The sequence below is a fragment of the Taudactylus pleione genome, unplaced genomic scaffold (genome assembly GCF_031769625.1).
Source record: "Taudactylus pleione unplaced genomic scaffold, aTauple2 ptg001661l, whole genome shotgun sequence".
Classification (NCBI taxonomy): domain Eukaryota; kingdom Metazoa; phylum Chordata; class Amphibia; order Anura; family Myobatrachidae; genus Taudactylus; species Taudactylus pleione.
The window spans coordinates 2,269,816-2,413,994 of record NW_028286058.1 but is presented as its reverse complement, the minus strand read 5'-3'; positions in this window follow the sequence as shown (position 1 = coordinate 2,413,994).

Here is a 144,179-nt window from a genome sequence, read left to right as displayed (position 1 = left end):
AAAACTGGGGATGTGTCACATTGGCCATGTCCCAGGACTGCAAGTTCACGCTCCCAAACTCTGAGGCCATGCCCCTGCCTTCCGCGCCTGTCCCATGGTTCTATGTGAGATTTTTGCCATTGAGCGGTACGTGGGGCCCTTACATATGTTGCTATGGGGGCCACAGAAGGGCAGATAGGAGTCACGTGCGTCAGGCGGGAAAACTGCCCAGTGTGAGACAGCCGATGTAAAAGGAGACACCTCCTGGCCATTGAGTGGATGGCGAGGTACCTTGCTGAGTGAAGCTGTGCCCTTTGCTTCCAGGCGCTAACAAAGACACAGTGTGCGGAGCTTCCAGGCTCTATTTACTAATTTGCTGGTTGACGCCGGAGGGGAGGATTGGAGCTGCAGGGAACTGTGTAGCCAATCCAGGGGCACAGCTGGGGAGGGAGGGCAGAGCACATGCCCCTGTCGATGAATGGATGGATGGGGGGTGCCAGAGGGGAGTACCATCAGATCGAATGAAGTGTGATCAACAGTCATCACCACCCTTCAAATCAGCTGTGCTGTGGCCTTAAGTCTCAAAACGCAGCCGCAAGCTCAATGTGTCTGTGATGACACACTGGCCGCGGTGCGCACAGTATGCGAGGAATCGGAAGGAGGGAGGCATCACCATTCGTGGAGTGTTATTGAGATGTCCGAGGCATTTCAGTTAGGTGCCTGACCAGAGTGCCCAGCACTTTATTGCTTCTCATTAAGGAAGAGATGTACTAAGCCTTGGACAGAGATACGGGGCTTCATTCAGAGGCCGCCGTACGGTCTACGACCTCACGGCCGCCTCGATGTTTGTCCAGTGTGCATGCGCACGAGGGAGCCGGCTCCTTCGTGCACATGTGTGAGACCCGCTACGACCGACAGCGCCGGTCGTAGCGGGTCTCTTTCCAAAGGGGGTGAGCTGTCGACGTTGATTGACAGCTCGCCCCGTTTGGAAGGCGGGCCGGGGGGGTGGCAACCCAAACGCCTGCCATTTGGGGGAGGCCCCACTGACATCACTAGTGATGTCAGTGTAGAGCTTCCGGCTCTGACAGAGCCAGAAGCTCTCCGGGGCTTATGACAAGTGAGACCCTACCCTAGGGTCTCGTCGTAAGCCCCGATGGTCGCGATGGTCTATGACCATCGCGACCATCACCCTAGCGGTCGTTAGAGCTGTGGCTGTAAACCCACAGCCTAACGACCAAAAGAGAGGCAGCCTGTCAGGATGCAAGCGGCCACCCAGTTTCTGAGCGACCGCTTGCATCCTCCGACCGCCTCTGAATGAGGGCCACAGTACCAACCAATCAGCTTCTGTTACTTTACAGGCTGTGTTTGCAAAATGACAGTTAGGAGCTGACTGGTTGGTACTTTATCACACTTCACTTTTCTCTCTCCAAGGTTTATTACATCTACCGCTAGATGCCAATGGTGTGTGAATGGCCAACCTATGCACAGCCTCACCCATCACATGTAAAGTTAAAATAAGTACCTTAGTATTTTGATAGCTATTGCTGATCTACCTGGTAAATATTTTACAAAGTATAAATCAATGTAGCACTACCGCAGGTAATGCCTGAGCAACAATATATCCCTGATTGAAGATACAGAGTGGTATAAAAGATATAGAAATTTCACATGGAAACTTATTAACAAACCTGGAAATCTATGTGCTATATATACTAAAAACGCATAGTATATCTCTGTATTATATAGTGGTCACAACTGCTCTCTGTATTGTATGGTGGTCATTGATCCTCTCCGTATTATATGGGTGATCACTGATGCTTTCTGTATTAAATGGCAGTCAGTGGTGCTAACTCTATTATATGGCAGTCACAACTGCTCTCTGTATTGTATGGTGGTCATTGATCCTCTCTGTATTATATGGGTGGTCACAGCTGCTCTCTATATTATAGGGCAGTCAGTGGTGCTAACTCTATTATATGGCAGTCACAACTACTCTCTGTATTGTATGGTGGTCATTGATCCTCTCCATATTATATGGCAGTCAGAGCTGCTCTCTATATTGTATGTCAAGCACCCTCTATGTGACTGTTGTCTTGTAATAACTTGAATTTTTAAAAGAGAATGGCAAGAAATAAAATATGTAAATACTAAGGGTCTGATTCTGTGCCACATGCAAAGTGGCTGTATTTGCAGGCAGTCACCGACGCCTGATTTACTACGTCATGTTAATGGCAAAATCCATAGAATCCAATGTTTACATTCCCCTCTAAGACTCATGACACTGCTCTTGGGAATTCCCACATTTTAACTGCACTACAGGGGGAGGTAGTCCCTGTAAGAGGAAAGCGTAATTCAGTATATTACTAAATACTGCTAATATATGCATGTCCTTTGTCTTGGTCTGGAATAAGCAAGCAAGCTAATCCTTTCTTAAAGCTGGAGCCTGGATGAGCAATAATACAGCAGCTTTTGTTGTTTTCCGCTGTAGTTTTAATTCCCTTCAGTAATTTTAATTTCCATGTGTAGCTAAAAACAAGAACATACATGGGAGGCTGTTTATTACAAATACACCAGTTACAGGGCCTATAGCTTGTACTCAGGAATGAAGAATGCTGGTTGGACATTTCATTCAATTCGATTTTCATAATGACATAGCCCATTTAGCAGTACAGTGACATTCCACAGAGAGAATTTTAACTCCCCCCCTGCACACTCACCAGTGGTGGGGTGGTGATAACAGTGGCACTGGTGGGTGTTGTCTCATCTAGATATCTCTGGTGAATATGCAAAAGGGATCCTCCAGCCCAGGGTCAGCTCAGTAGACCCCTTGTACATATTAGCAAGCCTCACTTATAGAACCACACACAAGCAATAATATACTGAATAGTATGTAGTATAGTGTATTAGTGCCTGTATGTGGTTTGGCTTGGTCATCAATTTGTACTTAAACCTTCTATCGGATGAGGTGTGTCATGCGTGCAAACCAGTTGCCCTTAAACTATAGTAAATAAAGACACTGAGACGTGGATTTGGCAGATAACTTGATGGCGATTTATTGGAGCAATAATTATTTATTTATTATTATTATTTAGTTAATTAAGGATGTAGGGTGGCAAAGAAAGGACGGCCAGAAATCAGCCAAATCTGCAATGCCCACACACAAACAACAAAGGGCATAGCAGGCGTATATTGCCCAGGGTGCATGACCATAACTATGGAAACCCCTATAAGCAACAAAAAGTATCACTCACCTTCTACCTTGACTACCCACCCATTTGGATGATGATACTGCCCCCCGTTAGGTTGGTACAGCCAACTGCCAGTCAACGAAGGGAGCGCACCTCAACTAAATAATTGCACCCGGACTGGTGACCTGCCGTTCTTTCGCGCCACGCTAAAGCCAAATCCAAAACAGAAATAATGACAAAAGCAAAAGGGAAGGGAGGGTGGGAAACCTGGAAACAAAGAGGCTTTGGCCCACAGTTCTAACCCCTTATACCGTATAAACTTTCCCTATGAAACACGCCCCCGCTTGCTATAGGCTACCTAAGCAAGGGATTTGCATACATGCCAGCCCCCATACTAGAGGTTTAAACTACCTCTTTTCTTATGCTAATCATTTGGTTTCTCAAACAGTACAAATATAAATCTAACTAAGCATGTGATATTATTAACTGTTGCCAATGGTGGTGCACTTTGCTTGTGGTAACTTGTAGTATGAGGAAAGAGTATGATAAACTCCAAATATTCTCTGTAGCACTCAGTGGCCATTTATTACACCAAGTGAAGAAATCATTATTTCCTCAAATGTTTACATAGGTAATGGTGGATGCTATCCCCTTATATTTGTAGGGGGATGGTGAATGGTATGCAGTTGGGAAGCCGGCGGACGTAATCCCGACGTCCGGCTTCCCGACTGCTTTATCCCAGTGAGGGTTAAATGACATGCGTCTAAATCTAGACGCCTATCATTTTACCGAGGCCGTGAGACCGGCGCCCGGAATCCCGATCGAACACACTAAGTTGTGAAATATTTTCAGGTGTGTTACATCTGGCCCTACTCCATAAACATCAATAAATGTTCTAATATCCTGTTAAATCCAGGATGCAATGGTAAAAGCTGCAAAATTCCTACACACACACACAACCTCTTCCCAATCAATAATAAGCAAAGCATTTAAAATAAGCTAAAAGGTCCGGCATCCTAATCTTACTGATCTATGGCTCTCTGCATTCAGGGCACACTTACCTCTAGAAGGTCTCATTTCCATGTTATTGTGGGAACATAAATAAATCAGCAGCTTCACTAAAATATTAGCTAATTTGCCGTAGAGACTGGAAAGTCCTCAAGATAAACACTCTCCTAAATGGAACATTAAGAAGGGTTGTGTCACCAATGGTCATCGCTACCCTGGGCCAACAAATGCTGTCATATGAAACTCTGAAGCTTTATATCATAGACATTTTTGACATTTGCTCCAAAATCCACATTAAAATAAAGGCAGACATTGGATGTCATGGCAGAAGAAAAAGCAAATGTTTATGTATATTTACATTATTCGTTCGATAATGAAAGCATATTATAGATCTGTATCAGCTACATCTGATACTCCGTAAACCCTGCTAGACTGAATAATTCTTGTGTCCACACACGTTTGGGCGGTAAACAAAGCATGAAATTCTCCCTAGTGACTATGCAGATGTGTTATGCTTTTGCTGGATTCGGGCACTTACCTCTGTCCTATCGCTGAGGGCCCCCCCAGCTCAATAAGGGGCATAAGGTGCTATTTAAATGTAAGAATAACAACTGGGAAACATTTTCCATTATCTTTTTGGCACATATTATGCAGCGAGGACTCTGTGACTCACAGATCCTGCGTTTGAATATACATGTATTATGTATAAACTGCCGAGTTTCATTAGCTGCACCCTCAAGGTGACCATATTTGATCCGGTCAGCTTCCTCCGCTCTAAAGTAAAGGTGATTGTGAATGCAAATAACTCTTTACCAATTGTCTTTTAAATTCTGTCAAGTCAATGTGATACCTAGGGAGGGCCTTACCTCATCGCTTTGTCTCACCTGTAGATCTCCATTTGTATTGGAACTACAAGCTCCAGCATGCCTCATGCTTAAATGTACTATTTTCTCATTTTAAAAAAATCAGATAAATGTTTAAATAGGAAATTGCATTTAATTTCATTAAAAAAAATAATGAGTATAGTTTACCATATATTGCAACCAGATCCCCTTAAAAGAGCAATAAACTTTATTTGATGTTTGCTAGTGAGCTACTAATGACTAGAGGGTCCAGAACCAATAACAACTGAATGTAGGGGTTTCGAGTTGAACCGAGTCCGAGTTCAGAATCACTTTGGGGTTCCGAGTCGAACTGTGTCCTGGTCTTCCTGCGGTTTGGAACTCGAGTTTTACATTGCATGCTAACTAGGGAAGTGCGCCAAACCCCGTGTTTTGGTTTTGGATCTATATCTCCTTGTGTTTTGGATCTGAATTTGGTTTTTCCAAAACCGCCCCTTGTGGTATGTATTTTTTTTTTTAAAAATCATAAAAGCAGCTAGAATCACAAAATTTGGGCCTATTTTTGTTCCTGCAGTATTATTAACCTCAATAACAGTTATTTCCAGTCAATTTTGACCACCTCACAGCTCACAATATTGATTTTTTTTCATCTAGTTTAGGGCCAAAAGGTTACATCCAGCTAGCTGGCTGACTAACATGTGGCAGTTCAGTTTCCAACATGGTACAGACAGCCTCATTTATCAACGAGTTTATAACTCAAAACTAGTGATAAATATCACTTTTTCTGATAAATGGTGCTCCAGCCAATCAGCTCCCAACTGTCATTTTTCTAACAGTTGACAGTTGGGAGCTGATTGGCTGAGCACCATTTATCAGAAAAAGTGATATTTATCACTAGTTTTGAGTTATAAACTCGTTGAGAAATGAGGCCCTCTGTGGCATTGCAGTGGTAGACAGGATGGCAGTTTAATAAACTATACGACCACTAGGAATTTTAAAAATCAAGAATGTTTTCCTTAACTAGGTTAGAGGCAAAACTGAGTTGGAATATGTTTATGGACTGAAGACAGGGAAAGGATGGAAGGATTGATTCGTTTTTAATTTATTCATTTTAATGTTTTGCTTCTTTAAAAAAATTAGAAGGGAAGATAAATCTAGGATCAAGTTCTTCAGTTCCTAAAAGACATCTTTGATCTGGAGGAGGTTTTTTAAGTTTTTATACATCTAATAGAAATGAGGTGGCCTTGCTTCTGGAGGTGCTGCTAGAACATACTGTAAACAGACGTTTACTTTGTACTCAGGAAGGTTGTTAGGGATAATGGGACCAAGACTTGCTGTTTACATCAGAGGAAAACAACCTCTAGTTCTCCGGCTGAACTAAAACTCCCAGCATCTGTGATGTTTGCTGGGTCTACTGGAAGTCAACAACAGGTGGCATGCTTCAGGTTACCTCAGCCTGCTTTATGCACTGTATGTACCATGTAAATATATATATATGTGACCAATATACACAACTAATTTTTGTATTAAATGTATTTGCATTTTATTGCACACATCCTGGCAGAAAGATGCTCTGTGCTGCTGCTCATATTTACCCACCCCGTCAACTTGGTGGTTCAGAATTTATTTATTTTATTTAAATGAAAGGGGCATACAGAAGATGCTGTCTGTGGCCATTACAATTTCTGGACATTCATCAACCATACAATTAAAAACGTCAGACAACAATGCCCCAAACAGCACATAATGCACAGAAAAGAGGTGCAAGATGAAATTGTCCTTGGACCCTTCGACCCACCCTTATGTTGTATATATGAAACAGAACATTCACAGTTTAATAAACCAATCACTTCAGCGACAGGGACTTCCACTTGTGGCTGAAATGATTGGTTTGTTTGGACCCCCACAAACAAGCTGCGATGCGCAGTGGACATTGGTGGCGATGATCCCATACACAAACTGGCTTTACGAGATAGGTAAGAACAAATGTCATCGTAATCGTCATTATTATCCCCATTAGTGTGTACATCCTCTTCTTCACACAATATTAATTCATCCCTGCTGGAATCCACCATTACATGCGCCTCTGTATTTTTTTTACTTAATTGCTGGTAAAGGTCTGCCTCGTGGAATTTGTAATTCATTTTGATGAACATCATCTTTTCCACATTTTGGGGAAGTAACCTCCTATGCCGATCACTGACAAAATTCCCAACTGTGCTGAAAACTCTTTCAGAGTACACACTGGAGGGTGGGAAACTTAAGTACTGCAAGCCAGTATGTGTAAGGGGCTCCAAACTGCCTCTTTTTCCTGTCAGTAGTGAAACGGACTGTCGGACATGCCTATTTGGATGCTATCCCTAAAATAATCATCCACTATTCTCTGAATGGTGACCATATCAGACAAAGTCATGGTAGACAAGTCCGAATTGTAGGCCGTTGTTTTATACCCAACCAGATGTCATTAGGTTTTGCTGACTGATCTGCATCATCCGCAGTGGGTCTCTTAGGAAAATATTGTTTTTTTTTCTGGTAGCCACAAAAACTGAAGGAGGAGATGCTGCTGTGTCACGTGCCGCTTGAGCTGACAATTTTTAACCAACAGTTCTTTACATCTCTTCAGATTTATGTCCATCGGAAAGTAAGACACAAGGTATGACTTAAACCTAGGATCAAGTATGGTCCCCAAAATATAGTGATCTGATTTCAAGAGATTGATGACCCTTGGATCCTGGCGAAGCAAATGAAGGGCTTGATCTACAAGTCCGACTTAGTGGAATTACTGCATTTCAGCTTCTCCTTCAGTTTCTTCAGCTGCTTTTGCAAAAGTCTGATTAGGGGAATGACCTGACTCAAACTGGCAGTGTCTGAACTAACTTCACATATGGTAAGGTCAAAGGGTTTAAGAACCTTGCACAACACGGAAATTATTCTCCACTGCTCTTGACTAAGGTGCATTCCCACACCTTTCCCTATGTCATAGGCCGTTGTGTAGCCTTGGATGGCCTTTTGCTACTCCTCCATCCGCTGAAGCATATAGAGGGTAGAATTCCACCTAGTTACTACCTTTTGCTTCAGGTGATGGCAAGGCAAAATCAACGGTACTTGCCGGTGCTATAATCTTCGACACACAGTTGCTGAATGTCGAAAATGTCCCAAAATCTTTCAGGCCACCGAGAGCATCTCCTGCATGCCCTTGTCATTTTTTTTTAAATGTTGCACCACCAAATGAAATGTGTTAGCAAAACATTGGATGTGTTCGAATTCGCCCATATGTAATGCTCGCACAATATTCCTGGCATTGTCAGAAATTACAAATCACGAGGAGAGTCCAAGCAGAGTAAGCCATTTTGCAATGATTTCCCTGAGTTTTTCTAAGAGGTTCTCAGTGGTATGCCTCTTAGTGAAACCAGTGATACACAGCATAGCCTGCCTCTGAACGAGCTGTGATTTGTTAGATGCTGCTGCTGTTTGCACTGTTGGAGGCTCTACACCTACCCAGTGGGCTGTCACAGTCATATAATCTTTATTTTGCCCTGTCCCACTTGTCCAAATATCTGTGGTTAAGTGGACAGTGGGCACAACGGCATTTCAAAGGACACTTAATACGTTTTTTTTAATGTCCTTGTACAGACTGGGAATTGCTGGCTAGTGAAGTGGAATTTAGAAGGGACATGGTAGTGGGGACACAGGACCTCAATTAGCTGTCTAAAACCCACTGCATTAATGGCGGACACTGGGCGTACATCTAATACCAGCATAGCTGTTATGGCATCAGTAATCCGCTGTGCAACTGGGTAACTGCTGTTATTTTTGTTCCCCATTGCAAAGGATTGTTTGGCAGTCAATTGTTTTGTCAAACTACTAAAAGTAGTCTTGTTTCTGGTCCCCTTCTGGGATGAAGATCCACTCACAGCAGCAGCAGCAGCAACAGGCGTAGCACTCACGGATCCTTCTAAGGAATCATGGATAGTAGAGGAGTCGGTCATTCTTATGAAATTGGATGCAGCACCACTTCCGATCATGATTGAGGATGTTGATGATGATGCAGGTGTTGGAGATTGCAGGTGCTTGGATCTAACAGAGAGAAGGAAGCAGCTAGGTGACACTAGACTGATTGTTATGTTTTTAGCCAAAGTTTCTGAATTTGAAAAACACTTTTGAATTTGAGGAATGCGCTACAAGTGACATAATTGGGAGGAGGGTCCTAGATGGTCCTTACCTCTACTCACTCTTGCTTGGCAATGGTTACAGATGGCTTGTCAACTGTTGTCCGGATTAGGGTGGAAATAATTTCATACGTGAGAAATGGATTTTTTTGTCTTTTGTCCAGGCATGACAATGGGCTTTTTCATACCATGGGCAACAACTGTTGCCTGATTTACAAAGAAAACATCCTCGGCATCAACATCCTCATAATCCTTGTTAGCGCCAACTACAGAAGTATCCTCCTCATCCTCCGGGTGCAATTCCACAGAAGCATCCTCGATTTCTGAGTCAGCTCTCCTCTCATTTGATCATCCTCCATATCACACTGCGGTCTGACTGGCAGTGTCACCAAACAATATTTTTTTTTACACTGGGGAAGAGCACCCCTGAATGAGGCAGCAGCCCCTTGATGAACAACACAGACAGCACCCCTTTTTAATGGACAACAAAGCACCCCTGCCGAGTGCGGACAGACCACCTGCAGAGTCACAAATACTTGGACGATAAACTGCGGCAGTGTCACCGAACAATAATAGCACAGCTACTGTAAATTGTTAACGCACATATTCAAATAAAAAATAAATATAAAAAAAGCACTTTTATTTTTTTTTACACTGGGGAAGAGCACCACTAATTGACAGAGCACCCCCCCTGGACAACACAGAACCCCAACACAGCAGCAGCCACAGTTAATTTACAGGACAAGTGACACAGCAGCTGCAGCACCCACTGAAGGAAGCCCCCCCTTCATATACTGCAGCCTAAGCCTCTTTATGGACAACACAGCAGCAGCCTTCAGCCCAAGACCCCAACTGGACACACACACTGAGTTACTGACAGTGACTGCTAGCTTCTCTCTCCACAGCCAGAGTGAAAATGGCGCCGATCGCGGGGACCTTTATATAATCCAAAACCCACGAGAATCCGACCCCGGGATGATGATGTTTTGCCTCGTTTTAAGATCCGAGTCACACTGGAAACCTCGAGCCGCGTTCGAATCTCGGTCTGAATCTCAAAGTTCGGGTGGGGCCGGTTCTCGGAGAACTGGACCCGCCCATCTCTAATGCTAACAGGTCAAAATGACAGAATTTCAGCTGTTTTTTATTATTTAAAGAAAAAATCGATAAAAAAAACAAAAACAAAACACGAAAGTGAATCCGGATCCAAAACCAAAACACGGGGGTCAGCGCACATCTCTAGTAATAACATTCATAGATAAATGTGTCAAAGTTTATCAGGGGGCAGATATACTGTATGATGTTCTGGAAAGTGATAAAGTGCAGAGTGATAAATGACCAGCCACTCAGCTCCCAACTGTCATGTTACAGGCTGTGTTTGAAAAATGACAGTTGGGAGCTGATTGGCTGGTGGTTTATCACTCTCCACTTTATCACTTCCCAGAGCTTCATACATCTGCCCTATTAGTGAAGTAAACAATTAACTTAATGTTGGGTTTTGTGTCTATTAACAGCAAACTAAGGGCCTGATTCAGAGCCGGACGCTATTTGCGCTCGCTCGTTCAGAAAAAAGGGGTGGCTATTCAAATGAACCGTTCGCTCTTTGCGGTCTGTGCATGCCTCTAGGTCTGAACGAGCGAACAAAACTTGCGGTCGTTTTTTGGAAAACTACGCCCCCTGGCATCCTACGTCATGTCCGCTATTTATTAGATTAATCGAGTACATCGTACAGCGTATGAACTGCTCGCTATTCTTGTGGTTGGTTTTTCCTACCACAATCTTGCGAGCAGTTCTGACTATAAAATAACCAAGTGACGTGGTCAATGACGCTGCTGTATTAATTATGCACACCCATAAAACGCCCGTTTTGACCTTTAAGCACGCCTGCATTCGGATCACCACTCCCCGTTTTCAAGCACATTCCCCTGTTACCACCCACATACGCCTCCTCCTGTCAATCAAAATAGCAGTTATTCGCTATTTAGCGAACAAACGATTTTCAGCCGCACTGACTGGTTCGCGCATGTGTATTACGATCCGTACGCATGCACAGTTGTGCAAACATCGCTCGGAACGAATGAGCGGCCGCTTACGAGCGGCTCTGAATCAGGCCCTAAATACAGAAACAACTGAATAATGATGACCTGATCACGTGTCTATTGCCAGTTTGGCTTCTACAGCTTTATGCAGATATCGCTACAAGCCCTTCTCTGGTGTACATCCGTGCGTCTGAATGTGCAAGGATTGTGACGCCCACTTCAAGCATCATCCGACGTTCAAATACTGCTTGGCGCCAGCCGCCATCAGTCGCACCATCAAAACTTGCACCAGCTCCCAGTCCTCCAACTGAGGAATCCCTTGTAGCGGACCGTAACACCTATTACAATTTCGATTTTTAATTGTTGCCTTCCCCTTGTGCACCAGCTTGCAACAGAGTACAAGTGCTTAAAAACCTACTTTCAGTATATGTAGATAGTGCAACTATGCCGGTGGTTCTGTACACTCCACAATCGGCACACCATTGCGTGCACCATCAACACTTGCAACAGCTTATGGACTACTCAGTGTTAGACATTGCCTCTGTGGCTGTGGATCTGTGTATGGGAAGGCAGAGGCAGTAATTTCTTACACCACCCATAACACGCCCATGAGTCTACCCTTTTGTTGCAAACACTTCAGGCCACGTACCAGTCACCGCCCAGGAACGCCCATGGATTTCCATCGCCAGCTGAAATGGGAACGATCAGATATGCAATAACTGTCTCTCCACATACTCAGCGGTACTCACTCATGCGCCATAGTGATTATTAAGCCTTTCGTGCATGCGAAGTAGCAAATAATCACTGAATTGCGCAATCATTGGTGTTGAGTCCATCTCAGGCCTTGTGTCTCTCACATTTCCCATTAAAGGCAGATGCTAAAATAATGATAGGTGTGGGGAGCTATTACAGGCACATGTCTCTTTTGGGAGCTCTGAATTATGCTAGTGTGCAGCAGTGGTAGATTCAGTGGGGGGGGCACCTAGGCCCCCCTTTTGTTTAGGAGAAGTTTTATATAAGTTATAATGAAGCAAATCGTAATCTGCCCACCCACCGCCAGGATGATGCCAAGGAGGACTCTTTCCCTGAATGTCGACATGTTAGGGGAGTTTTATTTACGCCAGCCTATAATGAACCAGCTCCAGGGCACATTGCCAGGCCAGCCCCAGCTAACATGTGCTCTTCTGGGTGGCTGGCCCCTCCCCATGGACCAGCTTCCACCTCTACAAGAGCTCCTCCAATCCCAGCATCATTGGGGCTTCCCAATCCCTGTCACTCACTGCCTCTCCTCTCACTTCTCCCTGTCACCCACTGCCTCTCCCATCACTTCTCCCTGTCACCCACTGCCTCTCCCATCACTTCTCCCTGTCACCCACTGCCTCTCCCGTCACTTCTCCCTGTCACCCACTGTCTCTCCCCATCAACTTCTCCTCCCTGTCACGAACTGCCTCTCCCGTCACCTTCTCCTCCCTGTCACCCACTGTCTCCCCCGTCACTTCTCCCTGTCACCCACTGCCTCTCCCGTCACTTCTCCCTGTCACCCACTGTCTCTCCCCATCACCTTCTCCTCCCTGTCACTCACTTTCTCTCCCCATCACCTTCTCCCTGTCACCCACTGCCTCTCCCGTCACCTCTCCCTGTCACTCACTGCCTCTCCCGTCACTTCTCCCTGTCACCCACTGTCTCCACCGTCACTTCTCCCTGTCACCCACAGCCTCTCCCGTCACTTCTCCCTGTCACCCACTGCCTCTCCCCATCACCTTCTCCTCCCTGTCACCCACTGTCTCTCCCATCACCTTTTCTCCTTGTTACCCACTGCCTCTCCCCATCACCTTCTCCTCCCTGTCACCCACTGCCTCTCCCCATCACCTTCTCTTCCCTGTCACCACCTGCCTCTCCCCATCACCTTCTACCTGTCACCCACTGCCTCTCCCCATCACCTTCTCCTCCCTGTCACCCACTGTCTCTCCCATCACCTTTTCTCCTTGTTACCCACTGCCTCTCCCCATCACCTTCTCCTCCCTGTCACCCACTGCCTCTCCCCATCACCTTCTCTTCCCTGTCACCACCTGCCTCTCCCCATCACCTTCTACCTGTCACCCACTGCCTCTCCCCATCACCTTCTCCTCCCTGTCACCCACTGCCTCTCCCGTCACCTCTCCCTGTCACTCACTGCCTCTCCCGTCACTTCTCCCTGTCACCCACTGTCTCTCCCCATCACCTTCTCCTCCCTGTCACCCACTGCCTCTCCCGTCACCTCTCCCAGTCACTCACTGCCTCTCCCGTCACTTCTCCCTGTCACCCACTGTCTCCACCGTCACTTCTCCCTGTCACCCACTGCCTCTCCCGTCACTTCTCCCTGTCACCCACTGCCTCTCCCGTCACTTCACCCTGTCACCCACTGCCTCTCCCCATCACCTTCTCCTCCCTGTCACTCACTGCCTCTCCCCATCACCTTCTCCTCCCTGTCACCCACTGTCTCTCCCAATCACCTTCTCCTCCCTGTCACTCACTTTCTCTCCCAATCACCTTCTCCCTGTCACCCACTGCCTCCCCCATCACCTTCTCCTCCCTGTCACCCACTGCCTCTCCCAATCACCTTCTACCTGTCACCCACTGCCTCTCCCCATCACCTTCTCCTCCCTGTCACCCACTGTCTCTCCCAATCACCTTCTCCTCCCTGTCACTCACTTTCTCTCCCAATCACCTTCTCCCTGTCACCCACTGCCTCTCCCAATCACCTTCTCCTCCCTGTCACCCACTGCCTCTCCCAATCACCTTCTACCTGTCACCCACTGCCTCTCCCCATCACCTTCTCCTCCCTGTCACCCACTGCCTCTCCCCATCACCTTCTACCTGACCCACTGCCTCTCCCCATCACCTTCTCCTCCCTGTCACCCACTGCCTCTCCCCATCACCTTCTCCTCCCTGTCACCCACTGTCTCTCCCAATCACCTTCTCCTCCCTGTCACTCACTTTCTCTCCCAATCACCTTCTCCCTGTCACCCACTGCCTCTCCCCATCACATTCTCCTCCCTGTCACCCACTGCCTCTCCCAATCACCTTCTACCTGTCACCCACTGCCTCTCCCCATCACCTTCTCCTCCCTGTCACCCACTGTCTCTCCCAATCACCTTCTCCTCCCTGTCACTCACTTTCTCTCCCAATCACCTTCTCCCTGTCACCCACTGCCTCTCCCCATCACCTTCTCCTCCCTTTCACCCACTGCCTCTCCCAATCACCTTCTACCTGTCACCCACTGCCTCTCCCCATCACCTTCTCCCTGTCACCCACTGCCTCTCCCCATCACCTTCTACCTGTCACCCACTGCCTCTCCCCATCACCTTCTCCTCCCTGTCACCCATTGCCTCTCCCCATCACCTTCTCCTCCCTGTCACCCACTGCCTCTCCCAATCACCTTCTACCTGTCACCCACTGCCTCTCCCCATCACCTTCTCCTCCCTGTCACCCACTGTCTCTCCCAATCACCTTCTCCTCCCTGTCACTCACTTTCTCTCCCAATCACCTTCTCCATGTCACCCACTGCCTCTCCCAATCACCTTCTCCTCCCTGTCACCCACTGCCTCTCCCAATCACCTTCTACCTGTCACCCACTGCCTCTCCCCATCACCTTCTCCTCCCTGTCACCCACTGCCTCTCCCCATCACCTTCTACCTGACCCACTGCCTCTCCCCATCACCTTCTCCTCCCTGTCACCCACTGCCTCTCCCCATCACCTTCTCCTCCCTGTCACCCACTGTCTCTCCCAATCACCTTCTCCTCCCTGTCACTCACTTTCTCTCCCAATCACCTTCTCCCTGTCACCCACTGCCTCTCCCCATCACCTTCTCCTCCCTGTCACCCACTGCCTCTCCCAATCACCTTCTACCTGTCACCCACTGCCTCTCCCCATCACCTTCTCCTCCCTGTCACCCACTGTCTCTCCCAATCACCTTCTCCTCCCTGTCACTCACTTTCTCTCCCAATCACCTTCTCCCTGTCACCCACTGCCTCTCCCCATCACCTTCTCCTCCCTTTCACCCACTGCCTCTCCCAATCACCTTCTACCTGTCACCCACTGCCTCTCCCCATCACCTTCTCCCTGTCACCCACTGCCTCTCCCCATCACCTTCTACCTGTCACCCACTGCCTCTCCCCATCACCTTCTCCTCCCTGTCACCCATTGCCTCTCCCCATCACCTTCTCCTCCCTGTCACCCACTGCCTCTCCCCATCACCTTCTCCTCCCTGTCACCCATTGCCTCTCCCCATCACCTTCTCCTCCCTGTCACCCACTGCCTCTCCCAATCACCTTCTACCTGTCACCCACTGCCTCTCCCCATCACCTTCTCCTCCCTGTCACCCACTGCCTCTCCCCATCACCTTCTACCTGTCACCCACTGCCTCTCCCCATCACCTTCTACCTGGCACCCACTGCCTCTCCCCATCACCTTCTCCTCCCTGTCACCCACTGCCTCTCCCCATCACCTTCTCCTCCCTGTCACCCACTGCCTCTCCCAATCACCTTCTCCTCCCTGTCACCCACTGTCTCTCCCATCACCTTCTTCTCCCTGTTACCCACTGCCTCTCCCCATCACCTTCTCCTCCCTGTCACCCACTGCCTCTCCCCATCAACTTCTCTTCCCTGTCACCCACTGCCTCTCCCAATCACCTTCTACCTGTCACCCACTGCCTCTCCCCATCACCTTCTACCTGTCACCCACTGCCTCTCCCCATCACCTTCTCCTCCCTGTCACCCACTGCCTCTCCCCATCACCTTCTCCTCCCTGTCACCCACTGCCTCTCCCAATCACCTTCTACCTGTCACCCACTGCCTCTCCCCATCACCTTCTCCTCCCTGTCACCCACTGCCTCTCCCCATCACCTTCTACCTGTCACCCACTGCCTCTCCCCATCACCTTCTCCTCCCTGTCACCCACTGCCTCTCCCCATCACCTTCTCCTCCCTGTCACCCACTGCCTCTCCCCATCACCTTCTCCTCCCTGTCACCCACTGCCTCTCCCCATCACCTTCTCCTCCCTGTCACCCACTGCCTCTCCCCATCACCTTCTCCTCCCTGTCACCCACTGTCTCTCCCATCACCTTCTTCTCCCTGTTACCCACTGCCTGTACTGTCACCTTCTCCCGTGTACTCACTGCCTCTCCCGACACCATCGCCCTGTCACCCACTGCCTCTCCCCATCACCTTCTCCTCCCAATCACCCGCTGCCTCTCCCCATCACCTTCTCCTCCCTGTCACCCACTGTCTCTCCCATCACCTTCTTCTCCCTGTTACCCACTGCCTCTACTGTCACCTTCTCCCGTGTACTCACTGCCTCTCCCGACACCTTCGCCTGTCACCCACTGCCTCTCACCATCACCTTCTCCTCCCAGTCACCCACTGCCTCTCCCCATCACCTTCTCCTTCCATTCACCCGCTGTCTCTCCCCATCACCTTCTCCTCCCTGTCACCCACTGTCTCTCCCCATCACCTTCTCCTCCCTGTCACCCATTGCCTCTCCCCATCACCTTCTCCTCCCTGTCACCCATTGCCTCTCCCGTCATCTTCTCCTCCCTATCACCCACTGCCTCTCCCCATCACCTTCTCCTTCCTGTCACTCACTACCTCTCCCCGTCAAACTTTCCTGTCACTTTCAGCCTCTCCCCATCATACTTTCCTGTCACTCACTGCCTCTCCCCATCATACTTTCCTGTCACTCACTGCCTCTCCTCATAATACTTTCCTGTCACTCACTGCCTCTCCCCATCATACTTTCCTGTCACTCACTGCCTCTCCCCATCATACTTTCCTGTCACTCACTGCCTCTCCCCATCATACTTTCCTGTCACTCACTACCTCTCCCCATCATACTTTCCTGTCACTCACTGCCTCTCCCCATCATACTTTCCTGTCACTCACTGCCTCTCACCATCATACTTTACTGTCACTCACTACCTCTCCCCATCATACTTTCCCATGAGTACAGTACCATGAGTTTATTCGCCCATGATGGCTGGAACCCTTAATCAGACCTATTGGTGACTGTTATTAGGTCCTTACAACATGGAATAGCAATGAGAGACAACCACAATGTGCAGATGAGTAATCTTCTGTTAGATCCAAGAAGGTTCTTCTAAAACTGAAGACTTTGGAATAGAACAAGTTAAAGTTTTTTTTTCCCTATATTTGGATCCCATTAAAAAATGAGTGGAGCTCCTATGTCATCTCAATGTTTGTTTACTTAATATAGTCAAACAAGAGAGTGTCATTAAATTTACTGTGAATGGTGCAGCAATGCTCGGAGAGAAAGCAATTAGGCAGAGATTAACTGCTAATACCCTCTCTGGAGCCAGACAGTCTCCAAGCTAAGAAAATGGGAGAAATTCAAATAAAATACCTTTTCCATTCTTAAGCTCATCAAACAAATCACATTCATTCCATTATAATTGGTGTAAATTAAGTGCAATATTACATTTGAAAGAAAACCATTTCCATTTCTCGCAGTGCTGGCAGGACAGTTTAATTCTATCTTTTCAATTTTTAAAACCCACGTCGGCAGACTTAACGAGATTTGTCGTTGGATGAAGCATCTGCTCCTCCACACCTTGTGCTGTCAGCTAATCAGTCCTATTGTACTTGTGGGCACGTACAAGGCTTGTGCTGTACGTGCTGGGCAAGCGCTGCCCACAAGCGAAACCTTTACCAAATCACTTCTGTCATTGACAAAACAAATTAGGGGAATCAGCACCTGACAAGTGGGACTGTCTAGCTCAGGCTTCTGGCTCATTGAGGGTGCGTTATGTGGAAAAGAATGGCAAAGTATAAATCTCTGCTTACTCTCCCTGTTGTGTTGAGTTTTCCTAGTTAATGGCAACGGCATGACCCTAAGGGTGATAGATAGATAGATAGATAGATAAATAGATAGATAGATAGATAGATAGATAGATAGATAGATAGAGATAGATAATGTTGAGTCGGACATGAATGTTATATCAACATTTTAAAATGTCGACATCTACTAATGTCGACACATACATAAGGCGCACGGCATCTATTCAGCTTCTCCGGCACCGCCACGCTTGGCTAAGCAAAGCAGAGCTGCAGCAGTGGAGGTCCCCAACCTCCCAACCACCCGTGGGACACTTCAGCCCGTGGGTGGAACAGCGAGACAGTGCCGGAAAAACGCGACTGTCCAGCTGATACGCCCTCTATGGGGTGGCGTGCTCTGGCTCCTTATGGCGGTAGGCATGCACTTGTCTTGAAAAAGGTAAATGAGTTGCAGCTTCAAATTAATAATGGGGGGAAAAATCCTTTAATTTTAGAATAAAAAAACAAAATTTTATATAAGTTATGTACATACTGCAGTTGGCTGCCTCCTCTGGGTCGACACTGCAGGGGGTGGGGCTTGTCAGAAGTGGGATGTCCCGGGCGTGGCAGCGCAATCGCATCATTGTAGCTCCACCCCCACTATAAAATGCTGAGATTATCAGCATTGGAGTGGAGGGCAGAACCACAGTGACGCGATTCAACATGAATCACGTCATCGGTCGCATTCACTGGGGGCCCCAACCCTCTGGAGACTTCGTCCACCTTTCCAGGTGGCCGGGAGTGCTACCCGATTTTCAGGAGCCTCCCAGCCATTCTGGGGGGGAAGGCAAGTATGGTTATGTATTGTGTATGTGCATGGGGGAGGAGGCAGACAGGAGATCATCAGCCACACAGGCAGGGGTACACACAGATACAAAGGGGATGGCACAAGCACACATGTATATTGGCAGAGGCACATATGGATAAGGCACACTAGGGAGAGGGTCAGGAAGAAGCAGACACATAGACCGTTGGTAAGACAGACAACCATGTAGGGGAAGAAAGAGTCAGATGTGGGCTAGGGAAGAACGGGTAGATAGGGCTATGTGTGGGAAGGCTGGGCTTGAGGCCTGTGCAGTCATATGTTCATTACTTGCTGGTCAGTCCTGGTCCTGGTTGGTTGGGGCCACGGATGTGCTGCTTGGGGTTGGTGCTCCCTGTACCTGGACATGTAAATAAAATATGGCTATGCTCAGCTTTCTTATGGCGGTAGGCAGTGCACAGCCAACAATGTAGCCTAGCAAATGCCGACAGACGGCCCAAGAAACTGAAAATAGGACTGGCCTGTGATGCATCTGCCACTCTGCCCTGGCCCAGCACTCCTCTGACCAAGTACCCTGGCATTGGCATGTCCAACATGGAGAACCTTGTGGGTTTCTCCGCTGGGCCCTTCCATCGCTTCTTTTACCACTTTGCTGCAATGCTCTCTGCAGAACCTGGGTGATGTCACCACCTAATACAACAATTCCATGGATCTCCCATGTGCCCCTCTGCATAGTGTCCAGTCATGATCCTGCCATCTTGTCCACCAATAGAACCTGCTTTGTTTGCTTTTGCATCCGACTCAGATTCAGGCCCCAGATGTGTACAGAGCAAGTAGCTGGGATGAGGGTTCAGACTTACTCCTTGGTGCACTTGCTCCAGTTGTTCTGGCCTGAGAATGAGGGACTACAGCTGTCCATCACAGGGAAATGTTTCCAAATGGCCACCTTTCTCTTACATTGTTATGAAGGCTAGACAAGGAGGGAATATAATACCGACCTAAGACCCTCATTCAGAGCCGTACACTCTGAGCAGAGCGCACGCTCTGAATGAGGGCCGCCCTCCATAATTCTGGAGCGTCCTCCTGGACGCTCGTATAGCTGTGGGTCACCACCCACAGCCTATACGAGCGTGCAGTTTGATGGCCGCGATGGTCGTGACCATCGCGACCATCGAAACTGCGAGCCGGAGCCTGCAGTTGAGGTTTTCAACCGCAAGCCCCGGAGTGATTTTGGCTCTATCAGAGCCAAAATCACTCCCACTGACATCACTAGTGATGTCAGTGGGCCGGCTTCTGACGGTAGGCGTTCCCTTGGGAACCAAAGGGGGCGTGCTGTCAATCAACATCGACAGCACGCCCCCTTTGATCAGACATAACGAGCGAAGGACATTCCTTCGCTCGTCGCGTCTGGCGCATGCGCACGACGGAGCTCCCGCCGTCGTGCGCATGCGCAGTGCACAACATCGACCCACTTGCAAGCGGACAGCCGCTTGCGAGTGGGTCTGAATCAGGCCCAAAGTTACTTATGGAATGTTCATTTCATCCTTTTGAATGCTGTTCCATGTTCCCCTCAACGTCACCTACAGAAAGCACGGGCAGCCCTTCTGCAGCAATACAAAATAATGTGCACCACCAATGCGCGACTAACAATGTGCACCGACCTTCACAACACAACTATGTGGCCAGTCAAACGGTGTAATTAGCGACTACTAGCTACTGTAGATGTTGTGCACTATCTAGGAAAATACAACAGGGCAAGAATATGCAATCCTAATAACAATGCAGCAGAACAGAAAACATTCAACAAATGCAGGGGAATCCTCCTAACTGCAGCCAGGCCTAATGCATCAATATCGTACAACAGGCCTAATGATTGCTACATAGACAGAATGGTAGTGGTGGTACAGGGAACCACTATTGGGCAATGGAAAAAGACAATATACTGATCCTTAATGGTCCCCATGCCTAATGTCCACCTGTGGACTGTAGGAGTATGGCTATGGGTGTTAATAGCACAATGGCCTTAGGATGACTACTGTCCTTGCGGTCCAGTAGGCCTAAACAAGAAAAAAGGTTTTACCTGCTCTGGGCAGGATAGGAAAAAGTGGGTAATATGGTCAGCTCTTTTACAATCCCCACTGTCTCCTTTGCCGATCGTCCACTTGACATGTCACCTTTTGACCTCTTCCTGTCAATGATGCTTTCGGCATTTTCTTTCTGGCATTTTGTAAACTTGACTGGTGTCGGAGCCTCTCTGCCTCTCTGTTGGCTTCTTGCTTGGCTTCCGGGTTCTTCTTCCTTAATCACACCACCTTTTTCCATGGTGACTGCTGTCTTCAGGGGATCGTCTTTACTGAGGCATCTGCAGTGGGGTGATTTTCACATTTACTGGCCTAAAAATATATTGTAATATCAGTCCTAATGGTAATTGATTTCCCTGCCACTATCACATTATAATGAGCGGTTCAGTCTTGTTGAAAACCGAACACACTCAACTTTTGGAGTTCCGAGTCGTACCGAATCCTGGAGCGGATCACTTTTTAGGGATCCAAGTAGAACCAAGTGTGGCTTGGGTCTCCTCCTAAGTTCAGAACTCAGGGCCTGATTCAGACCCGGACGCTATTTGCGTCCGCTCGCTGGCTAAAAGGGGACAGCTATTTAAATCATGTGCTCGCACTGCGTCGCTTAAAGCCGCCCACTAAGTAATAGCGAGCGGCCGCACTATGCGCTCGCACCTGTATAAAGATGCCCCTTTGCCACTCGCGACACACGTCATCTCCGGCAGTTGTAGGATTAATTGGGAACATCGAGAGCCATCGGAGCTGCTCGCAGCGCTTGTGGTAGCCTTCTCCCACCACAACATTGCGAGCAGTTCTGGCTAAAATACAACCCGGTCACATGTGTAATTACGTTACTTTGCTAATTATGCACCCCCATTAAACGCTGTTCTGGCGGTTGGGCACGCCTGCGTTCACACATCCACACCCCCGTTTTCAAGCACCTTTCCCTGTTACCACCCACAACGCATTTGTCACTCAAAATAGCAGCCCGACTGCGGGCTACGGGCGAGCACTTTCCCATCGCAATGACTAGTTCGCGCACATGCATTGCGACTCGTACGCATGTGCAGATTGCGAAAAATCGCTCAATGCGAGTGAGCGCAGCATAGCGTCCGGGTCTGAATGAGGCCCCCAGATCTAAACAATGGATCTTGAGATTTGGATTGGTCGGCAAGTTTGATGTAAACAGATCCAAATGACATGATTTTAGAGGTTTTTAGTAGGGGTGTGCACCGGCCACTTTTCGTGTTTTGTGTTTTGGTTTTGGATCTGGATCTTTCTTCGTGTTTTGGATCTGGATTGGTTTTGCCAAAACCACCCTTCCGTGTTTTGGGTTCTGGGTTTTGTGTTTTGGATCTGTATTTTTTTGAAAAAAAGCATAAAAACAGCTAAAATCACAGAATTTGTAGGTTTTTCTGCTCCTATGCTATTATTAACCTCAATAACCTTAATTTCCACTCATTTCCAGTCTATTCTGAATACCTCACACCTCACAATAGTGTTTTTATGTCCAAAAGGTTGCACCGAGGTAGCTGGATGACTATGCTAAGCGACACGAGTGGGCGGCACAAACACGTGACCCATCTAGGCGTGAAACTGCAGTGGCAGACAGGATGGCATTGAAAAACTAGGCCCCAAACTGTACATAATGCAAAGAAAAAAAAGAGGTGCAAGATGGAATTGTCCTTGGGCCCTCCCACCCACCCTTATGTTGTATAAACAGGACATGCACACTTTAGCAAACCAATAATTTCAGCGCCAGGGTCTGCCACACAACTGTGGCTGAAATGATTGGTTCGTTTGGGCCCCCACAAAACAAGCTGGCAATTAATCTGTCCCTGCACAAACTGGCTCTACGGAGGCAAGATGTCATCCTCATCCTCCTCATCCACCGATTCCTCACCCTCTTCAGTGTGTACATCCTCATCCTCATAGAGTATTAATTCGTCCCTGCTGGAACCACAGGTCCCTCTGTACGTTCTGGAGGCTGGTCTCCCTGGAAGAGTTGATAATTCATTTTATGAACATCATCTTCTCCACATTTTGTGGAAGCAACCTCCTACGCCTTTCGCTGACAAGGTTCCCGGCTGCACTAAACACTCTTTCGGAGTACACACTGGAGGGGGGGCAACTCAGGTAAAATAGAGCCAGTTTGTACAGGGACCTCCAAATTGCTTCTTTTTCCTGCCAGTACAGGTATGGACTGTCTGACATGCCTACTTGGATGCTGTCACCGATGTAATCCTTTAACAGACAGACGCACGCTTGTCGCTGCTGCTTTGAGGATTCAAGTGCGGCTACAGCCCACACAATTCACAAAGACAGAAAAAAAAAAAGAATATTTTTATTGTTTGTGGAGCACACTTTGAGGGTTACACCACCCTTTAACAGACAGACGCACGCTCGTCGCTGCTGCTTTGAGGATGCAAGTGCGGCTACAGCCCACACAATTCACAAAGACAGAAAAAAGAAGAAGAATATTTTTATTGTTTGTGTAGCACACTTTGAGGGTGTCACCACCCTTTAACAGACAGACGCACGCTTGTCGCTGCTGCTTTGAGGATGCAAGTGCGGCTACATCGCACACAAGTCACAAACACATTAAAAAAATAGTTTTTTATTTTTTGGAGCACTTCGAGAGTTACACCACCCTTTAACAGACAGACGCACGCTTGTCGCTGCTGCTTTAAGGATGCAGGTGCGGCTACAGCCCACACATTTCACAAAGACTGAAAAAAAAAGAACAATATTTTAATTGTTTGTGTAGCACACTTTGAGGGTGTCACCACCCTTTAACAGACAGACGCACGCTTGTCGCTGCTGCTTTGAGGATGCAAGTGTGGCTACATCGCACACAAGTCACAAACACATTAAAAAAAAATTTTGATTTTTTGGAGCACTTTGAGAGTTACAACACCCTTTAACAGACAGACGCACGCTTGTCGCTGCTGCTTTGAGGATGCAAGTGCGGCTACAGCCCACACAATTCACAAAGACAGAAAAAAAAAGAACAATATTTTAATTGTTTGTGTAGCACACTTTGAGGGTGTCACCACCCTTTAACAGACAGACGCACGCTTGTCGCTGCTGCTTTAAGGATGCAGGTGCGGCTACAGCCCACACATTTCACAAAGACAGAAAAAAAAAGAACAATATTTTAATTGTTTGTGTAGCACACTTTGAGGGTGTCACCACCCTTTAACAGACAGACGCACGCTTGTCGCTGCTGCTTTGAGGATGCAGGTGGAATCTAGACGGGATTTGGAACCGAGGACACACTACCTCCATCAATTGTCTAAATCCCACTGCACTAATGTCGGATACCGGACGCACGTCTAACACCAACATAGCAGTCAAGGCCTCAGTTATACGTTTTGCTTCAGGATGACTGCTGTCGTACTTCATCCTCATCGCTAGGGACTGTTGGAGGGTCAATTGTTTAGTAAAAGTAGTGATGTTCCTACTTCCTCTCTGGGATGATGAACAACTCCCAGCAGCAGCAACAGCACTAGGAGGAAGTGGTTCTTGATCTTTCCCTATTTTATTTTTATCGGAGAAAGTTTGGTCCTCCATTTATGTTATATTAATATATAAACGTGCGGCTAAAGCGCACACAAACACAGAAAATATTTTTTTATTTTTGCTGGAGAGTAGTGCACTTTGTGGGTTACACCACCCTTTAAGAAATGAGCCAGCCGGCTCTTACTTATGGGACACAGGCGCACGCTTGGCGCTGCTCCTTTGTTGATGCACGTGCAGCCACAGTGCACACAAGTCACAAACACAGAAAATATATATTTTTTTGGTTTGGAGTGTACTTTGGGGGTTACAGAACCCTTTAACGGTCAAGCCAGCCGGCCCTTTACTTATGACACAGGCGCACGCTTGGCACTACTTTGTTGATGCACGTGCGGCTACTGCGCACACAATTCACAAACACAGAAAATAATTTTTTTTTTGGTTTGGACTGGAGTGTACTTTCGGGGGTTACAGCACCCTTTAACGGTCTAGCCAGCCGGCCCTTTACTTATGACACAGGCGCACGCTTGGCACTACTTTGTTGATGCACGTGCGGCTACTGCGCACACAATTCACAAACACAGAAAATAATTTTTTTTGGGTTTGGACTGGAGTGTACTTTGGGGGTTACAGCACCCTTTAACGGTCAAGCCAGCCGGCCCTTTACTTATGACACAGGCGCACACTTGGCACTACTTTGTTGATGCACGTGCGGCTACTGCGCACACAATTCACAAACACAGAAAATAATTTTTTGGGGGGTTTGGACTGGAGTGTACTTTGGGGGTTACAGCACCCTTTAACGGTCAAGCCAGCCGGCCCTTTACTTATGACACAGGCGCACACTTGGCACTACTTTGTTGATGCACGTGCGGCTACTGCGCACACAATTCACAAACACAGAAAATAATTTTTTTTTTGGTTTGGACTGGACTGTACTTTCGGGGGTTACAGCACCCTTTAACGGTCAAGCCAGCCGGCCCTTTACTTATGACACAGGCGCACACTTGGCACTACTTTGTTGATGCACGTGCGGCTACTGCGCACACAATTCACAAACACAGAAAATATTTTTTTTTTGGTTTGGACTGGAGTGTACTTTGGGGGTTACAGCACCCTTTAACGGTCAAGCCAGCCGGCCCTTTACTTATGACACAGGCGCACACTTGGCACTACTTTGTTGATGCACGTGCGGCTACTGCGCACACAATTCACAAACACAGAAAATAATTTTTTTTGGGTTTGGACTGGAGTGTACTTTCGGGGGTTACAGCACCCTTTAACGGTCAAGCCAGCCGGCCCTTTACTTATGACACAGGCGCACGCTTGGCACTACTTTGTTGATGCACGTGCGGCTACTGCGCACACAATTCACAAACACAGAAAATATTTTTTTTTTTGGTTTGGACTGGAGTGTACTTTGGGGGTTACAGCACCCTTTAACGGTCAAGCCAGCCGGCCCTTTACTTATGACACAGGCGCACGCTTGGCACTACTTTGTTGATGCACATGCGGCTACTGCGCACACAATTCACAAACACAGAAAATAATTTTTTTTTTGGTTTGGACTGGAGTGTACTTTCGGGGGTTACAGCACCCTTAACGGTCAAGCCAGCCGGCCCTTTACTTATGACACAGGCGCACGCTTGGCACTACTTTGTTGATGCACGTGCGGCTACTGCGCACACAATTCACAAACACAGAAAATAATTTTTTGGGGGGTTTGGACTGGAGTGTACTTTCGGGGGTTACAGCACCCTTAACGGTCAAGCCAGCCGGCCCTTTACTTATGACACAGGCGCACGCTTGGCACTACTTTGTTGATGCACGTGCGGCTACTGCGCACACAATTCACAAACACAGAAAATAATTTTTTTTTTCGTTTGGACTGGAGTGTACTTTCGGGGGTTACAGCACCCTTAACGGTCAAGCCAGCCGGCCCTTTACTTATGACACAGGCGCACGCTTGGCACTACTTTGTTGATGCACGTGCGGCTACTGCGCACACAATTCACAAACACAGAAAATATTATTTTTTTTGGTTTGGACTGGAGTGTACTTTCGGGGGTTACAGCACCCTTAACGGTCAAGCCAGCCGGCCCTTTACTTATGACACAGGCGCACGCTTGGCACTACTTTGTTGATGCACGTGCGGCTACTGCGCACACAATTCACAAACACAGAAAATAATTTTTTTTTTCGTTTGGACTGGAGTGTACTTTGGGGGTTACAGCACCCTTTAACGGTCAAGCCAGCCGGCCCTTTACTTATGACACAGGCGCACGCTTGGCACTACTTTGTTGAAGCACATGCGGCTACTGCGCACACAATTCACAAACACAGAAAATAATTTTTTTTTTGGTTTGGACTGGAGTGTACTTTGGGGGTTACAGCACCCTTTAACGGTCAAGCCAGCTGGCCCTTTACTTATGACACAGGCGCACGCTTGGCACTACTTTGTTGATGCACGTGCGGCTACTGCGCACACCATTCACAAACACAGAAAATAATTTTTTTTTTGGTTTGGACTGGAGTGTACTTTCGGGGTTACAGCACCCTTTAACGGTCAAGCCAGCCGGCCCTTTACTTATGACACAGGCGCACGCTTGGCACTACTTTGTTGATGCACGTGCGGCTACTGCGCACAGAATTCACAAACACAGAAAATAATTTTTTGGGGGGTTTGGACTGGAGTGTACTTTCGGGGGTTACAGCACCCTTAACGGTCAAGCCAGCCGGCCCTTTACTTATGACACAGGCGCACGCTTGGCACTACTTTGTTGATGCACGTGCGGCTACTGCGCACACAATTCACAAACACAGAAAATAATTTTTTTTTTGGTTTGGACTGGAGTGTACTTTCGGGGGTTACAGCACCCTTAACGGTCAAGCCAGCCGGCCCTTTACTTATGACACAGGCGCACGCTTGGCACTACTTTGTTGATGCACGTGCGGCTACTGCGCACACAATTCACAAACACAGAAAATAATTTTTTTTTTGGTTTGGACTGGAGTGTACTTTCGGGGGTTACAGTACCCTTAACGGTCAAGCCAGCCGGCCCTTTACTTATGACACAGGCGCACGCTTGGCACTACTTTGTTGATGCACGTGCGGCTACTGCGCACACAATTCACAAACACAGAAAATAATTTTTTTTTTCGTTTGGACTGGAGTGTACTTTGGGGGTTACAGCACCCTTTAACGGTCAAGCCAGCCGGCCCTTTACTTATGACACAGGCGCACGCTTGGCACTACTTTCTTGATGCACATGCGGCTACTGCGCACACAATTCACAAACACAGAAAATAATTTTTTTTTTGGTTTGGACTGGAGTGTACTTTGGGGGTTACAGCACCCTTTAACGGTCAAGCCAGCTGGCCCTTTACTTATGACACAGGCGCACGCTTGGCACTACTTTGTTGATGCACGTGCGGCTACTGCGCACACCATTCACAAACACAGAAAATAATTTTTTTTTTGGTTTGGACTGGAGTGTACTTTCGGGGGTTACAGCACCCTTAACGGTCAAGCCAGCCGGCCCTTTACTTATGACACAGGCGCACGCTTGGCACTACTTTGTTGATGCACGTGCGGCTACTGCGCACACAATTCACAAACACAGAAAATAATTTTTTTTTGGTTTGGACTGGAGTGTACTTTCGGGGGTTACAGCACCCTTAACGGTCAAGCCAGCCGGCCCTTTACTTATGACACAGGCGCACGCTTGGCACTACTTTGTTGATGCACGTGCGGCTACTGCGCACACAATTCACAAACACAGAAAATAAATTTTTTTTTGGTTTGGACTGGAGTGTACTTTCGGGGGTTACAGCACCCTTTAACGGTCAAGCCAGCCGGCCCTTTACTTATGACACAGGCGCACGCTTGGCACTACTTTGTTGATGCACATGCGGCTACTGCGTACACAATTCACAAACACAGAAAATAATTTTTTTTTGGTTTGGACTGGAGTGTACTTTGGGGGTTACAGCACCCTTTAACGGTCAAGCCAGCCGGCCCTTTACTTATGACACAGGCGCACGCTTGGCACTACTTTGTTGATGCACGTGCGGCTACTGCGCACAGAATTCACAAACACAGAAAATAATTTTTTGGGGGGTTTGGACTGGAGTGTACTTTCGGGGGTTACAGCACCCTTAACGGTCAAGCCAGCCGGCCCTTTACTTATGACACAGGCGCACGCTTGGCACTACTTTGTTGATGCACGTGCGGCTACTGCGCACACAATTCACAAACACAGAAAATAATTTTTTTTTTGGTTTGGACTGGAGTGTACTTTCGGGGGTTACAGCACCCTTAACGGTCAAGCCAGCCGGCCCTTTACTTATGACACAGGCGCACGCTTGGCACTACTTTGTTGATGCACGTGCGGCTACTGCGCACACAATTCACAAACAGAAAATAATTTTTTTTTTGGTTTGGACTGGAGTGTACTTTCGGGGGTTACAGCACCCTTAACGGTCAAGCCAGCCGGCCCTTTACTTATGACACAGGCGCACGCTTGGCACTACTTTGTTGATGCACGTGCGGCTACTGCGCACACAATTCACAAACACAGAAAATAAATTTTTTTTTCGTTTGGACTGGAGTGTACTTTGGGGGTTACAGCACCCTTTAACGGTCAAGCCAGCCGGCCCTTTACTTATGACACAGGCGCACGCTTGGCACTACTTTGTTGATGCACATGCGGCTACTGCGCACACAATTCACAAACACAGAAAATAATTTTTTTTTTGGTTTGGACTGGAGTGTACTTTGGGGGTTACAGCACCCTTTAACGGTCAAGCCAGCTGGCCCTTTACTTATGACACAGGCGCACGCTTGGCACTACTTTGTTGATGCACGTGCGGCTACTGCGCACACCATTCACAAACACAGAAAATAATTTTTTTTTTGGTTTGGACTGGAGTGTACTTTCGGGGTTACAGCACCCTTTAACGGTCAAGCCAGCCGGCCCTTTACTTATGACACAGGCGCACGCTTGGCACTACTTTGTTGATGCACGTGCGGCTACTGCGCACAGAATTCACAAACACAGAAAATAATTTTTTGGGGGGTTTGGACTGGAGTGTACTTTCGGGGGTTACAGCACCCTTAACGGTCAAGCCAGCCGGCCCTTTACTTATGACACAGGCGCACGCTTGGCACTACTTTGTTGATGCACATGCGGCTACTGCGCACACAATTCACAAACACAGAAAATAATTTTTTTTTTGGTTTGGACTGGAGTGTACTTTGGGGGTTACAGCACCCTTTAACGGTCAAGCCAGCTGGCCCTTTACTTATGACACAGGTGCACGCTTGGCACTACTTTGTTGATGCACGTGCGGCTACTGCGCACACAATTCACAAACACAGAAAATAATTTTTTTTTTCGTTTGGACTGGAGTGTACTTTGGGGGTTACAGCACCCTTTAACGGTCAAGCCAGCCGGCCCTTTACTTATGACACAGGCGCACGCTTGGCACTACTTTGTTGATGCACATGCGGCTACTGCGCACACAATTCACAAACACAGAAAATAATTTTTTTTTTGGTTTGGACTGGAGTGTACTTTGGGGGTTACAGCACCCTTTAACGGTCAAGCCAGCTGGCCCTTTACTTATGACACAGGCGCACGCTTGGCACTACTTTGTTGATGCACGTGCGGCTACTGCGCACACCATTCACAAACACAGAAAATAATTTTTTTTTGGGTTTGGACTGGAGTGTACTTTCGGGGGTTACAGCACCCTTAACGGTCAAGCCAGCCGGCCCTTTACTTATGACACAGGCGCACGCTTGGCACTACTTTGTTGATGCACGTGCGGCTACTGCGCACACAATTCACAAACACAGAAAATAATTTTTTTTTGGTTTGGACTGGAGTGTACTTTCGGGGGTTACAGCACCCTTAACGGTCAAGCCAGCCGGCCCTTTACTTATGACACAGGCGCACGCTTGGCACTACTTTGTTGATGCACGTGCGGCTACTGCGCACACAATTCACAAACACAGAAAATAATTTTTTTTTTGGTTTGGACTGGAGTGTACTTTCGGGGGTTACAGCACCCTTAACGGTCAAGCCAGCCGGCCCTTTACTTATGACACAGGCGCACGCTTGGCACTAATTTGTTGATGCACGTGCGGCTACTGCGCACACAATTCACAAACACAGAAAATAATTTTTTTTTTGGTTTGGACTGGAGTGTACTTTCGGGGGTTACAGCACGCTTTAACGGTCAAGCCAGCCGGCCCTTTACTTATGACACAGGCGCACGCTTGGCACTACTTTGTTGATGCACGTGCGGCTACTGCGCACACAATTCACAAACACAGAAAATATATTATTTTTTTAGCACTTGGGGGGAGCACCCCTGATGGACAGAGCACCCCCTGGACAACACTACAGCACCCCTTTAGGACTGGGACACTGCACAGGACTTTGGAGTGGACACAGCCCCTATGGAGAACTGACTGCACAACACAGTCCAGCCAGCCCCTATGGACTTTGAAGTAGTGGACACAGCCCCTATTAACAACAGCAGCACAGCACAACACAGCCAGCCCCTATGGACTTTGAAGTAGTGGACAACAGCAGCACTACACTACACTACACTTCACAGCCCTAACTCCCACCCTCCCTCTTCACTGTCCACAGCCGAGTGAGAAAATGGCGCCGACGCGGGTACCTTATATAGGATCCAAAACCCGCGAGACTCGGAAGGCGGGATGATGATGTTTTGCCTCGATTTCAGATCTGAGTCAGGCGGGAAAAGTCGAGCCTGATTCGGATCGGACTCGGATCGGGAGGCTCAGGGGGGTTCGGATTTCCGAAATCCGAACCCGCTCACCCCTAGTTTTTAGCAATTGTAAAGAAATCCAAAACCAGTGCTGAACCAAAACCACTTGAGGGTGGTTTTGCAAAAACCATAACACAGGGGTCCAGGCACATCTCTAATTATAATAATGTGTTACATTACGTTTATTCAAATTGGCTGATAAGCTCCGTACACACGGAGCGATCATCCAACGATACAATATCGCTGACTGACTGATCGTCCTGCACCCTCCCTGGTGTGCTGGATGTTCGATATCGAACATCCAGCGCACCATCAACTTACCGACGATTATAGCTACCTGCGATCAACGATCGCGGATCCCTATAATAACCTGCTCGATAAGGAGCAGGTCAATGGACGATATCAGCCATACGTGCCCGCGCATCACAGGTCGATAGTAGGTTGGTGTGGGTCAAAAACTGCATGATTAGAATGATAACGATATGAACTATATCGTTATCATTCAAATCGTCCAATATTATCGTACTGTGTGTACGCGGCTATATACAGATATAGGCCCCCATTTATCAACAATTTTAAACACCAGTCCAATTTTCGTTTAGTATCACTGTGATACAAACAAAAAGTTTACATGTATGTAACAATATTTACCTCTCCGGCGAGGTCCCGTGAAGTCCAGCGAAGTCTTTTGCTGGGCTGCAGGCAGCATAACGCTGCCAGCATCGGGGCTCTGGTGTTATGCGCATGCACGACGATACATCTGCGCAAGACACAGGGACCCGGCAGTGCCTGGAAGGCTTTGCTGAAGTTGGAAAGGCACCGCCGAGTCTCCAATGGGGCCCACATTGCTCTCGCCATCTAAAAGACGGCGAGTACAATGCTTGACAAACAGCGGTAATCTTAGACCACCGCTGTTTGTTAAATCCAGAAACCTGGCATAACCCCTTTAGCGAACGCTAAAGGGATTATGCATCGTTGATAAATGGGGCCATTGGCCCTCATTCAGAGCCACTCGCTAGCGGCAGTACGCTCGTTCCGAGCGATGTTCGCACATCTGCGCATGCGTACGGTTTTTAGTACGCATGCGCGAACCAGTCAGTGCGGCCGAAAATCGTTGGTACGCAATATAGTGAGGGCCTGCTATTTTGAGTGACAGAATGAGGCGTATGTGGGTGGTAACAGGGGAAGGTGCTTGAAAACGGGGAGTGGAGATCCGAACGCAGGCGTGCTTAAAGATCAAAACGGGCGTTTTAAGGGAGAACATAATTAATACAGCAGCGTCATTGACCACGTCACTTGGTTTTTTTTAACTCAGAACTGCTCGCAAAATAGCGGTTGAAAACACCAATCACAAGAATAGCGAGCAGTTCATACGCTGTACGATGTACTCGATTAATCTAATAAATAGCGGACATGACGTATGGTGCGTGCGGCCAGGGGGCGTTTTTATCAAATAAACGAGCGTATGTTTTGCTCGCTCGTTCAGACTTAGAGGTGGGAACAGACTGCAATTTGCGAACGGATCATTTGAATAGCCACCCCTTGTTTTTGAACGAACGACCGCAAATAGCGAACGGCTCTGAATCAGGCCCATTGTCTGTGTATCAGCATATTTGGCATGTTTATTGCCACATTATCAACATTCATAATGTATTCTACTATCTCATTACCACAGATATCTTGTATAATACTATCACATTACCACAGCCATCTTGTATTCTTCTATCCCATAAACACATCCATCTTGTATTCTTCCATTCTAATAAGACAGCCATCTTGTATTCTATTATATTGCCACAGCCATCTTGTAATCCATTATTTATAACATAACCACAACCATCTTGTAATCCATTATCACATGACCACAGCCATTTTGTAATCCATTATTACATGACCACAACCAGTTACATTCCATTATCACATTCACAGCTATCTTACATTTTACCATCTCGTTACCACAGCTACCATGTGTTCTGTTGCCATCATCTTGTTCATATTTCTATTCCACCCAAAATCTCTTTTGGCTTCCAAATAATTCTGTGTTTGTGCTTTACCGAGCGCAGCTCAGCAGAGGTGGAGTACTGCGAATCTCCTGAGTGACAAGTCTAAATCCCACACTGAATCCTGCAGTGCAAAAAGACATTGTTAATTGCATATAAAAATAGTCAAATGTCAAATACATTTCTCAAGCAAACCCAGAAAATGTGTCAAATAGAAGACTCAGAGCCATCACAATCATTTAAAATTCTCCAAAAGAGAAATCTGTCAACATTAATTAAAGTATTCATAACACAAGTGCGTGATGTGGGTGGAAAGTTGCCCAGAAGGCATCAGTTGTTGAGGAACAAATTTTAATGAGGTTTCATATCACCCAATGAAAACAAAGTGCAAAAAACACATATATCTCGCAAACCACAAGTCCAGCAATCAGAGAGGTGATTTACTTCATAGTATTACATATGGTCTGGCCATCTTTACTAACAAATAACCAGTAATATCGCTTCTGGTTAAAAAAAAAAAAAAGCTATATTTTTCTAAACAACCACCACTGAATCCATTGTGAAACCCGTACCATCCAACAATCAGGGCCTGGCGCAGAGGTGGAGGCAGAGGCGGCCTCGGCTTTGTCTTTTAGCGGTTGGCCGTCTGCGATTTTATGCAAATAACGCTGCAAAGCCCTTCCCTTGTGTAATACGTGCGTATGAATGTGCAAGGACTGAGGAGCCCACTTTCAGCATCTGTGGACGTCTTTAGTCACCAGCATCGGTCGCGCCAACGTAGGTGCAGATATTACGCCTAGTATGGCTTCCAATGTGAATGATTGAGCAACTGTAGGCCTGATTCAGCAAGGAACGCACAGGAGAGAAAGCACGCACTTGGCCGGTGTTTTCAAACTGCGCATGCATATGCATCGCAAGGCGCCTGCGCGAACTAGCCAGTGAGATCGAATTAGGGTACGCAGACTACATGCAGTGTGTACACAGACCCTTCCGAAATTGATTGACAGTCCGATGGTTCTCGATGTTACCGATGTTTACACTATCTTGTGTGCTGATCAGGCTGTGTAAAGGGAGATGGGCGGCTTAATATGCCGCTGGGCGTCTGCATCTTGCGCTGCTGTGCTTATGCATTGATTAGCATATTCTCGATGGGTGCGTGCGTTCTCTCCTGTGCATTCCTTGCTGAATCAGGCCCTCTGTCTGCAAACACTATCAGCAGCACGCCGGCAATGCTCCCAGTCACTGTGCAGTAACGCCGAGCACTTTCCAAGACATTCCTGATACAGCGCGGCTCAATTGCAAAGGCTCCTTTCTGCATAATGCATGCACCATAAGATTCTTTAGGGATTGTTGCGCAGTAGCAACAAATCGCTGACCATCGGCATTAGGTGTGGCTCTGCACCAGGCCCTTAATGTCCAGAAAATCTGCAGCTTGGGTCCTGGGTGCTGTTATTGGTTCTGTTGTAGATGTGCAGAAATAGGGGGAAATTTACTAAAAAGGGGTTTTCAAAATGTTTTTTATTACACGAGACCCTTTTACTACTATTTGTTTGTGGCATTTACAATGTTTCTGGAAATAGCATTATTAAGAAATTAGGGACTAATGTGTCGTGTTTGACAGATTTGGCAATTAGTCAGTGTAGTTTTGTTGTGATAACATGGTGTTTATTAATGAATATAATGAGACTGGCATCGCATAGAATCAGCGTTACCGTTTCCATGTGACCTAGCATGTGAGGGGAATCTCTCTTCCATAGAAGATGCAGAGGTTATGTACACAAATAGGCTAGCGCTGTATGCAAATTGGGCGGAAGTCACGTGAGCCGGAGACAACTAATGGAAATGAGTATAATATACTGCATACTAAGTAAAGGGCGGAAGTGCCACGGGAACTAAGGGCGGAAGTGACGCAATAAAACCATAAACGGTGCAATACTCTAACTAAAGATCTAAAATTACTTTAAATTCTAGGAATATGATGATGTATATGAACAGTGTGGCTAATAAGAGGATAGTTTAGTGGATATATAACAACTATGACTCTTTAATAAGCTTATGCTAATCGGAAACCAGAAGTGATGTCACTAATGATTGCTATCATTCCTTGTTTGTCCTTATTAGAGGGGGTATAAATGTTGGATACCCCATAGGAGCCTCACTATCCCTTGAAGAAGTCCAGGATACGGACGAAACGCGTTGGATGCTCCTGTTCTCTACCCATTCAAGAACTTGCCATTTTTTATCAGATAAGCTATATTTATTTTTTAAATCCCTATTTATTCTAATTTTTTATGGTATTTTTATATATATATATATATATATATATATAAATATATACAGACGTGCAATTGTTTTCTTAATTTTTATGTATTTTATCCTTCATGTGGAAGGATATTATTGCTGATTTTGATTAAAACTATTATTTTAAATTTTTTAATATTGTCTGATTTGCACTTTCATATTTTTGCACTTTAATAATTGATGCACGGTTGCACATTTATATGAATTTGATTGTTATTTCGGGTAATTCATTGTTTGGGAGGTATCCCTTAATATATTATTTTTTGCACTATAGCACTTTTTACACAGTTCATTAATCAATTTAATACCGTTTGTGTATATATAAAGGTACATAAGCACATTGGGCGCTCTATTCCAGTTCTAATAGCTCCAAATAGGCTAGCAGGCCTGCTGTGGCCATACCAGAATGCAGTTGATTAGCAGACTCGCAGACATATTCACAGCCAAATAGGACTGAGGGCCTGATTCAGAGCCAGACACTCTGACAGTGCGCTCGCTCTGAATCAGGGCGTCTTTTGGCCACTCGCATTGCTGTGGGTTGCCACCCACAGCTAATGCGAGTGGCCAGGATGATGGTCGCGATGGTCAAGACCATCGCGACCATTGGGCGTGCGACGAGACCCTTGTGGTAGGGTCTTGTGGTCGCAAGCCACAGAGAGCTTTCGGCTCAAACAGAGCCGGAATCTCTCCCACTGACATCACTAGTGATGTCAGTGGGGCCGCCCCCAAACGGTAGGCGTTCTCATGGGAACACTTCCGTCTGGGCAGCCACCCCCCCGGCCTGCCCACCAAAGGGGGCGTGCTGTCACTCAACATCGACAGCATGCCCCCTTTGGTGCGAGACCCGGAGCGACGGATTGCCCGTCGCTATCCGGGTCTCGCGCATGCACACAACAGAGCCGGCTCTGTCGTGCGCATGCGCTCTGGGCCACCATTGACGCGGTTGCGAGTTCTCACCGCTTGCGACCGGGTCTGAATCAGGCCCTGAAAGCGAAACCAGGCATCAGACTTGCAGTGATCACTGCATTCCATTAGCAAAGCTATATTATGTGAATCAGATAGAATGGGCTGAGTAACTGTCCCTTTCTGACTTCTGAGAAAGGATGAGGGTCATGATGGCTGAACTCTTAGCACTAGTAGGAACAACTGTGGCTCTGAAGAACGCTTTGAGACCAAGGGGCCCATTTATCAAAGTATATTTGAGGTATAATCCCCGAAAACATCCGTTTTCGGGGGTTTACCTCAAATGCTAAGTATCCCCCGTATGTATTAAGGATTCATATTATGTATTAAGGAGGCACCGCAGCAGGTATACCTGCTGTGATCCCTCCATTACCGCTGGCAGCCGCATCCCCCATAGGTTTCTATGTTCATAGGTTTCTAGAGTTCGCATCCCGAACTCCGTCCGGTCAGCGCTACACACACGGTGCAGTCTGTCCCATTGACCGCGCTAACTTGGGAAGACATCGCTTTGAAGTCCACCCAATCCTAACAAGGCGAATTCCAGTCACATGAGCGGCTGGGCAAATCACCAGCAAGGGCCCACTATTTAATTCCTCAGGTACTGGCAGATAGTGGCCAGGATAACTGCTCACCTGAACCCCCAGTGCTTTGGCTCCTGGTTCCTGTGTTTTTTAGTGATTCATGTTATCCTGCTGTATCTGCATTGTACAATCCAGAAATCCTGTGGTGCTAATCTCCACGGTACAATCCTCTTATACCACTTTTCCACCTAAATTCTGGGTCTGACCCGGAGTTGGAACAAAGTTCCTATCCGGATCAGACCCGGAATATTTCCGGTGCCGACTCGGGATATTCCCGAGTCAGCGCCGCTCTTACCGCAGTTGGGTCTGCATAGACCCGGCTTTTGCGGAGTGAAAGTGGTCGCTTGGAGATGACATCATCTCCAAGCGCCACTGAAGCCGGACCAATCGGCCGGCTAGCAGCGCACTCCAGGTCATCGTGACCCGGAGTGCGCTGTTCCCATAGCAGGGTTTCACGGGCTACGCCCGTGTTAAACCCTGCTAGTTGCCTGGGTTGGATTGCCGGGTCACTCGACCCGGCGATCCAACTCTCTCCCCTTTTACACCAGGGTGCTGCCCGGGTTAACCCTTCAAAAACCCGGGTTTTAGCTCCGGTGTAAAAGGGGTATTATATTGCTGGGTCGTCCAGCTAAATCTGTATTGTGCAATCCTGAAAACCTGCTGTGCAATCCTGCTAATCTGCATGGTGCAATCCTGTTATCCTGCTGGGTCGTCCTGCTATATCTGCATCGTGCAATCCTGAAAACCATGTTGTGCAATTCTGATAACCTGCACTGTGCAATCTTGATATCCTGTTGGTGAAATCCTGCTAATCTCCACTGTGCAATCCTCATATCCTGCTGTGCTATCCAGTTGTACCTACATCGTGCAATCCTGACCATCTGTTAGTATTTTGTGGATTCCTGTAAACTGTAACTTTGCTACTTGTATACTTCCTTCTATTCTATACCTGCATCTTGTATACTTGTGGACTTTTGATATTTGTACGCTGCTTTTGTGGTCTGGTCTCAATCGTGATATTAAAGCTTCTGATCTTAGGCCCTGATTCAGACCCACTCGCGAGCGGCTGTCCGCTCGCAAGTGGGTCGATGTTCTGCACTGAGCATGCGCACGACGGAGGGAGCTCCGTCATGCGCATGCGCCAGACGCGACGAGCGAAGGAAAGTCCTTCGCTCGTTGGGTCTGATCAAAGGGGGCGTGCTGTCGATGTTGATTGACAGCACGCCCCCTTTGGTGGGCATTCCGGGGGCGTGCCTCCCTGACGGGGGCGTTCCCATGGGAACGCCTCCCGTCAGAAGCCGGCCCACTGACATCACTAGTGATGTCAGTGGGAGTGATTTGGCTCTGATAGAGCCAAAATCACTCCGGGGCTTGCGGTCGAAAACCTCAACCGCAGGCTCCGGCTCGCAGTTTCGATGGTCGCGATGGTCAAGACCATCGCGGCCATCAAACTGCACGCTCATATAGGCTGTGGGTGGTGACCCACAGCTATACGAGCGTCCAGGAGGACGCTCCATTTTTATGGAGGGCGGCCCTCATTCAGAGCGTGCGCTCTGCTCAGAGCGTACGGCTCTGAATAAGGGCCTTAATCTCCATGAGGATTAGTGTTATTCGGCATCTAGATTCACCAACATTCCAATCACCTCAGCTAGTCCACGGGGTCCCTGACACCAATCCCAATCCTCCTAGTGTCGTGATAGCATCATTTATAATAAACAAGTGTAACAAGCTAGTTCATCTTTAATATCATTGTTAAAACTAGAAATCTGTTTTGGTTTTGGTTCCAATTCCTCTTCATGTTTTTTATTTTGGAAAACCACCCTCGAGAGTTTTGTTCCGGATATAAATTTGAGTTCTAAATTGCGAGAAGACTGCAGTCAGGATTCGGTTCTACTCGTTTGGGTGTGTTCGGTTTTCTCAAAAACAAACCCACTCATCTCTAGTTAAGAAAGACCCCTCCAAAACTGATGCTGCTGCTAAGCCTCCATGTTTCAATCTGTGTGGCCCATCCACTGTCAGAACTGCACCACGTACTCAGGAACACAGTGAGACCCCTGTCGTAAATTCTCCAATTTTGACTGAGCAGCCTTAGCACAGCGAGGGTCATCAAGACATCTGTTTTCTCCAATAATGGCGTGGTCCAAGCTAATGCTGGCCCTTTAAGGAGAGCGCAAATAAATCCCATCTTTAAGGCATCATCGGAAGCCTTTGGGCGCATTTTGAAAACGAAGGAGTCTATTTACTAAGCAGTGTTAGGAGACAGAGTGAAAAGTGATAAGGTACCAGCCAATCAGCTCCTAACTGCCATCTCACAGTCTGTGTTTGAAAAATGACTGTTGGGAGCTGATTGGCTGGCATCCTATCACTTTCTTATCACTTTTCACTCTGACTCCTAACGCTGCTTAGTAAATAGACCCCTAAATTGGACTATGCAGTAACTTGTTTGTAATGACTATGACTGCCATCAAAGCTTTCTGTTAACTGAATACTAAGGGGGAGTTGTATCATCGGCGACATCGCCGATATGGTACATCCTTTGCGTACATACCGCGGTTAATTACCGCGGTATGTACCAAGAATATCGCAAAGAACAGCTCTTTCGATGAGAGCTGTCCTTTGCGATGCTGCCGGGCAGAGGGACTTCCGGGTTTTAACACCCAGACGTCTTTCTGCACATGCACAGAAGGACGCGGGTCGCGGGGGCTTATGGGATCCCTCCCAGCCCAGAGCGTCACGCTAAGAAGCCCATAGGTGGCGTTACCTAGCAACACGAAGCTGCATTCTGCTGCTTAATATATACGGGGAATGCGGTAACACCCCCGAAAACTGCATTTTCAGGGGTTTTACCGCATTTTGCCGATGATACATCTCCCCCTAAAGCTATTCTGGCCCAGGTGCTGCAGGAGGCTGTACTCCAGGGAGCCTTTGCAGCTCCTCCAATCAGGTTTGATCCGTTGTGAATTGGATCTGCAAAGCCTGCACAGCTTGTACTAAGGCAGCCCGTGTATTCTAATTTTGACCTTCTGTGGAATCAAATTTTTTTTATGGTCATGTGATTTTGCCAGGTGGATACTAGAAATCATTTTATATACAGACACAGGATCTTTTTATGCTGTTAGGTCCGGATACACAAGCATTTGAACAAGTAATTAAGTGTCTCACCTGCTCACGTAAAATAATAATAATATATTTTTATTTATTTGGCGCATTTCTCCATCAGGACTCAAAGTCGCTTTATGACATCAAAAACAATTTCAGGGGTTTAGTATTATTACAGAAAGAAGAAAACAAACTGAAAACAGTCAACATAATGTGTATGAGGGACATAATGCAGGGTTGGTGGAGTCATTTTGAGTAATAGCTTCCATGGGTTATATATCCCACTCATGAAGGGTACCAAGCGAGGCAGCCATTTTAGGTGCGCTACATAGGTTACCCTGGGTAGAATAGGTAACACTTAGGAAAGATAACACAAAATGAGGAAGTTGCAGCTTAGTAAATCTAAGAGCAGAGACCTTACATAGCCAGGAGATCCGAGTATTTGTTTTTATCTCAACCACAGGTATACCAGGTGAGGCAGCCATCTTAGGTGCACTACAAAGGTTACAGGACCTCATTCAGAGTCGGTCGTTTTGGCCGCACGGTCGTAAGGTAAAAGGGGCCGGATATGTAAATGAAGCACTCGCAAGTTTTGTCGTTAAGATGGGATCGTTAGATGGACGAGCGAGGGGAGGATGCGGCCTTAAGACTAAAAATACGCCCCCTTCTTGTTCCCATTACACGTCATCTCCGGCCATATAAGGATTAATCGAGACTATCGGGAACCATCGGAGCTGGTCGTAGACCTTAAGGTTGACCATACCCTCTCTTAAGCACTACGATCAAGTCAGTGTAAAAACCTCCCATGTCACATGTGCCATGACACTACTTAGTTAATTATGCACTCCCATAAAACGCCGTTTGCATAGTCAGACACGCCTGCGTTCGGATCTCCACTCCCCCGTTCACAAGCACCTTCCCCTGTTACCACCCACAAACGCCTCATTCTGTCACTCAAACTAACGACCTGGCCAAGAAGGAGAGAGAAATTTCTGATTGTAATAGCTAGTTTGCGCACGCGCATTGCGAATTTTACGCATGCGCAGTTTAGCGAGCATCGGTGGCGTACGACTGTGCGGCCGCAACGACCGACTCTGAATGAGGTCCACAGTGTGTAAGATATCATGCAAGGAACAAATATGGGTCACTGAAACGTGTGGTGTGATATGTACTGCATGAATAGATCCACAAGTTCCTCATCCTGCCAATGTCAGCACTATTTGAGGCAGCCATCTTGGATGCACTGCATAGGTTACATCTGGCAGAATGTGCAAACTGTAGAAGTATAACATCTAGAGGGGAAAAAAAGAAAAGCTGAATACAGAGGCAAAATTGGCAGTATTAATACAAGAGTGAGGAGTAATATAACATCTATGGAAAGATTAATCTAAACTTAAGAGGAAAAGAATGAATGGAGAAAAATTGCACCAAGTCTCATTTGGTGACCCCAACCCAAGGTTCATTTGAGGGGTCACCTTGCTGCATCGTTCGGTATGGCACAGTTGGCGTGGATAAGCAGATTGCACAGGGAGATCAACCAGGAGTGGTTCAGAAGGACTGCGGGCAGCATTGGGGTTCCAGGAGCAAGCACAATCCATATGCATGGTGATAATGTGGTGGTAGATGAAAACAGTCCTTAATAGTAGTAGTTGATGGTTTTTTCCTCCTGTTTAACCTGAATAACTCTGGCTTCAATTTAAAAATTCTAATTACACTTTAAACTAAGCACTCTTGCTAGTGCAGCCTAATGTTATCTAAAAAGAATGACTAAAGCCACTTAAAAGACACACTACAAAATAAATCCATGCAAATGGAAAGTACATTTTTCAACAGTGATCCATAGATTTTCCTGTTGAAAGAGGAGTGCGCTCTGCACAAATTCCAGTTTTCTTATTCTCCAGGGAGGCTTCATGCCCTGTCCCAAGATGGCCACCGTGGTAATTACTGAGCATGTGTAGGGGCCATCTTGGTTTTACTGTGTAGAATGTCATGGTGGGAGACAGAAGTCTCCTACTTAGGTCTTATGAGAGACCTGGTTAATACCTGCTATTATCCAGCATCCCTGCACCCTACCCTCAAGCAGCATAAACTTACCAACTGGTGACTGTAGGAAATCCACATCTGCTCAAAACCAGTGTACATGTAACAGTGAGTATGGCTGTACCTGTTATCTATCAATAAACCAACACCACTGGTTAAGTAACTGGGCTGGTCATAGTTTGAGTCATCTGCTTGTATCTGCCTATATACTGTAACTGCAATATCCTCATCTGCACACATCATTTCCAACAGGTTATGGGCCAAGGCAAACAGGTGTAAAGTACCAGACACTCAGACCTACAAGCTTTTAGAGCAGGATACAGATGCCATTTTAAGCACCTGTGTAGTGCAGACTGCATAAGGAAAGGACACAGAGTGAGGACAGCACAGAGGACCTCATTCAGCGTCGGTCGTTGCAGCCGCACGGTCGTACGACCAACGACCGCAAATTCCGATCATACGGCAGGTCAATCGAAAACAAAGTGACACCCATTCGTTAGCACTGCACCTCCTCTAGCTACCGACTGATCTGATCGAACGAACAAAACAATCGTAGTCAGGCGCTGTCAGTAGCTGTATGCTAATTATGTTCTGATGTTTGCGGCTGTATGTGCTGTTTTGATGGTCACATGTCATGTTTACATGGACTATCGATCAGCTTGTTATGAGCTTGTTGTCAATTATCTAATTAAGTGTTTAACTCTTGCTGTTCTTGAAAACGATTTTTTTATCATGTGTCAATAAACTTTATTGTTCATTACGTGGGTGTTTTCTCCGTTCTCTTTTTTTTAACACAATTTTAAAAACAAAGTAAGATTTATTATCTGTGATTGTACTGTTGATAAGTGTGTTAACTTTAAAAATACATGTGCATTTTGCGTTAGGATCATTTGCACTCTTATGTTTGCAATTGCATACTGCGTGTTGTAGCCAATCAAATGTGACCTTATTTTTCAGGCCACATGATTAAAGGATTGGCCAATAGTGTTTTTTTGGGGAAACTGTGTAAATATTTTAGCCAATCATCTTTTTTTTTACCCCATGTATATTTCATGTTTTCTGAAAAATCGGCCATTGCCATCATGAGAGCTGCGGGCTTTACCAGGAGAGAATTGTTGGTCCTGGTAAATATCCTGGACAGGCGGATTACGTCCGCAGAGCCGCCCATTTCAAACCGCATAAAGCGGGCGGCCAATGCGGAGGTGAGGCGAACGCTGAGAAGTGCGGGCTACAGGCGCAATATTGCGCAATTAGAAAGGTGCTGGTCCAATCTGCGCCGCCGGTCGCCTGCACTTCTGATGAATTTGCGGGCGCAACTACGCAGACGTAAGTATGCGTTTGTTTAAAAGTAATAATTAGTGGACTGTTAAAAATGTATGTTCCTTTGCCAATTATTTTAGTCAATGTTATAAAACCCTCCTGTATGTCGTCCCTATTGTACTGAATGTGTAAAGTGTACTTGTATTGTGTAGCCGAAATTCAAAACTAATCTTTATTTTCTTTATGTTTACATTTTAGAAGCACAGCGGAGACAGAGAAGGGCACGCAGAATGCGAAGAAATGCAGCCCTCACCTTCACCATCTCCTCAACCCAGCCCTACCTCCCCACCACCATACTCCCCCAGTAACCCTCCCTCCCTCTTCCAATACTCCCCGAGTATTCCTCTCTCCCCTGCCCACTCATCCCAAATTTCCCAACTATCCCTTGGATCTTTCCTGCTCTATTTCCCCTTCCACCATTCCCCCAACTCCACAGTATTCCCCTTCTCTGGAAGCATCTCCGGCGACATCTGTGGTTGTGCCCGACCACTCTGAGGGTATGTGTATTTTTTTGTTTGTTTTGGTTTTTTTGGGTGTTGTTGTTATCCATGTATTTGTTCAAATTTCTTACCGTTGTTTTTTTTGGTGTAATTTCAGTATGGGTGTCAAAAACATTGCGCAGTAATGCTGTTTTTCATAATTGCGACCTTAGGTTTTGTGCCTGGGCCTTTATTTTTATTGTGGGCCACAAAAATATAGGTTTTTTAGCCTTTAAAAAATGTTTTGTATTTTTAGTAAATAATGATTACATTAGGATTAGTATTTTACAATGTAAAAAACATGTCACACAACTTGGCAAGGTGCTAGGAACCAGACTACCCTTGTTGATGTTGTGTACACTGTGTTTAAAATGTACTAAGATGTAACTTCATTAGGAAAAGTGATGTTTGCCATAGCAAACAAACACATTGTATTTTAGGATTATCAAGAACATTCTAGAAGTGAATACGTGCATTGTGTTTTAATGATATGGCTATCATGACTTAAGAATACACCTCCCATTATTTTTAACATCATCTTAGTGGTTTTTGGCTTATGCCACATAGTTAGGGTTTCAAATTATTTTAACAACATAAAAGTATACACCTATTAATAATGTTGTGTGGCTGATACTTTCAAACACACTGTAACATCATTGTGTTTAACCACTTTTTGGTACATTGAATAATGTGTAATGTTCAAATGTTTGTAATTTTAATGAAGTATTTAATCCCAAAAAAATTATTTTGTCCACAGATCTAACCCACATCCTGAGGGAAATAAGGGAGGAGCTATGAGACATGTGGCTATTTAATGCAGGCCTACTGCTGCCTCCAAAGAATTGTGGGGCATTTGGAGGATTTATAGTTATTTTGTTGACATATTTTTGCATTTTTCATAAAAGAAAATATTACAATAAAGTTTTTGTGGTTCAAACATTTGTCGTCTTTTTTGCCACACATTAAAGGGTGTAATTCTGCATTTTAAAAACTTTGTGAACAAAGGTGGGTGCCTTTCCATAGAGTAAGAACTGCAAAAATGTATTAGTAAACCTTAATAACATTTGCAGTAATGTTGTATATTTTTTATTTAGGGGTTGGCATACATTATCCACCTCAAAATGGCTTTCATTTTTATAAAAAAAAAAACACCATTTGTATTTATTTGAAAAAATGTATTAAATAACAAACATGTTGCCAACAGGCTTTTACTCGTAAAAAGAATTTCATAACAGATTCACATATAATAAATGTCCTCAGGGTTTGGCCAAAGAAAACATCTGGCTTAGTCAGACATAAACAACTATAGTAAAAACCAAACAGATTTTTGAATGGAAAACATGCAAATTAATAAAACAAAAGGCAAATTAACTAAACATGTTGGGGTATATCCATGCTAAATGTGTTAGTTGTCCAAAAACATACAGGGTATTGCAAATGGGTTCCATTATTTTTGTAGGTTTTGGAAAGTGTTGTGATTTGGCAGGTAGGAAAAGAAAACAGAAAAAAAGGTACACATTAAAATACATTTGCAATAAGTGTTTTCCTAAAAAAAATAAGTACATATTCCTTCCTAAAAAAATGTGAAACAACATAATCGTGTCTGCCCCCCCCCGACAGCATCACAACACCTTCCTCCGGGGGGCCATCCTCTGGCAAGGCCTCCTCTGGCTGCATGGGTACTCGACTCCTTATTGCAATGTTGTGTAAAATCCCACACAGGACCACAATGCGAGAAACCATATCCGGCGAGTACATGAGTGCACCACCAGAGTGATGGAGACACGGGAACTGGCCCTTTAGAAGGCCGATACAGTGCTCCACCACCTGCCTGGTGGCAGTAAACGTGGCATTATAGTGAGTTTGGGGCACTGGTGTGGGAGTCAAATAAGGAGTCAGCAGCCAGGGCGTGCAAGGATATCCACTGTCGCCTGATGGAAATGGGACACCAAAAGATACATACATTTACCATGAAAACATGTTTACACTATTACTATAGATACATACTGGATTTTTACTTACCAAGAATCCATGCATCACCAGCTTGCAGTGTGCTTAATTTTGGCCAAATCCCTGAATGCTGGATCACTTATGCATCATGGCTGCAACCTGGGAATTTGGCATTCATGGAGAGGATCTGGAGGGAGGCATCACATAGCACCATTACATTTAGGGAATGGAAATGTTTTTGGTTCCTATATATTTGTTCCCTGCATGCAGGGGGCTGAAGTGCTATGTGAGTGCCATCCACTACCCCTATGATGTGTGAAAAGCCTGCAATTTCAAAAAACTTCTGCTTTACCACATCAAGGGCTTCCGTATCCAAAGGCATACTAACAAAATGTGCTAGATGATTGAAAAATGCATCTAGCACACGCTTCAGGATCCGTAAAAATGAGGGCTGGGAGAGGCCACCCACCAGCCCCACAGTGGTTTGGAAGGACCCTGAGGCACAGAAAGGTAACACTGCCAACAACTGTGTAAGTGGTGAGATTGCTGTTGGAATGTGAATCTGACTTTCTAGATCATTCTTTATTATTGAAAGAGTGTCTAGGATAATATTTGGAGGCAGGCGATAAGTGGTTACAACCACATCATCAGGCATTCCAAAAAGGGTGACACGTGTTCTATATATCTTGGCCCTTGCATGCCTCCTATGCCTACGCCCAGGAGGAGGCTGAGGAAGGTTGGTGGGGGGCAACATGGCCACCATTAGCTGTCCAACATCGCTCTGTAAAGTAAAATTAATATTTAAAATTGGTTCTACAGAGTGTTTTTTGATTATTTGTTCAAAAATACTTAGCTTTATAATAACGGTGCATATTATTACAGGGTCGGGCAGTGCCATCTTTGGAAATCCCTACATGTGTATTTGTTGTTCGGTTGTTTTTTTTATGGAAGTCAAAGATTTTTTTAGTCCAAACCAATATTACTACTATTATTGTTAAAACAAAGCTTAACTTTTAAATTGGGCAATATGAATTGTTAAATGTACAAATTTACATTTACCAAATAGAAAAAAAAACATTATTAAAAGAAAAAAATACATAAAATAAATAAATAAAAATATAATTGTAGGTTTGAATAAATAGACACTTACCTGATTCAAGTACAAAATGGACTGTTAAACACCTTTAATAAATTTTAAAATACAATAAAAAATTAGTAACAAAAAATTAAATTTTTTTAGGATTGTAGAACAAAAAGAAAATAAACAAAAAATGCAGTAGGCTGGCACACTTACTTGAGTCTTCTAATAATGTTGTTTTTTTAAGGCTACAAAAGAAAGGCCACCCAAACAGAACAAGTAACCGACTCAAACACAACAAGTAACGGGGTTTTGTAAATGTATGCACCAAACAAATTTGAAAACCAAAAACCACCACCAAAAAAAAACACTAAATAAAAACACCACCAAAAATAAAGGAACAAGAAAACCAGCACCAAAAATAAAGGAACAAAAAAAATAAAAAAAATAAAGGAACAAAAAAAACACCCACCAAAAATAAAGGAACACAAAAAACAGCCACCAAAAATAAAAGGAACAAAAAAAACAACCACCAAAAATAAAGGAACAAAAAAAACAACCACCAAAAATAAAGGAACACAAAAAACAACCACTAAAAAATAAAGGAAAAAAAAAAACACCCACCACCAAAAAAAAACACTAAAAAAAAAACACCACCAAAAATAAAGGAACAAAAAAACCAGCACCAAAAATAAAGGAACAAAAAAAAAAAATAAAGCAACAAAAAAAACACCCACCAAAAATAAAGGAACACAAAAAACAACCACCAAAAATAAAGGAACAAAAAAAACAACCACCAAAAATAAAGGAACACAAAAAACAACCACCAAAATAAAGGAACACAAAAAACAACCACCAAAAATTAAGGAAAAAATAAACAGCCACCAAAAATAAAGGAAAAAAAAAAAACACCCTCAACCAAAATAAAGAAAAAAACAAGACACAACCAACACACAAACAACACACACAAGCAACATTCCAAAACACACACAAGCAACACTCAAACAACTCACACAAGCACCTCTCAAACAACTCCAAACAATGTAACCACTAACAATCCTTTCCTGTACCACAAATCACTCCAACTACAACCCACAAGTAAGGGAACATTTGGCTTTGCCTTAAATAAAAAAAATAAAACCCCAATTATTGAATCATGCAGGAAAGGTGTGCATTTGTAGATAAGCAAATAGGGATGCACGGGTAACCAATCCAGGGATGCGCTCACATCTAGCACAACCCACGCAGTAATTACGGAATGCAGGAAAGGTGTGCATTTGTAGTTAGGCAAATAAGGATACACGGGTAACCAATCCAGGGATGCGCTCACATCTAGCACAACCCACGCAGTAATTACGGAATGCAGGAAAGGTGTGCATTTGTAGTTAGGTAAATAAGGATGCACGGGTAACCAATCCAGGGATGCGCTCACATCTATTAAAAAGTCTGCACAAGCAGTATTCTTCATGCTCTCTCACAGGTTAGCAAAATGTCAAGCGAGGAGCATGGTGAGCAGAGGCCAACTGAGGCAGGTAAGTGCGAATCACATCTTTCCGTCAACACAAGAACTGTTCAGATTTCCCTTCAAAAATGTTTATAATTTTATCTAATTTAAACAATGTTGTAGGTGCTGGGAATCAAATTCCACCAGTAGAGGAGGAGGAGGCGGGCCCAAGCAGGCCAAGGCCAAGAAACCCTCCATTTTCACGGATCGAGCTTGAGACATTGGTGACCATGACAATGGAGAACCTTGTCAATGCCCCAAGAAATATGGGGGCTGGAGCCAAAGACAGGATTTGGGAGGAGATATCCAGGGCTGTTAATGCTGTGGGGACAACCTACAGAACCATGAAAGTCGTTAAAAAACGGTAAGAAAATGATATTGTGAGTGTACTGAAGTCCAAAGCTTGATCTTATTTAAATAAACTAACCCTTAAAATTTCCAAAATCACATTGACAGATGGACGGATTTCAAGTACCAACTGAAGAGGAAGCTACGGAGTAGGGTGGCCCATGCTGCGGGGACAGGTGGTGGTCCCATCCCTGAGGAGCTGGCCTTGACGAGGTTGGAGACGTTGGCTCAGGGATGTGTGATGGAAGAGGAGATAGTCGGCGTGTCCACTATGGACACTGACATGGCCGAATTCAACGCTCCACATGTGCAAGAAGGTAATTTTTTTTTGGTAGCCAAAAAGTATAAAGCTCAAACGTCTATGCGATTTTTTTTTTATGAAAACAAATTAAAAAAAAAAAAATTATATTCCAGACTCAGAGGAGGTAGTGCCTGCTCCTGAGGTCAGGTCTGGGTCCAGCACAGATGAGACTCTGCAGGGGAGGATCCAAGTACTCCATCTGGGGACCCTGTGGAGTCTACTCCAGGGCAACCATCAGACCGAGCAGTGCCTCTCCTCACAAGGTTGGTCTCCCAAACTCAGGAGAACACATGTGTTCTTCGGAGGATGGAGACCACTCTGGGGAGGGTGGCGGTGGCCCTGGAGACCATTGCTGGGGCCCTAGATCATTTGGCCAATACCCAGGAGCAGGCCAACCCACCTGCCATGATGGAGCGAGACTCCCTTCCTCCCAGGACCACCACCTCTGGCAGCACAACAGCAACCCCCGCAAGTATGGAGAGCCCTATGCCTAGGCAAGAGGAAATCCCATCTACCTCTGGCCAGACCAGTTGGCGTGTTACACTCCAGTCGGCTGTCCGTAGCTTACCTCTTCCTCCGAGCCGGCCCAAATGACGAAAGTAGCCCTGGACATCTCCTCCCTCACCTGTTGTCCAGTCCCCATATTTCTTGTCACCAATGTCTCAAGCTCTTTTTTTTTTTAAACAAAAAATGTATGTTTTTTTTTTAATTATTTTAATTATATACAAATGTTGCCATAACAATTATTATTTAAATTGTGCTGAAAGGCAAATTTCACAAAAATAAAAAAATGTATTACCAAAAATTTCTATCTTTAACTATATCAATGTATACAAGGTTTAAAAAGTGAGGTATCTGAAAAGGCTCCTATGCAAAAAACAATGCTAGATGTTTTAAAAACTGTTTTACAAAAAAAAGGTTTAAAAAGCACAAATAAACATTTTTGTTACAAATTCCCTAATGCACACGCAAGTGAAATGAGTTACAAGGTAATTAGCAGTGTTAATAGTTACAATGCAGCAATCTTAGCTGCTTGGTTTGTGTGGTTCCAAATCGAAACATCGCAGGTAACATCAGATTAACGATTGTACTGTTGTGGCTTATGGACGCTTCTTGCCTACCTTAGCCTGGACTATCATCCTGTTCGTAGAGTGACGTTTTCATGCATCCGCAATTCTTGGTCGTACGAAGCAGGTAATTTATGCACTCCCCTAAAATGCCTGGAAACGCTGAAGAACACCTCCGTTTCCAGACCACCACCCCCGTATACTCCCACAAACGGTCTGTCCTGTCAATCAACTTTAGCAATCATACTTCCGAGTCGGAAGCCCTATGACCGACAGTATTTTTGATCAGTAGAGCTCGTACGCACATGTGCACTGCTAGCCGTGCGCAGGCGCAGAAAGAAAAACATCGTATGCGTACGACCGTGCGGCCGCAACAACCGACTCAGAATGAGGTCCAGAGTGTTTCCAGTGCAGTGTGTCAGCACAGGAGCTAGTCAGTGCACAGAAGCTGCATAAAAAGTGAAGACAACACAAAGTGTCACCAGTGCAGTATTGCAGCAGTGAAGCTGATTACAGCACAAAAGCTGCTGAGTTACAGTATATCTATAAGAAGCATAAACACAGGAGGGAGTTTATCAAGCTAAGAGGTGCAGCTAATTATGCAACCTGGGAGTTTGCTATGGAAATGCATTTAAAAGGTGAAAGGTTGTGGAAGGTCACTGTTGAACCAGATGCTGATTCAAACCCAGATTATATAGAGCAGTGTTTCTCAACCGCTGTGCCTCGGCACACTAGTGTGCCATGAGCGGTTCCCAGGTGTGTCGCGATGATCCGATCCCGAGTTCCCAAGTGTGCTGCTGCAATCATTATTACCGGACTTGAACAGCGCTGGGATCTACCAGGCGCCCAGACGCGACGCGACCCACAACCTATGACTCATAGGTCACGCATGTCATGTCGCCTTACCACCTGCCCAGTGCTGCTCCTCGCCTGCCTTCCCACCCACCCAGGCCAGCGCTGCTCCTGCTCCAGCTCCAATGCTCCGTAACATAGAAAAACGGGCACTCTGACAGTCCCTCTGCATAAACTGCTGCCGCTGAAGGAGGGAGAGGAGAACAGAGCTCCTTCAAAGTAGGGGCCAGTGTATTTTTATTTATTTTATTACTGTGGGGGCCAATGTGGGTGTAATGTCTGTACTGTGGGGGCCAATGTGTGATTACTGTACTGTGGGGGCCAATGTGTGATTACTGTACTGTGGGGGCCAATGTGTGATTACTGTACTGTAGGGGCCAATGTGTGTGATTTCTGTACTGTAGGGGCCAATGTGTGATTACTGGACTGTGGAGGCCAATGTGTGATTACTGGACTGTGGGGGCCAATGTGTGTGATTACTGGACTGTGGGGGCCAACGTGTGTGTAATGTCTGTACTGTGGGTGAGTGTAATTACTATGGGGGACAATTACAGTAGGGGACAATTCTTTATTACTGCAGGGGCCATTTTTTGCTGTAGGGGCAGCAATGTGCGAGTTTGTTTTTCTGTGGGGGCCAATATGTGGGTATTTTTTTCCCATCAGGGCCAATGTGTGTGTTTTTTCCCATGGGGGCCAATGTGTGTCTTTTTTTCCCCGGGGAGGACTGATGGTGTGCCCCAGCAATATTAAAATCTTGTTCGGTGTGCCACGAGTTAAAAAAGGTTGAAAATCTCTGATATAGAGAGAGCCATAGGAACCATAAGCTTAAGTGTAGATCAACACGTGTACTGTATAATACATGGGAAATAATCAGCAATGGATATATGGACAGCACTGCAAGCAGTATATCAAGATGAAGGTTTCATGAGAAAAATATATTTAAGATGTGTATTGTATAACACCAAATTGAATGAATGCAGCAGTAAGAGTGATGTCTGCTTCTCAGCAACTAATGTCTGTTTATTGGAGTGCAAGTGGATGAAGAAGAGATTGCTACAGAAATGCTGCAGAATTTGAGGCCCAAGTTTGACTTTCTGGTTGTGGCATTGGAGGCAAACACATAAAAATTAAGTAATATGAGTGCATTCAGATTTAAGTGCTAAGGGGTCAATCCAATTAGGTGCAAATTGTGAGTAGTGAGTTTGTTTCATGAAACTCGCAGACTTCGCATGAATGCACGCACGCGAGAATTTTCCAATCCAATTAAAAATGCCTTTTCGTGATACTTGCAGCAGGGGTTTGCAAATTGACTGCCAAATGCAATGTGAGAAAACTGCATAAAAGAGTGGAGATACCTTCCTGGACCCGGCAAAATTGATAGCTTCTTTAGCAGGACCACATAGAAAGCTGTTTATGGGCATAAGTAAAGTACTAGAGGTTTTGCAAAAAAATTATAAAAAGCAAACTTTTCATTTACTCTCAAGCGAATTAAACAAAAAATGCAAAAAAATTGGGGGTGCTTTGAGGGCACTTTTAAAATTAAAAAAATGTAAATAAAAAATCAGTTAGTTTTCAATTAAAAATACTGTAATTAAGTTTGGGGTGCCTAAACTAACGAAAATGTTGATTTTGGAGTAATTTTAGGCAATTTTTTGAACCCAAAAAAATAACATGTAATTATTGATCTAATTAACATAATTGTTATCTTCCAGTTGCCTAATTAGATATTAGGTGGAATGTCGATGGGGTTCAGCACGGTGTCCTGACATTTTAACCTTAAAATAAAGATTTTCCCTTCCATCTCACAATCTCAAGGAGGTGCGAATGGAAAAATGCGAGTTTACTCTGACTGGTTCGCTTCCGAGTTGCTAATTGGATTGCAAAATGAATTCGCTATGCAAATTCACAGAGAAAACAGCAACTCCCAATTCACAGCTAATTGGATTGACTCCTAAGTGTGTTTTCTACCACTGTACAGATAGATAGCAGAGGTCTGGAAATACTACTCAATTTAATGAACACAGGTTAATAGTCACTTTATGCGCGATTTGCAGATTACAACTGTATTCAATTGTTGCTTATTTAATTATTTATTGGGGCCTGTAAGCACGGTGTGAACTCTCTGTCAATTTCACTAGTTTGTCAATTTCGCTAGTTTAATTTTCATAGAGTGGGGAAATGAAGCAATAAAGTTAAAATTGCTATGGCCAAGTAAGATGTAGCGTTTGCAATATGATCAGCCCGGAAGCATGATTTTGAAATTATAACTTGCCAAATGAAAAAAGTTTATCAACCACACTTTAACTCTTACAATGGAGAGCAGCCGTTGTTTCCTGATGTCAAAGTTCACTTGTATGAACATTTGTATAGAGTTTACATGTGTAAAATTGACACACATTATTGCAAATATGAAAAACTATCCTACTTCTAAGCATTTTCTATATACACTATCTGATACTGTCACCTTTCGGTTCGGATTTCTGAGGCTGCTGCTGCAGAACTGGTTTGTGAGCTCAGATGAGGATTACATGTCTCCCTTGGTGGCATTGACGTATAATCCGTCCGGGGTCTCCGTCCGGGGCCCCCTCCTCTCGCCATGGCAGCTGGCAGCTCACTGAGTGCCGCAGTAGACTCTGCTCAGAGTCTATTGCGCAGATCACCGGGGAAATGATGAGGCAGCCATTCTCTCTGCGGTTTCGCTGCTGTGCATGAGCAAAACGCCGGAAAAATGGCCACACCTGCCAATTTCCAGGCGTTTTGTGTGGTGCTGCTATCGCCAACGTGAGAGTCTGGAGATGTAAGTATCAAAAATATGGATGCAGGGTGTGCGGTGTGGGCAACCCCGGGGCCCAGGGAACCGAATATACCGCACACCCTGCACCCATTATAGATACGACCCAGCTTGGTGGCGTTTGTACAGAGCGTACCCACTTGGAGATTACGCTCTGCATGGTACCTACTAAAGAATGATCTTCATACAAGCTGGGCATTATACTAGTAATTTGGGACATTGCAAGTCCACCGTTTTGGAGCATATTTAAAGATAATGGTGCTACTAGACTTTGATTGGTCCATCACTTGGGGCAGGTATACGGACAATTTTTATAGTATATACAGACGGACATTCCATTTACTGATCCTATTCAATTTAAACAGCGGTTTATAGAATAACTTATTTTTTATATTTTTATGTGTATGTGAACTCTAATAGATATACAGTATGTTGTGTGAATTGTTTTGTATTAACTGTGTTGTTTTAATTTAGTAATTTACAGGGCCAGATTAAAGCTTGTGAGGGCCCCAGTGCAATTAAATTGTTGGGGCCCCCTTAAAGCCACACGGAGCCTACAAAGCCACCCCCACCCCTTCCTCCTAACCACACGGAGCCTACAAAGCCACCCCCACCCCTTCCCCCTAGCCACACGGAGCCTACAAAGCCACCCCCACCCCTTCCCCCTAGCCACACAGAGCCTACATGTCCACACACACCCCTTCCCCCTAGCCACACGGAGCCTACATAGCCACACACACCCCTTAGTCACACGAAGCCTACCACTCCCCCATTCCCCCTAGCCACCCACTGGAGCAGTGGGTACCGGGGTAATAATGGTGTAAAAATAGAGAAACTATTGTATTTTACAGTGGGACTACAGGTGCCAGCATGCCTGTCCTTTGGCACTTGTGGAACTACAAGCATCAGCAGGCGGCTGGCACCCGTACCCCCGCTGTAAAATAAATAGTTAAATAACCACAACACTCACACACCGTCTAAAGTACAACTTTATTACATACCCCACTCACACATACTTACCTGTTGCCAGCTGTTCGGTCCCCTTCTCCAGTAGAATTCCAATGGGGGTACCTGGAAAAGAGATCTCATACTCACCTCATTCCTGGCGCAGCTCTCCGTAGCATCCCCGTACTTAGCAAAATAAAAATACGACTGACCCGATCCATGCCGGACATGTGTAAGTATATGTTGTCACAAATCCTTACACAATGCGAAATGACAGATAACCACTGTCATCTGTATTTCCCACGGACCGGCAGCCAATCAGCGGCCGCTGGTTGTTTACATATGCTTCATGTAAAGCGGCCGCTGATTGGCTAGCTGTCTGTGGGAAATACAGATGACAGCGATCATCTGTTATTTGGTGTAGTGTAAGTGTTGCAGGCAGTATGTACTGAGTCAACAGCAGGTTACATGACGCAGAACCTGCTGGTAGAGGGACAGTTAAATCAGTTACAGGGAGTCCTGAGGATAATGTGCTGAGGAAAGGACCTGCACTGTGACGCTCTCCTGTAGCTCTACCGTGACCAGAGAACGGCGTTGCGCAACATGAGTGCTGTGTGCAAGTGCTGTTCCCGGGAGCTCCCTGTCGGTGTGGCTGGGAATTGGTGATCGGCTGGGTACACATCGTTTAATGTCTACTCAGCTTTACCCATTAATGACCAGCAGACAGCTGTAATTCTCTGCAAACAGAGATCTATATAAACCGATCCTGCACATCTCTAATCTATAGATTCTATACAGTGGCAAAAGAGCAGCTATAAACTGTTTTAAAAAATAACTTATTAGTCACAAGCTAAGTCTGCAATTTGGGGCTTTTTGTGCCTCTCAGTTGAGATAGTTGATAAGGGACCAGCCTTCAGTACCATTACTACAGTACTCCTTTACCTCTGATGCGGAGTGTGACCATCTATTCCTTCTGGTAAGATACCTGAACACCACAACACCACTGTATACCATCTGGCGGGGTAGCACACATGAAGAAGTGATTTGCAGACAGTTGCATCATCATGTCTCCTCATCACGCTTATTTCACTAGGAAGTTTGACCTCCACCATGATGTCATCAGGTTTGAACTGACAAGAGCAGTGGCGTAACTTCCGCCCCGCAGACCCCGCGGTGGCTTAGGGGCGCGGAGGCTTGTGGGGCGTGGTGGCTGCAGATTCCATGCGGACTAGCCGTCCGCATGAAATCTGCTGAAAACGGCCCTCCAAAATGGCCGACGCCTAGGAGGAAACAGATGCTAGAGGTCCTACTGGACCTCTAGTATCTGTTAGTCACACAGTCAGGGCGGTAGTGTGGACTGCACATAAGTGTAGTCCGCACTACACTACTAGTATAACACTCAGCCGCCGGCGCCGGCAGCTGTGTGTATGTTTTAGTAGCCAATGAGAGTCAGATAGACTCTCATCGGCTGCTTGCCTTGCGCCCACTGCCAGAGCCGGGCTCTTCAGGCTCCCGCAGTGGGTGATGGGAGAGACGTCATGACGCCTCTCCCATCATGCAGAGCGAGCCAGCCCGGGAGGACGCCGGACGGAGGAGCAGATGCCAGACTGTGGATCAAGGTAAGTGGATTTTTTTGGGGTCTGTCTATCTGGCGGGGGGGGGTTACTACTACTACGGGGACTGCATAGGGGGATTACTACTGGGGGCACTGCTGGGGGGGAACTACTGGGGGCACTGCTGGGGGGGACTACTACTGTGGGCATTGCTGGGGGGTCTACTACTGGGGGTATTGCTGGGGGGGCTGCTACTGGGGGCATTGCTGGGGGGGACTACTACTGGTGGCATTGCCGGGTGGGGACTACTACTGGAGGCACTAGTGGGACCACTACTGGGGGTAACTGCACTGGTGGGACCACTACTGAGGGCACTGCATAGGTGGGGATTACTGTTGGGGCACTGCATAGGTGAGGGACTACTACTGGGGGTACTGCTGGGGGGTTACTACTGGGGTCACTATATAAGGGGGACTACTACTGGGGGCATTACACAGTCAGGTGCATAAATATTGGAACATTGACAGAATTTTCATATTTTGGCCTCTATTCACCACCACAATGGCTTTGAAATGAAACAAACAAGATGTGATTTAACTGCAGACTTTCAGATTTAATTTGAGGGTAATTACATCCAAATCAGGTGAACGGTGTAGGAATTACAACAGTTTCTATATGTGCCTCCCACTTTTTAAGGGGCCAAAAGTAATGGGACAAACTAAACAATCCTAAATCTAACTTTCACTTTTTAATACTTTGTTGCAAATCCTTTGCAGGCAATTACAGCCTGAAGTCTGGAACGCATAGACATCACCACACGCTGGGTTTCATCCCTGGTGATGCTCTGCCATGCCTCTACTGCAAATGTCTTCAGTTCCTGCTTGTTCTTGGGGCATTTTCCCTTCAGTTTTGTCTTCATCAAGTGAAATGCATGCTCAATCGGATTCAGGTCAGGGGATTGACTTGGCCATTGCATAACATTCCACTTTTTAGCCTTAAAAAACTCTTTGGTTGCTTTTGCAGTATGCTTCGGGTCATTGTCCATATGTACTGTGAAGCACCATCCAATGAGTTCTGAAGCATTTGACTGAATATGAGCATATAATACTGCCCAAAACACTTCAGAATTCATTCTGCTGCTTTTGTCAGCAGTCACATCATCAATAAATACAAGGGAACCAGTTCCATTGGCAGCCGTACATGCCCACGCCATGACACTACCACCACCACGCTTCACTGATGAGGTGGTATGTTTTGGATCATGAGCAGTTCCTTTCCTTCTCCATACTCTTCTCTTCTCATCACTCTGATACAAGTTGATCTTTGTCTCATCTGTCCATAGGATGGTGTTCCAGAACTGTAATGGCTTTTTTAGATGTTGTTTGGCAAACTCTAATCTGGTCTTCCTGTTTTTGTGGCTCACCAATGGTTTACATCTTGTGGTGAACCCTCTATATTCACTCTTGTGAAGTCTTCTCTTGATTGTTGACTTTGACACATATACACCTACCTCCTGGAGAGTGTTCTTGATTTGGCCAACTGTTGTGAAGGGGTTTTTCTTTACCAGGGAAATAATTCTCCTGTCATCCACCACAGTTGTTTTCCATGGTCTTCCGGGTCTTTTGGTGTTGCTGAGCTCTCCGATGCATTCTGTCTTTTTAAGAATGTTCCAAACAGTTGATTTGGCCACATCTAATGTTTTTGCTATCTCTCTGGTGGGTTTGTTTTGATTTTTCAGCCTAATGATGGCTTGCTTCACTGATAGTGACAGCTCTTTGGATCTCATATTGAGAGTCGACAGCAACTGATTCCAAATGCAAATGTCACACCTAGAATCAACTCCAGACCTTTTACCTGCTTAATTGATAATGAAATAACAAGGGAATAGCCCACACCTGTCCATGAAATAGCTTTTGAGTTGATAGTCCCATTACTTTTGGCCCCTTAAAAAGTGGGAGGCACATATAGAAACCGTTGTAATTTCTACACCGTTCACCTGATTTGGATGTAATTACCCTCAAATTAAATCTGAAAGTCTGCAGGTAAAGCACATCTTCTTTGTTTCTTTTCAAAACCATTGTGGTGGTGAATAGAGGCCAAAATATGAAAATTCTGTCAATGTCCCAATATTTATGCACCTGACTGTATAAGGGGCACTGCATAGCGGGACCACTTCTTGGGGCACTATATAAGCGGCACTGCATAGGGGGACCACTATAGGGGACATTGTATAAGGGCCCAGGGGCACTGCATAAGGGCTTGTGTAGCTATCCGAGAGGGGGGGAGGGTGCAGGGTTGAAGAAATGCATAGGGTGCCAAGAAACCTTGCACCGGCCCAGCACCCAGGGGCTCCCGCGCGCGCTGTGCTGTGCCGAGCAGACGGAGGAGTACAGCCGCTTCCTGCTGTCTGACTCATACTGGCTGTCTCTCTCCTCTTCCTCGGAGCTGTCAGACACCGGTGGGAGGAACCGATGGGTCTGCAGTGGCCACAACCTGATGCCCCCCACACCCAGGCCACTCAGGATGCTAGATGTGTACCAAATGCTGCTGTGTGCAGGCTGCAATGCTCTGTCTCTGTGTACTGGAGCAATGCTCTGCTTTTGTGCTCTGTCTGTGTGCGGGAGGGATGATCTGTGCAGGATGCTGGTTATGGTGATGATGATTGGTGCTCGGTAATACATGGTGTATGTACATATAAATGCAGTGTGAGGGATGCTGGTGGTATAGGATGCTTTATACGACTGGGAGGGATGCCCTGTGGCTAGCAGGGATGTGCTGTGACTGGGAGGGATGTGCTGTGGCTAGCAGGGATGTGCTGTGGCTAGCAGGGATGTGCTGTGACTGGGAGGGATGTGCTGTGGCTAGCAGGGATGTGCTGTGGCTAGCAGGGATGTGCTGTGACTGGGAGGGATGTGCTGTGGCTAGCAGGGATGTGCTGTGACTGGGAGGGATGTGCTGTGGCTAGCAGGGATGTGCTGTGACTGGGAGGGATGTGCTGTGGCTAGCAGGGATGTGCTGTGACTGGGAGGGATGTGCTGTGGCTAGCAGGGATGTGCTGTGACTGGGAGGGATGTGCTGTGGCTAGCAGGGATGTGCTGTGACTGGGAGGGATGTGCTGTGGCTAGCAGGGATGTGCTGTGACTGGGAGGGATGCCCTGTGGCTAGCAGGGATGTGCTATGACTGGGAGGGATGCGCTGTGGCTAGCAGGGATGTGCTGTGACTGGGAGGGATGCGCTGTGGCTAGCAGGGATGTGCTGTGACTGGGAGGGATGCGCTGTGGCTAGCAGGGATGTGCTGTGACTGGGAGGGATGCGCTGTGGCTAGCAGGGATGTGCTGTGACTGGGAGGGATGCCCTGTGGCTAGCAGGGATGTGCTGTGACTGGGAGGGATGTGCTGTGACTGGGAGGGATGTGCTGTGGCTAGCAGGGATGTGCTGTGACTGGGAGGGATGTGCTGTGACTGGGAGGGAAGCCCTGTGGCTAGCAAGGATGTGCTGTGACTGGGAGGGATGTGCTGTGGCTAGCAGGGATGTGCTGTGGTTAGCAGGGATGTGCTGTGACTGGGAGGGATGCCCTGTGGCTAGCAGGGATGTGCTGTGACTGGGAGGGATGTGCTGTGGCTAGCAGGGATGTGCTGTGACTGGGAGGGATGCCCTGTGGCTAGCAGGGATGTGCTGTGACTGGGAGGGATGCCCTGTGGCTAGCAGGGATGTGCTGTGACTGGGAGGGATGTGCTGTGGCTAGCAGGGATGTGCTGTGACTGGGAGAGATGTGCTGTGGCTAGCAGGGATGTGCTGTGGCTAGCAGGGATGTGCTGTGACTGGGAGGGATGTGCTGTGGCTAGCAGGGATGTGCTGTGACTGGGAGGGATGCCCTGTGGCTAGCAGGGATGTGCTGTGGCTGGGAGGGATGCCCTGTGGCTAGCAGGGATGTGCTGTGACTGGGAGGGATGTGCTGTGGCTAGCAGGGATGTGCTGTGACTGGGAGGGATGTGCTGTGGCTAGCAGGGATGTGCTGTGACTGGGAGGGATGTGCTGTGGCTAGCAGGGATGTGCTGTGATTGGGAGGGATGTGCTGTGGCTAGCAGGGATGTGCTGTGGCTAGCAGGGATGTGCTGTGACTGGGAGGGATGCCCTGTGGCTAGCAGGGATGTGCTGTGACTGGGAGGGATGCGCTGTGGCTAGCAGGGATGTGCTGTGACTGGGAGGGATGCGCTGTGGCTAGCAGGGATGTGCTGTGACTGGGAGGGATGCCCTGTGGCTAGCAGGGATGTGCTGTGGCTAGCAGGGATGTGCTGTGACTGGGAGGGATGCCCTGTGGCTAGCAGGGATGTGCTGTGACTGGGAGGGATGCCCTGTGGCTAGCAGGGATGTGCTGTGAATGGGAGGGATGCCCTGTGGCTAGCAGGGATGTGCTGTGACTGGGAGGGATGTGCTGTGGCTAGCAGGGATGTGCTGTGACTGGGAGGGATACACTGTGACTAGAAGTAATGCCCTGTGACTAGCAGGGATGCTCTGTGAATTCAAAGTAGCACCGGCGTCCCCATTTACATACACTCCCAAATATATAAAACCCGTGGCAATGAGCATGGAGCCCCTGGCAATGAGCATGGAGCCCCTGGCAACGGGTATGGAACACCTGACAACAAGGATGAAACCCCTGGCAACAAGCATGAAACCCAGGGACCCCAGGATCTAGCATGAAACCCCTGGTAATGAGCATAAAACTCCTGACAACGAGCATGAGATTCCTGACAAGCAGGTAATTTAAAAGTAATTAGAAGCCTTACTGTGGGGCATAAAATGGTGTCAGAGGGCATTATGGTGTAAGGAATAATGTTTAAGAGGCATTATGGTGTGTGGCATAATGTGTAAGGGGCATTACAGTGTGCGGTATAATGTGTAAGGGGCATTGCTACAAGGAGGAAAAATACTGTAAACTGTCTAGGGGGGGTGGGAGCACATTTTTAACTTTTGCACTGGGAGCCAAATTGGGTATATATGGCCCTGTAATTATTTTACTAAAATGCTGAGGTGGGGGGGTGGGGGGGGGACTGGAACATTTTTGGCAAAATTTATAGTTACACCACTGGACAAGAGTGAATATATTTTTGCTCTTCTCTCTTTCCAAAGGAATCGGTATGATTTACCACCGGACGCATGTCCAGCGGTTCAAATCCCGACGCCGGAAAACTGGCACCAGTGAAGATCCCGACTGCGCTAAAAGTAAGTACTAACGAACCTAACCCCCCCCAACCCTCCTTTAGGGGTGCCTAACCTTAACCTCCCTAGTGCCTAACCCTAACCTTCCTCCGGGGTGCCTAACCCTATCCCCCCTTTCCCCTAGCCTAGCCCTAACCCTCCCGGGGGGGTGCCACACCCTAAGTCCCCCCGGGAGCCCCTAACCTAACCCTGCCACCCGTGGCTATCCGTGCCCGTTGTCCAGGTTACCTTTGATCAGGATGCCGGGCGTTGGGCTCCCGGCATAGGTAAAATGACAGGCTTCGGGATCTTGACTTCTGTCATTAGACCTTTGCCGGGATTAGACAGTCGGGATGCCGACGGTCGGCATTTAGACCGTCGGCATCCCGACTGCATACCGTTTTCAGAGTCACAGAAGTTAACAAGAGAATTCGGCGGTAGCAGCCCACCACAGAGGTCTTGGTGCGGTCACAACCCAGAGGTCTCGGTACGGTCATACCACAGGGTCTAGACCTCCATATGAGATACTATATTGACTCTACTAAACAGTATTTATAGGTAACGCTTACATGATTCAGCACGGATCGCTAATGCGATCACAGCTGTGATTCCGCATGCAGAGCCGCTGCAAAAGCTTGCTAATGAATGCAAACGCAAAGCAGTTGCACAGCAGTATAGAGATGCCCACTACCGCTATCTCGCATCCGTCTTACCTTGCAAACGTCCATAAACATCGGTAACATCGAGTACCATTGGAGCCTCACGCACAATTACAGCAGGTCAGACCTTACTCAGAAATTGCTAGCTTTCCTGTACGCCGGGAGTACTCGAGCTGTGCATGCCGTCGCAGTGGGTAATTTATGCACGCCCATACAACAGCGTTCAAACGGACAGGCACACCTGCGTTACTCCGACCACCCCCCCTTCACCACCCGCAAACGCTTCATGATTTTCAAAGAGAATTATTTGAAATCTTTTGAAATGAAATGACTTAGGGGCCTATTAATCATCACCTAATTTATACAAAAGCAGGTGAAAATAGCATTTTCACCTAATTTTGTATAATTTAAGTGTCAGGGTTATTCATCATTCATGTAACGCAGGAGATATCACAATTGTTACAATTGTGCATCGATAATTTCCACAGTCCCTATATTATAGTACTATATAGCCCCCATACTATAGTACTATATAGTCCCCATACTATAGTACTATATAGCCCCCATACTATAGTACTATATAGTCCCTATATTATAGTACTATATAGTCCCCATACTACAGTACTATATAGCCCCCATCCTACAGTACTATATAGCCCCCATACTATAGTACTATATAGTCCCCATACTATAGTACTATATAGTCCCCATACTATAGTACTATATAGTCCCCATATTATAGTACTATATAGCCCCCATACTATAGTACTGTATAGCCCCCATACTATAGTACTGTATAGCCCCCATACTATAGTACTATATAGTCCCTATATTATAGTACTATATAGTCCCCATACTACAGTACTATATAGCCCCCATCCTACAGTACTATATAGCCCCATACTATAGTACTATATAGTCCCCATACTATAGTACTATATAGCCCCCATACTATAGTACTATATAGTCCCCATACTATAGTACTATATAGCCCCCATACTATAGTACTGTATAGCCCCCATACTATAGTACTATATAGTCCCCCTACTATAGTACTATATAGTCCCCCTACTATAGTACTGTATAGTCCACCTACTATAGAACTATATAGCCCCTATACTATAGTACTATATAGCCCCCATACTATAGTACTATATAGCCCCCATATTATAGTACTATATAGCCCCCATACTATAGTACTATATAGTCCCCATACTATAGTACTATATAGCCCCCATATTATAGTACTATATAGCCCCCATACTATAGTACTATATAGCCCCTATATTATAATACTATATAGTCCCCATACTATAGTACTATATAGTCCCCATACAATAGTACTATATAGTCCCCATACTATAGAACTATATAGCCCCCATACTATAGTACTATATAGCCCCCATACTATAGTACTATATAGTCCCTATATTATAGTACTATATAGTCCCCATACTACAGTACTATATAGCCCCCATCCTACAGTACTATATAGCCCCCATACTATAGTACTATATAGTCCCCATACTATAGTACTATATAGTCCCCATACTATAGTACTATATAGTCCCCATATTATAGTACTATATAGCCCCCATACTATAGTACTATATAGTCCCCATACTATAGTACTGTATAACCCCCATACTATAGTACTATATAGTCCCTATATTATAGTACTATATAGTCCCCATACTACAGTACTATATAGTCCCCATCCTACAGTACTATATAGCCCCCATACTATAGTACTATATAGTCCCCATACTATAGTACTATATAGCCCCCATACTATAGAACTATATAGTCCCCATACTATAGTACTATATAGCCCCCATACTATAGTACTGTATAGCCCCCATACTATAGTACTATATAGTCCCCCTACTATAGTACTATATAGTCCCCCTACTATAGTACTGTATAGTCCACCTACTATAGAACTATATAGCCCCTATACTATAGTACTATATAGCCCCCATACTATAGTACTATATAGCCCCCATATTATAGTACTATATAGCCCCCATACTATAGTACTATATAGCCCCTATATTATAATACTATATAGTCCCCATACTATAGTACTATATAGTCCCCATACAATAGTACTATATAGTCCCCATACTATAGAACTATATAGCCCCCATACTATAGTACTATATAGCCCCCATACTATAGTACTATATAGCCCCCATACTATAGTACTATATAGCCCCCATATTATAGTACTATATAGCCCCCATACTATAGTACTATATAGCCCCTATATTATAGTACTATATAGTCCCCATACTATAGTACTATATAGCCTCCATACTATAGTACTGTATAGTCCCCATACTATAGTACTATATAGTCCCTATATTATAGTACTATATAGTCCCCATACTATAGTACTATATAGTCCCCATACTATAGTACTGTATAGCCCCCATACTATAGTACTGTATAGCCCCCATACTATAGTACTATATAGCCCCCATACTATAGTACTATATAGCCCCCATACTATAGTACTATATAGTCCCCACACTCAGAGAGAGCGTTCAGCATCCGATACAGCAAAGGGATCTGAAAAGATCCCTCCCTGCTGGGTCCACTTACCTTCCTGATGCTCCCCCCCCCCCCGGCTCCCAGAGCAGTCCTTCTGTGAACCAGGGCCAGGAGAGGGCACAGCAGCAGTGGTCAGCTGATGTGATGGGGGCGGGCCAAGCCTCTGGCAGCAGCTTAGCCAAGTGTGCAGCAGTGATGTGCAGCAAGTCTCGGCAGGGGGAAGACACACACAGTCTCCAGCGGCAGCGGCGGCGGGTACGGCGGCCACAGCGGGGTGCATCCAGCAGGTATCAGCGGGAGGGGAGGGGGAGGCAGCGTCGGGGGTAGCCGGAAGCTTTACAAAGATAGAGGGGGGGTGTGACAGATGCCGGCAGGGTTAGTTGGAGGAGGGGGTCTCAGTCTCTCTTCGCAGCCTGTTTTCAAGCTGCGCATGCACAGGAGAAAGGCAATGAAAACTGAAGAGGCACAAGAGAAAAGTCTCTCACTTCCAAAAAGTTGCTTCGCAGAAATAGCAGTTTTTCGGAAGTGATAGTTTAGGGCAGGAGGCATGATGAATGAGGCATGATGAATGAGGCATGATGAATGCCTCCTAAACTGTGTTTCAACTCGCAGCAACTTCAAACCATAATTATCACAAGTGATAATTATGTTTTGATGAATAGGCCCCATAATGACTTGTTTAAGATATTCCATTTAATAACTACATCAGTCTAAGGGGCATATTCATTATGTTAATTATCGGGGGCCGGACGGACATTATCGGGGGTAGGGGGAGTATGCCCGGGTATGCCCCTGGCTCTTACCCGGAGCAGATGTCCAGAGCAGGGTAGCCACTAGTGCTTGCTGGTGGCTGCCTGGTATGTACAATTAATGAATAAAGTTTTGGGGGTTTTTTACACATGGCGCACGTGATGCCATGATGTCACACACACCATTTTGCTGCAGTGATGAGCCGGCCACAGCCAGGAGATATGGTACGTAGCTCTGGGCTGCGGGGGGCTGTATGCAGGTGGCCAAGAGAGACAGAAGGGGGTCTGGAATGGGAGAGAGAAGAGGAGTAGCTGGGGAGACAAGAGGGGTAGCTGGGAAACAGGGCAGGTAGCTTTAAGACAGAAGGGGGTAGCTGGGGAGACAGAAGGGGCGGCTGGGGACCATAATACATTTCTATTACACTGCTGCACTGAGGAGCCAGCCGCAGCCAGAATATATGGTAAGTAGCTGTGGGCTGTGGGGGAGACAGAAGGGGGATGGCTGGGGAGACAGAAGGGGGGTGGCTGGGGATAATAATACACATCTATTACACTCTATACAGACATAGGACACTACACCCCCAACATGACCTGACCACTGTACATGACCATAATACACTTCTATTACACTGTATACAGACATAGGACACTACACCCCCAACATGTCCTGACCACTGTACATGACCATAGTACACATCTATTACACTGTATACAGATATAGGACACTACACCCCCATCATGTCCTGACCGCTGTACATGATCATAATACACATCTATTACACTGTATACAGATATAGGACACTACACCCCCAACATGACCTGACCGCTGTACATGACCATAATACACATCTATTACACTCTGTACAGACATAGGACACTACACCCCCAACATGTCCTGACCGCTGTACATGATCATAATACACATCTATTACACTATATACAGACATAGGACACTACACACCCAACATGTCCTGACCGCTGTACATGACCATAATACACATCTATTACACTGTATACAGACATAGGGCACTACACCCCCAACATGTCGACCGCTGTACATGATCATAATACACATCTATTACACTGTATACAGACAAAGGACACTACACCCCCAACATGACCTGACCGCTGTACATGACCATAATACACATCTATTACACTGTATACAGACATAGGACACTACACACCCAACATGTCCTGACCGCTGTACATGACCATAATACACAACTATTACACTGTATACAGACATAGGACACTACACCCCCAACATGACCTGACCGCTGTACATGACCATAATACACATCTATTACACTGTATACAGACAAAGGACACTACACACCCAACATGTCCTGACCGCTGTACATGACCATAATACACAACTATTACACTGTATACAGACAAAGGACACTACACCCCCAACATGACCTGACCGCTGTACATGACCATAATACACATCTATTACACTGTATACAGACATAGGACACTACACCCCCAACATGACCTGACCGCTGTACATGACCATAATACACAACTATTACACTGTATACAGACAAAGGACACTACACCCCCAACATGTCCTGACCGCTGTACATGACCATAATACACATCTATTACACTCTATACAGACATAGGACACTACACCCCCAACATGTCCTGACCGCTGTACATGACCATAATACACAACTATTACACTGTATACAGACATAGGACACTACACCCCCAACATGTCCTGACCGCTGTACATGACCATAATACACATCTATTACACTCTATACAGACATAGGACACTACACCCCCAACATGTCCTGACCGCTGTACATGACCATAATACACAACTATTACACTGTATACAGACATAGGACACTACACCCCCAACTTGTCCTGACCGCTGTACATGACCATAATACACAACTATTACACTGTATACAGACATAGGACACTACACCCCCAACATGTCCTGACCGCTGTACATGATCATAATACACTTCTATTACACTGTAGACAGACATAGGACACTACACCCCCAACATGTCCTGACCGCTGTACATGATCATAATACACTTCTATTACACTGTAGACAGACATAGGACACTACATCCCCAACATGTCCTGACCACTGTACATGATCATAATACACATCTATTACACTATATACAGACATAGGACACTACACCCCCAACATGACCTGACCGCTGTACATGACCATAATACACATCTATTACACTCTATACAGACATAGGACACTATACCGCCAACATGTCCTGACCGCTGTACATGATCATAATACACATCTATTACACTCTATACAGACATAGGACACTACATCCCCAACATGACCTGACCACTGTACATGACCATAATACACATCTATTACACGGTATACAGACATAGGACACTACACCCCCAACATGACCTGACCGCTGTACATGATCATAATACACATCTATTACACTATATACAGACATAGGACACTACACCTCCAACATGACCTGACCGCTGTACATGACCATAATACACATCTATTACACTCTATACAGACATAGGACACTATACCGCCAACATGTCCTGACCGCTGTACATGATCATAATACACATCTATTACACTATATACAGACATAAGACACTACGCCCCCAACATGACCTCACCACTGTACATGATCATAATACACATCTATTACACTATATACAGACATAAGACACTACGCCCCCAACATGACCTCACCACTGTACATGATCATAATACACATCTATTACACTGTATACAGACATAGGACACTACACCCCCAACATGACCTGACCACTGTACATGATCATAATACACTTCTATTATACTCTATACAGACATAGGACACTACACCCCCCAACATGTCCTGACCACTGTACATGATCATAATACACATCTATTACACTGTATACAGACACAAGACACTACACCCCCAACATGTCCTGACCACTGTACATGATCATAATACATCTATTACACTGTATACAGACATAGCATACTACACCCCCAACATGACCTGACCGCTGTACATGATCATAATTAGGGGTGTGCACCGGCCACTTTTCGTGTTTTGTGTTTTGGTTTTGGATCTGGATCTTTCTTCGTGTTTTGGATCTGGATTGGTTTTGCCAAAACCACCCTTCCGTGTTTTGGGTTCTGGGTTTTGTGTTTTGGATCTGTATTTTTTTGAAAAAAAGCATAAAAACAGCTAAAATCACAGAATTTGTAGGTTTTTCTGCTCCTATGCTATTATTAACCTCAATAACCTTAATTTCCACTCATTTCCAGTCTATTCTGAATACCTCACACCTCACAATAGTGTTTTTATGTCCAAAAGGTTGCACCGAGGTAGCTGGATGACTATGCTAAGCGACACGAGTGGGCGGCACAAACACGTGACCCATCTAGGCGTGAAACTGCAGTGGCAGACAGGATGGCATTGAAAAACTAGGCCCCAAACTGTACATAATGCAAAGAAAAAAAAGAGGTGCAAGATGGAATTGTCCTTGGGCCCTCCCACCCACCCTTATGTTGTATAAACAGGACATGCACACTTTTACAAACCAATCATTTCAGCGCCAGGGTCTGCCACACAACTGTGGCTGAAATTATTGGTTCGTTTGGGCCCCCACAAAACAAGCTGGCAATTAATCTGTCCCTGCACAAACTGGCTCTACGGAGGCAAGAAGTCGTCCTCATCCTCCTCATCCACAGATTCCTCACCCTCTTCAGTGTTATGTACATCCTCATCCTCACAGAGTATTAATTCGTCCCTGCTGGAACCACAGGTCCCTCTGTACGTTCTGGAGGCTGGTCTCCCTGGAAGAGTTGATCATTCATTTTATGAACATCATCTTCTCCACATTTTGTGGAAGCAACCTCCTACGCCTTTCGCTAACAAGGTTCCCGGCTGCACTAAACACTCTTTCGGAGTACACACTGGAGGGGGGGCAACTCAGGTAAAATAGAGCCAGTTTGTACAGGGACCTCCAAATTGCTTCTTTTTCCTGCCAGTACAGGTACGGACTGTCTGACATGCCTACTTGGATGCTGTCACCGATGTAATCCTTTAACAGACAGACGCACGCTTGTCGCTGCTGCTTTGAGGATTCAAGTGCGGCTACAGCCCACACAATTCACAAAGACAGAAAAAAAAAAAGAATATTTTTATTGTTTGTGGAGCACACTTTGAGGGTTACACCACCCTCTAACAGACAGACGCACGCTTGTCGCTGCTGCTTTGAGGATGCAAGTGCGGCTACAGCCCACACAATTCACAAAGACAGAAAAAAGAAGAAGAATATTTTTATTCTTTGTGTAGCACACTTTGAGGGTGTCACCACCCTTTAACAGACAGACGCACGCTTGTCGCTGCTGCTTTAAGGATGCAGGTGCGGCTACAGCCCACACAATTCACAAAGACAGAAAAAAAAAAAGAATATTTTTATTCTTTGTGTAGCACACTTTGAGGGTGTCACCACCCTTTAACAGACAGACGCACGCTTGTCGCTGCTGCTTTGAGGATGCAAGTGCGGCTACAGCCCACACAATTCACAAAGACAGAAAAAAGAAGAAGAATATTTTTATTCTTTGTGTAGCACACTTTGAGGGTGTCACCACCCTTTAACAGACAGACGCACGCTTGTCGCTGCTGCTTTAAGGATGCAGGTGCGGCTACAGCCCACACAATTCACAAAGACAGAAAAAAGAAGAATATTTTTATTGTTTGTGTAGCACACTTTGAGGGTGTCACCACCCTTTAACAGACAGACGCACGCTTGTCGCTGCTGCTTTGAGGATGCAAGTGCGGCTACATCGCACACAAGTCACAAACACATTTAAAAAATTTTTTTGATTTTTTGGAGCACTTTGAGAGTTACAACACCCTTTAACAGACAGACGCACGCTTGTCGCTGCTGCTTTGAGGATGCAAGTGCGGCTACAGCCCACACAATTCACAAAGACAGAAAAAAAAAGAACAATATTTTAATTGTTTGTGTAGCACACTTTGAGGGTGTCACCACCCTTTAACAGACAGACGCACGCTTGTCGCTGCTGCTTTAAGGATGCAGGTGCGGCTACAGCCCACACATTTCACAAAGACAGAAAAAAAAAGAACAATATTTTAATTGTTTGTGTAGCACACTTTGAGGGTGTCACCACCCTTTAACAGACAGACGCACGCTTGTCGCTGCTGCTTTGAGGATGCAGGTGGAATCTAGACGGGATTTGGAACCGAGGACACACTACCTCCATCAATTGTCTAAATCCCACTGCACTAATGTCGGATACCGGACGCACGTCTAACACCAACATAGCAGTCAAGGCCTCAGTTATACGTTTTGCTTCAGGATGACTGCTGTCGTACTTCATCCTCATCGCTAGGGACTGTTGGAGGGTCAATTGTTTAGTAAAAGTAGTGATGTTCCTACTTCCTCTCTGGGATGATGAACAACTCCCAGCAGCAGCAACAGCACTAGTAGGAAGTGGTTCTTGATCTTTCCCTATTTTATTTTTATCAGAGAAAGTTTGGTCCTCCATTTATGTTATATTGATATATATACGTGCGGCTAAAGCGCACACAAACACAGAAAATATTTTTTTATTTTTGCTGGAGAGTAGTGCACTTTGTGGGTTACACCACCCTTTAAGAAATGAGCCAGCCGGCTCTTTACTTATGGGACACAGGCGCACGCTTGGCGCTGCTCCTTTGTTGATGCACGTGCAGCCACAGTGCACACAAGTCACAAACACAGAAAATATATATTTTTTTGGTTTGGAGTGTACTTTGGGGGTTACAGAACCCTTTAACGGTCAAGCCAGCCGGCCCTTTACTTATGACACAGGCGCACGCTTGGCACTACTTTGTTGATGCACGTGCGGCTACTGCGCACACAATTCACAAACACAGAAAATAATTTTTTTTCGTTTGGACTGGAGTGTACTTTGGGGGTTACAGCACCCTTTAACGGTCAAGCCAGCTGGCCCTTTACTTATGACACAGGCGCACGCTTGGCACTACTTTGTTGATGCACGTGCGGCTACTGCGCACACAATTCACAAACACAGAAAATAAATTTTTTTTTGGTTTGGACTGGAGTGTACTTTGGGGGTTACAGCACCCTTTAACGGTCAAGCCAGCTGGCCCTTTACTTATGACACAGGCGCACGCTTGGCACTACTTTGTTGATGCACGTGCGGCTACTGCGCACACAATTCACAAACACAGAAAATAATTTTTTTTTTTGTTTGGACTGGAGTGTACTTTCGGGGGTTACAGCACCCTTAACGGTCAAGCCAGCCGGCCCTTTACTTATGACACAGGCGCACGCTTGGCACTACTTTGTTGATGCACGTGCGGCTACTGCGCACACAATTCACAAACACAGAAAATAAATTTTTTTTTGGTTTGGACTGGAGTGTACTTTCGGGGGTTACAGCACCCTTAACGGTCAAGCCAGCCGGCCCTTTACTTATGACACAGGCGCACGCTTGGCACTACATTGTTGATGCACGTGCGGCTACTGCGCACACAATTCACAAACACAGAAAATAATATTTTTTTTGGTTTGGACTGGAGTGTACTTTCGGGGGTTACAGCACCCTTAACGGTCAAGCCAGCCGGCCCTTTACTTATGACACAGGCGCACGCTTGGCACTACTTTGTTGATGCACGTGCGGCTACTGCGCACACAATTCACAAACACAGAAAATAATTTTTTTTTTGGTTTGGACTGGAGTGTACTTTCGGGGGTTACAGCACCCTTAACGGTCAAGCCAGCCGGCCCTTTACTTATGACACAGGCGCACGCTTGGCACTACTTTGTTGATGCACGTGCGGCTACTGCGCACACAATTCACAAACACAGAAAATAATTTTTTTTTGGTTTGGACTGGAGTGTACTTTCGGGGGTTACAGCACCCTTTAACGGTCAAGCCAGCCGGCCCTTTACTTATGACACAGGCGCACGCTTGGCACTACTTTGGTGATGCACGTGCGGCTACTGCGCACACAATTCACAAACACAGAAAATATATTATTTTTTTAGCACTTGGGGGGAGCACCCCTGATGGACAGAGCACCCCCTGGACAACACTACAGCACCTCTTTAGGACTGGGACACTGCACAGGACTTTGGAGTGGACACAGCCCCTATGGAGAACTGACTGCACAACACAGTCCAGCCAGCCCCTATGGACTTTGAAGTAGTGGACACAGCCCCTATTAACAACAGCAGCACAGCACAACACAGCCAGCCCCTATGGACTTTGAAGTAGTGGACAACAGCAGCACTACACTACACTACACTACACAGCCCTAACTCCCACCCTCCCTCTTCACTGTCCACAGCCGAGTGAGAAAATGGCGCCGACGTGGGTACCTTATATAGGATCCAAAACCCGCGAGACTCGGAAGGCGGGAAGATGACGTTTTGCCTCGATTTCAGAATCCGAGTCAGGCGGGAAAAGTCGAGCCTGACTCGGATCGGACTCGGATCGGGGGGGCTCGGGGGGGTTCGGATTTCAGAAATCCGAACCCGCTCACCCCTAATCATAATACACTTCTATTATACTGTATACAGACATAGGACACTACACCTCCAACATGACCTGACCACTGTACATGACCATAATACACATCTATTACACACTATACAGACATACGACACTACACCCCCAACATGACCTCACCACTGTACATGATCATACTACACATCTATTACACTGTATACAGACATAGGACACTACATCCCCAACATGACCTGACCACTGTACATGACCATAATACACATCTATTACACGGTATACAGACATAGGACACTACACCCCCAACATGACCTGACCACTGTACATGATCATAATACACATCTATTACACTGTATACAGACATAGGACACACACCCCCAACATGTCCTGACCACTGTACATGATCATAATACAATTCTATTACACCGTATACAGACATAGGACACTATACCCCCAACATGACCTGACCACTGTACATGACCATAATACACATCTATTACACTGTATACCGACATAGGACACTACACATCCGACATGACCTGACCGCTGTACATGACCATAATACACATCTATTACACTGTATACAGACATAGGACACTACACCCCCAACATGACCTGACCACTGTACATGACCATAATACAATTATATCACACTGTATACAGACATAGGGCACTACACCCCCAACATGACCTGACCACTGGGCATGACCATAATCCACATCTATTACACTATATACAGACATAGGACACTACACCCCCAACATGTCCTGACCGCTGTACATGATCATAATACACTTCTATTACACTGTAGACAGACATAGGACACTACACCCCCAACATGTCCTGACCGCTGTACATGATCATAATACACTTCTATTACACTGTAGACAGACATAGGACACTACATCCCCAACATGTCCTGACCACTGTACATGATCATAATACACATCTATTACACTATATACAGACATAGGACACTACACCCCCAACATGACCTGACCGCTGTACATGACCATAATACACATCTATTACACTGTATACAGACATACGACACTACACCCCCAACATGACCTCACCACTGTACATGATCATACTACACATCTATTACACTGTATACAGACATAGGACACTACATCCCCAACATGACCTGACCACTGTACATGACCATAATACACATCTATTACACGGTATACAGACATAGGACACTACACCCCCAACATGACCTGACCACTGTACATGATCATAATACACATCTATTACACTGTATACAGACATAGGACACACACCCCCAACATGTCCTGACCACTGTACATGATCATAATACAATTCTATTACACCGTATACAGACATAGGACACTATACCCCCAACATGACCTGACCACTGTACATGACCATAATACACATCTATTACACTGTATACCGACATAGGACACTACACATCCGACATGACCTGACCGCTGTACATGACCATAATACACATCTATTACACTGTATACAGACATAGGACACTACACCCCCAACATGACCTGACCACTGTACATGACCATAATACAATTATATCACACTGTATACAGACATAGGGCACTACACCCCCAACATGACCTGACCACTGGGCATGACCATAATCCACATCTATTACACTATATACAGACATAGGACACTACACCCCCAACATGTCCTGACCGCTGTACATGATCATAATACACTTCTATTACACTGTAGACAGACATAGGACACTACACCCCCAACATGTCCTGACCGCTGTACATGATCATAATACACTTCTATTACACTGTAGACAGACATAGGACACTACATCCCCAACATGTCCTGACCACTGTACATGATCATAATACACATCTATTACACTATATACAGACATAGGACACTACACCGCCAACATGACCTGACCGCTGTACATGACCATAATACACATCTATTACACTCTATACAGACATAGGACACTATACCGCCAACATGTCCTGACCGCTGTACATGATCATAATACACATCTATTACACTCTATACAGACATAGGACACTACATCCCCAACATGACCTGACCACTGTACATGACCATAATACACATCTATTACACGGTATACAGACATAGGACACTACACCCCCAACATGACCTGACCGCTGTACATGATCATAATACACATCTATTACACTATATACAGACATAGGACACTACACCTCCAACATGACCTGACCGCTGTACATGACCATAATACACATCTATTACACTCTATACAGACATAGGACACTATACCGCCAACATGTCCTGACCGCTGTACATGATCATAATACACATCTATTACACTATATACAGACATAAGACACTACGCCCCCAACATGACCTCACCACTGTACATGATCATAATACACATCTATTACACTATATACAGACATAAGACACTACGCCCCCAACATGACCTCACCACTGTACATGATCATAATACACATCTATTACACTGTATACAGACATAGGACACTACATCCCCAACATGTCCTGACCACTGTACATGATCATAATACACATCTATTACACTGTATACAGACACAAGACACTACACCCCCAACATGTCCTGACCACTGTACATGATCATAATACATCTATTACACTGTATACAGACATAGGACACTACACCCCCAACATGACCTGACCACTGTACATGATCATACTACACATCTATTACACTGTATACAGACATAGGACACTACATCCCCAACATGACCTGACCACTGTACATGACCATAATACACATCTATTACACACTATACAGACATACGACACTACACCCCCAACATGACCTCACCACTGTACATGATCATAATACACATCTATTACACTATATACAGACATAGGACACTACACCCCCAACATGACCTGACCACTGTACATGACCATAATACACATCTATTACACGGTATACAGACATAGGACACTACACCCCCAACATGACCTGACCGCTGTACATGATCATAATACACTTCTATTATACTGTATACAGACATAGGACACTACACCTCCAACATGACCTGACCACTGTACATGACCATAATACACATCTATTACACACTATACAGACATACGACACTACACCCCCAACATGACCTCACCACTGTACATGATCATACTACACATCTATTACACTGTATACAGACATAGGACACTACATCCCCAACATGACCTGACCACTGTACATGACCATAATACACATCTATTACACGGTATACAGACATAGGACACTACACCCCCAACATGACCTGACCACTGTACATGATCATAATACACATCTATTACACTGTATACAGACATAGGACACACACCCCCAACATGTCCTGACCACTGTACATGATCATAATACAATTCTATTACACCGTATACAGACATAGGACACTATACCCCCAACATGACCTGACCACTGTACATGACCATAATACACATCTATTACACTGTATACCGACATAGGACACTACACATCCGACATGACCTGACCGCTGTACATGACCATAATACACATCTATTACACTGTATACAGACATAGGACACTACACCCCCAACATGACCTGACCACTGTACATGACCATAATACAATTATATCACACTGTATACAGACATAGGGCACTACACCCCCAACATGACCTGACCACTGGGCATGACCATAATCCACATCTATTACACTCTATACAGACATAGGACCCTACACCCCCAACATGACATGACCTTTGTACATGATCATAATACACATCTATTACTCCCTATACATACATAGGACACTACACCCCCAATATGACCTGACCACTGTACATGATCATAATACACATCTATTACACTGTATACAGACATAGGACACTACACCCCTAACATGACGTGACCACTGTACATGATCATAATACAAGGGCCAAAACTAGGATATCTGTCACCCGGTGCAAGGCAGCAATTTTGCGCCCCCCTCCCTTCCCGTACCTGGATTTTGTCCTTGCTCCTCCATAAGGCAGTGCATTACTCAGACGTCCCTGGTATAGTGACTTACATTATTCCATACACCATAATGCCCATTACACATTATGCCACACACTGTAATGCCTATTACCAAAGTGCCACTTACATATTTGCCCGACACCATTTTATGCCCCACAGTAATGCTTCTAATTACTTTAAAATTACATGCTCGTTGCCATGGGGTTCTATGCTCGTTGCCATGGGGGTTTATGCTCAGCCAGGGGGGTTTATGCTCATTGCCAGGGGGGTTTGAAGGGAGAATATGCAGCTCTCAGCACCCTCTTCCTGCAGCGCCAGCATTCCCGGCACTTCTGGGAACGCTGTGTGCTTTGCGCTCTGCTAACAGACACTAGAGGTCCAGTAGGACCTCTAGCATCTGTCTCTTCCTTGGCGGCGGCCATTTTTTGATCGTCGTTTTCAGCAGAGTCCATGCGGACGGCTAGTCCGCATGGAATCTGCTGAAAACGGCCATCCAAAAATGGCCGCCGCCAAGAAAGAGACAGACACTAGAGGTCCAGTAAGGACCTCTAGCATTAGTCTCCTCTTCGGCGGCGGCCATTTTCAGTTGGCAGAGTCTGCTTTTTCACACCCCCCCCGCAATCCCCTCCCGGTGCACGTGCACCTCTAGCCCCCCCCTAGTTGCGGCCCTGATAATACACTTCTATTACACAGTATATGAGGATAGTGGTTCAGTTCTTAAAGGAATTCCTGCAATGCTATGATCATCACCTTAAGTGTAACAGAAAAATACTGGGAGCATTTATACCTATTTTGGAATGTATTACACTATTATGTTTTATAAACTTTTTCATCTCTGCATCAAGGAAAGAATTTCTTATGTACTGATATGATTCATTCAGGGATGCTAGGGATTCCTCCTTTCCCTCATGGCTGCACCTAAAAGAAGAGGAATTGGATCATTCACCCTATTGGAACTTGTTATTGTAGAAACTGGTGCTGGTCCCATCCTACCTAGTAATAAATGAGCAATGTAAACATTAGTGTGGCTTGCCAGTGGATAGTACAGAGGGCCTGATTCAGAGCCGCTCGTAAGTGGCCGCTCGTTCGCTATGAGCGATGTTCGCACAACTGCGCATGCGTATGGGTCGTAATGCGCATGCGCAAACCAGTCATTGTGGTCGGAAATCGTGCGCTTGCAAACCAGCGAGGGGCTGCCAATTTGATTGACAGAATGTACCGTTTGTGGGTGGTAACAGGGGAAGGTGCTTGAAAACGGGGGAGTGGAAATCCGAACGCAGGCGTGCCTAACGGTAAAAAGGGCGTTTAATGGGAGTGCATAATTAGTAAAGGAGCGTCATCGACCACGTCACTTGGTTGCCTTTTAGCCTGAACTGCTCGCAGTGATAGCGGGAAGTAAATCCTACCACAAGCACTGCGAGCAGTTCAGATGCCTTTCAATGTACCCGATTAATCTAATAAATACCGGAGATGACATGTGATGCGAGTGGCCAGGGGGCGTCTTTACAAAATAGCAAGCGCATTTTTCGTTCGCTTGCTCAGACATAGAGGCATCAACAGACCGCAAAGAGCGAGGGCTCAATTTAAATAGCCGGCCCCTTTTTTGGAACGACCGTCCGCAAATAGCGTCCGGCTCTGAATCAGGCCCTAAGTGCCCAACCAATGGAGAGTATAGTCTGGCTGTAATGTACAATGTAATAGGACTGGGTAATGAACAATACAATGTAGTTTAAAATTTGATTGGGGGTGGGGAATTTGACTGCCAATGGGAACCTACAATCATGTTGGCACATCCTCATCAATCAGTCATTGTCAATGTGCTAGACACTCTTGGTGTGATCATGTATAGGTAACAGTCAGCTGGTACTATATATGGGGTTAGAAAACACATTCAAGAGAGGTGACCGCAAAGCTAAGTTCTTAAACACTTTGAAAACTTTTCTTGCTGGCTCCTTTGTTATAGCTGTTCTTTAGATTCTACAGTATATTCCTTTTAAATATACATGTTATTGCATTGTTGTGCCGAGTATAGGTAAGTTTTGGATGTGATTTGCACTTTACACCCTCCCTTGCTGTATAATTACTATTCTAATCAATGTACAGCTTCCAATTTAGAAATTGCTTAATTAAGATTTTATAATCACTGGGAAAGAGCTATATTCATTAACCTGTATAGCAAAGAGCATGAACTACACTGACCCCCCCCCCCGCCCCCTTCTCCTTCCTCCTTCGGGATACAACAGTCACAATCAGAGAACTGGTTCAGGACAGGGCAACAAATTAAATTTTTGTCAATAGCTACAACTGGTTTGTTCTTGGCCTCTATAACAACCTTCCCAGAAGTTAAAGCAAAATGGCAAAACGATATGGGGCCCATAGGCAATTTGAATTGGGGACATATATAGTTCTAGAGCTCTTTTCCATGGACATCTATATAATAAAACCAATTGGTGGTAAAAATGATGTCACAATGTTGGCATGTGAATGTGGGCCTAACTTGGACAGCTCGACCTCGTGGTCGAGGTTTATTGAAAGAAAAGAAACCTCATGTACTATGCCCTCCACTACCAACCTTATAGTATTTGCTTCCCTTACAAACTATTGACAAAATCTCTCAAGCCTTCCAAAGAATGGGCAAGTGGAGAAGTTGTCCATAGCAATCAAATAGCTTCAAGTACATGATATAAAATAATATATAGACGCTGATTTGTTGCTATGGGCAACTTCCCCACTTGTTCGCTTCTCCAGTCTTTAGGGGGGAGATTTAGCAAAACTTTTTAGAGCGATAAACTACCAAACAATCCGCTTCTAACCGTCGTTTCACAGGCTAATAGTTAGAAGCTCATTGGTTGGTACGTTTTCTCTCCCCATTTTATCTCTTTCAAAGGCTTGGTGCATCTCCCCCTAGGTTTGATACATCTCCCCATTATCACTGCTGTCACATGTCTAACAATTAAAGGATTGAAGCCAAGGAAGACACATCCCCCACACTAATCAGAGCCATATGCTGGCTTCTTTTACGCACTGTCTCCAACACGCACACCTTGCACTGATTCTGGCCAGTAGCATCTACAAACAGCGTGTCGTTGCAGCAGAGACTCGCCCCCTAGCATGTGTTTGGAATTGGATAAGCACGCCCGGGCTGCCCATGAACACACCGCCACCATGACTAAGACCTCTCTGCTCATGAATAATTTGCCTTCACCGCTGGCTTCACCCACTCATAACTATGTGCCGCCTCCCGCCTTCTACACATAATCATTTCTAAATTAAAAAAAAAACAGACAACATCTCGCTTTGCAGCTAGTGTTACATAAGACAGTCTAATCAACACATAGAGACAAAACATCCAGGAGATTAGCATACAAGAGAAAACTAAAAAAGCCAGGGGCAAGCCGGGATGTTTCCACACACACACACACACACACACATACATATACTGTATATACATACACACACATACATATGTCGCACATACCTTACACACACTAATCTACTGTATGTCACACATACATTACACACACACACACTTACCTTGTAGCAGCTGCGGATTGTAGACCTGATAAGGATGGGACCTGGCAGGCTGGCACCGTGTCAATAGGCCCCTCACCCTAGCGACAGAATGCAGTGATTTGCAAGTCAATCGGGAGGGGGCGAAGCCAAAAGATGGAATCACGTCATATTGACTCTGCCTCATCCTGATTGACCCGCGAATTGTGGCATTTTGCCATGAGGGGGCTTGCCTTAATAAGATGGTGTCTGCTCTCCAGTCTGTCAGGGTGGGTTTCTGGGTACACAGAAACCCCCCCTGTGTGCGCTAGTGAAAGCCAAGGTCAGGACAGGCAGATAACAAGGAAGTAGATTGGGATATATATCTGTGCTGTGTGTACCCACCTTGGATGGAGATAAAGTGAACTGAGATAAAGTACCAGCCAATCAGTTCCTAACTGCCAAGTCAGAGGCTGTGTTTGAAAAATGACATTTAGCACCTGGTTGGCTGGTACTTTATTTCTGTTCACTTTATCTCCATCCACGGCTTAGTAAATAGATCCCTTAAATTGCAAACATAGGGCCTGTAGCTGAGAGAGGTGGTCAGTGAATTACTATTAGTGTTATACATACTTGCCAACATTTGTAGATCCTTCAAGGGATTTAGATGGCCACTGTGTTAGTCAAAGCAGCAAATTACATAATTTGGCCCCAAACAGCTATGCAGTGCTGCAAACCTGTGCACCACTCACAGGTTACAACGCATTTCACATCCCATTAATTTCACAAGGAGGTTGGTGGGATGCAGGAGGGTACCCAACTCTTATGGTAATCTGAGGGACATTGAGTGGAGAGTATACAAGAATATTATTATAGTGCATGATTTTATGTACATCCACGCACACACAGAATGCCCTCTCTCTTTACAGCCCGAGCAATCTCCCAGGCGTGGGCTACATGGACGGCGGTTCAAATCCCAACAGCGGAAGGCCCGGCAGAGGTGAAGATCCCGACTTCTAATTAGGTAAGTAACGCTAACCTAATTCCCTACCCTAACCTTAACCCTCTTTTAGGGGTGACTAACCCTAATCCCCCCTAAGTGCCTAACCCTAAGCCCCCTTTCCCCTAGCCTAACCCTGTGCCCCCCCTGGGAGCCCCTAACCTAACCCCGTGGCTGTCCGCGCCCGGCACCTGGCTTACCTTCGATCGGGATGCTGGGCGTCGGGCTCCCGGCGTAGGTAAAATGACAGGCGTCGGGATTATTAGACCCTTGCCGGGATTAGACAGTGGGGATGGCATTTAGCATACCGGCTGCACAATGGATTGGGTTACAGCAGCTAACAACAAGCAATCTGTGCAGGTATTGCCTAATAACCGTTTTGTCTTCTCCATGGTGGTGTCTGAATGGACTATCGGCAAGGCCTGTGTTGGGCAGCATGTAGTTTATCTTGTTCCAGTTTTTCAAGTGTGCTATGGTGAATAGCGGTAATTGCAGGATAATACGCCGGGTCTCTCAGAGCTAAGCGGGAAACTTCCGTCTCCCACTGTGTCACTCTCACACAGTAAAGACAAGATGGTCCCGCACATGCTCAGTAGTAGCCTCAGAGGTCACCTTGGAACAGGGAATACAGCCTCCCTGGAGGAACAAAATGGAGTCTGCACAGTAGCGCACTCCCTCATCAACATTAATACCAAATCACAGCGCAGAATGATGGCAACTATTTTATAACTGTGCCAGGCAGGTGGCCAAGCCCCTGGTTGCCCTAATGCCCATCTTATAATTAGAGAATCACCCACACCTCTTTATTCCAATCAGTTTAATGAGAACGTACTTACTTCCTGTAACAAGTCAAGTATTCCCAAATACATCAGTATTATTATGTTTATTATTTAGTAACTATTATTATACATTAATAACCTAGATGCAGTTTTTAATAAGCAGGGATATGAAAGAAATTACTATTCATTTGACTACAGGAGCTCTGTGGCTCAGTAGTGTTTCTGGAAATGAGACCTAGAGCTCAGGGGTTTACCTCCCAGGTCTCACAGGAGCAGTCAGTGAGTATTGACTGATCAAGGCGGCTTATGGCTTTTGTCCTATTTAGCATTCTTGAAGTTAATGATGTAAATGCAGTCAATCTTTTTCCGTTTACTTTAACACTGGGACTATGAGAACTGGCAGAGTTCATTTAAAAATTGCTGGCTAAGATCTTCCCACTCATTAACGCCCTGGGAGTTTGGGGAGGAGTCGGGTTCTCCTGGTTAACTCGCAATAACAATGCACTATCAGGAATCACTTTTGGTTTTGGATTGCATAAATTGCATGATTTTGGCTGTTTTTAAAAACTTTTTATAGTTTTTTTTTTTCCTTTTAAATCCAGATCCAAAACCAAAACGTGGGGATCAGTGCACATCTCTAGTAGATAAATATGAGAGGATAGATAGACAGACAGACAGACATTCAGCAGACAAGAGCCCCTCTGACTACTATCACAGAGGTGTGCAGACCTCCTATCACGCTGCCTGTGGTTGGACTCAGTGATGTGCGGTGAGGTCAATGGTTGGGGAGGCACGTACGTATAAACATAGTTTTTATATCAAACCTGTGGAGCATGACAAAGAGTAGGACAGGGGAGGGAGTATGACAGGGGAGGCTCTGCCTATGTATTCCTATCATATTACAGAGCTTGGATATCGGACACTGGGCCTGATGGTCCCCCACTGCGCATGCACGAGACCAGGCCAGCTACGGGCGCTCCGTCGCTAAAGGTTTTTCAACCAAAACAGGGCGGCTGTCGATTATGATTGACAGCTCGCCCCGTTTTGGAGGCGGGCAGGGGGTGGCTACACAAACGGAGGCGTTTGTGGGAGGCACCACTGACATCACCAGTGATGTCAGTGGTGAGCTTCTGGCTCTATTTAGAGCCAGAAGCTCACTGGGGCTTGCGGGAACGAGACCCTACCACAAGGGTCTAATCGCAAGTCCCGATGGTCGCGACCATCGCGACCACCTGGCCGCTCGCAAAAGCTGTGGGTGGTCACCCATAGCTATGCGAGCGGCCATGTGGCCGAAACAAACAAACAAAAAAAACGCCCTGATTCAGAGCGTGCGCTCTGAAAGAGCGTCCGGCTCTGAATCAGTCCTCTGATTGGCCAGTGTCAGTGAAGGGGCGGAGAGGACAGGGAGGAGGCAGGAAGACCGCAATCTTTGCTTATCATCCGCCAGGAGGTTCATTAGGTCATCCTGAGATGGGAATAGTTTTTTGAGAAGCGAAATGGAAATCTAAACTTTCTGTGCTTCTCTGAATCACTCTCCCCATACTAGTGTATGAACTATGAATAGGATGACGCAGTGAAAAACCCTGTTATCCCTATTAAAGGACTTTTCACTGCTACATGAATAGACCCCTATATAATATGTAGGCAAGGAAAAGGATTATAATGAAAGCTTAGTAATGTACAGAGACATGAGATAGGCAATAGAGAGATATGGGATTGGTAGTTAGAAAATAATGGAATCACTATGTCTTTGCATTAGGAAGCCTAAGTAAAAATAACATTCTTGTACCTCCTCTCTCTCTGTTTCTAAAAAATCTTTATTTTCAAAATCCGTTCCAGTCCTCATGTGCGAGCTGGCAGGCAGGGACTGGTCCAGCAACAGGGTAGGTTAGCTAAATGTAATAACCAGGCGCCTTACACTGGATTATTTACATTTTATACATATTTAAGTATAGTATCAGATATCGTCAAATAATAATATTTAATTTTATTCCGATAAGAAACTATAGGTATTGAAACCAAGAGTTACAATACAGCAGTAAGACGGGAAAAGAACTTTGCGCAGCAGAGAAACGGCGTCCTGCGTTGGTAAAAATGGTAAAATCCGGTGTGATTTGAGAAATAACAGTGTGCAGTATTTTAATATTAAAAGCTGGGACATTTATAGGGGCTTATCTGAAAAACATGGACTATTTCTAGTAGAGATGTGCAATTCGGCTTTCCTGAAATACACCCGAACTCAGGGGTTCCGAGTCGAATCGAGTCCCAGTTCAGAATCACTTTGGGGTTCTGAGTCGAACCAAGTCCTGGCTCGGTTATGCTGTCAGTTGGGAACTCGGATTTAAAAACTAAACTGTGGTTTTGGAATGCATGTAAAACAGGTCCAAATTACATATTTTAGGCTGTTTTTATAATTATTTTATCTAATTTTATTGATTTTTAAGGAATGAATCTGAACCAAAAGTGTTGTTTAACCAAAACACGATAAGGAATTAGAACTAAAACACGGGGGTCCGCACACATCTCTAATGTCTATAATCATGGGAAGATACTGTAGCAATGTACAACCATCTGCCCTGTAATCATTTCCTTTAAATTCTGAACACATTACAAGACAGATTTTCTCTTCATGTAAAACATGTGAATAAAGGTCCAAAAGCTGCTACCTAAGAGGAAAGGGGGAGGAAATATGGATTTAACAAGCAGAAAAAACAGCAGGCAGGAGACGCAGCAAGGAAAATCAATGTGATGTATTATCTATATTTTGCGTCACCTAGTTAATCAAATAATCCATAGGATTTGAAATGCCTGACTGCTGCTTAGAGCCACGGAGCCAAGCAGCAGATCCACCACTGATGCACAAGGACATACAGCAAAATGTCAGAAAATAAAGTCCCCTATGGCTATATTATTCTAGGGGCACGGATGGCTGGTTCCTAATCTACAAGAAATTCACAGAATACAGAGACCTCTTTTGCTTTCAATCAACAGCTATTGTAAGGGAAGGTCTCATTAGGCGAGGTTTGGAAATAATCCACTTCGGAGCATAATCTTAGCAACAACAAGACTGAATATTAAGCATAACATATATATGAGCAAAAATGCTGCAAAATGTCATGTACATCTGGGTCTGCGATGGATAGAGACCGTTTCGCAGAGACGCAGAGTCCTAGGGTTGGAATCTTTGCGTTACACTTTTGCGCTGCTGTGCACTCTATTGGTATATTCATTCTTTGTGGGGTGACAAAAGGAAATATATACAGTGTGGTAGGTACAGGCCTAGGAATTTTAAGATTAAGGGCCCCATTTACAAACGAACGAAATACCAGCGGCAATTTTAGTTTAGTATTACTGTGATACAAACGAAAATTCAACTGGTATTTAGTAATACTTACCCCTCCGGCGAGGTCCCGCGCAGTCCAGGTCATCGGCGAGGTCCTCCGCTGGGCTGCTGGCTGCCTAACGCTGCCAGCGACGGGGCTCCATTGTTATGCGAATGCGCAACGGTCCGTCTGCACATTTGCATGCCACAGAGATCCGGCAGTGCCTGGAAGGCTTCGATGAAGCCAGAAAGGCACCGCCGGGTCTCCATTGACGTCGCCCACTCTGTCACTTGCTCACTGCCGCTGATCACTGCCACTGCCCGGTAAGTGCACACGTCCAGATCTCCTCACGATCGCCTCAGGACTGCCCAACTGTCAGCTGGGCAGCTCCTTATATCTCCTCTGTCCGGGTCCTTCGCACGCACCAGCTCAGCTCCCGCCGGGTGCGCCTGTCTCACGGACACATACTGGAAGCAGCAGGGCTCCCCTCCTAAGTCTAATGGGGAAGTCCTGGCCTCATGCCCTTTCCATTCTCAGCAGATCAAGGCTAGGGAATAGTCCATTGTCCCGCGGGGGGGGAAGCCACAATCCGGAGTGAATTTAGGGCACCGTCTATAGCACACAATAAGGCATACACATGCCATTCCTGGACATGGATACAGTACAGTCTGAAAACAGCATAAATATATATACAATAAATATATACATTTCTTATGAACAGGGATTTTCAACCTTTTGGCTCAGAAGTGGTACTCCCAGAACCGGGGTACCACACATATAGCAACATGTTACACAATTCATGCATTTATACCAGCCAGGGACTTCCTATACAGTATACACTGGTAACGTTGGTTTCTCCTATGCCCGCTGTGTCGGTACAGACTAGCCTATCTTTCCGGTTTTTATCTTTTGAGAGCTGCTACAGGGCGAGTATTTTTAAAACATGGTAGCTCCTTGTCAGATGTTACTAATGGCAACAGAGCTAAAGATTACAATAAGATGGTTTTTTAAAGAAAAAAAAAATCTATCAAAATTAAAATATGAATAGATTGAATAAAAAATATTTCATTCAGTCTCAAAAATGCATTAAAGAATGTCATCTTATAAAAGTTTTACATAATGTATTTATTCGATTGTTACATGATGTATTTTTGTATACTGTATGAACTTGATTAGTTTACCTCTTAATATTTATTTTGATTAACTGTTGACCTAATGTTTTAATAAACTTTTATCTTCCTACAGAATACTTGAGCACTAACAGTAAAAAAAAAGTAATTAGTCCGCTATTGCATTGGGCTCTGTCTTCTCTCTGACGGGAGATTAAATCTTGTAGTAATAATTATTATTATCATCCGCTGGGCCTTGGTGAGTGTAATCCTATTTACAATTTGTTTAAGAAAAAGAAAATAGTAAATGAACTCAGTATAACCCAACAATACAACAGATGATTGCTGGATAATACGCAAATTTCACAGTGACGTTTATAACATTGAAAACCAGAATCATGTCATTAACAACTTTCCTACTAGTGGCCGAATGCAATTAGAGGCGAAAAGTCATGGTCGGCGAATTGCATTCGCTGCTACAAGCTTTTCGCCTCCTTCACCTGTTTGTACGCAAAGTTATCGTGTACTTTCACAATGCGCGTACCCGCTTTTCACCCTATTCAATTCCAAAACAGGCGAAAAAGCCAAAATGCTGCAAATGGCGAAACTAGTGAAAACTACATTTTGGGGAAATCAGTCTGTACCCCATTAAAAATTTGACCCAGGAAATCAATTTAGCAGTTAATAGCCCTAATAAAAGTATTTTGGGTGTTAAAATTGAGTGAATGGGCTGTTATATGCATATTTGCATAAGTGTGGAAAAATGACCTAAAGCAATTTCTTTTGTGAAAAATAGTTGTTGTAGGTAAATTGTGGGTACATTTAAATGGGTACTGGTATATTTTTGGGGCTCTAAAGTGCCTTTTAAAAAACGTAAAAAAACACCTGCTGCAGCCTCCTGCAATCCTAAAAACACCTGTCCCATCCCTACAGCACCCCAAATACCAGGCCCAGTACTTTATACCCATTTTCAAACACTTTTTACATTTTCACCCCAAAAATGACGTGCCATTTTTAGGGTGAATTAAGATAATTTGTTTTGACATAATTAGTCATTAGGGGGGTGGGTGTCCAAAGGGTTCTGAACCAAGGGGGCGATTCAGACCCGCACGCAACGCAACGCACTTTCGCAGCCGTCAGAGGCAGGTATGCAAATTCCGCAATCACACGGCCAGGCTTAAGGATGCCCTCTATGTTTTAGAGAGAGACGGCAGAGTGATCGCACGCCGGTGCAGGACCGTAACTAGAGTAGTGAGACCAGTGCCGTGGCACAGGGCACCGTAGAGCAAGGGGCGCTGTTCGGACCTGTCAATTTTCTGCTTATTATCATTCTCACTTGTAGCTTCATCTTATTTTATCCCCAGCATCTCCTGGCCTCCCCTATCTCTTCCCTGGCCCTTCCCCATGAGGCCATGGCCCTCTCTCAGGTGCACTATATTATGTCCCTATTTATCCCCAGCATCTCCTGGCCTCCCCTATCTCTTCCCTGGCCCTTCCCCATGAGGCCATGGCCCTCTCTCAGGTGCACTATATTATGTCCCTATTCATCCCCGGCATCTCCTGGCCTCCCCTATCTCTTCCCTTGCCCTTCCCCATGAGGCCATGGCCCTCTCTCAGGTGCACTATATTATGTCCCTATTTATCCCCAGCATCTCCTGGCCTCCCCTATCTCTTCCCTGGCCCTTCCCCATGAGGCCATGGCCCTCTCTCAGATGCACTATATTATGTCCCTATTTATCCCCAGCATCTCCTGGCCTCCCCTATCTCTTCCCTGGCCCTTCCCCATGAGGCCATGGCCCTCTCTCAGGTGCACTATATTATGTCCCTATTCATCCCCGGCATCTCCTGGCCTCCCCTATCTCTTCCCTTGCCCTTCCCCATGAGGCCATGGCCCTCTCTCAGGTGCACTATATTATGTCCCTATTTATCCCCAGCATCTCCTGGCCTCCCCTATCTCTTCCCTGGCCCTTCCCCATGAGGCCATGGCCCTCTCTCAGATGCACTATATTATGTCCCTATTTATCCCCAGCATCTCCTGGCCTCCCCTATCTCTTCCCTGGCCCTTCCCCATGAGGCCATGGCCCTCTCTCAGGTGCACTATATTATGTCCCTATTTATCCCCAGCATCTCCTGGCCTCTCCTATCTCTTCCCTTGCCCTTCCCCATGAGGCCATGGCCCTCTCTCAGGTGCACTATACTATGTCCCTATTTATCCCCAGCATCTCCTGGCCCCCCCTATCTCTTCCCTGGCCCTTCCCCATGTGGCCATGGCCCTCTCTCAGGTGCACTATATTATGTCCCTATTTATCCCCAGCATCTCCCTGGCCCTTCCCCATGATGCCATGGCCCTCTCTCAGGTGCATTATATTATGTCCCTATTTATCCCCAGCATCTCCTGGTCTCCCCTATCTCTTCCCTGGCCCTTCCCCATGAGGCCATGGCCCTCTCTCAGGTGCACTATATTATGTCCCTATTTATCCCCAGCATCTCCTGGCCTCCCCTATCTCTTCCCTGGCCCTTCCCTATGAGGCCATGGCCCTCTCTCAGGTGCACTATATTATGTCCCTATTTATCCCCACCATCTCCTGGCCTCCCCTATCTCTTCCCTGGCCCTTCCCCATGAGGCCATGGCCCTCTCTCAGGTGCACTATATTATGTCCCTATTTATCCCCAGCATCTCCTGGCCTCCCCTATCTCTTCCCTCGCCCTTCCCCATGAGGCCATGGCCCTCTCTCAGATGCACTATATTATGTCCCTATTTATCCCCAGCATCTCCTGGCCTCTCCTATCTCTTCCCTGGCCCTTCCCCATGAGGCCATGACCCTCTCTCAGGTGCACTATATTATGTCCCTATTTATCCCCAGCATCTCCTGGCCTCCCCTATCTCTTCCCTGGCTCTTCCCCATGAGGCCATGGCCCTCTCTCAGGTGCACTATATTATGTCCCTATTTATCCCCAGCATCTCCTGGCCTCCCCTATCTCTTCCCTTGCCCTTCCCCATGAGGCCATGGCCCTCTCTCAGGTGCACTATATTATGTCCCTATTTATCCCCAGCATCTCCTGGCCTCCCCTATCTCTTCCCTGGCCCTTCCCCATGAGGCCATGGCCCTCTCTCAGGTGCACTATATTATGTCCCTATTTATCCCCAGCATCTCCTGGCCTCCCCTATCTCTTCCCTGGCCCTTCCCCATGAGGCCATCGCCCTCTCTCAGGTGCACTATATTATGTCCCTATTTATCCCCACCATCTCCTGGCCTCCCCTATCTCTTCCCTCGCCCTTCCCCGTGAGGCCATGGCCCTCTCTCAGGTGCACTATATTATGTCCCTATTTATCCCCAGCATCTCCTGGCCTCCCCTATCTCTTCCCTGGCCCTTCCCCATGAGGCCCTGGTCCTCTCAGGTGCACTATATTATGTCCCTATTTATCCCCAGCATCTCCTGGTCTCCCCTATCTCTTCCCTGGCCCTTCCCCATGAGGCCATGGCCCTCTCTCAGGTGCACTATATTATGTCCCTATTTATCCCCAGCATCTCCTGGCCTCCCCTATCTCTTCCCTTGCCCTTCCCCATGAGGCCATGGCCCTCTCTCAGGTGCACTATATTATGTCCCTATTTATCCCCAGCATCTCCTGGCCTCCCCTATCTCTTCCCTGGCCCTTCCCCATGAGGCCATGGCCCTCTCTCAGGTGCACTATATTATGTCCCTATTTATCCCCAGCATCTCCTGGCCTCCCCTATCTCTTCCCTGGCCCTTCCCCATGAGGCCATCGCCCTCTCTCAGGTGCACTATATTATGTCCCTATTTATCCCCACCATCTCCTGGCCTCCCCTATCTCTTCCCTCGCCCTTCCCCATGAGGCCATGGCCCTCTCTCAGATGCACTATATTATGTCCCTATTTACCCCCAGCATCTCCTGGCCTCCCCTATCTCTTCCCTGTCTCTTCCCCATGAGGCCATGGCCCTCTCTCAGGTGCACTATATTATGTCCCTATTTATCCCCAGCATCTCCTGGCCTCCCCTATCTTTTCCCAGTCTTTGTGCTATGAGCGCATCATTCACGATCGCAATGACTGGCTCGCTCAGTGCGATGCATACGCATGCGCAGACGAGCGACCAGAGCCGTAACTAGACTTTTTGGTGCCCTGTGCCAGAAAGAGCATTGGTGCCCCCCTCATTTTTCAAAGGGACATAGGACCTTATTCATAGTTGGTCGCGAGCGCTGAGCGCTCGCAACCGACTCGATGTTGGTCCACAGGGCATACGCACGACGGCATGCGCGAGCCCCCGCTAACGACGGATCACCCATCATTAGCTGGCTCGAAGCAGACGGAGCGAGCTGTCGATGTTGAGTGACAGCTCGCTCCATTTGCTGGGCGGGCAGGGGGCGTGCCTGGCCAAACGGAGGCGTTCCTTTCGGAACGCTTGCCGTTTTGTGGGCGTCCCCACTGACATCATCAGTGATGTCAGTGGGGAGCTTCCTGCTCAAACAGAGCAGGAAGCTCCCTGGGGCTTAAGGTTGACGAGACCCTACCCTAGTGTCTCGTCGTAAGCCCCGATGGTTGCGATGGTCTTGACCATCGCGACCATCTCCCTTAGCGGTCGTTAGAGCTGTGGGTGTTAGGCTGTGGGTTAACGACTGACATGGAGGCGGCCGTTCAGAATGCAAGCGGCCGCCCTGTTTCTGAGCGACCGCTTGCATCCTACGACCGCCTCTGAATGAGGGCCATAATGCACCCAAAAAAGGGCCATGGCCTCATGGGGGATGGTCAGGGAAGAGATAGGAGAGGCCAGGAGATGCTGGGGATGAAATAAGAGGAAGATACAAGCAAGAATGATAATAAACAGAAATTTGACAGGCCCAAACAGCGCCCCCTGACCCGTGGTGCCATAGGCGATGGCACCGGCCGCACACTACCCTAGCTACGGCCCTGCGAGCGACTATAGGCCATAGCGTGCGATCGCAGCTTAGCGAGGAGGTCTGAATCAGGCCCCAAGCCCCCACATTTTTAGCCCAAAATAGAGATTTTGCTCTTCTCTTTGCCTACCTTTGAGTGGTGAAACTTTTTCCCCTGTTTTTTGCCTATGGAGTTTTCGCACATGCGAAAATGTCCTGGAGTTGAATAGGGCGATACATGGGGATGTGGCGAAAACATTGAATCACCTCTAATTGAATCCGGCCCTAAGTATTAATATGTATTTATTAATTCCACCTAACATTCAAAGTTGGACATCAGAACATGCCATGACCCTGATCACCCAAACTATGTACCAGATGCTTTAAACTCAGTTATTGAAGTTAGTGGAGAAGAAGTCTATTAATCCTCATTTAGTGGCGGTGCAAATGGGCCCAATGGTCTGCCCTATTTGCAAGTTGTGGCCGTCCCTATGTCGCACCACCCTCCCTGTTTTCGCTTGGTGGTGCCATCGCTATGGTGATATAGGGGTCTATGTACTAAGCCTTGGAAAGAGATAAAGCGGACGGAGATAAGGTACTAACCTATCAGCTCCTAGCTGTTACATTACATGCTGTGTTTGAAAAATTAGTTAGGAGCTGATTGGTTGGTACTTTATCTCTGTCCAAGGCTTAGGGCCTGATTCAGACCCGCTCGCGAGCGCTGATGGTGCCCTAGTGCGCATGCGCACAACGGAGGGAGTTCCGTCGTGCGCATGCGCAAGACCCGAATAGCGACGGCCAAGCCGTCTCGTACCAAAGGGGGCGTGCTGTCGATGGTGAGTTGCTGCCCCGTTGCTGCCCAGACGGAGGCGTTCCCATGGGAACACCTACCATCTGGGCCCGGCCCCACTGACATCACTAGTGATGTCAGTGGGAGTGCTGTTGGCTCTGATAGAGCCAAAATCACTCCTGGGCTTGCGGCAGCGAGACCCTACCGCAGGGTCTTGTCGCAAGCCCGATGGTCGCGATGGTCTTGACCATCGCAACCATCTTTTTGGCTGCTTGCATAAGCTGTGGGTGGTCACCCACAGCTATGCGAGCGGCCAGGAGGCCGCTCCAATTTTAGGTAGGAGGGCCCTGATTCAGAGCGAGTGCTCTGGTCAGAGCATCCGGCTCTGAATCAGGCCCTTAGTATATAGACCCATAATCTGCATTGCTTTACTAAGTAGTGATAAAGGAGAGGTTCTCACCTGACCCTGGCTGCCTTGAGCAGAGTAATAAATCCAGGCACTCTATGAATAACACTAACTCCAGAGATAGCTTCCCAGTCTGCAGACAGGCCCGGCAACAGGGGGGTACAAGGGGGACACTTGTTTCAGGTCCCGAGACTCCAAGGGGCCCCGTGCATGCCCCCCCGCCATCCCTTGCCTCTCCCGCTGGCCTACTGCTATAAATGCCGGGTATATGCAGAAAGTGCCGAGAAGCCGGGGCCGGCAGCCTGGTGCAGCGCGTGTGATGTCATGACGTCGCGCCGCTTGAACAGAGAGGAGCCAGAGCCGGGCCAGAGCTGACTGCCCGGGAAGAAGAACAGAACAGCACAGCAGGTAAGTGTTGGCTGGGCTGGGCTAGAGAGACACGGGCGGATGGTGCATGGCTGCAGATGAAGGGGGTTGGCTGGAGTGGAGCTGAAGGTATGAGTCTGAGGTGGAGCTGAAGGAATGAGGCTGAGACACACAGTGACTAGGAAACGAGACTGGGCCCTGGGTGACACATGGGCCCAGTCATAGAGGGGATGGGGAATGATTAAACAGAGGGACAGAAATGCTGGGGGCTAATTAGGCTGGGGAGATACACAGAGGCTGGGGGATGATTAAACTGACAGAAAGAAGGACTGGGGCATGATAAAGGTGAGAGACAGAGGGGACAGGGGATTATTAAACTGAGACGAAGGGGCTGGGGGATGATTAAGCTGAGAGACAGAAGGGGCTGGGGGCTGATTAAGCTGAGAGACAGAAGGGGCTGGGATCTGATTAAGCTGAGAGACAGAAGGGGCTGGGGGATGATTAAGCTGAGAGACAGAAGGGGCTGGGGGATGATTAAACTGAGAGACAGAGGGGGCTGGGGGACCTGGGGGATGATTAAGCTGAGAGACAGAAGGGGCTGGGGACTGATTAAGCTGAGAGACAGAAGGGGCTGCGGGATGACTAAACTGAGAGACAGAAGGGGCTGGGGGATGATTAAGCTGAGAGACAGAAGGTGCTGGGGGATGATTAAGCTGAGAGACAGAAGGTGCTGGGGGATGATTAAGCTGAAAGACAGAAGGGGCTGGGGGATGACTAAACTGAGAGACAGAAGGGGCTGGGGGATGATTAAGCTGAGAGACAGAAGGTGCTGGGGGATAATTAAGCTGAGAGACAGAAGGGGCTGGGGGATGATTAAGCTGGGAAACAGGGGAGATGAGTGGATGGCTGGAGCTGGAGAGACACAGATGAGGCTGGAGACATGCTGGCAAGGATGAGGCTGGTGCAACACAGGCGAGGATAAGGTTGAGAGACACGGGATGTTCCAATGGCCGACCTGCATATATGTACTAGGAGGGGATAGGGGGCCCTCCAAAAATGAGTGTGCCGGGACCCAGGATTTCTGTTGCCAGTCCTACAACTTCTGTGGCGATCGCGGGGGGGAGGGGTCATGGGGGCCGGCCGCCATTCAGGGGGGCTTGCCTACTCTTGCAGGGTGCCAGGAGCAGTGACCGACAGTCCCGGGAGAGTGGGCAAGTATGGTACATACGCTGGACTCAGAGTTCTAAGAGTAGAAGAATCACTTTCACTTTTTCTTTCAGCTCTTCTATGCAATTTAATGGAAGTTAGCCCAGAACCCTGTTTCTGCTTAACTACATAAGACAAGAGGCACAATGTAGAAAAACAACATTACACCAAACATATCCTATTTCTGTTGATTAATACAGGGCTATACTTATATAAAAATGGTGTGTCTACTGAGGGACTGCAGGTACCCGGAATCCCACCCATAAGCAAAGTAACAGCATACGAAAAAATTCTAAGGCAGTTGAAATGCAAAACAAAAAAAAATACTGAAAGTACTGCTGTGCAACTTAGGACCACTAGGTGGCAATGCAGAGTCCTTCCACTGAATCTGTGTATTTGTTGTGACAAAGTAGTTTGTAGACCAGGCGTGTCAAACTCAAACTCCCAACCGGGCCGAATATTCATGGTCTAAAGGGGCATACACAGAAGACGATATCTTTGAACGATATCGATCAACAATATATCGTTCATATTGTTCCATGTGTATGCAATGAACGACCAACGATGCGCGCTCCCTCTGGACGATATCTTTGGTGGTCCATACATGCAGGCCAGTTTGGATGATATCGTCAAGAATTGCCTGTTCAGAGAGGTGGCAGGATGACTTCACTGTAAGAGATCTGTCAGTGTGTACACCCAATATCGTTTGTCCTGCACTACAGAAAGTTCAAGGAAAATCTTTCACCAATATCATTCATACAGCACATGTGTATTCACTATGCAGTTTAAGAGTGTGTGGGCCGCAAGAAAAAAAAAGTCTTATATACAATATTGAAAGGTTTATTATAAAGAAATAATCTCCCCTATATCTCCCCTCTCCCCGATATAATAATAACACCATATATCATTGTGAGCTGAGAGCTGTGTTATCCCCCCTCATATATCACTATACAGTCCCCTCTCCCCTATATAATAATACCACATATCAGTGTGTGCTGGGAGCTGTGTTAATTCCCCCTCATATATCACTACACAGTCCCCTCTCCCCTATATAATAATACCACATATCAGTGTGTGCTGGGAGCTGTGTTATTCCCCCTCATATATCACTGTACAGTCCCCTCTCCCCTATATAATAATAATACCACATATCAGTGTGTGCTGGGAGCTGTGTTATTCCCCCTCATATATCACTGTATGGTCCCCTCTCCCCTATATAATACCACATATCAGTGTGTGCTGGGAGCTGTGTTACTCCCCCTCATATATCACTGTACGGTCCCCTCTCCCCTATATAATAATACCACATATCAGTGTGTGCTGGGAGCTGTGTTATTCCCCCTCATATATCACTATACAGTCCCCTCTCCCCCTATATAATAATTATACCACATATCAGTGTGTGCTGGTAGCTGTGTTATTCTCCCTCATATATCACTGTACAGTCCCCTCTCCCCTATATAATAATACCACATATCAGTGTGTGCTGGGAGCAGTGTTATTCCCCCTCATATATCACTGTACGGTCCCCTCTCCCCTATATAATAATAATACCAAATATCAGTGTATGCTGGGAGCTGTGCTATTCCTCCTCATATATCACTATGCATTCCCCTCTCCCCTATATAATAATAATACCACATATCAGTGTGTGCTGGGAGCTGTTATTCCACCTCATATATCACTGTACAGTCCCCTCTCCCCTATATAATAATAATACCACATACCAGTGTGTGCTGGGAGCTGTGTTATTCACCCTCATATATCACTGTACGGTCCCCTCTCCCCTATATAATAATACCACATATCAGTGTGTGCTGGGAGCAGTGTTATTCCCCCTCATATATCACTGTACGGTCCCCTCTCCCCCTATATAATAATAATACCACATATCAGTGTGTGCTGGGAGCTGTGTTATTCACCCTCATATATCACTGTACGGTCCCGTCTCCCCTATATAATAATACCACATATCAGTGTGTGCTGGGAGCAGTGTTATTCCCCCTCATATATCACTGTACGGTCCCCTCTCCCCCTATATAATATATATAATAATAATACCACATATCAGTGTGTGCTGGGAGCTGTGTTATTCCCCCTCATATATCACTGTACAGTCCCCTCTCCCCCCTATATAATAATAATACCACATGTCAGTGTGTGCTGGGAGCTGTGTTATTCCCCCTCATATATCACTGTACGGTCACCTCTCCCCTATATAATAATAATACCACATATCAGTGTGTGCTGGGAGCTGTGTTATTCCCCCTAATATATCACTGTATGGTCCCCTCTCCCCCTATATAATAATAATACCACATATCAGTGTGTGCTGGGAGCTGTGTTATTCCCCCTCATATATCACTGTACAGTCCCCTCTCCCCCCTATATAATAATAATACCACATGTCAGTGTGTGCTGGGAGCTGTGTTATTCCCCCTATATATCACTGTACGGTCACCTCTCCCCTATATAATAATAATACCACATATCAGTGTGTGCTGGGAGCTGTGTTATTCCCCCTCATATATCACTGTACGGTCCCCTCTCCCCCTATATAATAATAATACCACATATCAGTGTGTGCTGGGAGCTGTGTTATTCCCCCTCATATATCACTGTACAGTCCCCTCTCCCCTATTTAATAATAAGACCACATATCAGTGTGTGCTGGGAGCTGTGTTATTCCCCCTCATATATCACTATACAGTCCCCTCTCCCCTATATAATAATAATACCACATATCAGTGTGTGCTGGGAGCTGTGTTATTCCCCCTCATATATCACTGTACACTCCCCTCTCCCCTATATAATAATAATACCACATATCAGTGTGTGCTGGGAGCTGTGTTATTCCCCCTCATATATCACTGTACAGTCCCCTCTCCCCTATATAATAATAATACCACATATCAGTGTGTGCTGAGAGCTGTGTTATTCCCCCTCATATATCACTGTACGGTCCCCTCTCCCCTATATAATAATAATACCACATATCAGTGTGTGCTGGGAGCTGTGTTATTCCCCCTCATATATCACTGTACGGTCCCTTCTCCCCTATATAATAATACCAAATATTAGTGTGTGCTGGGAGCTGTGTTATTCCCCCTCATATATCACTGTACAGTCCCCTCTCCCCTATTTAATAATAATAATACCACATATCAGTGTGTGCTGGGAGCTGTGTTATTCCCCCTCATATATCACTGTATGGTCCCCTCTCCCCCTATATAATAATAATACCACATGTCAGTGTGTGCTGGGAGCTGTGTTATTCCCCCTCATATATCACTGTACAGTCCCCTCTCCCCCCTATATAATAATAATACCACATGTCAGTGTGTGCTGGGAGCTGTCTTATTCCCCCTCATGTATCACTATGCATTCCCCTCTCCCCTGTATAATAATATCAGTGTGTGCTGGGAGCTGTGTTACTCCCCTCATATACCACTGTATGGTCCCCTCCTCCAGTCCAGCCACATACCCCCTGTGTCCCCTCTTGCTCTGTATCCCCCCCTTCCAGTTTACCTTCTTCCTAATCATACACAGCTGTCTGCTCCTCTTCCAGATTCTGCTCTTCGCGGGCAGCTGGCACACACTGTGGGCGTGGACATCTTCAGTGCTCCTGAGCAGGCAGGATGTGGCGGGGGGGGGGGGGGGCAGAATCGGAACAGCCAAGGCAGCCTGGCATGCAATGAATGCTGCCCGATCGGAGCTGAGCTCCATTCGCAGCAGCCGGAATTCATCTGGTGGGTCGCATTGCACTTTCACTAGTATAGCTAAAGCAGGCCGCAAAAATATGCAACAGGGGCCGCATGCAGCCCCGTGGGCCGCGAGTTTGACACGTCTGTTGTAGACTATGGGGTGAATTTACTAAGCTCCGTGTTTGGTCGAGATTGCAATCACAGGTGTGTTTGGGCATTTTTTAGAACTCTGAAATGTATTAAAGGCAAACTCGGGTGAGAAATCATGAAACTCTCTTTAAAACACGGGTGAAAACACAAATTAATACACCATCATCTGAATATAGCAGTACTTTTCATACTCAGGAATACAACTCAGGAATTTACCAAGAATCGGGTTTTAAATCACAGGTGTGATTTTAGCAAACTCGGTCCTAAATAGAAGTTTCAAATAGACTACCTACTAAGCTGCGTGTTTGGCAGAAACATACACAGATCAGTGTGATATGTGTATGTTTCTGCCTGTAATTAGCCTAAAAAGGATTTATAATGAAAAGAAAAATGTGGGGTGTCCCCCGAAAAGCATAACTAGCCCCGGGCTCCTGAGCCCATCCTGGCTCTAAAAATATGGAGGACAAAACGTAGAGGGGTCCCCCATATTTTATGAACCAGCACTTGGTTCTGTGAGCCACTCCTGGTTTTAAAAATATGAAGAAACAATGGCGTGGGGGTCCCCGTATGTTTAAAACCAGGACCAGACTCAAACTTGCCACTTGCTGGGGTGTAATGCCACAGTCAGGTAACCCTTTCATCGGTTAACCCAGGCTAAAGCATTAACACTCCAAGCTAGTCAGCCCAAGCCTGGGATCTCAGGGGTGGTGGGGACCCCCCCAATATAGGGGTCTCCCCTCTCCCAAGCACCCCAGACTTAGGCTAAAACCTGGTGGGTACAGGGGTAATAGTGGGATTAATATATGTGTACTATTGTTTTTTACAGTGGGACTACAGGTACCAGCGTGCCTGCCCTTTGTCACTTGTGGAACTACTAGTGCCAGCAGGTGGCCGGAACCCTTAACCCCACTGTAAAAAAAAATACTAAAATAATGACAGTACTCAAACACTCGAGAACTGATTAAGGAGCATATTTATTGATTATTGGGTTTTAGACCCGATAATTACAATTTATCTCCGCAGTTCTCAAATATATGAAATTATGTTCCACTCAGATGTATTTTAGAAAACATACCCAAGGACAAGGGCTCTGATAGGAGCCTGGGCCTCATTCAGAGGCGGTCGGAGGATGCAAGCGGTCGCTCAGAAACTGGGCGGCCGCTTGCATCCTGACCGCCCGCCTCTGTTTTGGGCGTTAGGCTGTGGGTTTACACCCACAGCTCTAATGACCGCTAGGGTGATGGTCTCTGACCATCGCGACCATCGGGGCTTACGACGAGACCCTAGGGTAGGGTCTCACTTGTCGTAAGCCCCGGAGAGCTTCTGGCTCTGTCAGAGCCGGAAGCTCTCCACTGACATCACTAGTGATGTCAGTGGGGCCTCCCCCAAACGGTAGGCGTTCCCATGGGAACGCCTCCGTTTTGGCTGCCGCCCCCCCGGCCCACCTTCCAAACGGGGCGAGCTTTCAATCAACATCGACAGCTCGCCCCCTTTGGAAAGAGACCCGCTACGACCGGCGCTGTCGGTCATAGCGGGTCTCACGTAAATAGACCACAAGCTGAATACTGTAATACCACTTACCTGCATTCAGGAACTGGTGATCGGTGAGCTCTCTCCTCCGGGCAACTGGTCGCCACAGAGAAGTAGCTCGGAGACCAGCTGATCAGAGAAAATAGCTCACTATCACCGAGGTAAGTGAAAGCTGTGGGAGTGGGGGCATCGAGGGGGGTTGTGCGAGGAAAGGGGTTGGCTGAGGGGGTGTGGCCGCAGGGGGGGGGTAGCGCTTGCCGGCGTTGATGCCTGAGCGGAGGCACTGTCACTGTGGGCCTGATTCAGACTCGGTCGCAAGCGCTGAGCGCTTGCAACCGGGTCGATGGTGGCCCACAGCGCATGCGCATGACGGAGCTGGCTCCGTCGTACACATGTGGCAATCCGTCACTCCAGGTCTCACTCCAAAGTGGGCGAGCTGTCGATGTTGAGTTACATCTCGCCCCATTTGTTTGAGTGATGTCAGTGGACATCACTCACCACTCTGTTAGAGCCGAAAGCTCTCTGGGTTTGCGATGAACGAGACCCTACCACAAGGGTCTCGTCGCAAGCCCAATGGTCGCGATGGTCTTGACCATCGCGACCATCATCATGGCCGCTCGCTATAGCTGTGGGTGGTAACCCACAGCTATGCGAGCGGCCAGGAGGCTGCTCCGAAAAAAAACAGCGCCCGCCCTGATTCAGAGCGAGCGCTCGCTTTTTGCGAGCGCCTCTGAATCAGGCCCTGTATCTTTTGTGATAAAACACAGAGATAATTTTGCTGTGTTGATTCCCAGGGACAGAACTTTCTCGCAAACTCCTGCTTGAGAATGTTGAAACATTCTCGTGATAGTTCCGAAATTCGCAATGCGAATTCAGGAGAAATTATCGCACTACAATCCGCATTTGAAATACGGATTGTAGTAAATAGGGGTCGTAGAGTCACAAGAAGGATGTGAAATCTCTTTCTGCACCTAAAGGATGTTCCCTGGGATTGCAAGAAAACCGCTCTGTCACATGAAGGCATCTCAGCAACTTCTCAGCTCTGAGCTCATCGCTCCCCCAGTGAGGGATGCTGCACTTCCTGTTAGATGAGAGACAGGAGCCCTATCATGTAAGGCTGTCCTCAGCTCAGTTGTAGCCTCAGCTCCTGTTGTGTTTTCCTTCATGTCAATTTAACAAGTGGCCATCAATTGCTTGTCAGCTGGAGCATGCAGGGCTGACATTTAGCACAGCTGCAGGAGTCGCCTTCCTGGGACAAAGGATGACTGAGTTTCTTTGTTATGAACACGCTGACTTGAATTGTGCTGTCATTTTTAAAAGTCCAGCTCTCCAGCTCTGCATTCAGTGCAGCCTGGCTGTTTTTCAAATTACTGCACCTCCGTTACCGAAAGGGTTACCCTCTACCTATTCTGCGCGTTAGATCTGTGCAAAACCGAGTCTTTCAACATCTGACACCACCAAAATGCCAACAAGTCACTTTAAGACAGTAATAGGACTTTCTATACTGTGATTTAAGAATTTTTTGTAATGCTGGATAGTTGGGAGGAAGATCAATCTGGAAAAAGAAAATGTAGATGCCTATCCATGCGATTTAGACTTGTCCAGTGGTAAGAACCAACTATGGTACTCATAAGATCTACAAGTCTTTCTTTATATACTCATTAAATAGGGCCAGCCCTATTGCATTACAAAAGTAAAGGGAGTCTCCCCCTCTGGAAGTCCCTGACTAGTTCCGCCCGAATATAACCTAGGTGGGAGTTCCTCGACTGGGAAGGGGTGGAATAAAATTACCAAAGACCTTGGACAGTGGCGTTTATACCGTGGACCCCAATCTTCATGTTACTTGACCTTAAGGGCCTACCAAAATGCTCATCACTGTATAATATTTATTCTGGACTACTGTAAACTTTGAGCTTTCAACAGAAAATTCAGCAAGGGGTTTATTTATTAAGCTTCTGATCGTGTTTATTTCCGATAATTAAAAGGGCAGTGCATTTACTGGCAAGACACAGCTCGTAAAAGCATTCCCCTTTTACATATATGACAACTCGACGCTCCGTAAATAAACCCCCAAGTTTCATACTCATGTGATTTCTTAGTGTTTTTTTTTCATTAAATTAGCAAAAATTTTGGAATAAGGCTGTAACATAACAAAATGTGGAAAAAGCGAAGCGTTGTGAATATTCTCCGGATGCACTATATATATATATAGAAGGGCAGATACATTAAAGAACAGACTAGTTAAAAGCAGTCTGAACGACACCAAACCATCAAGTGAAAGAACAAGAGGATTTCATAGATGTGGCTCTTGCCTGATGTGCAAAAGTACATATAAAGAAAACCTCCCAAAAAAGACTACGACATTAGAACATAATGACAGGACCTATAGGATAGATGGTTTTATCACATGCCACTCTAGAAATATTATCTATATGCTAGATGTACATGTGGATTAACCTATGTAGGGAGGGCAAAGAGGAATCTGAAAACCAGATTATCTGAATACGTATATAATATTAGAAAAGGCCTGTTGAGTCATCCCTTGTCCGAACACTTTAAGAATATCTATAATAGATCTGAAACATCTATAAAGAGATTTCTAGGCATTGAACAAGTGAAGGAACATTGGAAATGTAAGGACAGTGAGACAAGGTTAGCAAAAAAAGGAAATGCAATGGATTTATGGCCTAGATACACTTGCACCTAAGGGCCTTAATGCAGAATTTGAATTAAATTGTTTTTTAGATTAAATTATTATAGTGCTTACAATAATTTGTTTTTACTATATTTATTTTTTCTTATGTCCCCATGTATCCGGAACTTGAAGATATATCATCGCACAATTTGTCCCTTCCGACCTTCCTTATAGGTAGGGTGTGACTGTGTGGGAATTCAAAGTACTACACTAGGTTAAAAGGAAGGTAGAAGAAAGCTCTATATTTATTTACATTTGTGCACTTCCGGCTATTGCTGACAGGCTGATGGCATATCCGGAGACGTCAAGCAAGTATTCAATATGGAGAATACATCAATAATCGTATACTTCCGGTACGGCTGCCCCGCTAATGTCATGTTCAGAGATACCAAAGGAGCAGACAATACGGAGAAGGAACCATCAACATGTCTATCAAAAGTTCCGGTTTCATCGTCCAAGACACGCACAGGCTACTTCCGGCTTCCCCCTCTGTGGAGTGCACATTTTCGGTGCCTGACTTCCGGTCCCAGTAGAAGAACGCCGGCGAAAGATTGATGTGGGACAGGAAGGGAGGGACTTCTTTAGGTTTAAAAGATGAGACAGACGCAAAGCATGGCATCTGCGCTTGAGAAAGGACTATCGTTTCCGAAAAGCATTGTGCAGAGGACATGCCGTTATAACGGGGCTCCTGATTCACCCATCCAAAGGCTTTTGATGCTTGTGGTGTGTTGCAGTTTCTTTGCCTTCATCCGTGTCACACGAGGATTGAGTTCTTGTGGAGACGAACCCGGGGAGGATTCATGAGAGTTTATAGGAGCAAGCAGACGACTGATATTGAAAGGATGCTGGTCTGAGATGTGTGTTGCTCATGGATGGCCCACTGATGAGGAATAGGTACAGGTGATGAGATACACCTGGAGCGGACTGCGCATACACACAACAGGTAACTGGAACGTCCGGGAGGGTCACAGACAGTCAGGATAGCTAAAGCAGGGCCCCCTCTGGGGGTGGTAGTAAGGAGTAGCACCGCTGGTACTCAGAGTGTCTGGGAAGCTGGAACCTGTGATACTCAACAGGAACAAGGAATAGCAAGGATCTCAGAGAACTAACACCCAGCTAGGCTGGGAACAACGTTGCACTGGCAATGAAAGGACTGCAGATCAGCCCTTAAATACCCAGAGGAAGTGCAGGATTGGTTGCTAGGAACTCCCAGGAATGCTCTGACTGGATTGGCCAAAAGGAGTCACCTGACCACATCCAAGATGGCGGCACCCATGTTGTGCTGCCAAGGTGTGCAATACTCACACTAGCAGCCAGGACACTATGCCTCCAGACCCCTGTAGCTTTCAGCGCGGACCTCCATGTGCCTGCACCCCCGCCAGAAGGACCCCGCCAGAGCGTCTGGACAGGTAAGTACCGCTGACCCCGAGCCCTCACAGCCCTGGTCGTGACAATCCGGACTTGGGCTTCACCATCAAATTTGCACACACCACAGACCAATAAGGGTACGATAACAGGATTAAAACAGGAATTGTTTTTTTATGTTTGTATGGAATTTTACATGCATAATTCATATGTTTTATTGTATGCTTTTAATAAATGTGGTATTTACCAATATTTTATTATCTGAATAAGATTTATTCAGGTTTATTCCCAATATTTTTGGGTAATTAGAACATCTAACTACTTTTTAGCGCTGGTAAGGTTTTTACTACCATATGTGCAATACTCTCCAGGAGTAAAGCAGGCGCATATACTACTGTTCTCTCTGGGAGTATAGCAGGCGCATATACTACTGTTCTCTCTGGGAGTATAGCAGGCGCATATACTACTGTTCTCTCTGGGAGTATAGCAGGCGCATATACTACTGTTCTCTCTGGGAGTAAAGCAGACGCATATACTACTGTTCTCTCTGGGAGTAAAGCAGACACATATACTACTGTTCTCTCTGGGAGTATAGCAGGCGCATATACTACTGTTCTCTCTGGGAGTAAAGCAGACGCATATACTACTGTTCTCTCTGGGAGTAAAGCAGACGCATATACTACTGTTCTCTCTGGGAGTAAAGCAGGCGCATATACTACTGCTCTCTCTGGGAGTAAAGCAGGCGCATATACTACTGTTCTCCCCGGGAGTATAGCAGGCGCATATACTACTGCTCTCTCTGGGAGTATAGCAGGCGCATATACTACTGCTCTCTCTGGGAGTAAAGCAGGCGCATATACTACTGTTCTCTCCGGGAGTATAGCAGGCGCATATACTACTGCTCTCTCTGGGAGTAAAGCAGGCGCATATACTACTGTTCTCTCTGGGAGTAAAGCAGACGCATATACTACTGTTCTCTCTGGGAGTAAAGCAGGTGCATATACTACTGTTCTCTCCGGGAGTATAGCAGGCGCATATACTACTGCTCTCTCTGGGAGTAAAGCAGGCGCATATACTACTGTTCTCTCCGGGAGTATAGCAGGCGCATATACTACTGCTCTCTCTGGGAGTAAAGCAGGCGCATATACTACTGTTCTCTCTGGGAGTAAAGCAGACGCATATACTACTGTTCTCTCTGGGAGTAAAGCAGACGCATATACTACTGCTCTCTCTGGGAGTAAAGCAGGCGCATATACTACTGTTCTCTCCGGGAGTATAGCAGGCGCATATACTACTGTTCTCTCCGGGAGTAAAGCAGGCGCATATACTACTGTTCTCTCCGGGAGTAAAGCAGACGCATACACTACTGTTCTCTCTGGGAGTAAAGCAGGCGCATATACTACTGTTCTCTCCGGGAGTAAAGCAGACGCATATACTACTGCTCTCTCTGGGAGTAAAGCAGGCGCATATACTACTGTTCTCTCCGGGAGTATAGCAGGCGCATATACTACTGTTCTCTCCGGGAGTATAGCAGGCGCATATACTACTGTTCTCTCCGGGAGTAAAGCAGACGCATATACTACTGTTCTCTCCGGGAGTATAGCAGGCGCATATACTACTGTTCTCTCCGGGAGTATAGCAGGCGCATATACTACTGTTCTCTCCGGGAGTATAGCAGGCGCATATACTACTGTTCTCTCCGGGAGTAAAGCAGGCGCATATACTACTGTTCTCTCCGGGAGTATAGCAGGCGCATATACTACTGTTCTCTCCGGGAGTATAGCAGGCGCATATACTACTGTTCTCTCCGGGAGTAAAGCAGGCGCATATACTACTGTTCTCTCCGGGAGTAAAGCAGACGCATATACTACTGTTCTCTCCGGGAGTATAGCAGGCGCATATACTACTGTTCTCTCCGGGAGTATAGCAGGCGCATATACTACTGTTCTCTCTGGGAGTAAAGCAGGCGCATATACTACTGTTCTCTCTGGGAGTATAGCAGGCGCATATACTACTGTTCTCCCTGGGAGTAAAGCAGGCGCATATACTACTGTTCTCTCTGGGAGTATAGCAGGCGCATATACTACTGTTCTCTCTGGGAGTAAAGCAGGAGCATACACTACTGCTCTCTCTGGGAGTAAAGCAGGCACATATACTACTGTTCTCTCCGGGAGTATAGCAGGCGCATATACTACTGTTCTCTCTGGGAGTAAAGCAGGCACATATACTACTGTTCTCTCTGGGAGTATAGCAGGCGCATATACTACTGTTCTCTCTGGGAGTAAAGCAGGCACATATACTACTGTTCTCTCCGGGAGTATAGCAGGCGCATATACTACTGTTCTCTCCGGGAGTATAGCAGGCGCATATACTACTGTTCTCTCTGGGAGTAAAGCAGGCACATATACTACTGTTCTCTCTGGGAGTATAGCAGGCGCATACACTACTGTTCTCTCTGGGAGTAAAGCAGGCGCATACACTACTGTTCTCTCTGGGAGTAAAGCAGGCGCATATACTACTGCTCTCTCTGGGAGTAAAGCAGGCGCATATACTACTGCTCTCTCTGGGAGTAAAGCAGGCGCATACACTACTGCTCTCTCTGGGAGTAAAGCAGGCGCATATACTACTGTTCTCTCTGGGAGTAAAGCAGGCGCATACACTACTGTTCTCTCTGGGAGTATAGCAGGCGCATATGCTACTGTTCTCTCTGGGAGTAAAGCAGGTGCATATACTACTGTTCTCCCTGGGAGTAAAGCAGGCGCATATACTACTGTTCTCTCTGGGAGTAAAGCAGGCGCATACACTACTGCTCTCTCTGGGAGTAAAGCAGGCGCATATACTACTGTTCTCTCTGGGAGTAAAGCAGGCGCATATACTACTGTTCTCTCTGGGAGTAAAGCAGGCGCATACACTACTGTTCTCCCTGGGAGTAAAGCAGGTGCATATACTACTGTTCTCTCTGGGAGTAAAGCAGGCGCATACACTACTGCTCTCTCTGGGAGTAAAGCAGGCGCATATACTACTGTTCTCTCTGGGAGTAAAGCAGGCGCATATACTACTGTTCTCTCTGGGAGTAAAGCAGGTGCATATACTACTGTTCTCCCTGGGAGTAAAGCAGGTGCATATACTACTGTTCTCCCTGGGAGTAAAGCAGGCAGATATGTTACACGTACTCATGTCAAATTGTATCCGAGTGTCCATTATTCTCTCTAATCAGCAATAACATAACAAATGAAAATAAATGAAGCCGCCTATGTGACCCTTAGGCTCATGAATATTAAAAGAAAACAAAACAGTAAATTAGTTATCAGACTGTGAGTTTATTTCAGGGATGTGCCCTGAAACCTGACAGATGCTATCGTATGTAATTAGGATGATTTCTGCTCCCAGTCACAATTGCCTTTTTCGAATTTCTTGTCTTGTTACAGACTGTTTAGCACTGTGACAAATACCATGAACTCTGCTCCAGGGTCTCGGCCTTGTATGTATTCCGTTCAGGTGCAGCGATGCTATCGGGAAATTAGGCACGAGTTTGGCTATGGTGTTACACTCAAGATCTGATCCTGAGATTTACTTACATATCAGGGCTTAAGAGCACAAGCTCAGGATCATTCAGCCAGAATCCTTTAGTCCATGCTTTTGGAGCCGGCTTTTTGCTGTGAGGGTCACTTATTTCAGTTTTGCAATTAACGGTAGTTGTTAGATCAGTGGTAGATGGCTAGTATCCCAGCATGCCCTGCTGGTGTCTGTGACTGACAGTTGCATGGAAGCCCCAGGTTACCTGATCTCTGTACTAGTGGTATTTAATCATTTCAAATATAGGTAAGAATCTCTTTTATGGAGGATTCGGCATTGAATAAAATTGTCCTTTTACCAGGAAATTTCATCAACAGCACCATCAAGTGTTCATTCTAGCACCATGCACCTGTCACAACCTGTGCAGTTCCTCCTTCCTGCCTGGAGTGTCGCTCCCTGCTCTGGTGCTTCTATACCAGGGATGGGGAACCTCAGGCCCGGCGGCCGTATAAGGCCCCCCGAATCATTTGGTCTGGCCCTCTGAGCTTTTTTCTGCTAGCCTCATCTGGCTAGCAGGGTGCCTAGAATGGCACCGTGCAGCCAGAATCTATGCAGCAGTGCCACCTGGAGCGTCCTTCGGAGGTTTCAGATGGTTACACCGCTGCCCTTACAGCTCCTCAGAGCTTTCTCAGGATGTTCCAGGCATTGCTGTAATCACTGGTGTTTGTGACCTTGCCCCTGTGTGATGTCACTCGGAGGGGGCGTGGTTTGCACTGGCCCAGCAAATGTTCTATATGTCAAAATGGCCCTCGGCAGAAAAAAGGTTCCCCACCCCTGTTCTATACTATACTGTGTGAAAGAAGCTACAAAAGTATCATTTTAACCTCACAGTCTGAGCAAGTGTCAAACATGACTCATGCAAGTCCATATTAAATCCAGAGTAAAGGTGCATACACACACACAACGATTTTTTGAACGATTATCGTTAAACGATATTGTTTAATGATAATCGTTTGTAAAAATCGTTCACTTTCTGAGTCAAACGATGAACCATTATCGTTCATGCGCGTTCACGTTTGTAGTTTGTAGCTCAGTCAGACTTGTCAACTCAACGATTTTCAGTAAGGGAATATGCAAAAATCGTTTGTAGTTCTAAAAAATCGTTCATTACATTTAAATGGACATAGTAAATGAACAACTTTAGTAAACTATTTTAGTTAATTTTTTTGAAGGGAGAAAATCGTTTACTAAAATCGTTCATTAACTAAATCATTGTGTGTGTATGCAGCTTAAAGGTGCGTAACACACTAGACGATAATCACCGTGAACGATATTGGCTAATGCTTTCTCTTGAGCTTCCCGGAGTCCCGAACAAACGATATAGTATAGTGTGTGCACAGTGAGCGATTTTTACAAACGATCAAACGATACATTGTTCGTCGTTTGAGATTTCCAAATTGTTGGTTTTCTGGCTAATTCAATACTGGGCAGACGTTCGTCGTTCATCGCTCATCGTTCTTAGCATAAACACTGGCCGATATGCACCAAGTCGTTAATGAGATTGATGAAATTGTACTGGAAATACAGACGACAGAAGACCTCGATAACGACCTGTTGGAGCGTGCATCGTTAACGATTTAGTGCGTGCAGACTGGATGATAGAACCAAATTGTCATAACGATGTGTTGCTATCACCAATATCTTTTCAAATATCGTCTAGTGTACACAGACCTTTAGTCCTTTTTAAAATGACCATATATATTAGTCAGCTCTTTGGGTTTGCATGCAAGGGCGTAAGTAGAACTTTGTGGTCCGCATAGAGAGATCCAACCCCCCCCCCAAGGTAAAGCAGCCCTGGCTGGACCGGCCCACCTTGTGAGCGTGACTGGTGCAGGGAGCGGCGGGCCACAGAGGCAGCTCGGGCACCATCGCAGCCGCACCCCTTGCACCCACGGTAGTTATGCATGTATGTTAGCTAACAGTGGGGTCCTTTCCAGGATGAATGGAATAGGGTTATAGGCGAGGACAATGTAAGCAAATAAAGGCTGCAGGTGTACCTCAGGGTCCTGCGCCAGGTATCCCTGCTAGTTAATATATATGAAAAGCTGGGTATTGCCAAGAGGAAAAATAGCAAAGAAATAAGTGTAGTGTTTAAACTGAACTAAATAAGTTCATTATGTTCTTATTCACTCCTCTGCAGCGGAAAGATGTCAGCTCAAACCCAGGTGAGTCACATAAACCAAATCTGCCAATTAGAAGAAAATGGCTATGCGTGGCTACTTCTCACAGGATGCAAATTGGGATGACACAAACAAATACATAATTCATGTCACATTACAAAACTTCAAAGCAATCTCAATGTTGTGTATTACAAACGCAAACACTCTCTATCCCTCTCTCTGCATAAAAGTAGATAGATAGATAGATAGATAGATAGATAGATATGAGATAGATAGATAGATAAATAGATAGATATGGGATAGATAGATAGATAGATAGATAGATAGATAGATAGATATGGGATAGATGGATAGATAGATAGATAGATAGATATGGGATAGATGGATAGATAGATAGATAGATAGATATTTGATAGATAGATAGATAGATATGGGATAGATAGATAGATAGATAGATAGATATGAGATAGATAGATAAATAGATAGATAGATAGATAGATATGGGATAGATGGATAGATAGATAGATAGATAGATAGATAGATAGATAGATATGGGATAGATGGATAGATAGATAAATATGGGATAGATAGATAGATAGATATGGGATAGATAGATAGATAGATAGATATGGGATGGATAGATAGATAGATAGATAGATAGATATGAGATAGATAGATATGAGATAGATAGATGATAGATAGATAGATAGATAGATAGATAGATAAGATAGATATGAGATAGATAGATATGAGATAGATATGGGATAGATAGATAGATAGATAGATAGATAGATAGATAGATATGAGATAGATAGATAGATGATAGATAGATAGATAGATAGATAAGATAGATAGATATGAGATAGATATGGGATAGATAGATGGATAGATAGATAGATATGAGATAGATAGATATGAGATAGATAGATAAATATGAGATAGATAGATAGATAGATAGATAGATAGATAGATAAATATGAGATAGATGGATGGATAGATAGATAGATAGATAGATAGATAGATAGATATGAGATAGATAGATATGAGATAGATAGATAAATATGAGATAGATAGATAGATAGATAGATATGAGATGGATAGATAGATATATAGATAAATAGATATGAGATGGATAGATATATAGATAGATAGATAGATAGATAGATAGATATGGGATAGATGGATAGATAGATAGATAGATAGATAGATATGAGATAGAGAGAGAGAGAGATAGGATGGATAGATATGAGATAGAGAGAGAGAGAGAGAGAGAGAGAGAGAGAGAGAGAGAGAGAGACAGGATGGTTAGATATGAGATAGAGAGAGAGAGAGAGAGAGAGAGAGAGAGAGAGATAGTTACAAGCAAACAAATGTAACATTTCATGTCAATGTGACCCTTGCCCACACTAACAAAATGTATAATTGACCTGAGAGGTAACATTTGTACATTTGTTTCAACTTAACTTGTATAAGTAACAATTTATTCCAGATTTTCTTTGCTACTTGTTCGCTGGTATCTTTTTTTCTTCTGGCAACTGGATACATAAACAGAATAAGACCATTATTTAAGTGTGTGCATGTGCGTGTGCGTGTATCAGTCAATGTCACCTTCAGGTTACCCCTCGGGCCTCTTCCTTTGCCTAGGAGGAAGTAAAGCTGAAATAGAAGACTATTGCTGCAGGTAAGGACTATTTTCGGTACCTCTCCGGGATGAAGCTGGCAGGCACTCACTAGTTACCTCATTTGGATCCCTGCTCCTGCTGTTTTATGTCAGAGGCATTGCAGAGAAACCCTCAGACAGCTGCTAATGACAAAAGCAATTCTTGAAAGTATCATCAGATTGTGCTGGAACTCAAGAACATTCTGATAACGGCTCCACTGACAGATGAGCTTCTCCTCACAGACACTGGGAAGAAAATATGTTGGGGAGTATGAAGTGTGAAAACCTGAGAGCCGAAACCAAATACAGATATTATCATTTGTTCTTTCACACATAAGAAATGGCCGGTATGTACAGATCTGAAATTAGTTGGAATTGGCTATGAAGCCTCTTTTTTTTGTCTGTCCTCCCACAAGATTTCACATATACACTATGTAGACAAAAGTGATTGGCTACACCCGTGCAAGGTAAATGATTCCATGCATACCATTGCACACGAGTTCCAAATGGTCACTAATGTGGTGGTCTCCACAAGAACACTTTGTAGGGAAGCCCATGAACTTGCAGTTTTACAGAAACTAATGTTTTCCTCAGGACGACAATGCCACCTGTCATGTTTCCAGGGCGACGCTGGACTGGTATACAGAGAATTTGGTAACCCGGATGGATTGGACAGCTCAGAGTCCATATCTTAACCCCATTGCGAAGCACGGTCACCGTATTACAGCTGGGAATATTCACTGAAATGGATGGATGCTGTAATCCACGGTTTAATAAACACGGCAAAAGCATCACACACGGCTTTAAACCGTTGTGTGTGAAAGGAAAATATCCACTGGAACAAAAACGTCCAGATTTTTGCCGGCCGGTGAAAACCAGCATGTGTGAAATAGCCCATACTTTCAGAACACTTCAAGCAAGGGATTTCAACACCAAATCTCCGATACCATATTCATACACTTAACATACACTTAACTTGCGAGCTATCAGTAAGTGTGATTTGCACTTTGGGGGTCACTTTGGGGGGCACTTTGGGGGTCAGTGGGAGTGATTTTGGCTCTGATAGAGTCAAAATCACTCCAGGGCTTGCAGCAGCGATACCCTACCGCAGGGTCTCCGTCGCAAGCCCGATGGTCGCGATGGTCTTGACCATCGCGACCATCATCATGGACGCTCGCTATAGCTGTGGGTGGTCACCCACAACTATGCGAGCGTCCAAGAGGCCGCTCCATTTTCATGGAGGAGGGCCCTGATTCAGAGCAAGCGCTCTGGTCAGAGCGTTCGGCTCTGAATCAGGTCCTTTGTCCATAATAACTTTTAGGCAAATCCCCCTGTATTTAAAATACACAATTCTCAGCATGCCATACAGGGGAAATGAATAAACAACCTCATACACCACAGACAAACCATTAACACATGAGCTACTACCTCCTGTGTTCCAAGCCTAGTAATTCTAATTATAAGAGGCTTAAATCTTAAATGTGCTTAGCTGCAATGTATTCAACTGACAATTCCAACTAGCTTCTTATAGTTATAATTACAGTGCTTCCTATGCAGGAGCAAATGGCCCCATGTGATTTGAAGTGTCTAACTGTGGTTTGTGATTTAGAGAGTCCCATGTACGGTATGCTAAGAATTGTCTGTTTTAAATACAGGGGAATTTAACTAAAGGTTCACTTATCCCCTATATGTATGGGAGCCAATCAGACAAGAGAGTCTACTACCTGCCCCTAATACATCAGAAGAAAAAAACTTGTGATGGTGTGGAGATTCTGGGTACTCAGAAACCCCCCCTGTGTGCACCACTGACAATGGCTAGTAATATTCCTAGTGTATTGCCTCCTACTGGGTGTGGTATATTTTGTTGATAGTCATAACGTGAACATGCAACCTGTCTAATGGTCTTAATTCGACTAGCAGGACATCTACATGGTCATGTCAACAGGCTCACAATGTCGAAACACTGACCAGGTCAACATTCATCATGTCAACACTGACGAAACGTCGACCTGTCCACAGACATCCTTGGTAGTCTAGCGGTGACTTACCTGGTACAGCGGGTATGGCAGCTCCAACAATATCTGCCGGGTTCGGTAGTCAGCTGATGATGACTTCTAATGGATCCATCGGCACTTCCAGCGGTGAGTATGCCTAACCCTGCCCCTAGCGCAGGGGGTGGGCAATAAGCAGCCCTCCAGCTGTTGTTGACACTACAATTCCCAGCATGCCTTGCAACAGTTTTAGCATGGCCAAATAGCAAAACTGTGGTAGGGCATGCTGGGATGTGTAGTTTTACAACATCTGAGGGGCCGGTTATTGCCTGCCCCTACCCTAGTGCCTAACCCTAACCTACTCTCATGCAGCCTTACCCTAACCTGCTCTCATGTAGTCTAACCCTAACCCCCCTCTGCTGCCGGTCCCTTGAGAATGTCAGGGATTCACTGGTCGACATTTTGCATATCGACATTGCAAACATGTTGACATTCTGCACACGCTGACATGTTCAATGACGAAATTTTAAGGTGTCGACATCATAACTGTCAACATTAAGAATATCGACAATGCAAATATCAAAATTCTGACTCCATCCCCCATAACTTGCAACATGTAACAGTGTAACAAGGCAATGTTTGTAAATACTGCAACTAATCTCTTTCCTTTGCCTGTTCAAATTTTCCTCCTCTCCCTCATCCACCCTCCTACTCCCTTTTTATAAACCTCTAAAACAAAACTATTTTGTGTATGTACACAAAATATCTTTTTATATATCGATACATATAAACTTTTTAAATCAAGTGGGGAAATGCTCTTTCAGTAGATCAATGTTATTTCTCTTGTACTGGCTGCTAGCGGCAGACAGGGATTTCTTTTTTTGCTTAAAGACTGGCAGTTGTGATCCCCGCTCCCCTTTTATCGAGCTGATGTGATTTGACTGCTGGACATACTTAAAGCCTTGTTCTCTCACTCTGATCTTCAGGTCTTAAGGAGCCCCCTGTAGTAATGAGACTGAAGCGGTTGAACGTTTGGTACTTAATCCTTCCCTGTCTTTTTTTCTGCGGTCTCTGAATTCTTTTAATAGTTTCTCTGCATAACATGGTGGACGTGAAGTCAGCAGCGCAAGTTGCGTCTTGGAGAAGATTATATGTTGGGCGACCTGTGTTCACAGTTTTATACTTGTTCCCAGTTTCACAGTCACATAGGGGTCTATTTTCTAAGCCTTGGGTGGAGATAAAGTGAATGTAGATAAAGTACCAGCCAATCAGCTCCTAACTGCCATGTCAAATGCTATGTTTGAAAAATGACAGTTAGGAGCTGGCTGGCTGGCACCTTATCTCCGTTCCAAGGTTTAGCAAATAGACCCCTTGTTACTTAGGACCCTGATAATTAATATTCTGACTTGCAGCGAGCGCCAGAGCAATTCACCATTGCTCCAGCGTGGAGGCAGCTGACCCGAAAATCAGTTGTCTCCCCAAACGGCTTAAACTTAGCACTGCCTAGTCTGACTCGGCAGTGCTAGTGTACCTACCTGAATCAGAGTTCATACAGGCACACAAAGCCCTGGCGTCTGGCAGAAGGAGCCGGACAGGGGCAGAGGCATCCAAAAGGATCCTTCTTTGCAACCCAGGACTCGTTCCTATAGGGAAGCAGCAGGTTGCGGAAGCAAACGCCATCTGAAGATGCATATGGGGGATCACTACTGGGGCACTGTATAAGTGGAACTAATGGCAGGCTGCATAAGGGGGACTACTACATGGGGAACTGTGTAAGGGGCACTTCATATGGGGGATCACTACTGGGGGCCTGTATAAGGTGAGCTAATCAGGGGCTGTATAAGGGGGACCACTACTGGGTGCATTGTATACTGGGGGTACTATATAAGGGGGACCACTACTGGGGGTACTGTATAAGGGGCACTACTGGGGGCTGCATAAGAGGGACCACTACTGGGTGCATTGTATACTGGGGGTACTATATAAGGGGGACCACTACTAGGGGCACTGCATAGGGGGGACTGTACAAGGGGCACTGCAAATGGAAAGAAATGTTCCCAGTGACAAGAAAGGGGTGTGTGTCATGTTTACACGCCCCATTTTTCAGTGGCCACGCCCCTTGTGATCACGCCCATTTTCCACCGCTCGCACATAGTGGTGGGGGGCTCCATTTTCAAATTTGCCCTGGGCTCCAAATACCCTAGTTACGCCACTGCAACCATGTCAACATTATGAATGTCAACAAAAGCCAACAGTATCTGTTTTGTCTGAGGGCCACATAGGGAAATTGTAGTAAATTGAAGAGGCCACAATAAAACTCAACATGCCTAAAAATGCCAAATAGTCAAGAGGATAGAATTCTGACAGATTAACGCTGATCAGCGGCGTAACGGGGCTTTATGCCAACCTGTGTCATCCCTGCCCCTAAGTATGTGAAATCATGACATTTATGAACAAGGCGATCAGCTGGTAGCTCTACAGCCTGAAAGGTGTCTGCCCTGAGTGAGTGTCCCATGGACAGAGGTTTATTTACTCAAGTGAGAGTTTTTAGAAGTGGAGATGTTGCCCATAGCAACCGATGAGATATTAGCTATTATATTCTAGAAGGTGCTAGTTAAATGTGAAGTAGAATCTGATTGGTTGCTAGGGGCAAAAAACTCTCACTGTAGTAAATATACCCCTCAGGGCGGTACTGAAGTAGTACTAGTGGTGGCCGAGTGTCCTTCCAGGCATGCTCTGTGCGGCAATGCCACTTGCACATCCATAGTTATCGCAGTGACGCTGATTCCTCCAGTGAACAGTGAATTGTACAAAACTTCACTGCCAAATACCCTGTGAACGACTTCTAACTTTTGCTCTCCTCTAACTGGAGGCAGTGGAGCTTCATAGCCAGAACTTCGCCGTCCGCGTGTAACAAGTTCCTGGAATAGAAATGTGAAATGGAGACGAGAGATGAACACAAGGATTAAACTGGACTGAGAATTACTGTGAGGTTAGAAGTACGTCTCACTCGACCTCATCTCTCAGCCCCATAAGAACTCCGCACTGCTGACTTACCCACTAATTACTTACAACAAATTGCTCTAATGAACATGACTATTTCCTGGCGAGCCTCAGGAAAGCTACGCTGGGGTCAGACCCGACAGAAAAACTTCCAGGCCTCGGGGGAGGGGAGGGGGGATTTAAATAATTTATTTGTCTTTCAGGGAATTTGTTGAGCTGTTCACAGAGGGACTGTCGAAAGAGATCTGTCAGCTCTGGGAAATACAGGAGCCATTCAGTTGTCAAATGTAGAGTAACAAGACGGAACAATCTGCTGTCCTGTCTGTACGAAGTTCCCAAAGCAGAGCTGTGGTTAGCAGCGTTCCTGGGCGTGTACAATGGACTCACTTCTTCTCTATCTAGGAACTTTCTTGCTACCGCTCTTTAGCTTCTGAAGTTATGGGGAGATGATAAATCTGTAAGACAAAAAGAAAACTACTAAAAAGTAGAAATATACAATAAGATAATATATATCTACCCAATCTGGGCGAGCGCATAGCTGACCAAGGCTCTGGTCTGGACGGAGTTGCAGACTTTTGTCACAGCTGCTACTGCCAATTTATGCTAATGCCTTAAACTATAGGCTTCCCCCTGAGATGCCCCCCGGCTGCGGCTCTAAACTGGTGCAGGAGAAAGTAGTCACACCAATGGACATCGGCCGCACCATCGGACATTAGAGCAGTCCTATGGTTGATCAGTACATGGCCACTTGTGCCAGTGGAACTGTGTCTTTTGACACTGACGCGTCAATGACATGTTTGCCACTGATAGCCAACCCCCCAGTCACCTCCCAGAAACAACCCTCAGAATTACATGGGTCTCCCCAAGGAAACCCAAAGACAAGAGAGCGTGCCAGATGTCGGATCTGGTACGTGACACCTGGGAGTATATTTACTAAAGTGAGAGTTTTTGGAAGTGGAGGTGTTGCCCCTAGCCACCAATCAGATTCTACTTATCAATTATCTAGCACCTTCTAGAAGATAATAGCTAGAATCTGATTGGTTGCAATGGGCAACATCTCCACTTCTAAAAACTATCACATTAGTAAATTTACCCCCTGGTATCACTGGAAGAAGACACGGGCTGAGTTGTTACCAACTATCAGGGAATGCTCTAGACAGTGCGGTAATCACAAAGAATGTCCAGAGCCCAGATGCTTGCTCGTCTCAGACGGGTGATGTCTGGGTATTCAAGGGCCGCCATTGATCTCTGTCTCTGTTTGTCTCTAGCACACCCTTGCTATGCGTTTCCTGGCTGCTAAAGCCCACCTACAACACACGTCTCCAATTGCCTGCCTCCTATGTGTTCCTTCCTAGGGATTACCATCAACAGCTCTGCCATTGATGGTCGATGTGATGGCTGATGGTTTTTCACCATTGAATAGAAACCATCAATGGGTGAGCCTTCAATATTTAGTTGATGACCATTCGCAGACAGCACCTGTGGACCAGCCACCGATGTTTACCATCTGTGGTCTCTTATTGAAGGTGAAAATACCATTGCCATGGGAAAAATATCATCACCATAAGACCTTCGATGGTTGCTAACCAAACATGGTCTAGGTCCACCCCTATTCTGGTGGCGCCAGTGCATGTGTGTGTGACCATATTCACTGCGGGCAGAGGCACACTGGAGAGTCATGGAGAGGAGCCTTCAAAAAGCTGCAAGTTTGTTGGTGAAAATAAGCAGTCTGTGGGGCCTATTCATCATCAGAGGCCATATTGCCTCCGATGATGGGGAAGCATGACAACGGAGCAATTCATCATTGCTCCGATGCGGGGATAGCTGCTCCAAAAAGCAGCTGTCTCCTCGGTTAGTATCGCAGCTGCAGATGTAGCTGCGTTACTTACCTCCTCCCCGTCGTCCCAGCTATACTTGCGTGACCCAAGATCACGCACAGCCGCCGGGGAGGTAGTGAGGAGGCGGTGGAGGGATCCGCTCGGATCCCTCTTCGCATCCCCAGAACTCCTTCCCATAGGAAGGAGCAGAGTTCCGAGAAAAAGCGCCGTCTGAAGATGACGCTTTTCTCGGAAGCAAACTCTGAAAACTTTCAGTTTTCGGTGTTTGCTGAATATCAGGGGGGCCTTTTGGGACCCCTGATGATGAATAGCCCGATAACCTAAATAGGCGTAAAATAGCATTTCCACATGGTCACCAGGTCATAGCATTGATGAATAGGCCCCTGTGAGAGCAATGGAACGTCAAAATAAATTAAGAGCTCTTAAAAGAAGAAGTTTATGGAAAGCAAAGCAGACCCCTGTTTATACACAAAGCGAATGACTGACAGATGGGTCTATAGACTCATTCATGTGGACAATCCTGTCTGTAGTGAAAAAAAAAAGTTGACATACATACGTCGACTACATAATGCCAACATGTACTGTATGTTAGAAAAAAAATGGTCCCTTCAGCACACTGCGAAAAAAAATCAGCAAAATTACTTGAATACTACATGATAATAGAAATTCAGAGATCTTTGTTGCATATATTTGCAAATACATGGTTAGGCACCTGAATGTCTATTATCATGTAATATTCAATTCTTTTTGCTGGTTTCTTTGCAGTGTACTGCACCTTCAAAAAACTATTAAGTTGATCAGGATCAACCACTGTTTCATATTGCTGTTCTGAGAGGCATGGACGGGATCAGCATTGGGAGGGTGTGCTGGTTCCAGCAGTGCTATTTGGAGATTTCTGGGGTACCTCCAGGTGAGTAGGCTGTCAACTTAAATATATATATGTATGTGCTGTTATCATGTGGCACAACAGTATGCAATAAACACCTCTGAGTTTCTATTATCATGTAGCATTCAAGTCTTTTTGCTGGTATTTTTGCAGTGTACTGGAGGGAAACTTTTTTAATTTTTTCCTAGCCTTAAGCTGCACACACACAACGATTCAGTTAATGAACGATTTTAGTAAACGATTTTCTACCTTGAAAAAATTAACTATAATCGTTTACTAAAGTAGTTCATTTACTATGTTCATTTAAATGTAATGAACGATTTTTATGAACTATAAACGATTTTTTGCATATTAACTTAATGAAAATCGTTGAGTTGACAAGTCTGACTGAACTACAAACTACAAACGTGAACGCGCATGAACAATAATCGTTCATCGTTTGACTCAGAAAGTGAACGATTTTTTCAAACGATTATCGTTAAACGATATCGTTTAACGATAATCGTTCAAAAAATCGTTGTGTGTGTATGCACCTTTAGAGTAAACCCCTCCCGTTACGAGCACCTGTGAAAAACTATTCAGTATATGATGAGCAACCACTATTTTGTATTGATGTACTGTATGTTGACAGAGTACATGTCAACATGCAAAATACCGACTTGTACCGAATTGCAGTTAGCACTGCAATTATGTCAACATATTCACAATGTTGACATCTAACCCTAACACTAATCATACCTAATACACCATACAGTTTGCTATAATACAGTATACTGTAAGTAAACATATACTTAGCTTCTGGGCCGTAACTAAGGGTTGGCATAGAATGGTGCCCTAGTGTGCATGCGCACGACGGAGGCTGCTCCGTCGTGCGCATGCGCGAGACCCAGCTAGCGACGGGGAAGCCGTCGCTCCGGGTCTCGAACCAAAGGGGGCGTGCTGGCGATGTTGATTGACAGCATGCCCCCTTTGGTGGGCGTGCCGGGAGCGTGGCTGCCAGATGGAGGCGTTCCCATGGGAACGCCTACCGTCTGGGTCCGGCCCTACTGACATCACTAGTGATGTCAGTGGGAGTGCTTTTGGCTCTGATAGAGCCAAAATCACTCCAGGGCTTGCGGTCACCGAGACCCTACCGCAGGGTCTCGTCGCAATCCCGATGGTCACGATGGTCTTGACCACGCGACCATCTTTTTGGCCGCTCGCATATGTGGTGGGTGGTCACCCACAGCTATGCGAGCGACCAGGAGGCCGCTCCAAGTTTAGGTAGGAGGGCCCTGATTCAGAGCTAGCGCTCTGGTCAGAGCGTCCGGCTCTGAATCAGGCCCAGAGCCCTGTCGGCGGCACCGTCACTGCCCCTGCATCTGGCTAGCAGTGTTCCTGAAACAGCATGCCACAGCCAGAATTGCTGCTGCAGTGCCGTCCTTTGGACGCTCAAGACGTGCACACCACAGCATGTACAGTCCCCCCGAACATCCTGAGGATGCTGCCGGCAATGCTGTAATTCCTGATGCCGGCGGCCCCGCCCCCTCAGCATGACATCACCGGCTCATAGGGCGTGGACAGCACAGGGCTCAATAAAGCCCTGTTACAGCGCTGCTTAGCTTAATTAACATAAGTCAATCATTCAGTCCTGCAAACTTCAATACTAGGCGGCTATGGGCATCTAGAGCTTGTACAAGGTAGCCCAGAGCAAGGTTCTAAAGTCAGGGGCCCCCCATACCTTAACATATGCCATGTTCATAGATGAGGCACAGCATAAATGAATAAAGCGTGTCTATTATAATACACTAGAGACACTATACCATAGAGGTGTCATCTTACATTGTTGTGAACAACTTATGGGGAATTAACGCACTCATAAAAGCCAGGGCCGGTACAGTGCTTTATGCCACCCTGTTCCGGCCCTGCCCAAACAACACCTGTGATGTCATTATGTCACGCTTAAGGGGCGGAGCTCCCTCCACTATGAAGTAGAGCACTTTCAGGAGAATCTAAATGATGCACTGGGCAGCTCCACAGGCTCCAATGGCTCACAAATTGAGAATGTTAACCATTAACATTGGGGATATACTAAGTCTTGGAGAGAGATAAAGTACCGACCAATCAGCTCCTAACTGTCACTTTACAGGCTGTTTATGAAAAATGACGGTTAGGAGCTGATTGGTTGGTACTTTATCTCCTCTACTTTATCTCTCTCCAAGGCTTAGTACATCTACCCCCTATGGCATTACAAAAGCTAATGTTCCTTGGAGCGCAACTAAGAGACTCACACTTATATTGCTCATTAAGATAGTAAAAATGCAAATATATTACTCCAAGATACAAAACCAGTAAGCACCCCTATGGAACCTAACAACACAAAGAAAATAATTAACCCAAGTATTTCACTACCAGATAATCTTCAATCAGTGGCGTAATTAAGGGAGGTCGAGTGGGGCTCGTGCCCCGGGCGCCATCCCGCCGGCCACAGTCCAGGACACGGGTGGTCAGTGTAGTGCAGACCGCATGGAGGGCCTGATTCAGAGCCGGACGCTATTTGCGCTCGCTCATTCAGAAAAAGGGGCCGGATATTTAAATAGAGCGCTCGCTCTTTGCGGTCTGTTGATGCGTCTATATCTGAACGAGCAAATGAAACATGCGCTCGTTATTTTGTAAAGACGCCCCCTGGCCGTTCGCATCCTACGTCATCTCCGCTATTTATTAGATTAATCGAGTACATCGAAAGGCATCTGAACTGCTCGCAGTGCTTGTGGTAGGATTTTCCTACCGCAATTATGCGAGCAGTTCAGGCTAAAAGACAACCAAGTAACGTGGTCGATGACGCTGCTTTGTTAATTATGCACACCCATTAAACGCCCGTTTTGACCATTTGGCACGCCTGCGTTCGGATCTCCACTCCCCGTTTTCAAGCACCTTCCCCTGTTACCACCCACAAACGCCTCATTCTGTCACTCAAATTAGCAGGCATTCGCTATTTTGCGAGCACACAATTTCCGACCGCAATGACTGGTTCGCGCATGCATACTTACAACCCATACGCATGCGCAGTTGTGCAAACATCGCTCGGAGCAAACGAGCGGCCGCTTACGAGCGGGTGATGGGAGAGACGTCATGACGTCTCTCCCATAATGCACAGCGGGCCGGCTCGGGAGGACGGAGGAATGGATGGCGGCGGGCGCAGGAGCCGGAGCAGGGAGTCAGGTGTTCGTTTTTTACGTGTGTCTTTGGCACTGCTGGGGGGGACTACTGGGGGCTCTAATGGAGGCACTGCATCGAGGAGACCGCTACTCTGGGCACTGCATAGAGGGGGACTACTACTGGGGGTACTGCATAGGGGGGACCACTACTTGGGGCACTACTGGGGCATTGCATAGGGATGACTACTACTGGGGGCACTATATAAGGGGCACTACAGGGGGCACTGCATAGGGAGGACTACTTCTGAGAGCACTGCATAGGGGGGACCACTACTGGGGGGTCTTCATAGGGGGGACTACTACTGGGGCATTGTATAAGGGGCACAGCATAGGGGAAATCACTACTCGGGGCACTGTATAAGGGGCACTACTGGGGACCTGCATAAGGGGGACCACCACTGGGGGCACTTCATAGGGGGGGACTACTACTGGGGCACTGTATAAGGGGCACAGCATAGGGGGGATCACTACTGGGGGCACTGTACAAGGGACACTACTGGGGGCCTGCATAAGCCGGACCACTACTGGGGGTACCGTATAAGGGCACTACTGGTGGCACTGCATACTGGGGGTACTGTATAAGGGGCACTACTGGGGGCCTGCATAAGGGGGACCACTACTGGGGGCACTTCATAGGGAGGACTACTACTGGGGCACTGTATAAGGGGCACAGCATAGGGGGGATCACTACTGGGGGCACTGTACAAGGGACACTACTTGGTGTACTGTATAAGGGGCACTACTGGGGGCCTGCATAAGGGGGACCACTACTGGGGGCACTGCATAGGGGGGGGCACAGTATAAGGGTGCACTACTGGGGGCACTGTATAAAGGGCATTACTACATGGGGCACTGCTACTGGGGACATTGCATAAGGGGGCACAGTATAAGGGTGTACTACTGGGTGCACTGTATAAAGGGCATTACTACATGGGGCACTGCTACTGGGGACATTGCATAGGGGGGGCACAGTATAAGGGTGCACTACTGGGGGCACTGTATAAAGGGCATTACTACATGGGGCACTGCTACTGGGGACATTGCATAAGGGACACTACTACAGTGGGCATTGCAAGAGGGGCACTACTACTCGGAGCATTAAGGTGCATATGTAATGGAAAGGAATGTTCCCAAAGTGATGACAAGCAGGTGTGTGTCATGTTGACACGCCCCATTTTCAGTGGCCACGCCCCTTGTGTCATGTGACCATGCCCATTTTTCAACGCACGCACATGGGGGGGTTCCATTTTTATTTTGCCTTGGGCTCCATATACCCTAGTTACGCTACTGTCCTCAACACACAAAAGTAGTATGAAATTTGCTCTACATTGCCACTGTCACCATTACAGTAGAGTCAATCTAATGTAGAAGAGTGTTTTTTGTATAATAAATAAGGGCGTGACAGTGTCTGCAATAGCATTTATTGTTGCTGGCAGTTTAATTAATGATCTAAGTCACCGACTAAGAGGTGTGGCATGGATATTATGGGAAAGAGGGTGGCGTCCAATGAAGAACTCTTACATACATTTGTGCATAAACTACTGGAATTATATCCTTTTGATCGCTGCTTGATGATATTGTTTAAAGTTTGTGCATATTGAAGTCATTATTTATTTATAATAGGGAAAAATATATTCCCTACTGTACGGAATAAGATATTAAAATTCATCTTGGTGTTCTGTACCCTGCAGCCTCATGCATTTATACATGGTCACAAAACCCCTCTGTGATTTCTAACATCCTCCTACTCTTCACTTTAGTAACATTTAAAGTTCCACTATTATTACATGGAAAGTCACATACTAACATGTCTGGCACCCATAGCCGGATCATTCTTTAAGCAAACCAAACCAAAGTCCCAGTGGACGATCACCCTAACCCCTTTTTATGTTGCTTTAGTCTTTTGCAACTGGGCTTAATACAGCAGTCTAGAGCGCCACTGGGTATTAATCGGGCTTTGCTGGCACCCAAACATTCCATTTGGCATCAGTACCACTTTTAAAAGGTTCCCTCCGAGTTGGTTTTGGTATGTGACCATAGCCGCAAGGACATAGCACCTGAAACACTATCTGTACCAGGCAGAGCCGTAACTAGACAATTTGGTGCCCTGTGCCAGAAAGAGCATTGGCGCCCCCCTCATTTTTCAAAGATGCTGGGGATGAAATAAGAGGAAGCTACAAGCAAGAATGGTAATAAACAGAAATTTGACAGTCCCAAACAGCGCCCCCTGACCTGTGGTTCCCTGTGCGATGGCACCGGCCGCACTACCCTAGCCCTAGCTACGGCCCTGGCACCAGGTACATGAGACATGCTTTGCTGGCTACTCATCATTATATGATCTGCTAGCGTTTGCCCGCAGCTTCGTTTGCGTGGATGTTTGTTATTGCTCAGCGGAACTAATTTTATAGGGCTGGGTATGGGAGACCGGCAGTCGGGATGCCATCTGTCAAAATACCGACAGCGGCATTCCGATGCTGAGAATCCTGACAGGAGGTAGGTAAGTATACTTACCCTCCCCCTTTCACCCCCCGCACCCTAACCCTATTGCTAATTGTTAATGCCTAAACCTAACCCTCCCTCCCTTAGTGCCTAGGCACCACCAGGAGGGGTAATGATTAACCATAACCCACCCCCGGGGGTGCCTAACCCTAAAATCCCACCCCCGCAGCCTAACCCTAACCCAAGGCACTATACTTACGATGGGGATGACGGCTGCTGGCATGCGCGAGACCCAGCTAGCGACGGGTGCTCCGTCGCTCCGGGTCTCGCACCAAAAGGGGACGGCTGTCGATTTTGATCGACAGCTCACACCGTTTTGGAGGCGTGGCATGGAGGTGGCTTCACAAACGGAGGCGTTCCCAAGCAAACGCTTGCCGTTTGTGGGCGGCCCCACTGACATCACCAGTGATGTCAGTGGGAGAGCTTCCGGCTCTATTAGAGACCACGAGACCCTACCACAAGGGTCTCGTCGCAAGCACGATGGTTGCGATGGTCTTGACCATCGCGACCACCATCCTGGCCGCTCGCAATTGCTGTGTGTGGTCACTCACAGCTATGTGAGCCGCCAGGAGGCCGCTCCAAGAAAAAAAAAAAATGCTCTGATTCAGGGCCCCTATGTAGTATTACATTTCTATGTACAGACACAACCATTAAATCATTACAGCTTTATTATAAGTATAGATGGGGGCTATTTATCAAATATTTTGTATCAAATAATATAAATAATATTCGGGGGGGACTAGCAAATATGAAATATCCCCCAAATGTAACATGAAGGGACCACAGAAGATATTTGTGGTGAGTGATATTTTCGACAGCAGAAGCAGCTATCGGTTATGATAATATATATTCTATCACTCTCTCTCTCTATGTTGTTCACGCTCCACATCAAGAGATTTTCTGTTGAAAGGAACATTTATGACGCAGACCCTTTATGTTATGTCTGACAGTGAGACGCGGACAAGCTCCTGAACCCCCGGTTTCATGGTTACCTGTCAATATCTGACACATGTCAGGAGCTATCAAGTTACAGAAAAAAGACTACGCTATAGAATGAGATGGATAACGTAGAAATAATATCATGAAATATTGTTTCAAAGCCTGCACATTACTAGCAGTTTGATACCCCTTAAATAAATCATTATGGGGCACATGTATTAAATTTACATTTCAACATTAGCCATTTGTTTTTATAGTGGCCATAAAAAATACTTTTGTATGAAATGATGACTATTTTATCACATTGACATATGAACAATACACAGTAACGGCTGTCAAACTATCCAGAGTAGTGTGTGCCGACCCCCGTGTTTTGGTTTTGGATCCGGATTCATCTTTGTGTTTTGGATCCAAATTCATCTTCCTGTTTTGGTTTTGCAAAACCGCCCTCACATGTTTTGGTTTTGGATCTGTATTTAAAAAATAAATAAATAAAAAACAGCTAAATGACGTCACTTTGACCTGTTCGCACGCAATCCAAATCCCAGTTCAGTTTTTAAATCCCAGTTTCGAACTGCTGGAAGATCCGAACCATGAATCGGTTCTGCTTGGTACCCCAAAGTGATTCCGAACTCGTATTTAGTTTGACTTGGAATCCCTAAATTTGGTTGTCGGTTCTCTTACAATGTAACCCGCTATACACCACCTCCTGCTCAGGGGAGGGCAATGGTAAGTGAATTAGTTCTTGACCAGACAGACGCAGACATAAAATACATTTTAAATTCAGACGGCTCAGTGAACTGGCTGATGGGTGGTCTGGACCAATCATGGACCACCCTTTAGTTTTGCCTGTGCCAGCCAGGCCTGCTCATGACACTGTTGCACTTGCTGCCTCAGCCTGCCTGTCATACAGTTTGACAGGTGCGGCAGCACGGTAAGTGCAGGTAAACGGTAAAGGTGCTCATAAAGCAAGCGGCAGGGCCAGTGATCTGCAGGTGCTGAAAGTTGGCAGCGCATGACATTAGATGGAATGGTGGGCGGGTAGAGACTTAGGTATAGCAAATCACTGTGGTAGTTTCTACATGCAGGACTGTCTTGAGGGATGCTCCAGCAGAGTGGCTGCATTTGCTGCACCACCCAAAAGGGGGCGCAGTGTGGCCTCCAGGGCCCTGCGCTGATCAAAAATGGCGGACCTGGTGGCAATTTCCGGTTACCTGTTTTGCCCGCGGCTGAGAGCAGGGAGGAACTGGGAGCTCCTCTTTCTTCTCTTCTGCTACCGACAGGTCAGGTCAGTCTTCTGTTATTTCTACATCAGCACCTTCAGTCTCATTTGAAATAGGGAAATGCTCACTAGACCATCCCAAATCGTAACATTAGCAGTCGGGAGAGAGCGTGAACTGAGACGCACCTGTTACACCAATGGCACCTTCGCACCAATGAGATGCAGCCCATCGTGTGCACACAGGATGCCAGGCATTTATCTGGACACACTGCTCCACGCCGTCCCTATACCCAGTGTCAGCATTATTTTTACTGTACTGAAAATGTCATGTAACTGCATTACGCGGTGGGGACAAGGCAGGATAAGGAAAGATTTTCATAATAACCTATGTAACCGAAAAGAGACAGAACGGAGTTTTCTGAGTAAGAGAGTCTGAGGGGCGCGCTTGTGCTCATTATGAGGAGTTATGTGACAGGGAAATTCTCAGCGCTAAATGGCAAATAGTCTGCAGTAAATGAGGATATATTGTGAGCTGGGGCGATATATGATGGCTGGTGTACAATTAGCAGCAGCTGGGATCATTTTGCCAGCTTGAGGCTCTCTCCTGTCACTCATCATTTAGCTCAGTTCTGCTTATTTTCCATCAGTCAAACTTTATCCAAGAATTAGTCCAATCAGAGCCCTCACTGCATCAAGAACTGATTCAAACTGTTCAGGCAAGTGCAGATTTGGGACCTGATTCAGAGGCGCTCACCCACAGCTAGTGCGAGCGGGCAGGAGATGTATCGCGACCATCGGGCTTGCGAGGAGACCCTGTGGTAGGGTCTCAGGTCTCGCAAGCCCAAGTGGACTTCCTGCTCTAATAGAGCAGGAAGTCCACTACTGACATCACTCGTGATGTCAGTAGGGCCTCCCGTAAACGACAGGCGTTCCTTCGGGAACGCCTCCGTTTGTTCAGCCACCCCCTCCCCGCCTACAAAAGGGGCGAGCTGTCGATCAACATCGACAGCCACCTCGTTTTGTTGCGAGCCCCGGAGCGAGTGATTTCTCACTCGCTACGGGGCTTATGCACTGGCCCACCGTTGACCCGCTTGCGAGTGCTATGCGCTCACGAGCGGGTCTGAATCAGGGCCTTAGTTGGCTAGTTCGATAATGTTTCCTGATCCAATCAGGAAGAGCTGATGGTGACCTCCATCGGCACATGTACAAAAGATAAAGTGGAGAAGTTGCCATAGCAACCAATCAGCTTCTAACTGTTATTTATCTAGCACAGTCTTTGAAATGACAGTTAGAAGCTGATTGGTGGCTTTGGGCATCCACTTAACTTTATCTCTCTCCAAGGCTTGATACAACTCTACCTAAATACTTAAAAAATAAGAAAAATGCATAATTTAAGGGGAGACTTATCAAGCCAAAAAAGAATGTATTGTAATGAGGTGCATGTGACCCCGTATTGCGTTTGTAGTACGTCACCCATATGCAGATTTATACTAATCTTGCTGTGCACTCAGCCCGCCCTTGCATCATACTGCCTAGGGCCACCAGGAGCTCAGGACAGTTCCCGTCAGGCCAGCCCGATCTCCCCTTAGTGGCTTGCCAGGCCCACAGCCACTGCATGCCATGACTGGGAGGGCAATGCGTCATGTATCCCACAATGCTTTACAGTATGAGCATTGGTCATGAAATCAGAGATGTGTAGTTTATGTTCTCAGGCCGGGAATATACTCCACTACACTTTATTCCAGAGGTTCCCAAACTCCGCCATTACAGTCCAGGTTTTAAGGATATCCATCTAATTAAGTCACCTGTACTCAACCATGGATATCCTTAAAATGTGGATTGTAGTGGTGGAGTTTGGGAACCTCTGCTTTATTCTATAGGAATGCAGAGTCAAAAAGCCAGTTATATGAAAATGTCATCTTTTGTGTTAAATTGTGCTGTTGTCAACGTGTTTGCACTCTCCTAACCCAATAATACATATTTATGGGTGAAATTTCTGGTCAGAGCTCAGAAGTGAACTGGTTAATGCACATGAGTTTGCTACTAAGTTGCCTTCCCATATTAGAACATATTGTCACTTTAAATATTTAAACTACAAGCAGATTTTCCAATCAATACTATTGAGCCAACCTGGCCCGGGAGAGACCGATCAATTTGCCATCTGATCGGAGAAACCAGTTCCTACCTCCAGTGGGTTACTCAGTAAGACCCTGCCTGGGGCGAAGCTGTACACATAATACTAGGTTACTGTTGCCATACCATGCTGGGCAATTGTGTTTATTTCTATTAGAGACAAGCAGGTTCAGATCTCAGAGATCCGAACCCACCCGAATTTTGCAGATCCGAGTTGGATCCAAGCAGGCTCGGGGTTTTCCGCCTGACTCGGATCTCAAAACAGAGGCAAAACCATAGAGTCGGATATCTCGCTGTTCGCGAGCTTACATCTCTATGATCAATGTAGTATATAGGGACAACGCGGCGGACGTAAAAAAAAAACAATAAAAGTCTTTTTGTGTAATATTTTACTGTGTGTGTGTGCGTGTTAGGCTTAACCGCACAAGATCCAGCCAGCAACACAAGTTGAAACCTAGTGCTGCCCGACTCCAGTCGTCATCAATAGGTGCTCTGGGCCCAAGGTCTGGACCTATAAAAAGAAATACTAAAAGTGTATTTTTTTAGTGTAATATTTTTCTGTGTGTGTGTGCGTGCTAGTATTAACCGCACAAGATCCAGCCAGCAACGCAAGTTGCAACCTAGTGCTGCCCGACTCCAATCATCATCAATCGGTGCTCTGGGCCCTAGTTCTGGAGCTAAAATAAATTGTCTTTTTTTATATCTTTGTCTGTGTGTGTGTGCGTGTTAGGCTTAACCGCACAAAATCCAGCCAGCAACGTTAGTTGCAACCTAGTGCTGCCCGACTCCAGTCGTCATCAATCGGTGCTCTGGGCCCAAGTTCTGGAGCTGAAAAAACATAAAAATAAATTGTCTTTTTTTTTATCTTTGTGTGTGTGTGTGTGTGTGCGTGTTAGGCTTAAACGCACAAGATCCAGCCAGCAACGCAAGTTGCGACCTAGTGCTGCCCGACTCCAGTCATCATCAATCGGTGCTCTGGGCCCAAGGTCTGGACCTGTAAAAAAATTTAAATAAATTGTCTTTTTTTTAGCTTTGTCTGTGTGTGTGCGTGTGCGTGTTAGGCTTAACCGCACAAGATCCAGCCAGCAACGCAACCTAGTGCTGCCCGACTCCAGTCATCATCAATCGGTGCTCTGGGCCCAAGGTCTGGACCTGTAAAAAAAATTTAAATAAATTGTCTTTTTTTTAGCTTTGTCTGTGTGTGTGTGTGTGTGTGTGTTAGGCTTAACCGCACAAGATCCAGCCAGCAATGCAAGTTGCAACCTAGTGCTGCCCGACTCCAGTCATCATCAATTGGTGCTCTGTGCCCAAGGTCTGGACCTGTAAAAAAATAACAAAAATAAAAGTGTATTTTTTGTGTAATATTTTTCTGCGTGTGTGTACGTGTTAAGCTTAACCGCACAAGATCCAGTCAGCAATGCAAGTTGCAACCTACTGCTGCCCGACTATTAATTATTCAGCCAGGTGCTGCACCCAATTAATTGTTTTTTACTTTTTTAATTAAATTATTATTAATTATTCAGCCCGGGGCTGCACCAATGAATTGTTTTTTTATTTATTTATTATCAATTTTACAGCCATGGGCTGCACCAATGAATTGTTTTTTAATTAAATTATTATCAATTTTACAGCCAGGGGCTGCACCAACTATCAACTATCAATTCTTCAACCCTCAAGGGTATCCCAACCATCATCTTTGCACAGTCCTCAACTCTATTAATTATTATATCAATCAGTTTTGAGCCAGCAAGCTGGATGCAACCTTTTGGCCCTTTAACTAGATTAAAAAAAATCAATATTGTGAGCTGTTAGGTGGTCAAAATTGACTGGAAACAAGTGAAAATAAATGTTATGGAGGTTATTAATACTGTAGGAACAAAAAAAGCCAATTTTATGTGATCTTAGCCGGGTTTTTTTTAAGAAAAAATCCAGATCCAAAACCAAAACACGAAAACAAAACACGGAGGTGAGGTTTTGGCAAAACCAATCCAGATCCAAAACCAGGGGAGATCCAGATCCAAAACCAAAACACGGGGGTCGGCGCACATCTCTAATTTCTATAAAGAGTGCATGAGATTATAGGAGCGCACACGTTCTGGAGAGAGTTTACTCGTGAAAGGAAGAAAAAAAAAACGAATTGTTTTCAGGGCCAATTTTTATATTATAGAAAGACAATGCTACTTCCAAGAGCGATCCACAACTGATTGTCTTACCTGCTAAGATTTAGGGCCATTTATCACAATCTGCATTAAAAATGTGTTTGTGATCAAATATTTTCACCTAAATTCGCAACGTGAAAATGAGAACTTCCACAAAAATTTAGCAATATGCTCTTGCTGGGGGGCTCCGGTAAGAGCCCATCCTGGTGAAGAGCTGGGAGCAGTGTCCTAACTAGGGTATTTGGAGCCCAGAGCAAGATAAAAAATGTAGCTTCCCCCAAGTATGTGCCCACGCCGAAAAAGCGGGTGTGGTCACATGCCACCATGGGCAAGGCCACTGGAAAATGGGGGCATGTCAACATGACACACCACCGTTTCTCGTCACTCTGGGAACATTCCTTTCCATTCCATATGCATCGAGTGTACTACCCGGCGCGGGCGGCGGTGTTTCTTACTGTGTAGTGTGGATCGCTATGTGTGCGGTTTGCACTACACTGACCAGTGTCCTGGGCCACACCTCTTGCAGGTGGTGCGCGCCTTAGGAGGACTGCCAGGGCTGTTTACCAGCACCAGTCCGTCCTTGCCCACAGTCGTATTTAAATTGTCATTTTTGTAATGAGAAACTGCTGGAACTGATTTGTTTTATGTGCTGTGACGACACTGTATATAATGAGAGAAAGAGGGAAATGAGATTACATACAAAACAAGAAATCAGAACCACCCGGTGAAAACGTCATCCGTGGCCTCGAATTGAAGCATATTTATACTTGCGGCCGTTCTCTCTCAGATACAGCAGCGCGCCCTGTGCAGTTTATTAATGAATACTCAGTAACATTATAAATCAGATATCAGCAAGGAACAGGGGAAATATTTCTACTTTCTAATACTGGCTTTATCTCAGTCTGGCTGCTTAGAGCCAAGGTCAGGTCAATAAGTGGAAAGAACAAAAAATAACCAGATAAATTGCAATATCGAAAATATGCATCTTATATTACATTTCTCTGGAGGTATCGAAAGAAGCAAAGATAATCATAGACTGATTTGCTAAAGTATCCTAAATGCTAAATGTACCCCCCCACACACACAAAAGGTATATACCTGTTTTTACTTGTTGCACAGAATTATTTTATGGGGCAGCTTTGTAATAACCTTTTTTTTATGGTTTCAGACTGCGATGGATGATTTATAATTCTGTAGATTTTTCACAGGGTTATGTAACTACTATGGCAACCACAGTCACATAGAAGAGGATGTTGTGAGCAGATGAGCTTTGGAATGGCACTCTAAGCTCTGTTTTTACTGTTGAATATACTTTTGCAATAATTTATACAGGGTCGGACTGACCCACAGGGGTACAGGGGAAATCCCCGGTGGGCCCCACCCACTCCTCTAGGGGTCAGCTTTCAGACTGTGCACTCAAATTATACATTGTTACCTGGTGGATTATGACCACTGATGAACATGAGTGCTTGGTTCACTTCTATAGAAACTACTAGTTCGCCCTCCTGCTAATTAAAGTGGGTGTTTACAACACACCACTGTTCCTTTCTCTTGTTGGTTGTGGGCTTTAATATAATGAACACAGGATCTGATTCAGACCCGCTCGCTAGATGCGTATGCAAATTTTGGCAAGGCAGGCGATTTCATGACAAGGCATTAGCATGCCCACTATGTATTTGCGTGCGATCGCATTGTGTATGCAGACGCCCACCAGCCTGTCTTAAGACGCCCACTTGCGCACGTCATGTCCAGGAAGTGTATGCAACCATTGGTACATCGAGTACCATCGGATACGATCGCAGCTCTTGTGGCTGAACACACCCTACCGGGAGCACTGCGAGTGATTCAGTGTGAAATACAACCAAGTGACGTGTACTATGACGCTGCCTCTTAGTTATACACGCCTCTGAAACAGCATTGAGACGCTCAGGCACCTCCACTCCCCCGTTTATAGTGGCCAGCCCCTATCACCACCCACAAACGGCTTCTACTATCACTCATTCAGCGGAGCTGCCTATGTGCAGCGAGTGTACGCTTCCCGATCGCTCGCACTGGTTCGCGCGCGCACATTGCGGTGTGTATACATGCGCAGAATGCAAACAGTTGGCTGGCTGCGTGCGAACGCATCCTAGCAAGCGGCTCTGAATCAGTTCCACAGTTCCTGCCCTTGATGAGAATAGCATTTTTGCTTTGCATTCATTCACTAACCTGCAATTAAGTCATCACTGCTGTAAGAGCTTCGATAGTTGAATTTGTTCACAATTTCATGTATTTCACCACTACTAGACATAATGCAGTTCTCATTTAGACACTGGCTGGTCAGTACCGGGGTCCCCTATCCTATGTACAGTACATTAATGTAGTATATGTAAATAGGATTCGATCATGTTTATAATTATTATTATTATACACAGTTTCTATTAGACTGCATTGCCTTTATCAGTCTGGTACATTATCATTCATGCACTCTTTGTATTCACTATACATATATACATCTCAATTGTGTCCGACATCGCGTACAAGCGTAAATATCGATAACATTGACGCACATCGACCATCCATGCAGCCCTTGCGGTCATGTCTGACCTGTCTCAAATACAGCGGCTCTCCTGCAGCAGTTCTCATGCTACGTAGGAGATTGCATGCCCATGTAATGATGTTTAAATGGTAAGACACATCTGCGTTTTTCTAACCCCCACCGCCTCCCTGTAACCTTCCCCAAACGCTGACTACCTGTCGCTCACTTTGCGACTGTATGCGGAATCACAAGACAACCGCCGCGCATGCACAGTGTCACTTTGACACATACTCAATAGCAACAAGTACATCTCCAAATCAGGCCCCTACTTCAATGGTCGGCAGACAGAGCGTGACAATTATAAGACATGACTTATGACCTTGATGATAGTACAGTATTGGGTAAAAACAAAATATCACACCTAGTGGGACAGCGTTGTTACTTATCAGCTACAAGCTGACCCCACTCTAGGGGCCAGCTTTCAGACTGTGCACTCAAATTATATATTGTAACCTGGTGGATCTGTCACAAGCCGCCGTGGCGGTTAGTAATCTTCATGCTCCCAGGTTGTCGCTCTCCTTCCAGGACGCCGTGTTCTCCGGCCGCATCTTCAGACAGCCTCCTCTGTTACCAGGCGATGTGGACGCCGAACTGGGATGGTGCCTGTGGTTGCTGGGAGACCATGACGCCGGACATCCGCATATACTACTGGGACCGCTGGATGACGTACACTGCCCCAGCTGCTGGCCATTAGTTAATCCTCATGCTTGCTTGCTATTGGCACAGTTTCTTATATAAGCCTGCCAGACCAGAGCCATCTTGCCGATTATAGTTTACCCGTAGTGTGTAAACTCTGGTTCCTGTCTGTCGGATTCCTGTCTTCCAGAACTCTGCCCGATCCTGCTAATGTGTCCTCCTGCGATGCTGTGATTCCTGCGGTATACCTACTAGTTTACATCCGGAGTGGCGACTCCTGCTGCGGTCATACCACATCTGCCTATACCGTCCAGAGCAGTGACCCCAGTCCACGATTAACTCACAGCATTATCATCTCTAGCACGGACTGTCTGCGGCCGCAATTGCAGCATTACGACTCTGTGGCATCTATTGACTCTAGTTCGTCGCCATCAGCTGGCCACTCTCTTTACCTTAGCCAGCGGCCACCGTCTGTGGCTTGCTCATCTCGGCTCACAGAGCCATATATTTGCCATCAAAGTCGCACCTCTGCTCTCAAGGCCACAAATCTGTCATCAAGGTCACACCTTGGCCCTCAAGGCCGCCCATCTGTCATCAAGGTCGAACCTTGACTCTCAAGGCCGCACCTGAGCCAGCAAGATCACACCTCTGCCTTCCAGGCCGCTCCGCAGCCATCATAGTCGCACCTCAGCCATCGAGCTCGCACTTTGGATATCCAGAGCATGGCCTTCTGTTCATCAACTATCGTCCAGACCTGTGTACGCCTGAATTTCCATCAGCCGCTTAACATCTAGTGATCACCAGAGTTGCCGTGTAAGCATCTGCTGTCCCGACTTTAAGACCAGGCGGCAACATAAGTACCGATGAGCGCACTTAGCTCTAAGGGAACAACGGGGGGCTGTTATTGGCAGGAGACCTAACCGGCGTGACTTTAGAGGTCTTACACAGAGATATTCTTGTGATCGTAACATGATGAGGACCACTAATGAACATGAGTGCTTGGTTCACTGATACAGAATATAGAATTTTTTATTTTGTTTTATTTTTATTTTTTCAGATTTTTATTGTTTTATGTATGTTAGGGGATTAGGGACAAGGGACAAAGCTTTATCACAAGCTCTGTCCCTGCAAGTGATTTTTGATACATTCCAGGATATTTCCTAAATTTGAAATGCAAATTTATGTGAAAATATCACATTACAACCGTATTGGAAATGTGGATTGTAGTATATAGGGGCCTTACATAACAGGGTATATAACTAGGATCACCATCATGTGCCTAATTATTATTAAACATACGTATTTCCAGGACTATGGAGTATTCACTACAGTGCATTGCTTTAGGGCTGGACTAAGAGTTGTGGGGGTCCTGGTGCAACTAAATTGTGGGGGCTCCCTTCAAGCCACATGGAGCCTACCCACGCCCCAGCAGCCTAACGGAGCCTACCCTCCCTCCCGCCGATTACTTACCTCGAGTCCCATGATTCTGGCTCTGTGTTCTGAAGGCAGCATTCAGTCAGCGTCATAAACAGTGTTTAATCCTCAATTGATCGCTGATACAATATAACATTAAAAACACAAGTTAAGTACCACTTAGTAGCGCCAAGCGTGCGCCTGTGTCCCATAAATAAAGAGCCAGCTGGATTGACCGTTAAGGGTGCTGTAACCCCCAAAGTACACTCCAAACCAAATAATAAATATTTTCTGTGTTTGTGAATTGTGTGCGCAGTAGCCGCACGTGCATCAACAAAGTAGTGCCAAGCGTGCGCCTGTGTCATAAGTAAAGGGCCGGCTGGCTTGACCGTTAAAGGGTGCTGTAACCCCCAAAGTACACTCCAAACCAAATAATAAATATTTTCTGTGTTTGTGAATTGTGTGCGCAGTAGCCGCACGTGCATCAACAAAGTAGTGCCAAGCGTGCGCCTGTGTCATAAGTAAAGGGCCGGCTGGCTTGACCATTAAAGGGTGCTGTAACCCCCAAAGGGCACTCCAAACAAAATAAAAATATATATTTTTTTGTGTTTGTGAATTGTGTGCGCAGTAGCCGCACGTGCATCAACAAAGTAGTGCCAAGTGTGCGCCTGTGTCATAAGTAAAGGGCCGGCTGGCTTGACCATTAAAGGGTGCTGTAACCCCCAAAGTACACTCCAAACAAAATAAAAAAATATTTTCTGTGTTTGTGAATTGTGTGCACTGTGGCTGCACGTGTATCAACAAAGGAGCAGCGCCAAGCGTGCGCCTGTGTCCCATAAGTAAAGAGCCAGCTGGCTCATTTCTTAAAGGGTGCTGTAACCCACAAAGTGCACTACTCTCCAGCAAACATAAAAAAATATTTTCTGTGTTTGTGTGCGCCTTAGCCGCACGTATATATCAAATCGATATAACATAAATGGAGGACCAAACTTTCTCCGATAAAAATAAAATAGAGAAAGATCAAGAACCACTTCCTCCTAGTGCTGAAGCTGCTGCCACTAGTCATGACATAGACGATAACATGCCATCAACGTCGTCTGCCAAGGCCGATGCCCAATGTCATAGTAGAGGCCACATACAATCCCAAATGACAAAGTTCAGGAAAATGACCTTAAAAAAAACATTTAAATCATCTGAAGAGAAACGTAAACTTGCCAATATGCCATTCATGACTCGGAGTGGCAAGGAACGGCAAAGGTCTTTCCCTATGACTAGTGTGTGTCATACTAGTATGACTAGTATGTTCATGACTAGTGGTTCAGCTTCACATGACGATGGAAGCCCTCCTCCCGCTAAAAAAATCAAACGAGTTAAGCTGGCAAAAGCACAACAAAGAGCTGTGCGTTCTAAGAAGATATCACAAATCCCCAAGGAGAGTCCAAGTGTGGTGGCGGTTGCGATGCCTGACCTTCCCAGCACTGGACGGGAAGAGGTGGCTCTTTCCACCATTTGCATGCCCCCTGCAAGTGCTGAAAGGAGCACCCACAGTCCACTTGCTGATATTCAAATTGAACATGTCACTGTTGAAGTACAACAGGATGAGGATACTGGTGTAGCTGGCGCTGAGGAGGAAGTTGGCGAGGAGGATTCTGATGGTGATGTGGTTTGTTTAAATCAGGCTCCGGGGGAGACAGTTGTTGTCCGTGGGATGAAAAAGCCCATCACGTTCATGCCTGGGCAGAAGACCAAACATTCCACCTCTTTGGTCTGGCAATATTTCTATCCAAATCCGGACAACAACTGTCTTGCCATATGTACCATATGTAAAGGTGAAATAAGTAGGGGTAGGGACATTAACCACCTAGGAACATCCTCCCTTATATGGCACCTGCAGCGCATTCATAAAAAGTTACTGTCAAGTTCAGAAACTTTGGCTAAGACCATAAGCAGTCCAGGGACACCTAAATCCCGTTGTCCTGTTGTATCCAAGCGCCTGCAAACCACACCATCAACTCCCTCCTCGTCAATTTCCTACTTAGTCAGGATCGGAAGTAGTCCTGCAGGCCATGTCACTGGCATGACTGACTCTCCTATCCGGGATTCCTCCGGAGGATCCTGCATTGCTACGCCTCCTGCTGCCGCTGCTGCTGTTGCTGCTGCTGGGAGTCGTTCATCATCCCAGAGAGGAAGTAGGAACACCACTACTTTTACTAAACAATTGACCCTCCAACAGTCCTGAGCGAGGAGGATGAAGTACGACAGCAGTCATCCTGAAGCAAAACGTATAACTGAGGCCTTGACTGCTATGTTGGTGTTAGACGTGCATCCGGTATCCTCCATTAGTGCAGTGGGATTTAGACAATTGATGGAGGTAGTTTGTCCCCGGTTCCAAATCCCGTCTAGGTTCCACTTCACTAGGCAGGCGATACCGAGACTGTACAGAAACGTCAGAAAAAGTGTCCTCAGTATCCTGAAAAATGCCGTTGTACCCAATGTCCACTTAACCACGGACATGTGGACAAGTGGAACAGGGCAGACTAAGGACTATATGACTGTGACAGCCCACTGGGTAGATGTATCACCTTACGCAGCAACAGCAGCAGCGTCACCAGTAGCAGCATCTCAGAAACGCCAGCTCGTTCCAAGGCAGGCTACGCTGTGTATCACCGGTTTCAGTAAGAGGCACACCGCCGACAACCTCTTAGAGAAACTGAGGGAAATCATCACCCAGTGGCTTACCCCACTTAGACTCTCCTGGGGATTTGTGATATCTAACAACGCCACCAATATTGTGCGGGCATTACATCTGTGCAAATTCCAGCACGTCCCATGTTTTGCTCACACAATAAACTTGGTGGTGCAGAATTTTCTGAAAAGCGACAGGGGCGTGCAGGAGACACTTTGGGTGGCCCAAAAAATTTCTGGCCACTTTCGCCATTCAGCGACTGCGTGCCGAAGACTGGAGCGCCAGCAAACACTCTTGAACCTGCCCCGCCATCACCTGAAGCAAGAGGTTGTGACGCGGTGGAACTCAACCCTCTATATGCTTCAGAGGATGGAGGAGCAGCAAAAGGCCATTCAAGCCTATACATCCACCTATGACATAGGCAAAGGAGGGGGTATGCACCTGACTCAAGCGCAGTGGAGAATGATTTCCGTGTTGTGCAAGGTTCTCCAGCCCTTCGAACTTGCCACACGTGAAGTCAGTTCAGACACTGCCAGCTTGAGTCAGGTCATTCCCCTCATCAGGCTTTTGCAGAAGCAGCTGGAGAAAGTGAAGGAGGAGCTAAGACAGAGCGATTCCGCTTGGCATGTGGGACTTGTGGATGAAGCCCTTCATTCGCTTTTCCAGGATTCCAGGGTGGTCAATCTGTTGAAATCAGACCACTACATTTTGGCCACCGTGCTCGATCCTAGGTTTAAAGCCTATGTGGTGTCTCTCTTTCCGGCCGACACAAGCCTGCAGAGGTGCAAAGACCTGCTGGTGAAAACACTGTCAGTTGAAGCGGAACGTGACACGTCAACAGCTCCTTCTTCATTTTCTCCCGCAACTGGGGCTGCCAGGAAAAAACTTAGGTATCCTAAGCAACCCGCTGGCGGTGATGCAGGGCAGGCAGGACCAAGTTTGGACATCTGGTCCGGACTGAAGGACCTGGCAACAATTTCTGACATGTCTACTGTCACTACATATGATACTGTCACCATTGACAGAATGGTGGAGGATTACATCGGTGACAGCATCCAAGTAGGCATGTCAGACAGTCCATACCTGTACTGTCAGGAAAAAGAGGCAATTTGGAGGCCCCTGTACAAACTGGCTCTATTTTACCTGAGTTGCCCCCCCTCCAGTGTGTACTCCAAAAGAGTGTTTAGTGCAGCCGGGAACCTTGTCAGCAAAAGGCGTAGGAGGTTGCTTCCACAAAATGTGGAGAAGATGATGTTCATAAAAATGAATTATCAACTCTTCCAGGGAGACCAGCCTCCAGAACGTATAGAGGGACCTGTGGTGGTGGATTCCAGTGGGGACGAGTTAATACTCTGTGAGGATGAGGATGTACACAACACTGAAGAGGGTGAGGAATCGGTGGATGAGGAGGATGAGAACGACATCTTGCCTCCGTAGAGCCAGTTTGTACAGGGACAGATTAATTGCCAGCTTGTTTTGTGGGGGCCCAAACGAACCAATCATTTCAGCCACAGTTGTGTGGCAGACCCTGGCGCTGAAATGATTGCTTTGTTAAAGTGTGCATGTCCTGTTTATACAACATAAGGGTGGGTGGGTGGGAGGGCCCAAGGACAATTCCATCTTGCACCTCTTTTTTTTCTTTGAATTATGTACTGTTTGGGGCCTAGTCTTTCAAACTGCCATCCTGTCTGCCACTGCAGTGCCACTCCTAGATGGGCCACGTGTTTGTGCCGCCCACTCGTGTCGCTTACCATAGTCATCCAGCTACCTCGGTGCAACCTTTTGGACATAAAAACACTATTGTGAGGTGTGAGGTGTTCAGAATAGACTGGAAATTAGTGGAAATTAAGGTTACTGAGGTTAATAATAGCATAGGAGCAGAAAAACCCACACATTCTGTGATTTTATCTGTTTTTATGCTTTTTTTAAAAAAAATACAGATCCAAAACACAAAACCCAGAACCCAAAACACGGAAAGGTGGTTTTGGCAAAACCAATCCAGATCCAAAACACGAAGAACGATCCAGATCCAAAACCAAAACACGAAAAGTGGCCGGTGCACACCCCTACTACAAATGTATACCAAAGCAAAATAAGCTCTACTTACTTAGGCATACTAGAAATTGCCTCTCTCGTAATTATAAAATATACATAAGAAAAAATTGCTGGTACAAGTGTAGCCAGGGGCGGTTTAAGAGAGGAGGGAGCCCATGTGCAACCTCTGCGTGGGACCACCACCCCCACCTCCTCTTGCTGGTGCATTTGCAGATTAGTAAATGCTGGCGCAGATCTCTGGGAGCACAGCGCCCACGCCATGTTTCCTGTGATTTGTCTACTGTGCAAATCTTTGAGAAAATGGCTTCCACATCATTTTTCTATTCATTTCTGCAGCCCAGGACTCTGGAGAGTATGTTTAATGTATGGGTGCAGGGTGTGTGGTCCACACAGGTCCCAGGGTCTAGGGGGCCCCACACCTTCCCCCATTATAGCTACGCCCATGAATGTAGCAAAAATCAGGTTGTAGTCATAATCCCGGCATCGGCATCCTGATGGTAAGTAGTGTTGTTTGAGGGAGGTTAAGGGTTAGACACTAGAGGCTGGGTTGTGGTTAGGCACTGGGGTTAGGGTTAGGCATTAGAGGGGAGGGTTAGGTTTAGGCATTAGGGGGGAGGGTTAGGTTTAGGCATTAGGGGGCAGGGTTAGGTTTAGGGTGCGGGGAGGGAGGCGTAGGGTTAGGATATCTACTAACAGGTGTCGGTATCCTAACCTTGCTGGAATGTTGGGGTCAGGATCCTGACCCCCGGCATCCTGTACCCAACCCACAAAAATCAACTAAGGTTAATAACACACTGCATGTTTTAGACCTGGGACCCTTATACTCTGTATATGCTGGTACATCAGGGGCGCCACAACGTTTTTAAGTTGGGGAGTGAAAATATAATTTAATTTTGGTGCCCCCATATATATATATATATATATATATATATATCCATTGGGGGTGCTGCATTTGGGGGTCGGGTGCCGCGAATGGGTGGGGGCGTTTGGGTCCGGGGAAGAGAAAAAGTTTGAAGGAGGAGCTGTGAGGTAAGAGGGGAGGAATATATAAAGTGGGAGGGGTGAAGGGCTCAGAGTTGGTCCCAGAGGAGGGGCCAGCTCACAGTTACTAGCCACTGTAGGGGTTGGAGCTAGGTGAAGCGGAGAGGAGGGAGAAGGCTGGTAGAGAAGGGCCGTTGGGAGGGAGGAGGTGGAGCAGCTGGAAGGGGGAATAAGCTCCATGTATGGTGGTAACCCTGCTCCCTATAATCCCATTCCGGTGCCTATGTGGCACATAGCAGGCAGTGCAGGTGTTAAGTTCTTGTCACACAAATTAACTCTGCTGTCTGCCTCCGGTAATCAATCGCGGTATGTACCTACATCACGGATGCAATGCTTAGTACATCCCGCCCTTATACTCCATGTTCATTGTAGAGTTTATCAGAATTGTTTTGACTATCCGTTTTCTAAGGAGGGAATTCAATTAAAGGTAATACTTTCCACCTGGCCGAATCTGCTCGGCAGCCGCCACGCAAGCACTTTGTGCGAATCGGGCATTCGGCCGCCCAGGCAAAGGGTGCGAGTTGGGCTTTTAAACACTGTAGCAACAGCAATTCGCAGTCTTCACCAACAACTGAATTCCCCCTTCGTGCTTAGAGGGTGCACCTACATTTTCTTTTTTGTCTTATAACTAAAAGCTGCGAACGACATCTTCAAAGTAGAACTTCAGGTCTGAGCTGTGAATCACCTGATGGTTTAATCAAAAAAATAGATTTGGATATTTTAAAGACTGGTTAGAATTATTCTGGTTGTATTAATTTTCGAACGGGCTCACATAGTTCAACCATTTCTAGAGCCCTAAACAATAAAATCAAATCACAGAACCTGAATGCCCCCGTGGTTATACTTTACTGAAGAAGGTTTGTGAGTTCTACCACAACTAATACCCATTCATCTCCATGTACCCCGAAAAGGGGCAAATGCAGGATTTCTAGGGGGGGGTTTCGAAATACTTGATTTTACAGCAAGTGTGGCCGGTCCATGAAGAGGCGTAATTAGCACTTATCAGCTATAATATACGTCATAAGAAGTATAGTCTATGTAATAATTCTGACATATACAGGACCAGCGATCACAGTAACCCATTATATGCGGCACTAGGGCCATCCTGCCCTGGACTAGAGATTAGCGCTTCAGGTTTGGCTTGGTTACGTTCTGATCTAATAAACAAATCTTATTGGTATCTGCGTATCACGTGTTTTGGATAGCCAATAGGATAAATCCAAACTTATGCTAAATGTGGCGAGTAAAAACAAAACGTTCATCTCTTCTTGTTCTCCTTGTGCAATGAATAGTGTATTATTATACAGTATTAATAACTGACCCTATAGATGGTCAATATCAGTGCACCCCTAACAGTGCATGTTTCCCAGATTTCCTAGTATATTCATTACTGGCTCACACATTTTAACCACTTGCCTGGCAGATACGACCATACCAGACTGGGCTTTCCCTGACATGGTCGTATCAGATACGACCAGTCAGAAATGCCCACTAGGCGGCTATGGGAAGCTGATCTTCCCGCAGCCGCCTATATCAGAGGGACCTTCTGGTCCCTCTACACCCGCGGCTCCCCCTCCTTTGTGTCCTGATCACTGCTGGCCACAGTGATCGGGCACCGTCGGCACCCCCCTCCCGGCGCCACTTCAATAGAGGAAGCAGCCAGGGCTCATGTAGCCCCGGCTTCTGCTGTGGCCGCAGTGATCGGGCAGCCCTGCCGGCCCCACCCCCTTCAGTGAGAAGCCGCTGCTGCTAAGTATCGGAGCCGCCAGCGGAACACCCTCCCGCTGCGGCTCCAGCACAACAGTGATCACACAGTGATCACTGGCTGAGTAGAAGCAGCAGCGGCACATATATGCATAAATATATATATACAGTATATATTTGTAAGCAAGAGCAGATATATATATATATGTTCGATATATATATTGATAGATATCGCAGAGCCTCTGATTAGGGATGGCAACCGACCATCGATGCGTTTGCCATTGCTAGTGGGCATCAATGTTGCACCATCGATGGCAACCCTCAATCAATGTTTAGGAAACATCGGCAGTTGTGGTCTACACAGATCTCTTCGACCAATTGCTAAACAACTGATGGCTTCTAACGATGGTTGAACCATCGATGGTACAGATGTCAATGGCCATCACTACAGTATAACATAAAAATCGCTATTTTTATGTTATACTGTGTTTTGTTTTTTTTTAAATTTCAAATAAAATAGTGATGGATAAGTTTAAAATTATTTTCTTGACCTAATTCAATCATAAAAGAAACCGACTATTTTAGAGTGGTTTTTGGAAAAAGAATTTGTCAGTAAAGTGGTTAAAAGATCAACAGTGGTGCTAATTATTTCATTTGTTACACTAAGGGGATCTTAAAAAAACATGCCACTTTAGCAGGGGTGTATCTAGGGATCCGAGCGTCCCTGGCAAGGTAATGGACTGGCGCCCACCATAATTTCAGGAAGTGCCCCCAGTAGTAGTGCCCCTATGCAGTGCCCCCAGTAGTAGTCCCCTCTATGCAGTGCCCCCAGTAGTAGCCCCCCTTATGCAGTGCCCCCAGTAGTAGCCCCCCTTATGCAGTGCCCCCAGTAGTAGTCCCCCTTTTGCCAGTGGCGTCACAAGGGGGTTGCGGTGGGTGCGGG